The 144,179-nt window shown below is 40.4% G+C and overlaps 3 protein-coding genes across 5 annotated transcripts in view; 2 read left to right on the top strand and 1 right to left on the bottom strand.

The window, feature by feature from the left end:
• The window catches only part of ALAS1 (5'-aminolevulinate synthase 1), a 10,840-nt gene extending 3,442 nt beyond the window's left edge, over positions 1 to 7,398 (top strand). For both annotated transcript variants that reach the window (XM_025171316.2, XM_007435424.4), the window contains exons 4-11: positions 361 to 510; positions 622 to 844; positions 1,931 to 2,115; positions 3,136 to 3,315; positions 3,410 to 3,574; positions 4,544 to 4,812; positions 5,947 to 6,109; positions 7,112 to 7,398. In XM_025171316.2, coding sequence (XP_025027084.1) covers positions 361 to 510; positions 622 to 844; positions 1,931 to 2,115; positions 3,136 to 3,315; positions 3,410 to 3,574; positions 4,544 to 4,812; positions 5,947 to 6,109; positions 7,112 to 7,272 — 1,496 coding nt within the window. In that variant the 3' untranslated portion in view covers positions 7,273 to 7,398. The remainder of the gene's footprint in view (positions 1 to 360; positions 511 to 621; positions 845 to 1,930; positions 2,116 to 3,135; positions 3,316 to 3,409; positions 3,575 to 4,543; positions 4,813 to 5,946; positions 6,110 to 7,111) is intronic.
• A 34,085-nt stretch (positions 7,399 to 41,483) lies between these two features.
• On the top strand, positions 41,484 to 59,961 carry LOC103063202 (hyaluronidase Ccc Hy-4-like). The gene is made up of 4 exons (XM_088134688.1): positions 41,484 to 41,587; positions 53,985 to 55,017; positions 57,106 to 57,195; positions 58,538 to 59,961. Exons 1-4 carry the CDS (start codon positions 41,484 to 41,486, stop codon positions 58,895 to 58,897), a joined length of 1,587 nt encoding a protein of 528 aa, XP_087990814.1. The 3' UTR covers positions 58,898 to 59,961.
• Positions 59,962 to 64,530: 4,569 nt separating this feature from the next.
• Positions 64,531 to 130,049, bottom strand: TWF2 (twinfilin actin binding protein 2). 2 transcript variants are annotated; one of them, XM_088134045.1, is made up of 9 exons: positions 129,738 to 130,049; positions 111,944 to 112,021; positions 91,574 to 91,752; positions 89,520 to 89,615; positions 87,283 to 87,387; positions 72,255 to 72,380; positions 71,942 to 72,092; positions 69,875 to 69,996; positions 64,531 to 69,404 (listed from the first exon to the last, which is right to left on the bottom strand). In XM_088134045.1, the coding sequence occupies exons 1-9, from the start codon at positions 129,982 to 129,984 to the stop codon at positions 69,237 to 69,239; spliced, it is 1,272 nt and encodes a 423-aa protein (XP_087990171.1). In that variant the 5' UTR covers positions 129,985 to 130,049; the 3' UTR covers positions 64,531 to 69,236. The 2 variants fall into 2 exon arrangements, with proteins under 2 accessions (XP_087990171.1, XP_087990172.1); XM_088134046.1 differs by lacking the exon at positions 129,738 to 130,049 and adding an exon at positions 129,288 to 129,315 and having other exon boundaries at positions 64,533 to 69,404.
• Positions 130,050 to 144,179: the final 14,130 nt, after the last annotated feature.

Raw genomic sequence — 144,179 nt, 5'->3', positions numbered from 1 at the left:
CACTGAGCTTTTTTTTCTGTCTGGGAAACTGTAATCTTTTGTTAGCTGATATTTAACAGTCACCTAGATGAATTAATAAAGCTTCTTTATGACTTTTTTGAATGGCAGTAGCCCACAGTCAGAATGTATCCAATAGGATAGGATGCTACCATCTACCATAACCTAAATGAAAGGCATTTAAAATAATTGTTGCCTGTGAGAATCTCCGTCATTGCTGATACTTATCTAGGAGACTGTACTTATGGAAAGATAACATAGAGAACTGTTCAATAATATTGTATATGAAATATTTTTGAACAATTCAACAACTATTTTGGAAAGGTTTCTTAAATTGTTATATTGCTATATTTTATTGTATAGAATTCACCAAAACACCAGAAAATACTGTTGAGGTTAATGCTGAGATGGATGGTGAAAAGCAAAATGGCTTGTTGAAGAAATTCCAGGACATAATGTTGAAGCAGAGGCCAGAAGGGGTATCTCATCTGCTTCAGGAAAACTTGCCAAAATGTAAGGATTAGCTTTGTTGAACTGATTGATAGAAATCAGAGCTTGCAGCTTTTAATGTTCTGCTAAATCTAAACAGAAGTAATGTTTCAGCTCAGTATTTTCACTTTTTAGCTGTTTCAACTTTTCAATATGATCAATTTTTTGAGAAAAAGATTGATGAGAAAAAAAAAGATCACACATATCGTGTGTTCAAAACTGTGAATCGAAGAGCCCAGATTTTTCCCATGGCAGATGACTATTCAGAATCCTTCATCAACAAGAAAGAAGTGTCTGTCTGGTGCAGCAATGATTATCTTGGGATGAGTCGCCATCCTAGAGTTTGTGGAGCTGTTATGTAAGTATTTTTAATTGAAAATATAATGTTAATAAATGTGCAGAATCTTGCACAATCATGTTTTAATAAAGTGACTAGATGGCTTAATTGCTAAGTCCTCTTTATCTGTACTATGTCAGATAAATCTTGAGGATCCATCATGTACCTAGCACAGTCTTTTCCCCCCCTTAGTCCTCAGAAGGCCCAGTGCAAAATAGAGTAGCTGTATTTATATGGATGCCCATCTTAAATACAACGTTGGGCAGCTCACAAAAACAACAAAACCCAGTAACTATAAAATCATAAACCATAAAATAAAAACAAAAACCCAGCACCTGAATCGTCCCCTGGGGATGCCCCACAACCAGCTCCAGATATCCTCATTCTGTTCCAGCTCCTGGATAAAAAACCAGGTCTTGATGGCCTTCTGAAAGGCTAAAAGGGTGGGGGCCTGCCGAATCACTGGGGGGAGGGTGTTCCATAAGGTAGGGGCAACCACGGAAAAGGCACGCTTATGAGGCCCCACTAGGTGGCAGGATTTCAGGGAAGGGACCTGGAGTGTGCCTACCCTATCTATTCTGATAGGATGGGAAGATACTCTCAGGGAGAGGTGGCCCCGTAAATATATTGCCATCCAACTAGTCATTCCCTTCAAATTTCAAGCTTTTGTATTGCCCTGCTTTTAAGAATACTGCAACAGATGCACAGATTTCTCTTTCTGTAATTCCTGCAGACTTGGTCTTATTTAAACTTTGAAATCAGTGAGACTAACTTTAGTTATGGCTGCTTTGCATCTCATTGATTTCATTAGATCAACCCTGAAGCATTACCAAGTATGGATTGAGCCCAATGATCCACACTGGATTATTTGATTAAATGGTGTTTCATTGCATTTCTTAAAAAAAAAAATCATTTTTGTCAGTCTGCTTTTAGGCTTATTCATTACATTCATCAAATTGGTTAAGTGATTATTAAGATTTGGGAACTTTGGATAAGATCCAAATGATAATTGAGTGCAAATAATTATATGAAATAGCATAAACCCGATTTGCAAGTATAAGATTATCCCAAGTAGTTCTAATGCCATTGTTGGAACCTTCCTCACAGGGAAACACTGAAACAACATGGTGCAGGAGCAGGAGGCACAAGGAATATTTCAGGAACCAGTAAATTCCACGTTGATCTTGAAAAAGAATTGGCTGATCTTCATGGAAAAGATGCTGCTCTGTTGTTTTCTTCTTGCTTTGTCGCAAATGATTCAACACTCTTCACATTAGCTAAAATGTTACCAGGTAAGATCTAATTTTTTGCCTATTATTTTACCAAAAAAAATAGCTTAAAATAACTGTTCCATAGCATTTCCTTTCACTGTATAGCAGAGATTCCTTTTTAAATGCAGTAGTTGCAAATAAGAATTGGCTCAAAACTGACCATAGCTAGTAATTTTAGCAGTTCATCAAGGGTAGATAGATAATTCCATATTTGTACTTTTTGCCAACCATGTTTTGTACTTTTTTGCCAACCATATTTGTACTTTTTTTGCCAACCATATTTGTACTTTTTTTGCCAACCATATTTGTACTTTTTGCCAAAAGTAGCTCCATGAGGAGCTACTTTTTAAAAACTAGATGTGTAAGAAATATGCTCGCACATGTATGACTACTTTTAATAAATTAGAGGGGTTCTTTTTGTTTTTTTGTTTTTTGCAAGATTGTCCTAAAATCCATACGATCAAGAAAAACTTCTGATTTTGACAGAAATCTAACTTAGCGTGATGGATTCTAAGACAAGGCTTGGGTATCTAGTGTTACTTAGGTAACATGTTATAGCAGCACCAAAGTAACTCCAGAGCATTCTTACTATCTGTGAAGAACTGTATCTCTGTTGTAAAATTTACCTTTTTCAATTATGTACCTATCTCAGCTGTCAGGGTTTTTTTCCTTCTTTTTTACGACACCTTGGATTTGGGTAATTGTTGCCCAAAAACGGAAATTGAAATCCATGTTGATGAAGATAAGAGCAGTTTGGTAATAAACTGCTGGGTTGCAATTTCAACATTTGAGGGCGTTGGAAGGGTTTTCTTGCCTCGTGACTTTTTATTTTTTTGATACATGGCTGGTGGCATCCATGAAATTTCTGTTGTTACTGGGGGTGGGTGTTAATTGCCACTTGGAATCATCTGATTTCCAACTGGCTTAGTCAGTTGCCCCACTTCTGTTTTTTAAATCAATAAATACCCAAGTAAAGAAGATCAGGCTGTAATGTTTTAAACTTTCGGTGGCACTTACTCTTTTTTTCTCTCCCCTTCTCAGATTGTGAAATTTACTCTGATGCAGGAAACCATGCTTCTATGATTCAGGGGATTCGAAACAGTAGAGTGCCAAAGCATATATTTCGACATAATGATGTTGGTCACCTCAGAGAACTCCTGAAAAGATCTAATCCATCTATTCCAAAAATTGTTGCATTTGAAACTGTTCATTCAATGGATGGTATGTTTCGTGTCTGAGGCACACGTTACTGAAGCTTTGGAGAGGATAATTAGGAAAAACAAAAAAATTGATTATATATAAAACTTTGTTCTAGGTGCAGTTTGTCCATTGGAAGAGCTTTGTGATGTGGCTCATGAGCATGGAGCAGTTACATTTGTAGACGAAGTACATGCTGTTGGACTATATGGAACACGCGGTGGTGGCATTGGAGACCGAGATGGAGTAATGCATAAAATGGATATTATTTCTGGAACACTTGGTAAGTGTATTCACATGTGCTGAGGTCTGGTTTTGAAGGATAAATAAAAATGACTAATAAAACAGTGATTGATAATCACTAAAACTTCAGGGATAATTGATTTTGGGGTAGGCCTCACCACCCTATCTTCAGATTGATATTTCTGAATATATAATTAGCCTTACAGAATCTGCTTTTCTTTTTAGATCTTTAAGAACAAATTTGATCCTTAAATGTGATGAGGGAGTTGTATAAGGACATTCAATAGGAACAGCACTAGTAAATCCATATAGTAGAAACCAGTATTTTCCACAGATAAAATATCAGTTTGAAAATCTTTAATGCAAATGAAGCATAGTTTGAACTAAGAGAAATGTTTTATTCCTTTAAATTTAAAGGAACTATGAACTGACAGTTAGCATTATGTAATAGAGGGAGGAATGTAATCACTCAACTCCATTTGCTCTTGTTTTGCAATTTAGAGATATTGGTTTACACGAAGTATGCTTTCCCAGTAGTTAGCTTTACAAGTGGAGTTGTGTATGTTTGCATTCTTAGGATCTTGCACAAAAGGTGGTAAGCAAACGAGAACATGTACGGGAGATGACAAAACATTATATAACAATTTCCTAATTTTGGTTATAGATAACAAAGGCTAAGCCTCCATGCATTTTACTTAGTGAACAATTGCTGCCTTTGTATGGAGAGTTCACCATGTACCAAAACTTCAGGTGAAAACTTCATGTTACCTTTTTATTTTGAATGCAGTAAAGTTTATGTAAGATGTTACTTTACAGTATGCACACATACCTTGAAATAGACAATGAGTTCAAAAATACCTAACTTGGTGGTAGTATTAAGATAAAGATACCTCCTGCATGCAGATTTGACACTAGAATAGTGCTGCTTAAGACATCATTTTTTGTATTGTTTGTGTTGATTGAGAGAAGCCAAGAATTAGGATGATTTTTACTTTTTTCTTTCTTTCAGGTAAAGCCTTTGGTTGTGTGGGAGGCTATATTGCCAGTACAAGTTCTTTAATAGATACTGTCCGTTCCTATGCTGCTGGCTTCATTTTTACCACTTCCTTACCACCCATGCTTTTAGCTGGTGCATTAGAGTCTGTGAGAACACTCAAAAGTGCAGAGGGGCAAGTCCTTCGTCGACAACACCAACGTAATGTTAAACTCATGAGACAAATGCTGATGGATGCTGGGCTTCCTGTAGTGCATTGTCCCAGCCATATCATTCCTATCAGGGTAAATATTTAGCATGCTATGCTTTTACAACAAAGTTTGGAAATATCAGCAACTTGTAGAATAGAAGAAAGACATGTCTTAAAGATGATAACTTTTTTGCTTTTTGCTATTCTTCCTGTATTCAACCTTGTACATGTGTAACTAGCTCCATTGCATAAATGCATCAGAGTAGATAGATGGAGAGAGATGCACAGACATACACAGGAGGGTGAATACGGGTACATAGAATGGGATAAGACAGAAAACAGACACGCATATAGTGAAAGAGATGGATAGAGGTATGGGGAAGGATTTCTTTCTTTCCTAAATAACCAGAGGAAACAATGTTAACAGTGCCAAAAATGGACTGGAGGAATAAACCTAATAATCCTTTCAAAGAATCATTGGGTGATAGCAGTTTTTGACAATGTTCTTTTATCTCCAGACTGTTTACAGTAATGAAGAATTGTTTTGTTTTCAGGGGAAAAGAGCTGTTCCATTAACATGTCTTAGGAAAAATGCCTGATGTATCCCTCTGTAATATGGTGAAGGTTAACTGATGTTTTGAGAGAACAGAAGGCTGTTGGCAGTTTGCATTTCTTCAGCCACTTGGGCATGGCAAGCTGAGGGCTGTGCTTTGTAAGGGATTGCTTTGTCATCCCTTGGGGCCCAATAGCGTGCCAATATGATACCAAATAGAATGGGGCCACTTTTTTCTCCTGTCACTTTGGGACATGCCATTTTTTTCCCTCCAAGAATCATGCATCAGATGTTTAGCAATTTGTCACTAGATGTTGGTTCCCAAGACTTCATACCACAAAAGGGAATTCAGGAAGTACCTGAGGGCTGTGAATTGCCCTCCAATGAATTATATATTAGAGCTGCATAACTGAAACAGTCCCCCTCTGATAATGGCAAGAAAAGTTGCATTCTCTTTTCTCAGCTTCCTCTGGCTCTTGCCTTCTCTACTTTCTCCATAACTGCTTTTCTATTATCTCTATGTAGTTTATATCTCAATGGCAAAGATTAAACACAGTGGTGTGAGCCAAGCATTGTTCCATGTAATGGTTGGCTTTCTTACAGGAACACTGATGCTTGTTCAAAAGAAATTTTGTCTTCAACCTAGAAACTCATCTAATATTTTATTAACTTCAGGTTGCAGATGCTGCTAAAAATACTGAGATCTGTGATAAAATGATGAGCCGACATAGCATCTATGTCCAGGCAATAAATTATCCCACTGTGCCACGTGGAGAAGAGCTGCTGCGTATTGCCCCCACACCACATCATACTCCACAGATGATGAATTATTTTATTGGTGAGTGAACAAAATTGGAAAAGAATAGTTTTAAGGTATTTCTTATTCTTGACAAGAACTTGAACATCTGCATTGCTGAACACATCTCCATACAGAAAAAGGAAGTATGTTGTCTGCCTCTGTATGCAGTTTCTCAGCTGTATAAAAGAACAATATCAACTATTCAATTTCTATGATTAAGCTAGGTTTATTCATCCATTCATTTTGTATGGCTGCCCATCTCAAATGTCATAACTCTAGGCAGCTAACAGTACTTAAAAACAAGAAAAAACACATAAGAAAATTACAGATAACATATACAGCAGCCAAGAAGAACCAACCAGTGACAACAATACAAGGTTTGTTAGCCAAGTGCTTTTTATAACAAGAAGTAAAGGTGTAGCTTAGCTGAACTTGTTTAGCTAATTTCATATTAACTAATGTCATATTTCTGTGATTAAGGCAAATTATCATAAATACTGCTTGATTTCATTTTGGAAGGGCCTTTAGTCAACTGTGTCTCCTTGTATAATTTGGCAACTTGTTCTTGAGTTGAGTCTCCGAATGCAGACTGTGGGTCTCCTGCCTCTCTATATAAGCCATAGTGCCCAAAGACTTCATAACTCTGCATCAGAAATAACAATGTTGTGTTTTAGGGCTGTAGAAAGTATTTGAAAGGGGCAAAGTATGTTAGCATGTTCTTAACCCTTCAATTTCTAGGGAAAGAGTTTGGTAGATATAATAGATTTGGGAATTACCTTAAGATTTACTAGGAGATGCATAATACCATCCCCACTCCACCCTTAATTGGTAATAGTACTTAGGCCTTTAAAAGCTAATCTATAGGTGCATTGGTTCATTCAAAATTAAGAAAATATTACATTTATTACTGAAAGAACCGAACCAGTGATTTAGATTTTGCTGGATTTTTGCCATTAATATGTTTAACAAATTCAAGCTTACAGGTGAGGAAGAAGGTAAACTTCTTTAAATTATCAAGTATGTTTTCCTTTTGTCTTGCAGAGAACTTGCTAAGTACCTGGAAGGAAGTGGGCCTAGAACTAAAGCCGCACTCCTCAGCAGAGTGCAACTTCTGTAGGCGACCCTTGCACTTTGAAGTAATGAGTGAAAGAGAAAGATCCTACTTCAGTGGAATGAGTAAACTTGTGTCAGCTAGTGCTTGAAACAAATTGTAGCTCCCTGTTTAGCTGTTGAATATTCAGATACATGTTGTAGCCTATTACATGCATTTTACTCTATAGTCTAAACAGAATTCTGGAAAATAAACTTTAAGATGGTGTTTACAAGTTCTTTATATGACATTTCCCATTGCCATGTTTAAATACATACAAAACACATGTTCTACCAGTTTTGAAACATATAGGGGTCCATGTTAATGAATACATTCAGTCTTTCATTCTTAGTAACATGCTGCCCTGACTTAAAGTAAGTATGAGATGAGAGAACTCATATTTTTTTTTTTGTTCCAAGTTAAGAGACTGGCACAGAAGAATCTAAAGACAGGATGAAGAACTTTGTAGAATCTTTATGGAAGGGGCAGAAGTTGATATAATTAGCTGTATGTGCACCCACACTTTGAGGGTGATGTGTGCAAACTTGTGGCAAGAGCTTAAGCAGGATGCAGGAGGAAATAGTACATATCTACTACTCTGAAAGGAGAAAGATGGGTGAGGAACATTAGCTAGCTACTAAGGACTAGTGGAGTTTTCTTTGTACTTCAGATCCAAACACTAAAAATGTATCTGTGGAGTCATGCATGGACACAAGTTAAAGACACATACTGAAGCCTTTTGTACAATTCTTTTGTATCAAAGTATTAGCTTTAAAGATTTCCAGGCAGTTTTCCATAATTCTTATGCTTGAGGTTGTTCTAGACAAACAGAATGGGGAATGTGCCCTTGCTCATTATGATACCTTACCTCCATTTTGATGCAAAATGTTAATTTCACAAATTCGCTGTATTCATACTTACATGGCGTGGCCATGGTCATTAAGGGAAGGGGACTTTTATACTCCATTATTATTGGAGTATAAATAATGTACTCCAATTATTTGGAAATTACTGAATCCAAACCCATAACTACTTACAGTCTAGCAAATACAACTACAAGGATCGTGCTCTCTTGCAAAAGAACAGCCAAAAATTGTACCTGTGCACATGAGGCAGGTCTTCCAGTATCCATAACTCCTGCAACAATTTAAGTATTTTCCACAAACCCATTACAAAAAAAGGTAAGCCTGAGAAAAGGAAGCACTCCTAATTATACAGATAAGTTAAGTACACCCAATCCCTGAGTGTTCATTAGTCTAGTGTGTGTAGAATGGTTGAATAACTAAATGTTGCATAATAGTAAATAAAAAGGACTTAACCCTAAGCTGTTTTAAACTGATGGGTCTTTTGCATGCTACTCTAAGCCATAAGCTTGACTTTGTGATGGACCCACCTGTGCACCCCCTGTTCTGTCCCTGAATGGGTGCAGCTAACTAACCACTTAATCATGACACAAAATGTGAAGTCTGAACTTAACATTCTGACTACACGGAAGAAATAAGATAATTAAGCCATAGTTTAGTTCTAAGTGCCGTATCTTGGTTGCTAGACCAGGCTTATGGCTTAACATGATATGCTTGCTTCTATATGGCAAAAACATTCAAACCACACATTATTTATTTTACCTGCACATATATATTGCTATTCCACAATACATTTGGACAAAGCCTTTATTAAAAGCAAACGAGAATACAAATTGTGAGCAAACTTGATACTTCTAGAAAAAAGGTTGAAGGAAAAGGAAATAGAGGGGAGAGGCTGAGAAGTATTTTAATAAGAATAAAAAATTTTTATTAGGTCTTAGGCTAGAGTTGTTAAAGCATATGAGAGGCTGTTGTCCTTATTTTCAGAAGTATCTAGTTGGTTTTCTCACCAACTGGACACTTATTAAGATCTAGTAAAGTGTCCAAAGTTCACATACTGAACAAAGAGAAATAAGCATAAGATCTGAATGTGGGCTGCCTGTTAGACAAGGATTACGAGACTCCCAAGGAAAGGTGATGGACTTCCATATCTACTTAGAAATAAGCTTCAGTGGAATTACATCAGTATAAAAGTTAAGAGTGCGAATGTGGATGTGTGCTTGCACATATGATTGCAGGCTTAAGTATTTATGTCGGGATACATTCATAAGAACCATTAATCTGGCAACTCCTAGAACCTCCTTGAACTTTATTTTGGACATGTTTCTGATAAACAGAAGGAAAAATAGCTGGCATATACAGCTTTCACCTGCAGCTGAAGTAGTTTGGCCCACTGCCCTTGGCAGAATCAGGGAGGCGAGGGTAGGAAAAGAAGCTATTTTTTGGCATGGTGCTGCATTTTTTACATGGAGGATGCCTCTTCTTGCTAGCATTTTTGAGTAAATGGGACTAATCTTGTGATTTGAAACATACCTTTTATATTCTTTTATGATTGTCTGCTTCCACAGCAGCCCTGGAATGCAAATTAATGTCATGTCTGCTTCACCTGGTGATGTCCAATTAGTAATTGGACATTCTTATCAAAGAACTTCAATGTTATCCAACTTCTGGGTTCATATTTAAAATTTTCAAACAGGGGAGAGGGGATCCAAAGTTACTTTGTTCTTGCCCCCCTTCCCCCTCTTCCACAGCACCATAACTTAGCTCATCTGAGGAAGAGACCTTGAATCAGTACAGTTGCTATGTTCTTCAGGGACTTCCTTTCTTCTAAAGCATGACTGGCCACAGGCATATATCTTTGCTCACTGCACAGGTCTCCAGTACGGGCGCATGGGATCCTCTCTCTGCCTGCTCAGACATGTTCTGTTCCCTACCTCTCCCAAAAGTTCTCTTTCTCCTTCCACTCTGCTGTAAATCAGCAATAAATCTGTGTTGATAGCCATGATGTTATATTGTACAAAAGTGGGAGAAAGACTTTGAAACAGCTAGAATGTCTTTGATTTTTGTATAACTCTTACCTTCTCTATTACTGTTAGAAGGTATTTGTTGTTACATGCTGGTAGCAATGATGCACTGGTGCTTATGGTAAAGGTAAGGGAATCCAAGCAACATGATCCCTTGTTGATGGTTTTATCTCTCTGCTTTTTTTAAAAAAAAAACTATGATACTGTACAAGATGGTTTCATTTTCTACTGTTATAAGAATTAAACCTGTGTTTTCCAACCTTGGCAACTTTAAGATGTATGGACTTCAGCTCCCAGAATTCCCCAGTCAGCATGCTGAACTAAAGGTTGAAAAACACTGAACTAAAATGTTGAAAAAAATAGATGCAACAGAATGACCAAAAATTGACCCTACAGAAGAATGCTTTTTGCTTCATGAGATATTGCTGACTTATTAAAATGCCATCCATTTTAGAATGTTGTCATAGTAAAGAAAACATGTCATCTTTAAAATTATTTGAAAGATGAATTGAAAAATGTATGGGCACAGATGGTTAGGTGCCCATCTACTTTGTACAGAGAAATACAGAAAAAGAAATATGAACTAAATAATATCACAACAGATAGAATTCACGCTAACATGTCTACAACAGAGATACTGGGAGGACAATGAAAGTGCCGGCAAGATTCTGGCTAATCATTTAAAGCAAAAGAAAGATAAGGCAACAATTTCAATTATTAGAGGTGAAAGAGATAAAATATATAAAACTTCAATAGATATAAATTTTTAAAATTGTATTCAGAATTATATAGCAAACCAGAGAATGTATCGAATGAAGACACAGAGGCCTTTCTAAATGAAATTAACCTACCACACTTGGATGACACAAAAACAACTTTTACTTGCTCCACTATCTGAGCTAGAGATTAAACAAATAATTTTATAAAATGTAAAACACCAGGATTGGATGGATTCCCTATAGAATGGTATAAAACATTTACAGACCTTTTAGTGCCAAAACTTTGTCAACTGTAAGTTGAAATATTTGATAAGAGAATTTTATCTGCAGCGTTCAATCAGGGTTATATTACAGTTATATCAAAAGCAGGAAAAATCACACTCTGCTAATTATTGTCCAATCTCATTGATTAATGTTGACACAAAGAGCAGCAGATAGATTACAGCAATTACGTTCATTATTAAGAATGATCAAGCAGGGTTTATAAAAACTAGGCAAGCAGCAGATAACATTAGGTTAGTTGTAGATTTAATAGATTTGAATGTAATTTTATCATTAGATGCTGAAAAAGCCTTTGACAAAACACATAAACAGTACATGTTTGCCATATTAAACAGGTTTGGATTTCCTCTGAAATTCATAAAATGGATCAAGATATTATATGAGTTGCCCACATCTAAAGTAAAAATTGATAGTATGTTCTCTGCTACTTTCTCACTATTTAGAACAATGTTTCTCAACCTTGGCAACTTTAAGATGGGTGGACTTCAACTCCCAGAATTCCCCAGCCAGCATGGCTGGCTGGGGAATTCTGGGAGTTGAAGTCCACCCATCTTAAAGTTGCCAAGGTTGAGAAACATTGATTTAGAGGAACTGGACAAGGATGTCCACTTTCACCCTTGCTTTTTAACATCTGTGTGGAACTTTTGGCTTGCGTTATTGGACAACACAGGGTGATCTGTGGAGTAGTACACAACTCAGTTGAACACAAATTGATTTTATTTGCAGATGACATTCTTTTGCTTATTGCTAAACTTCACACACTATTCCAGTGTTGATGCAAAGGATAGACATCTTTAGTAAAATAGCAGGATACTCTATTAAGTGGTCCAAATCAGAACTGATGCCAGGTGAAAATTTGATTACCCATCCATTTAAGGAACAATTCCCTATTTGTACTGAATCTATTAAAGATCTAGATACTGTATGTGCATACCAAAAGATATAACTCAGTAGCATGTAATATAAATACAATATATTGAGAGGTTTCTTCAGATATCAGTAGATGGGAGTCATTAAACCTCACCATTTGGGGAAAGGTGAGTACTCTCAAAATGAATATTATTCCCAGATTAATTTATATTCTGAGAGGAATTCCTGTTCAAATATCTGGAAAACATTTTCAGAAAATAAATTCTTTGTTTAGAAAATTTCGATGGGGTTCTTCGATTCCGAGAATATCTTTACAGAAAATGCAACTACCAATTAATGAGGGAGGATTGAGTTTTCCAAATCTGGAGCCATATCATCATGCTTACCTATTGTTAAGTATTAAACACTGGAAACCAGCAACTGGTGTCAATTTTCTGATTTGAGCAACTTTGGAATATACATATATAGCACCCTTGGTTGAATGGACAATATTAGGATCAAAATACACTAGAACTCTAGTGTCTATGGAAACAGTTATGTCAATCAGAAAGTTATGGAATGGAATGTCTAATAAAAGTTTTGACCCCTTTTCTCATGGTAAATTAACTTTATGGGGAAACCCAATTTTAAAAATTGGGAAAAAGATGATGATATGGAAAAATTGGATGGAGGCAGGGCTACTGATTTTGGACCAACTGACCGATGATGAAGATGAATTTTTAACATATGCTGTATTAAGAGATAAATATCATCTACCAGATGTAACCCAATGGCAATATTTACAGCTACAATGCTTGTTAACAACATTGTTTGGACCAGCAGCATTTTCAGCTTCTGAGACACCTAAGATACTAGAACAATTTGCTAAATCCTTTAAAACCAAAAAAAACTACTATTAGTTTGTATAGATATTTGCTATCAATAAATCAGTTTGATATGCAGATGTTAAGAAATGAGTGGAATAAAGAATAAGAAGTTCCCGTATTGCCTAGACAATGGGAGAGCATCTTAACTTCTGTAGCAAGAATGTCAATGGACTTCAAATTATGACTTATACAACAAAAAATAATACAGTGGTACCTCGGGTCACGAACTTAATTCGTTCCGTGACTCTGGTCGCGACCCAAATTGGTCGCGACCCAAATCAAATTTTCCCATAAGATTCAATGTAAATATGGTTAATCCGTTCTGAACCATGTGTATTTTTTTTTTAGCCACAAAAATATGAAACAAAATACAGTACAGTACAGTACAGTACGAAGAGAGAGAACACTAACCTTGCTCGAGGCGACTTCTGGCGTGGAGGACAGGAAGGCGGGTGGGGAGGCGGTTATTGTTTGGAGGGAGAGTCCCCCTCCCTACAGGAAGCCACGACCACATGTCACAGCAGGGAAAATGGCCGCGGATCCTGTTCGTCACCCGATGCAGAGTTCGCGAACAGAAGCAAAATTTTGCGAACGGTGCTGTTCGTGACCCAAATTGTTCATGAACAGAAGCGTTCGTGACCCGAGGTACCACTGTATTTAGAATGTATTGGAGTCTACTTTGTTCATATAAAAAAGGACTAAGACAGCATTCTATTGGAGTTGTAATAAGGATACAGGTAGTCCTCGACTTACAACCATTCGTTCAGTGACTGAAGTTATGATGGCACTGAACTAAGGGACTTACAACCCATGCCCAAAGTTATGGCTGTTGCAGCGCCCCTGCAGTCATGTGATAAAAATTTGGGTGCTTGGCAGCCCACCAGCACTTATGACAGCAGGGACGCTTCAACTCCCCCCACCTGCCTATCTCCCCCCATCTCTGCCCTTTTGGATGCCCTGCACCCTGCCTTGCAGGGTGGCAAGCAGCCCCAGAACTGTGCAGCTCTGGGGCTGCAAGAAGACCGAGCCACAGCATAGCAAGAAGCTCCGGCTGCCCCTGGAAGCTCAGCTGCCCCAGCCCACCCCTGCAAGTTGCAGTGCCCAGAAAGCCTCAGCAAGCATCAGCAAGCATTCATTTGCCCAGCTGCCTTTTCTCCCAGTTCCCTGTGCCAACCTTTCACCTTTTGCACCCAGCCACCGCAGCCGAAGCAGAAATGCCTCACTGCCTTTGCCATCTCCTTTTCAGACCCAGCTTCTCCAGTGAACCTTTCCTAACGGGACTCCCTGAGAAAGCTGGAAAAATGCAGCTATCTTTGGAGAGGCTTTGGAAAGACAGAGCAGCTTTACAAATAAAGAATCTTCATAAATTGTTTTTTTACTGCCTAAAAGTGCGTATCAGAAGCTACACCGAGCTTACAAATCATTTGTGCTTGGCAATAGGAATGCCCTGCAGCTGCACTTCAGAATTTTTCAAAACTGCAATTTATCCATGACTTTATTTCATATAAAAGTTCCCCCTAGTGGAAACTGTGACAATATACTGCATCAAGAAATGACCTAAATACTTTTCTTCTCTCTTTTTAATACTCTTTGCAAGGAAATCACATTTACAGCGCTAAAAGCGTGTGCAACATAATGCATACCATTTCTAAACAGAATAATTAAATAATGAGGATCAGTTAATCATTGTTTCTCTTCCACCCTAAGCTCACTAGATCAAAATTCCAATAAAGTGAATCAGACACCTCATGGGTTATCACCACGTTTAATTCTTTCAAATTCTAAAGAAAGTTAAAGAGCTTTTTAAGAAATTGTTGCAATTTTTAAAAAGAGAAAAACAGAAAATGTAAAGACACAAAAGAAAAAGAATATCTAACATATTAATTAGTTATAAAATGGTAACACCAAAACAAACAAAAAAATAAACAGGAAAACAACTCTAAAAATTAATATACTAAACTGATATAAATCACTTAAATATATTACATTCACTCAATAATATAATAATATATCAAATTGTGCATCAAGTCCCACTGGAGGGGGTCGAATTGTTAATGCAAAAATTGAGAGACTTTGGGTCGCTAGCAGGATTCAAAGTAAACATACAAAAAACAATGGTTTTAACTAAAAATATGGAATTTCATCAACAGAAGAAACTGAATGAACTAACTGGATTTACAACAGAGAAAAAAATAAAATACCTGGGAGTATATTTGACATCTAAGAATGCTGGTTTATTTCAGAATAATTATGTTCCACTCTGGACAGATATTAAAAAAGATTTAGACCGATGGGAAAAGTTACAATTGTCATTATTAGGAAGAATATCGGTGATTAAAATGAATGTTTTGCCGCGAATCTTATATCTTTTCCAGACAATTCCAGTATTGACTTCAGACCACTTTTATGTCCTAAGATGCCGATGTGGACTTCTATACAAGAAGCATTTTATAGAACTGAAACAAGAGATAAAAATAAATGGATGAGATATAAAGACTTATTAGAAAAAGAACAAGGAGAATATAAAATCAAATCAAAAGAGCAACTGGTTTTAGAAGGACATACTTTTCAATGGTTTTCTTATATGTAATGTAAAGAAAAATTCAAAATTGATAAAAAAGAATTTGGATTCGAACAGAATAAATCGGAATTTGAAATTCAGCTATGTGAAACAGATGACCACTTAATAGCAAAAATGTATAAATTATTGTTGAGAGAAGAAATGGTTGAAGAACAAGTTAAAGAATGCATGATTAAATGGGCAAAAAATATTGGACATAATATACATATGCAGCAATGGGAAAATATGTGGTCTAAAGGATTAAAATTTACTTATGTTATAATTTGAAAGAAAACTTTTATAAAATGTTGTATCGATGGTATATGACACCCCAAAGATTATCAAAGATGTATGGGACAATTTCCAACGTTTGTTGGAAATGTAACCAACAAGAAGGGTTGTTCTACCATACGTGGTGGACATGTAAAATTGCAAAGAAATTTTGGACTCAAATACAATCTTTGATGCAGAGCATACTACAAATACAGGTTCCATTTAAACCAGAATTATTCCTGTTGGGGATAATGGACTTTCAAATCGGAAAGCATCATCAGAATTACTCAATACACGATTACCGCAGCAAGACTTTTGTATGCACAATTTTGGAAAACCCATACACTACCAACAGTACAAGAATGGTTGCTAAAACTGATGGAAATGGCAGAAAATGATAAGCTGACTTGTTTATTAAAAGAAAAATCAAATAATTATTACCTTAAGGAATGGAAACCATTGATGGACTATTTGCAAAATGCAGGCGGGGCGAAGCTTACATGGGGATTTGAAGATTAGATTATAAATGTAATGGGATATGTTTTGACAAAGAATTATTCCTACTTAATGCATTAAAAACTAGCACCTATGACATTCTTATTATTCTTAAGACCAGAGATAGATTGGAAGCTATCTATTTTTCATGTCTTTCTTTTTTTTCTTTTACTTTATCTCACGTTTTCTTTTTCTTTTCTTTATAATTTGTATTCTCCATTTTCTTTTTCATTTCTAACTTTTAACTTTGTAATTTTAAAATTTCAATAAAATATTATTTTTAAAAAATTGTGCATCAAGTGTTATCTGTTCTTGGACTTCCAGGTGAGGAATAGTGAGCTAGCACATCTCCAGATAAGGAGAGGATGGGAAATCACCCAGTTGTGCTCCAGATGGCTGCTCCTCATGAGGAGACCACAGGACAGTGGTTTCCCATGGGTTTGAGCACCAAGAGACGAAAAGAAGCCATTGCGCTCTCAACTATGGTGGAGCTGGGTTCACTTTCTAATCACTTTCTAATCACTTTCGGAAATTACCTGTTTAACTATTTTAAGGCTATTAGAGATCTTCAAAACGACAAAGTCTGCAAAGCCACCTGGTGAGTTTAAACAAATAAATAAGTTCAAGTGAGTTTAAAGAAATAAAAGAAAAATTAACTATAAGCTTAAGGATTAAAGAATTTGAAACAAACAGCAAAAATCTAAATAAGACTTCAATTCAAAAAAGTTATAAATGAATTAAGAGACTAGACAAATTTGGAATGTTAGTACTTTGCTATAGGATTTTGGAAATAATTATATAAATAAATAGCACCTTTGCGGGAACTAAATTGTTTAGTCTACCTAAAGTCATTACAGAAATTTGAGACTTTATGATTTCAGAAACTGGACACTACAGGGGACTAAAGATCCCAGGAATAAAAGGAAAAAGGGGAAAAAAGAGATAGGCTTACCTTTTGTGTTTGGTCAGCATTGGGACAAAAATTATTGGAAAAAAAAAAAAGGTATGAAATTTCAAATACTCCAGGAGATATTTGAAGAATGGGGACAGAAACTAATAGCTACAATGTCAGCAATGGCATCTGCTTCTGTGGATAGATTATTTCCAAAAGATATTAAAGAAGAAATGACAGATATGAAAGAGAATACCTTGAAAGATCTACAGGATAAAGAGCCGAAACAAACCTCATCTGATGCAGAAATATTAAAATATAAAGAAATTGCTGAAAACTGGAAAACAAAAACAAAATGTGGATTATAAGACAGAGATGACAACTAAAGTGGAAATACAAATGATAAGCCAAAAGAATGATCTGGATAATGATTCCTTACTGGATTTACAAAAGCAGTTTCCTCAAGCCTCAAAGAAGCCTTTGAGGTGGGAAAAAGAAAAACTGAAGAGAGATCAAATCCTACAACATCAGATTGAATTGAAGATCAAGGTTGTTAGAAGCAAAAGAAAGGAATACAAAGTTGGTTTGTTTGACCAAGGTTAAAATAAGACATGTTTCTATAAAACTCTGGGAACCCTTTATGGACCTTTTGCTGGCACTAGGACTGAAATGTTAATGATTTATGGATTTGCATATGGATAAGGGATAGGTTATGGGAGGAAGAAATGATGCTTGCATGTAACCTTATAGGGGCTGAAGAGTCACTATGTTTGTACTTGTGATGAACATTGGAAATTATTTCCTTAAATATTTCTTTTCTCTTTTCTTATTTTTTCTTTCTTTTTTCTTTTCTTGCACTTTCTATTCTTTCTTTTTCTTTTTTCTTTCTGAATTTAGTTTGTATTGTCTTTTATTATTGTTTTTTTTTAAATCAATAAAAATATTTTTAAAAAAGTGTTGTCTGTTCTTGTCTAATACTATGAAATCTATGCCAAAGAGAAACATATTATGTTAATGTTTTTATTAGTGGAAAAGGTAACCTTTTCAAAAATGGATAAATTATACATTTCTTGAATCCAATTTTTAATATCCAGGGTAACAGTACTTTTCTCATCATTAATAGAGAAAATCCTTTCTGATAAATTCAATAATTCAGTAGATTCAGAATAAAAATCTTTTGATGGATTAACAGCAAAGAAGTTACATTTTTTAAAACTTGGATCATTGATGTTCCATTATCAGGTATTCCAACTCTTTATTCTGTAAGCTATAATTATAATTAATTTAAACTTTAAAATTTGTTTTAACTTCTGATATAATTCCATACTGAGAAATCAAAACATGCTTAAGTTGATTATATTGACACTGCTATGCATTAGGCAAAGAAAATTCTATTTGTACTTGTTGAAAATCCTTAAAATAATAATGACAAAATATTTGATTTAAAGCAGCTGTTCCAGGCTCTTCCCAGCTTTCCAATAGAAACCTACAATAAACACAGAGCACAAGGCATAGTAGTCATAAATATGTGCTAACAGCCTCATGAAACAAATTATCACCAAGGCAAAGAATCCCAGAGAGGACTCTGCCTGAAATACACTATGTGGATGGAAAGAGAACACTTTGACGGAGATGCTGGGAAAATGACAAACGTTGGAGGGAAAAGGGGGCTCAGGAGTACCTGCTTTACCCTTAGAACAGTGTTGTCCAAACTTGGCCACTTTAAGATGAGTGGACTTCGACTCCCAGAATTCCCTAGCCAGCGCTGGCTGGGGAATTCTGGGAGTCGAAGTCCACTCATCTTAAAGTGGCCAAGTTTGGACAACACTGCCTTAGAATATCCTGGGCAGAGAGCCGCTCAAAGGAAAAAGCCACAGCCACTCAGGGCAAATAAGGGTGAGTTGAATGACTCTTTTCCATTGATTTGCCTAAGCATCTAATATCCTTTTGCCAACTGGGAAAAGGGGCATCATGCTCTGCTTCCTTGTATCCCCACATCTGTGGGGATACCCACACCAAAGAAACACAGCCCCCTTTTGCTTCTTGCACACAGATGTGCAGAACAATCTTAAGTTACACAAGCCAGAGAAACCTTGTCTCTTCTTTATAGCACTAGGCAATCACTAAACTGGGGAAGGAAGAGGAATTGCCCCTCCACAGTGAAATTCTGAAGTAGTTGACATTATGAGATCTCACCTTTGAGTGCCTGCAACTAACATATGCTCACAGTCCTGTGGGAAAGTATTTACACCCTTAGGATTTTCTGAATTTGTGCGTATCTTTGCCACTGAATGTTATCTTAGCTTTGTACAGGTCCTACTGATTTATAAAGAGAGTCTGGACATATATTACTAGGGCTTAGTCCTTGTTTCATTTATTTCACAAACAAGATTATCCAACGTGCATTGTCCCTCTGTGAAGAAGTAATTGCCCCCTTAGATTCAGGAACTGGTTGTACCACTTTTACCTGCAATAATGACAACCAAACACTTCCTGTAATCAGCTGTTTCTCACTAAACCATGCAGGAACCTTGGCCTATTTTTTCCATGATGATCTACTTCAACTCAGCAACATCTGAGATGTTTCTAGCATGAACTGCTTGTTTCAGGTTCTACCAGAACATTTTATGGAGCTTTGCTCTCTGACTTGGCCATTCCAAAAGTCTGAATTTATTCACCTGTTATTTTGTTTGTTTGTTTGGGATCTTTGTCTTGGTTAATGCCCCACTTGGACTTCAGCTGATGGGCAAATGGCCTGATATTATCCTGTAAAATTATCTGATACAACGCAGAATTTGTGCTTCCTTTAACATTTTTTACACTGCCACACTGCATGTTGGATGATTTAATGAAATAATAAACCAAGCATCAAACTTTGGTGTTATTTGATTACTCAGAGTCCCTTTATATATCAGAAGGACTCATATGAAGCTTACATGAAAACATGCAAAAACAAAATCTGAAACAGGTTGAATATTTTTTTTACAGAGCTGCATATACAGTGGTACCTCAGTTCACAAACGCTTCTGTTCACGAACAATTCAGTTCATGAACAGTACCATTCGCAAAATTTTGCTTCTGTTCGCAAACTCCGCATCGGGTGACGAACAGGATCCGCGGCCATTTTCCCTGCCGTGACACGTGGTCGTGGCTTCCTGTAGGGAGGGGGACTCTCCCTCCAAACAATGACCGCCTCCCCACCCGCCTTCCTGTCCTCCACGGCAGAAGTCACCTCAAGCAAGGTTAGCATTCTCTCTCTTCATACTGTACTGTACTGTACTTTGTTTCATATTTTTGTGGTTTAAAAAAAAAATACATATGGTTCAGAACGGATTAACTATATTTACATTGAACCTTGTGGGAAAATTTGATTCGGGTCGTGACCAATTCGGGTCGCAACCAGTCGCAGAACGAATTAAGTTCGTGAACCGAGGTACCACTGTATATGGAGAAGAATCAATTGAGAGTGACTTAGTGTTCATACAACACATTAATCCATGGACACTAGATTAAGGTGAATGGATTCATACAATATGCTAGCTATAAACTATACTACCTGGGTTTTCACAACATACTAAATCCACAACCAACAAATCAATTTGTCCTGTTAAATAAATCCATTCTCTTTATGTACTAGGAATGGGCATCACATCATTCAAAGTCCCACTTCTAAGGTGGGACAAAGTAGTTCAGAATAGATTTCCCAAGGGTGAACCAGATAGTTCTAGATTATGTTTTGAATTTGGGCTGCTACAATGCTCGGATTCTGATCTGTTTTTCCAGACCTCTGGCATGCTGCAACTGGAATCACTGCAGCAACTATTGGGAAGAGAGGCAAGCACTGTATTATAAAATACTGGAGAAGAGAGAGGAAAAATTAGACTTATTGATCAATCAGTTAATTCTCAGATTGATCAACTCGTTGATCAACTCACCCCTAGTTACCGTGCCATTAAGTCTTGTTGGATGGAAGGACTGAAGATGGGAGGAGTGATTTTCATTTGCTCCTTCATGTTATTTCACTGCCACCCAGTTTCTCATCCTGAGTGTCTTCTGACCTGCTTTAGCTAAGTCAGGGTTGACAACCTCTTTTGGATCAGGCTCTCCCCTGTGACTCCTGCCTCAGGGAATATGACTGATTTTGTCACCAGAATGAATAGCACCAGCATGTTTGAATTTTTAAAAGGGGGAATTAAGGCATTTATTTTGCCTCGTCAGCTCCCTAATAAAATGGGAAGAGGAAATCAACCATGTTGAGGGAGCTGAAGGGCTGCTGTGAGTGTTACAAAGTCAAAACATTTTTCTTCCTAAGTCCCACCCCAGTCCCACCCCACACAAAAATAAAAATATGGGTCTGAACATGCCCACTCTGGGGTCAGAAATACTCTGGTGAGATCCACTGGCTGAAGTCTGTCTGTCCCTGAAATAACAGTTCTGGCCTAGCTGCAGCTAATTCATTCTCATGAACAAGACCAACAGTTCCTCTTCAGTGTCTCGGCTAATAAACTCTCCTGCATTCAGGAAGAGGGCACACATGCCACATTTGTGTGAAACATGCAACGGCATTCCAAAGAGAAAGAATCAGCATTGCTGCAATTCTTTTTCTGTTTTGTTATCCCACACGAAATTAAAGGAGGAAAGCTTGGCGCTTACTGCATTGCTGCCTATGAAATTTCACATTTCACCCCCTGATAAATATCTAGCTGTCCTATAAATTTCATCCTGGACAATGAAACCATTACAGCCATATTTCTCACACTGAACAATTCGCAAACAGAGGTCTGATTTTCAGAATCCATTTTCGAGATTCAGAGATAAAGCTGGCTTAGCCTGCCTCTGGAGCAATCCGGAACAGACTGAATCATTTACAGAGCTATGGATTCAGCCAGATTCAAGAGGTTCAACAAGACCTCTGGATTCAAGAGGTTCAATTCACTCCACATCCCAGCATGTATACAGATCTAAATGATGAGGAATGGGATTCTGCACGTTACTTATTGTTGCATTTTTATCCTACCATTTCTCACTTAAGTGGTGCACATGAAGTGGGGGGGGGGCAGGGAATCTCCTTTCATCTTTTCTCCAAAACAGCAATCCAGTGAAGTAAGTTAGTCTGAGAGTGGTAAGTTATCAGTAATAAGTCAAACTTATCAGTGAAAAGTTATCGGTCAAACTTACCAGTGAAATCTGTGACCAAATAACAGACTAAAATCTGTTCTTCCTGGTTTAAATCTAGCACTTTAACCATTAGAACAACTGGCACATATACAAGTATCCATGCAAATATACAAATATATATAGGCGTATTTGCCAATATCGAATGGCTGTTACTAAAAGCATTTTGTTAGGCACTGCTTGTTGATTGCACTTAAGGGCCCCCTTGCCCAGCCAGGCATCATACTTTCCCTAAGCAATAGGCGTCCACACCCTCCAACAAAGGTTCACCAGCCTCTGTGATAAACCCAACCTGGCAAATGACAGCAGGGGAATCTCCCTCTGTTCCCTGCATGCTTATCCTCTTACTGTTATTCCTTGTCTTTATTTCTTGAAAAGAAACATTTGTTTGCAAAAGATGGCTCCTGCCTCGAGGCCCAGGAAGCCCTTCCCTAAGGAGGTGAATTGGGGCTGCCGAGGAAAACCAGCCAAGCATTGTTTAACTGCCTAACTGCTCTGTTGGGGCTGCCTGGAAGGGGAAAAAAGGATGCTTGGGAGCATCTCTTTCCCAGGCACCAAAAGGACTGAATTGGTCTGAGAAATGGTCCCCCGAGACTGCAGATGTGTGGGGGTTGCCTTACCTGCTTAGCCTTCTTGCAACAAAATACAGTACCTTATACCAGCCCTAAAAAACAGTAAGCTTATATACCTATATAGGTGGAACTTTATTTATTCCTAAACAATAAAATCTTAAAACAGGTTATATAGCATTTGTGGAGCCATGGCCCCAACACCATCTGGCATATTTAACATGAAATATAAGAACCACCAGGCATATTTGTGAGTTGCAAAGATTAATAACCCAGATTGGGTGAGAACTACATATACTGCTTGAATTTACCCCCTGTGCTAAACTATGGTTTGTTTTAACCGTGGTTTCCTGAACAAGACACAGTGGCTGAATTTAAAGACTGTGCTAAGCTAAAACTAAGAATGTTACATTAAGGGCTAATACAGCGTACGAACCCAGTACCTGTGTTGGATGCATAAGGAATCACTGGTTGCATTCACACAATATGCTGCCCTGAGTCATTTTAGGTCCAGTGTATTGTACAAACCCAGAAACCTGGTCATTCAGAGTCGGGAGAAGGGCCATTCTAGCCTCAAGGTGCATTGGGTCAATCTTGAACCAAAGAACTTTCCTCTGGCCAGGCTGTATTGTGTGAATACAGAAACCCAGTCATTTCTGCAGTAATGGGCTGCACTGCCCTCAGTTTTCTGAGGAAATGAGATCGGGAGGAAGAGCAGCTGAAAATACAAGTTACAACATTCCCAAATCCACTGGCAGCCGTAGCACTTGCTGTCCGTGCACTGATTGGCAGCGGCTCTTGAGCTATGTCTGGTCTCCCTCGCTGTACCTGAGCACAGCAGGTAAAGCCAAGCAGTGTACGCACGCATGGACGTCTCAGCCAAACAAGGCATCTAATCCATGCAAGGGGAAGGGCTGTTGATGCAACAGAGCCTTAACAACATCTCCTTGCCAGCAAGGACTTCTGGAGTGCTGAAGACCCTGAGCAGCAGTTGAGGAAGTGATCAGGGACTCTGGATTTGCCCCCACGCCAATCAGACTCATTGCCCAGGTAGATTTGCCACATTACCACTGCTCATCTAAGACAAGTTTCCATGAAGAAAGTATGGAAAATAAACAAAACAAAGTCTAAGAAAATTAACCCTGTTTACTAGTCTCATCAAATGTTCGTTTAGAGTTGCGAAACAAAAATATATTTGCTTCAGAACAGTTGCTTAAAACTGTAGTGGAATGTTTGATTCTTCTTCTTTCTTTTTTTTCCCTTCAACCTGCTGCACTATCTTAGTCAGCAGATGGCAGTGAAGAGTTATCACTGAAAATAGCAAACAGGTCAGTTTTGAGTAGGTGAGAGAATCTAAACTGCCCATCCCTACTGATTGAGTGGGAAAACTTCATGGTCTTGCACCAACGGCTCTTTTCAGTGCTCCTAATCAGTATGGGAGAGTATTTATAGAGAATATACAATCTTTTCTATATCATGTCCGTACCCTGCTCCTGAGGTAGGGACTAATTTTCAGTGAAGGCATGAATGAATGAATGAATGAATGAATGAATGAATGAATGAATGAATGAATGAATGACTTTATTACAGGTCACAGACCCATCACACACATCAAAACAAAAACCAGTGAAATACAATAAAAGGAGATAAGAACAAAACAGCACTCCTTAACCAAATCAGTAACACACAAATTCTACCAGCTACAAATGCAGACTTAGTGACAGCTTGTGTTGTTTTACTAATTTTCATTCTGAAATCTAATCTTGGTAGTTGAGCTTTATAGTTAATGTTAAGAATATCTAAAATATCAGATAGGCTTTAAACAACAGATTGAAACAAAAGCAACACCCATTCCGCCTTAAGCTTGCTGAGAGTTTGCTTTCTTTCCTTTTTTAAAGCAGATGAATGGAAGTTGGTTGTGATATGAATAGCTAAAGACCATTCTCATTCTCTTTAAAGCATCCTGCCCTGACGATCAGTTTCTTATGTATAATAAGGCATTTGGAAGAACTGCAGCAACCTTTTCCACCTTGGTGATGGTCAGTTCCTGTCCTCTGCCATCCAGCATGGGACTGCTGGATTGGAAAAATGAGATTATTCCTACAGATTGGGCAAGACTGAGCTAGAATGTTACCAGCCTTGCTATTGAAATGTTATATGGTTTTAGTTTCTGTGCCTGGAAACATGTCATTTCTAATACATGCATAGTTTCAAAATGTCAGAGACACACACACAAAGATAAAATGGCTCAGTTTGCCGTCAAACTTAAATTGCTTATCAAATTAACCCATTTTTTGAATCCACATAAGAGAATGAATCATAAACTAAGCAAACAGTCTGGGTTGGCCCAATACAGCAATTGGGGGGGGGGGGGGATCAAGTTTCAAATTAACCAAATGTTGGTGTATTGTACTAATTTCCTACTAAGTTTTTAACTGGGACTTAAGCCTGTTGTGCAGAGAAGGCCAAGAACTCTCCAGGGTTTCACCTTCTGCAGTCTTAAACCACTGGAGCTTTTGGTAAATGGCCACAATAATAAGCTCATGTATTTTCATATATACTTGCTTTATTAAGCTACCCATCTACTGTATATGACAAAAAATATTAAAAGACTTAATAGTGCATCCACCCAACTTCTAGACTGCTGAATTCACACTCCCAACCGCTCACCCAGCATGACCCATAACGCTGAGGGATGCTGGGAACGGCAACTGAACAAACCTTCGGAAAGTAAGGAGGGCCACACGTCTGCTTTAAGAGCTTTGAAAACTTTCCGGAGTTAGACTCTTTGCTTGCCCCTAGTCCTCTGGAAACTGCTCCCCAAAGGCGAGCCCCCGCTGAAAGCGGTGCTGGGGGTTTCTCGTCTCCCTCCTTGCCCGCCTTCCTGCTTCGATACGCGGTTAGTGGGACATCGCGGGGCCGCCGCAGCTGGCGAGGCGAGGCGAGGCGAGGCGAGGCGCACCAGCACCACGACGCCTCTCCCTGCTAAATCAGAGCTGAATCAGCGAGGACGGTCACTTCGGGAGGTTTCGGAACCAGGTGGGTCAGGGCGCGGAGGCGTGGCCTGCAAAAGCAGGGCGTGGCCAGCAGGTGAAGGGGAGGTCGAAGGTAAGTGGCGTCGGCATGCCTAGGTTGACTTTGGCAAGCAGCGTGTGGGACGAGACAGGATGTCGGAATTAGGAGGGATGAACAGGCGGCAAAGGTAACTCGGCTTCCCTACGGGCGCGCGAGGCGGCGTCTCCTCCTCCTCCTTTTTGTTGGGTCGGGAAATGTCTCGTTCCTGTTGATCAGCCCCCAGCCCCGGTCTTCTCCTCCGAATTGGTCAATGACTTCTTTGTTAGCTGAAATTTCTCCACCATGCCGGCGTTTGTCCTCTTGGGGATAGCTGGATCTTTTTGCAGTGGGGTTCGGCGCGCAGTTTTACACAGGCTCGCTTTTGTGATGCTACTTTTTGAGAAGGGGTATCCATTGCTGCTTTCCTCGCTGGGTCGGACTACAGCTCCCATCGTCCTCAGCTACCAGCATTGCCCTTGGCCAACTCATCTAGTGGGCACCAGGTAGAGGAAGCTGAGCCACCGTATCCTCCTGAGGGACTTAGACCCAATCCTTCTGACTTCCTGGTTGTTTTCTTCGAGGGTCCCCCCTCTCTGTCTCTCCCCTTTTCACTGTATGCATATCCCCCCCCCCCCATTTCTATTTAGGTCTGGATGTGTGACTGTCTATTGTGTTAGCAACCAGGTCTTTCTTTAACCCAACTCTTGTTTCTCACCTTCCCCCCTTTCCAAGTTCTTTGCTGTGGTTCCTGATTAATTAATCCAACCCCAAAGCGTGAGCAGCTCCTTCTGCCAACCTTTCCAAGAAGACCTAATATCATTGATTCTGTGTGGTTATGAGACCAAGGTGACCACCTCAATGAAATGGTGGGGTGGGGGGTTGTTTCTGTGGCTTCTGATGCTTAGCAGAATAAGCATCATGTTGAGCTGGGGAAAGATTAAAAATATATGTATGGTGAACAACTGTGTGTGGAGTTGGAAAACCCCTGATGATATTTGAAAGAAAAGATTGGGCGCTGCAGCAAACAGCATCAGCCACTGTGAATCTGCTCAACTGCTGTTGCTAAGCCATCGCCTTCTTCTCTTTGGTCATTTGGGAGCTCTCTGGGCTTGAGCTTCTCCAAGTCCAGGGTGTGTAACATTGCAGCTTCTCCATCTTCCCTTAAGCTCTTGTGAAGAGATGTTAAGTGCAGAAGAGTCAGAAGGAGAGGTGAAGCTTTGCCAAAAGGGTCTGGAGGGGAGAGAATGGGCAATGAAGCTCCACTGCAAAGACAAAGAAGCAAAAAGGGAATCCCATTTGCTGCACACTTCCAAAAGGAGCTGGTAGATTTGTGGTGTGAAAAACTAGAGACAGCCTTCCATGCAGCTGTCAGTTTGGTGGTCTATATCTTATCATCTCACCATTCTGTGCACAGTATTTCACCCTATGTCTTCTGAATGTTAAGGGTTCCCTCCCTGTAGTGACTGGTGATGGTTCTTCTCTTGCTTAAGCCATCCCAATCAGGTCCCTTGGATTGCAACATCCATGATTCCTACCCAACGTGAGTTTTGGTTGGGAATGATGACAGTTATTACAACACATCTGGATGACATCTGGTTTGAGAAAGCTGTCCTGAAACTGTTCTGCAATACAGTACCTGCTCTATTAGGTCATGAGTTTGTTTGTTTTTTAACTAACTGATGATGCTGTGTGGATGACACATATACTGGTAATTACCAGATATTTGTAACATGCCCTTGTTTACTAGAACAATTGGTCACAATGATGTTGTGAGGTATAATGTCTTTCTTCGGAGAATTTCTTTTTCTCATTGCTGACACTGTGTCCTTGTCAAGACCCCTTTGTTAAAACACTACAAATGCCTGTGTGGAGATTACCACGCAGTAAGTGAATAGTCAGAAAGAGAAGGGAAGCTAAGCTCTCCAAAAAGTTCAACATTACTTATCCTTTGGTGTTAGGTAGAGCTCAAGCATGTTGATCCAGTCACAGAATGTTTATTTGTGGTTTGAGTGCAATTTTATTTTTAATGTGCCCTGAGGGTCATCAGATGAACAGTTCTTTCTCCAGATGTGTCAAGGCAGTTTGCTCCTTGAAGTGAGGGACAAGGTAGTACTTTTCATATACAGCAGCAGCCGCAGCTTCCTCCACTGATGGTTCAGTGTTATTTCCACACCCGTGATGGGATTGCATCCTCATAGTTAGCAGAAAGATGGGGCATATGTTTAATAATGCATCAATAATAAACAATTATTTAGCTCAGAGAGCACTAGGGAGCTGTGTGCCCCACACAACTCTGTCCACCTAGTTCACTGCTATTGCCCTAAGCCAGCATTTACTGTCTGAAACAGCTGCCTTCCTCAGCCATCTTAGGGCAACCCTGAAGTACTGTATGCGATGGCTTTGTTACTGCATTTTGAGTGGAAATGATTGACACATCATTGATTAACTTTGCCATTTTCCTTTAAGGTTATGTTACTCAAACTGATCCACATGTGACATTAGGAAACAATGTCTTATCAAATACAACTAGCAGTTTGTTTCAACTAACTTCAAAGTGCTACTGCTAAGAGCTCAAGGCTCCTTGTTTTAAAAAGATGGGCTAAGAACGTTTGTTGTGGATTCCAACAGGTGCTGGACCTGTTCAGACAATAATTCCACTCGATTCCTAAAGCCAGATATGGTGACAGTGGGAGGGAGCTCATGTTGTAGATAAATACATTGGTCTGGATTCTGCCTGTGGGGATCAAACTTTCATTTCAGCATAAGCAGACAAAGCACTGCCTGTCATTTTGGAAAGTAGCTACTTAGTTTTATTGGTTGTTTGGATTCTATTTTTGGATGCTGTTGACTGTTCTTGCCAGCATTCCACAACTTCATGCCCTCTTTCAGTATTATATTGTTATAGTTTGTGAAGGGTGCAATAGTTATGAGCATATATTGGACCGAATAGATCCATTTGGTTCAGCACTGTCTACTGAAATTAATAACAGCTCTCCAGAGGATGATCTTCCCTAGAATCAGTACTCACTACAGCTAGGCCTATATATAATGTATTGAAAGGGATTCTGGATTAAAAAGCATGACTTCTAAAGAGGGCTCTTACAAAGATCACCACCTTGAAACCTGCTATCATGTAGACCTGACAGCATCAAGTTCGAAAAGCTGCCCAGAAGCTAAGTTGGAGACATTTTTCCTGCAATTTTATATATTTCTAACAAAGAATAAACCATCCCATTGAATACAGTGGGATTTCAGAACACAAGCTGTTCTTATGGATTGGACCTCTGGCCCATCTAATCCAGCAGTTCTCATAGTGGCCAACCAACGGTACAAAGAAGCCCACTAATGTCCCAGCAGATGACCTCAGAGGCAGTCACACTGCCCTCGAGGCTAATAGCCATTGATCCCCATGACTTCCATGAATTGATCCAACCCTTTTTTGAAGCCGGCCAAACTGGTAGCCAGCACCACATCTTGTGGTAGCAAATTCCAGTGTTGAATTTTGTGTTGTGTAAAAAAAAATACTTCCTTTTGTCCTAAATCTTTCAGGAGTCAAATTTGTTAGGTGACCTCTGATTTTAGTATTTTGGGAAGGGAAAAAATAACTTCTCTTTGTCCACTTATCCATACCATGCATAATTTGGACACCACAATCATGTCTCCTCTCATTTGCCTCCTTTCTAGCTAAAAAGCTCCAAATGCCACATCCTTTCCTCATAAGGAAGCTGCTCCAGCCCCTTGATCATCTTAGTTGTCATCCTCTGAACCTCTTCTAGCTCCATTATATCCTTTTTGAGGTGTGGTGACCAGAACTGCACACAATATTCTGGATGTGGTTGCTTCATTGATTTACATAAAGGCATTATGGTATTAGCATCTCTATTTTCAATACTGTTATTCATTATTTCTGAATAACCATCATTAAGTTTATATTATTTTCAGCATTATGGAATAGCAAAAGATATGTGGATTCAAAATTTGCAAGAATACTTGGCATCAAATGAAAGATGTGCAACTGGTCCACTTGAATCTTGTTGGCTGATCTGGAAAGATTTGGGAGATGCTTACATCGAAGTAGAGTTTCTCCAAAGCTTTCCAAATACTACAAAATCATCTTGAAATAACATTCTGGTGATATAGTAACATTAATTGCATTCATACAGCATGATAAGCCAGGGTATTATAACACCTAGCATATTGTTTCAACTTAAAATTTGGGTCAACCTGGGTTTAATAGGGAGCACTTTAACCACACTTTTTATGCAAGATTAACTGAATCATAATTTTCCAGGTCCTTGAGATCTGAAAAAGTTGACTTGAAGGTAACTCTCTTTCCAGCCTCTGGATACAGAGCTAAGAGCAGCTGCAGAATGATTGTGTCAAGCTTATATCACAGCAGTTGCTCATCCTTTTCTGAATGCAGGAGATCATGCAGATGTCAAGAGGTAAAGCTAGCTCAGAAGTGCAACAGCAAAAGCAGGCTCAACGGGACTGCTTTACTTCTGCTTTTATACCTGTTAGTAAGGTAAAGGTGAAGAACCCTAAGGCAAGTTCTATCTCTGACAATAACATGTTTCCTGACAACAATACAGAAGTGTTTTGCCATAGGTTTCTTCCAGGAAGTTTTTCAGCTTTCCAGCCTAACTTACAGCCCTGGTGTTCCGTAATGGTCTCCCACCCAAGTCCTAACTGGCCTGACCTTGCTTCCAGATTTTTTTTTTTTAAAGAAACAAGTAAGCCTTTCTAGTTGTTTTCTAGATACAATCTGGGAGAAATACTTCTGTTCTAGGGGAATTTCACACCTATTTCCAATTTTATCTCCCTTTCCCCTTGAGAATGGCAGACACCTTGACTCCCTCCCCATCACTCATTAAAGTAATATCCACCCATCACTGAAGTGGCAGAATGCTATACAAGCATGTCATTGGCTGGTCCCTACCTTCCCTCTATTGCATCTCTTCTGGTGGTACCTGATTTTAGGTATGCCGGGTATGCTAGCAAAGCCACTGGCTAAACTCAAGTCTAGCTGCCCTCCCTTTTCTGAATGTCACCATTTGGTGGGTACCATTTGCCAATCACAGCAGTACTGTGATTGGTGGATGATTTTGGCAGATAGGTAGACCGGTTCAATGTGCTTCCACAGAAATGGAGTTTGGCAGGAGGGTTGATCCCAATAGAAGCGAATATCTGTAGCTCAGGGATGAACTGTGGAGTCCTTGGTGCTCTCTGAGCTTGGTTGTTTGCTTGCGGATGTTTCATTACCCAACTAAGTAACATCTTCAGTGTCTCCATGTAGGTTGAGACACCTGTCCCAAGCCAATTCTTCCACAAGCCCACTGAGTAGCAGGCTGGGGGAGTGTCACACGAAACAGGAGAGCCTGACTTTCCCAGTTTATCCATCACCAGAGGCCACTGGGCAATTGATCCACAGGCTTCAGGAAGTAGCACACAGAAGAACCATCCAGTTGGCGAGAGCTAGGCTCTCCCACTTTCCAAGACAATGCTTGGAGGAACATGCCTAGGGACAGGAAGGGAGGGGGCATGCCTGGTTCCAGGCTGCAGTGGCCAACAGGTGTTGGGCTGATTTCACCCCCTACATGCCACCTCCCTTTGGCTCTGTGATAATTGGTACAAAATGTCATGGATTTTACATACTTTATGGCTGTGGCTGGATCTTGTTAGTTTAAAGAGGAAAGCATTCCTTTAATACTGGGACATCTGAGGAAGACTTAAGACTGACTCAGTATGAGAAGAACAAGGGGACACAGCAAAAAAACCGAAACAAAAAAGCCAGGGCATGTGTGTCCCGTGCTTACATGCAAGTTGGGAAAGGCTGCTAGAAGAAGATTTATACCTTTGTTTCTTTTCATCTTCAAACCACTCTCTGCCTCCACCCATCCCTCTTGCACACAAGTACATACACATTTTATACGTGCCTAGGGCAAATCTGTTTTGTTTTGTTTTTTAACACACAGACCTTCAATGTCATGTGTAGTTGAATCTTAAATAATCTTCAGTGTAGCAGTTCAAAAATTCACAGGCATTTTTAAAAATAACATCACACTATAACATTTTTTCTAAGCCAAGTCAATGTAAGCAATTTTAATCTGAATAAGAACAGGCTTAACTTCTGGCTATTACAATTTGTATAATGGCTTAAAGGAGAGAAACCTCAAATTGCTGTAACTGTGTTCTTTTAGTGAGTAATGGAACAACTTTTTTTCAAGGCTGACTTTTCTCAAGCCACAAAAGAATGTTCAGCCTGAATAACGGATTGGGGATTCATGCAAGCAACGTTGTGGGTTCTTCCTGAAAACAATAATTCCTGCAATTCTATGAAATTAGTTAACCATCCAGCAGAAGCAATGTGGTGTTGAAGTCAACTAGGTGAATTAGCAGACTGGATAAAATGCTTTAGCATATGAGATAAGTTCAACTGTTTCAATGTCAAAACAGATTTGCTTAGACAAATAAACATTAAATTACTATGACACTTCATACATACACCGTGTTTGTAGTTGCTGATGTGCCATAGAATCTCTATCCATCTGCATTAATCCATTTTCATGTGAGTAGCTGGAAAATCTGCTATTCAAAGGAATATTGCCTTGAGCATGAAGAAGAATTATTACGGCAAGTTGCTGTCAAATACATTCAAAGGCAAAATTCTGTTAATTTACTATAACAGAACTATAATATCGCTTTGCTGTGTAGGTGGAAATCAGTGGTGAGTGAATGCAAGGATCATATTATAGACAGAAATTAATTTGATCCAAAATCCAACTGCAGTATGCTGTCATAACATCTGTAGATCCTTCTCTCCATTTCTTTGTGGAGTTTTTCACATGTTGTCATGAATTCACTGCTACCTTTTGTGAATTGTTTACTTCCATGTATATCAAAGTACCATGTAGGACAATTAAAGATGCCGAAACAGTTCAGAGAAGAAGACTGATGATTGGGGTTGTACAAATGATTTTTTTTAAGAAAGAAAAAAAGGAACATAGTTGTATCCTATAAACATAACCTTTTAATACCTAAGTGATATTAATGTAGACATTTTTACTAATATAAAATTTAGAACTAAATGCAAAATTTGCTCTACATACCTTGCCTCCCTGAGTGAAATGATTTCTTAAAATAACCTATTCCTGATAGAAATGTCAAGAATTAGGGACAAAGAGAGGGTGTGTGTAAGAGAGAGAGAGAGAGATGAAGATAATATTTATATTTGCAAAATCTGATTTTGTCTTTATGGAAACAGGTGGCAAATCTGGCTGATGTCCCCACTCTCACCCCACCACCCCATCAATCTGTAACGGCTTGCTAGAGCTAGAAAGGCAAGTTCTAAATCTGTTTTTGTAGAAGTAAGTCACTCTGAATCCAGTCAGTCTGAATTCCTGGTAATTGTTCTTAGAATTATGACTTACTGAGTAAGAAAAAAATGGGGAAATGGGTGAGCTTGGTTGATTTATGGTGGAGGGTGAAACTTGTTAATTATGACTCTTACTGTTTAAAAAAAAAAGGAGAGGGGATTGAGGACACTGAAAACCCATGATCTTGCCATTTCCCAGCATCTAAAGGCTGTGTTAGATTGGCCGCATTATGCAAATATTAGAGGAGTTTAGTTTTTATGTTGGCTTTATGGACTTGGAACCAGCTGTTTGCTGTTACTTTATCAGTAACAGTCTTTTTCTTTGTATCTTTGATAATGAAGTGAAGATGGCGTGTAGCTATGCTGGAGTTCTCACAATTCCTTATCATTGACCATGCTAGCAGGGTCTAATGAAAGTTGTTCCAAAACATCTGGAGGGCATCAGATTGTCTTCTGCTGATAGTGGGAAAATAATTGAGGTTTATTTTACTCTATTTGATTTGCATTTACTTAACATATTTTTGTGTTCCCTTTGAAGAGGCCCCCAGGGCAAAAAACCAAAACAAAACAGTAAAGAGCTAGATTGGTAAAAGCTGGTGATTATAATAAAATAAAGCATCCCAATAAAACAAGCCACTCCAATACACTAAAAATGAGAAAAATGTTGCAATTCTATAAAATTGCAACTCAAAGAAAAAGGTTGCTGCAACTGCATGAGCTTATAGATGTAGTCAGTAAGTTCTCCCTCCCCCCCATCTCCGCATAATCTTTCTTTGAAAGGTTGGGAAATTGAATGCTTTCACAGTCTTTATTATGCAATTAGGGAGTGTTAAATAGTTTTATCTGTACAGTATTAAGCAAGCATATGCATGCATGCATGCTAATATCTGATTGCCAGACAACAGAAACAGTATCTCATAGTTTTGCTTGAATTATCATGCCTGTGAGAATGTTGACAGAAAATGAATATTGTTCAGAAACAAACATTTCTCCCCTCATATTATCTGTGGGATATTTGTTGGGGTGCCCTGTTTTCTGATAAAGTACAGCATCTACATTTATATTGGCTGATGAGTTTCAGGGTCTGCAGCTGGAAAATATAGAGAGGACTTGAAAACATGCTCCAAGACCCACTGGTGCGTGCTGCCCTGGGAGATCACGCCCCCCCCCCCCCGGTGGAATATCTGTGTCTCTTGGCCACATACTCAGGAGGGTTCATGAGAAATATTTAATGCCTTCAGGCCAGCTATACTGTATGTATGCTTTATAGAAGGGTCTAGGTATAATCTGTTCCTCCCATCAGGTAACAGAATTTAAAAAAAATATCAGTGCTCAAGGTCCTGGAATTAACTTGTGTCAGCCCTTCAGAGTAGGTCAGGTAGGAAACAGACCCCAGAAGGACTACTGGCACTCTAGTATATTGTTATATGGCATAATACAGACTCCTGAAAACCAGAAAGAGATTCTCTCTCTTCCCTCTTAAACTAGAGAATCAGGGGCGGGGACAATCTTCAGTTTTTTCCTCCTCCCTTTCAAGGCTAGGCTAGGCTGCTGAATAGCCTTTTCAAGACCATTTCCATGCTCCTCTCTGAATGGCCCTTTCCTAATCTGGTGCCTTCCAGTAGTGATGTTGGTTAGGAATTATGGAAATTGAAATTGAAACTTTCAGATTGAAGAAGGCCGCCATACACAGTTCTGAGTTTGGCCCAGTATGTGGCATTGTCCTACCCTTGCAGATGCTTCTAAGCAAGAGTAGACTTCCACTGGTTTGGGCATGAATTTTGCTAGGCTCAATCTGTGATGTGTTTTATAGGAAAAAAAAAACAGGGCTAAGATAAGTCACCTCAGAGCAACTCTGGAGAGCAATTACTTAGACTCTACACCACCATTTGAACATTTTGACACATTACCAGACTTTCATTAGAGAGTAATAGGAATCGTAATCACAGCTCAAGTTCATCTTAAATCTTCAAACGTTAGTAACACTCCCCAGTCATAAAGGTTGTCCATAAGCATCAATTATTTTTCTTTCCCCCAAGTAAGTGCTGAAAACAGGAAATTGGCCATCCAGACCTGGTTAGTTTGTCAGAACAAAACTGTTATCACATCCAAGTTCCCAAAGATTAAATTTGATTCATGATGAGTTAATCACAGGGAAATGCTTTTCTTTTGGTTAAACTATAAATAAATAGCGTAATGAATGAATGCTCGGCCAAATTTAAATTAGGGAAGTTTGGGATCAAATATATCTTTACTTGCTGGGATTATCTGAGGATACCAAGGGTTAAAATTAAGGCTATGTCCTTCTCAGAGATGTAGTGAAACATATGAGATAAGGTATTATCTGTTTTAATCTATTGATCCATACAGACAAGGGGAAGGGAAGACTTCAGCTTCGGCGGGGGAGATAACATTAACATCCATGCACTTAAATAAGCTTTCCACAACCTTGTGCTCGTCAGATGTATTGGGACTACAATTCCTAGAGTTCTAGCCAGTATGGCCAATGGGAATTGTAATTCCAACACATCTGGAATGTGCAACTTGAGGAAGACTAAGACAAATGTTTAGAATTAAGGCAGAAGGTGACTTTGAGCATCTATTCAGCCTAAGAATTTGCTTTCAGGAGAAGGCAAAGTGAGCTCACAGTATTTTCCATTACTGGCCTCCTTCTTTAACCTGCCAAGTAATGCTGAGAGATAGTGGAAAGAGGGGACCTTTTTGGTTGTTCCTATTGCCAAGTCATTGCAGTGCTGCCAGCTGTCAACCAGGTGTCAATATACTACACAGCAGCGTTTAAGGGATGTCTGGACCCAGGCTGTCTTCATCCCTGCCACTGAACTGGCCCTTCTCTCTACCTTTAATAGCAAGCCAGTGCTTTACAAGTTTTCACGCACTGATGAACAAAGTAGATGAATTTGGACAAGCCAGTATCAACTTCAGCTTCCCTATCAGCTATACAGGGACAACAATGAATGACTAGAGAGGAATGTGATAGAAAAAGAGCATGTAAAGGACTTGGAATAATTCTATTGCAGTGATAGAAGCACATGTACAAGTAAATGTTTGGAATTTACTTTACATGTGGTTGGAATTCTGGATGTTGTCATTGAACAGACAAAGGAGGCACCAGGTTGGCAAAGTGCTCTGAAAGTTTAAATGGCAGGTCCAGTTTTCTGCTGCTTTCTGGAAAGAAATTGCAGCTGTTCCCCCTCCCCCCATTCCATCTGAAGAAACCCATCCTTAGCCCTTGAAGGCCCATCTTGGAGTCGGCTGCCCAGGACCGCTTCAGTTGTGCTTGTGTCTGCATTCCTGCCCCAAACCCCACAAGCCTTTCCCTGGAGCCTCTTTTCTTTTGCTGAGAAAGGAGAGCAGTTGGGTACCCGGGGACGGGGGTGCGGGGACAAATAGCTACTGTTCCAGTGTTGCTGGATTGTGAAATGAGTCACAGCAGGTGGGACTGGGTTGTAAAGGCTTCAGGAAACCGCAAATCCCAACAGCTCAGGGAGATCCTCCTTAAGCTCAGCAGAAGTCAAGAGATGCCTTTGGAGTCAGCCAGATCCCAGCCGAGCTGAATTATCTTTCATGACTCTGAACAGCTGAAAACCAGGGAAAACTGTCTGGTGAAACGGAGGGCTTTCCAGTTGGCGGCGATACTTGTCAGCCTCCAGATGTCGGCCTGCCACTTGCTGGGGTTGTGACAGACAAGCCATCTGCACTGGGCACTGAAAGGATAATGGGACCGGAAAGTGTATACGCGTATGCTGCTAACCAGATGTCATAGGATACAGGGCTTCCGAGCCACTTTCGTGATTGCAACAGGAGGAGGCTTTATCGTTGGCACCAATGAAAATTTACTATGAACACATCTCTTAAAAATACAGGAAGCGTACCGTTATAAAACTGGCAGGTTAGAAATGTGCGTGCGCAAACACATACACAGCTGCAGTTAGTTTTCTAACAGCTTGGAGTCTAACATTTTGGAGTAATATTCCCAGCAGTGTTTGTTTGTTTGTTTGTTTTGTTTTTAATGTTTCAGGAGAAAAAATCCTGCTGAAGTGTAGGCAGGAATCCTTGAGTCTTTTCCTCCTTTTTAACATATTCCCTTTGATTTCTCCACTGTTTGAAAATGCTGTGGTTTCTCTTTGTGGAGCATTACTTCCATTTATTCGATTGGGTTTGCCCTTTTTGCTTGTGCTGGCCTCACAATTCAAGCAGGCCATATCAGGCAAACATGTTGGGCCCACGTTTGTCCTGCTGAACTTGTTTCGTTCCTTGTCATTTGAGAAGAAATTATGTCTTTTATGCACCTCTGCTTCCTGGAATCGTGTTTAAATCATTGCTAACTGCAGAGCAGATGCCATCTGAAGTTACAAACATCAATTCCTCAAATCAGCCTTCCTCACAGTATGGCCATCTAGTGGTGTTAGACTATAACTGGCTCAGGAGAGTGGGAACTGTAGTCTAATATGCAGGCATACCTCGGAGATATTACAGGTTCAGTTCCAGACTGCCACAATAAAGGAAATATTGCAATAAAGTAAGTCACACAATTTTTTTTTGTTTCCCAGTGCACATAAAAGTTATGTTTACACTCTACTATAGTCTATTAAGTGTGCAGTAGCGTTATGTCTAAAAAAATGTACATACCTTAATTAAAAAGTACTTTATTGCTAAAAAATGCTAATCATCATCTGACAGACTTGCTCGATGCAAGGTTGCCACAAACCTTCAATTTGTAAAAAACAAACAAACCACAATTCTTCAAAGTGCAATAAAGCAAAGCACAATAAAACGAGGTATGCCTGTACCTAAGAAGCATCAGGTTGGGAAAGTCACTTCTCAGTGGAGGTGTGTTACTGTAGTGATCAGGCTCAAAGATCCACTAACACAAATTCACTCTGTGAACAGAACATTGGCTTAAATTTACTTCCTAAGAAACCACGAATGTAGTAAAGACATGGCAAGCCCTTCTTGAGTGTAAACTACAATTGTGGAAACTTCCACCACCACAATATTCACTCTACATTCAAGTGTTCAAGATCACCTGTCCTTCATGCTTATTGCCTTTCAGCTAGATTTCTCCTTGTCAGCTTGGTGATATTTGCTGCCAGTGAAGCAAAGTAAACAATGCTGTTGTGAGAAACTACAAACCCTTTGGGCCATTTTATGAAGAATTGGTGTTCTGCTTTATGCGAGGTGAGGGTGGGAAGGAGGAGGCACGCTCTTCCTCCTGTTCCAGTGGAATGAATGATTATGCGTGTCACTAATGGAGTGCAATGTCACAAATGTGCCAGGAAGCTCTATTGCAGAGGTTTGGGACCTTCTGGCCTCCCTTCCGTTTATGGAGGTGCATTGTTTTTCTGTCTGACCAGATGGGCCTTGATTCCTCCAGAGACTGGCAATGTGTCAAAAGGCATTTCATCTCAAAGCTTCTTCTCAAGTGTAGACAATCAGTTGTGCAATATCCAGAGATATTGTCCTCAACCAATTCATCTTCAAGAAAGCAGAGTGCTTTCATTTGAGCTGAATTGGTTCTCCCAGCAACAGAGAGCAAGAGGAGCAGAACAACAGAGCTGGTTAAATGGGGTCATAGGGAAAAAAAAAAAAAAAGGTGGGGAGGCTAATAAGGTTTCTCTACACACCTGGCTCCTCCCCTCCCTGCACTCTGCCCTTCCCTGGCACAGTCCTCTCCCTGCTGCCACTGTACAGTCTCCTGCCCGCACCTCTCCGTTCCTGGTTGGGCTAGCCCCTGCACGTCCTGACTCCTTTCCTGAAGGCATGAGGCCAAGCAGGGACTGGAGGGAGAACCGAGCAGGGCAGGGCAGGGCAGGGGGAGTGAGTGAGTGAGCAAGCAAGAGATGACAAGGACGGTGCCTGGGGCACAGGCAGAGAGACAAGCCCGTTGCTCTGCTCGGTGGCCATCTCTGAGGGATGTGAAAGAGGCGTATTGTCCTGTAAAGGGGGAGAGAAGTAAGAAGAGCAGGCCTGATCTGACAGTGCAACCAGCCAGGCAGAGAGAGGTGATCCAGCAGGCTTTGGATATTTGGACTTGGAAAAATTTTTTGGCAAAGACCCTCCTGAAGACTCTTGAGTAAATTTTACCATTGTAGATTAAGAGGGTAGGTCCTCTCATGTCTACAGTAGGTAACTGGCTAAAAGACAGGAAACTGAGAGTGGGAATTAATGGTCATTAAGACATTACTTCTAGAAGCAGGAGAACTCTTGAAGGGATGGGTGTTTCTTGCTGTTCTGCTTTCTTTGTATAGCTGAAACTGAGGCAATTGCTACAGCAAGTTTGAGGAAGTGTAGAAGACAGCCAGAAAAATAGCATTTCAAAAATAAAAGCAGACTCTCTCTTTTCTCACTCTCTCAAAAGAAGAAATTTGTAGTAACTGTTTAGATTTAGTATCCAGTAAGTTTCTTCTAGATACAGAATCTCAGATTCTGGGGTTATTCCATTTTAAATACATAATGTTGACATCCCAATTTGCAGGAATCCATTTGCAGTGCTAACATAGGGCAGCTTCTCCCCAAATGTATTCCATTTCCAGAGGCTCAGAAGAAGAAAAGATCTAGAAAGTGGGTGCTGCTATGTTTTCAGCACCCACCTGAGTGGGGAATGGAAGTCCAGGTGGGGCTCATCAGTGACCCTCACCAGGAATAGCACTTAAAAAAAACCCCTCTAGTTCTTACCGTATTACAGTATTTCTCCATTCTCTCTATGGCAGTGCTTGGCACAAATCACTTCACTCTGCTGCATGATAGAACCAGCCACGTTGGTTAGTGTTGTTTTTGCAAAGTTCTCGTCTTCAGATCATTAGCACAGGCACTCTAAGTAGCTTTCTTCTCACAACCTACACAGAAGTATTTTTTCCTCTATTGCTTTCCATCCATCAACCTCTATGGCTCGGTAAAGGAGCGTGTCCAGGAAAACCCCAAGTCTCTTGAGATCATATTTTCAGTGATTTGTTATTTGTTTGGAATTAAGAGAACTGGTCCATCTGATCATTTTAAATATTGAACCATTTTAAATAACAACAGTTATTTATGACCAAACTGCTTTTTAAGCTGACTGGGTGCTACCAAGAAATATACTCCATTTCTTTGTACTTTCAGGGAGAGTGTTATTGCCTTTCTTCGGCGGAGGGGCATTGAAATGGGTTCCTGTGCATATGCAGAACTCTTCAGACAATTGGTGGAGAGCCGATCCAAAGCACAGAGCTGTAGTTGCTAAAGCTGATGTAACCCTTTTATAATTGCTGCAACTTTTGCTCTGGGGCGTGATGCTGTTCATGTGTGTGGCTGTTGACCTGCTTGGGGTGCAGACCCTGGGCTTTACCTTGTGGCCATCCAGGCTGCCTGACTGATGCAAGAGAGGGAACTGGACTCTAGAATGGGCTGGAGGAGGGCTAATAAATTTCCGCTAAGTTGTGTCACCAGCCCCTGTGAGTCACTGTTATTGAATGAGTGAGGGTATGTCCTGTGAGGCACTCTTGAATCCAACCCAGCCTGTTGAGGCTCAGGGAGCCTCATGCCCTACAGTCCATGTCTATTATGGGAATAGTAGTCCAACATATTGGAAAAAAACAATTTAGGCTGGCTGTGTTTAATGCAACAAACAGATAACCTATATTCTTGCAAGGAAATCTGAATTGGCCATGAGTACCTAGCAAACCCTGTCATTGTGCAATGGCATCAGGCAGTTTTGCATCTTGAAACCCCCATGTGTGGGAACTTCCTGCTGCAGGAGCTGCAGTAGAGACAGGGCAACCGGTCTTGATGCCTTGAAAGACAGAAGCCTTCCCACGGCAAAGCCACTGCTGTATATTAAGTTCTGCTAGATCCGTTCTGCTCAGAAATCTAGGATAGGTTTTCCCTGGTAGAAAGTGTCAGATCTTATTCTTTTCTTCTGATGGCCCCATGCTTCTGTTCCAGGGGGCAAACGGTGAGGCTTGTCCCTGCTCTTTCAAGTTTGCAAAGGAGAACTCTCCAGCCCAATATGGCTGAGCTGAGTTTATTCCGTTTGGAAGTTTTGCTCAACTGTTCGTTGAGACCTCTCTGTGGAAGCAGCCATGGGGATCGCTTTGCACATCCCAGCTGCCGCTTGGTAAAAAGGCATAAGAGCAAAGCAAATGAAGAAAGCCCACGGTGCACAGAGCAGGTTTGCGTGTCTGGTGGGAGACTCGGTAAAAGACGGGAGACTTGTGGCTCCTGCCCGTCACTGCAAATGGCAAAGAGCCCCTGAATGGGCCGGGCGTAGTAGAGTTTCTGTCCGACTGAATGAACACAAGGCGTGCACCGCAATGAAGCACGAGGTTAGCTTGGAGGAGGTGCACATAAACACAGCTGTTCACAAGAGCACAGACATGGATCGTACCACTCTGGAGGCAGGGGAGAGCAGCCACAGGTAGTTTCCCTCCTCTCCGCTTCTCCCCAGTGAAAGAAGACCTCCTTCGTGGCTCTGGGTATAAAACTGATGGGCAAACATACCCGACAGGAATCCAGGTGGGAGGCAAGGAGCCACCTGGAGCAGCCTGAGGAAAAAGGGGATTGGTCCAAGCCAGAGGGACCCACGGAGGAAGCCGGCTTAGCAGGTGCCCTGCTACTCCAGGCTTGAGCCTGAATTGAAAGAGAGGCAGAATATCAAAGTGGGCAGAGTGTTCCAAGGAGGCACGGGAAGCAGGCGCTCAGTCCCATGGCTGCAAAACTCTTCAGGTGGGTCTTTTCTCTCTTCCTCCTTCCTTGCATGCTTTTAGAAACCGTTCCTTGCATTGTCCTCCTCCGGAAAAGAGGAGAAAGCAGTCCGGGCTGGGCTGCATGGGAAGGCGCCAGGATTCACCTGTCGGTCGGTGCCAGCAGCAGACTTCAATCTGCAGCTAGAAGCGGGAAGGGAGAGGCGCTCTAGGGCATCGCTGGCGCCCCAGGAGGTAGGCTTCCTCTGGCCTTGGAGCTGGTTGAATGCCCATCGGTTAAACGCTCCCCTGATCCTTGACTGCTCTCGCTTTTGTGAGAGGGACAGCTGGCTGGCAGAAAGGAATGACTGAGGAAATCTAGAAAAAGCCCTCGGAATGGGATGCAAATAGCCCGAACCTCTGCCGCCTTGAGTGAATTCCTGCCCTCTTCCTTTGCAGCATCTGTGTTTTTCTGTTTACCTCTCACGCAGGATGGCTGAACCTCCGGGCAGCAGGATACATGTCAGCTTTTCCCTTTTATTCTTGCTGTGATTTCTACTTGGCTTTTATTTTACCTTCCTGCCCAGAGGAACAGTTTCTTTCCTGTTCCTTGCACTACTCCGTGTTCATGAGCAGTGAGAGTGCCTGCTGCCTTTGGGTTCTTAGGAGACTTCCTTCTGGAATTTCACGGTTAAATCACTGGTTCAAAACAGCCCGTCTTGTTAAGCTGCCTACAACTTGGTTAAGCACACACACCTCCCGGAGGCTTTTTATCTGTATGAACTTTTTTCATATAAAGGTTTTGATAAAGGTTTTTTTCAAAAAAACCAGTCACATTCACATGGAAGAAGGGAAATTCAATTTCAGCATTCTGAATTCTCCAGCATTTATTTCAAAAGGAAGTCAGGAGTAGATTGGATAAAATCCAACACAAAACCGTATCGGTGCCTGTTGGGTGCAGAAAATAGCGGGAATAAGGATAAATAATCCATGATTGTGGGGAAAGCAATAAACTGAAAATGCAAGTGAAATGTTTGTGACACACACCCTGCATGTTAGCTTGGGTTTTTTGTTTTTTTGTTTTTAATGTGTGTAATTGCACCAACCACAGAACCAAGCGGCTGACTTGGGGAAGGTTGCACAGGTTTCACTGCTTCGCTTTGGCTGCATCATCCCGTTCTTTTAGAAGCCAGAATGTAGTCCAGAGTCATAGGGTGGGTTAGTCATTTTCTTGGTAAAGTTTTTATGCATCTTATTCTTTCATTTTATTTTTGCATTAGGCTGCCCTAGATATCCAGTATCGCTCTCTTCCAATATGTTGCTGTCAGTTTTCAGACATTAATGGGGCCTTAATTATTTGAAAAGGAAGTGCTCAGGGAAATGTCCAGTAAGTCAAAGTTGCATGAAAAATGGGAGTGTGCAAGTGGAAATATGTTAGTTTTGGAAGAGCCTTCCCTGAATTTCCACCTGGCTTTTCAGTTTGAAGAATCCATAGTTGTCAATAATGTTGAAGGCACAGTTCCCTCAAAAGAAGTAGACCATAAATCTCCCCTATGCACTTTCCAGCCATTGATGCTAATTGCATGAGCCTTCAGCCCCACGGGATAACTCTTCTCGCCCAGAAATGGGTTAGATTTTGATAGTCATGAAGATCAAGTAGCTTTAATGACCCCATGTTTACTTGGGAACCTCAAATCAGCTCAAGAACTCATATTAGCACAAAAGGCTGAGTTGCTTGCTAGAATTCCTGAAACGTAACTCTCATCCCCTTATTAATTTCTGAAAATTTATTTGGTTGTCCAAAAATTACCAGAACAGGGTCAGGTCAAGGCTGCTACTGTAGGCTAACTGAGCAACCACTTTCTCTACCACAGGCTCTGCTAATGGGCCACAACCTTTTCCCTGTAGAATGGGGACTGGGTAATTTAATATCCAGGATGTTTCCTTAAGGCCAGACTACACGTGACACCAAATGGGTGGTTTGCAGGTGCATCTGTTTTTTTTATTTCTTAAACATCTAAGTGGCAAGGGTGGGGGTAGGGAATGGCACAGTCAAGATCAGTAGCGCAGCAAAGTTTCCATCCCTCAAGTCCCAGCAACCACCCGGCCCCCTCCGCCACCTGGCCCCCAGCTTCTAGAGGAAAGTTCCCATTGGCTCACTTGGCCCACATGTAGCTAGAACAGAAAGAGCCATTCTGGGTGCACTTGAAAGGAGGAATTGTTAGATGGCTTGGCTTATATGTTATAAAATGCTGAGGTGCTTCCAAGTACACAAATACAGAATTTGTGCTGGATATCCAAACCAATTTGATTCTGACTCTATTAAATAATGCTGTATTCAAAAGCTGATACTTTCCCCCCATTTGTCTCCTTTTATTAATAAAACCCGAAACTTAACTTCAAATTAATGAACTGTGCAGATGATCATCCCGCCCCCTCCCAGCAATATTTGTTTTGGTTAGGAGTATGTGAACAAATGCATGTGTGAGAAAGAATGAGAGAGAGAGACTCACAGCTATAATCCCTGTCTTTTTCTTCTTAGTTTTATTTTGATTTGTTTACAACTCCTTTTTAGTATTTTAAAGCATTATCACTTCATCTTTCCATGTTAGCCACAGCTAGTGGTGTAAAACACTTCTGTTTACAAAATCACCATAGATTCAGGCTGAGAGAGTTTTCAAAGAACATTATGATTAACAAATAGAAAAGTATTTTGAAGTACATCATGGCATGGTGTCTTCAGAAAAAAAATCTCTAATTTTGCTTAGTGTTTGATTTAGATACTCATGCTCTTACCAAAGAATGAGGCAGGAATAAATGAAGGAATGAATCAGATTGAAATGTCACTTTCATGACATCAACACTTAAGGTTACCTCCTCTTTGCCAATTTGGTGAGACCAGAGCAAGAAAGGGAGCCTCCTTCACCATGCCTTTGAAAGCTGCTCAGCCGTGGACTTAGACTTGTACAGCTAGGATTCACAATTGGTGCCCCATCTGATTTCTAACAGTGGGTTAAATGGGAAAGCCCTTCCCCAGGAAGCACGTTCTCCTAATTCCAGATCAAAAAAGTCTGGGGACTTCTGCCTTAAAGGATAACTCATTTTGGATGTCACAGATTCCCTTCATTGAAAAGAAGAGACATCTCTGCCCTTCTTGTTTCTCATCTGGCCCGTTAATTTCTCTGCCAAAGGATTCTGGGCCGAATGCCAGATTCTTCCAGCGAACTTCTACAACTTAAGTGAGCTGGCACATGTAATTCTAAGAGCACAAGTTCAGAGCAGGAAATCTCCTGAGGACCTTGCTAAGCTCTGAGCTCACTGAATGGCCTGATCTGAAGCTAAGCCGTTCTCTCCACTTTAGCCTCCCATTTGGAGAATGAAAGCAGTCATCAAGCCAGTGTCTTACAAAGGTGCAACATAAGAAAAACCACTTAATTGAAAAATTGACTAATTATATTGTTGGGAAAAGTAGAATTTTGCATATGAACTGCATACATTACCAGTAAAAGCAGAAAAAAATCAACTAAGGAACCAGATAACTGCTGGGCGCTTTAGGCTCAAGAAGCTGCTATTGAATACCAGGTCTGCCTGTAATAAAACCAGCTTGTCCAATCATGGGTGAGAGGACAGACCTTGCACCTATTACTGATCCCTGGTTAAAGGAAGAAAGGTGGTCTCTCTCATGGAGATCTGCCCAGCTGGGTTTCATGTTTTGCTCCCCAATGCTGGGGTAGGGGAGGTGGTGTGGCAATTGTATATCAAGAGACCCTAGGTGTTGCAAGGAGCACTGATCCACAGATAGCCAGATGCGGGACCTTGGCTCATGATACTGGGCAAAAGGGATAAGCTGTAGGTACTGCTATTGTCTTATCCCCCCAGCTGCATAGCAGCATCCCTCACTGAGCTCTTGATCTTGTTACAAAGGTGCTTGTAGATCTGTCCAGACTCTTAGAACTGGGTGTTCAACCTTCCCTCCCTGGGGTCAGAGAGCCCAAGAGTTCCTGGCCATCATGACAACCATGCACTTGTCCCAGGTAATCACTGACCTGACTCGCATGGCTGGCCATATTTTAGATCTGGTATTCACCTTGGAGCACTTGTGTCATGATCTGGTTCTGGAGGTTTTTTCCTTCAGTCCATTGTCATGGACAGATCACTTCCTTGTGACAATGGAGTTAACTGGAGACACTAATCTCTAAGGGTCTGGCCCAGATATATAATGGATCCAGCAAATTTCCTGACTGAGTTAGGGAAGTTCCCAAGCAGACTGGAGGGTGATTCTGTTTAGCACATTGTTGACCACTAGAACAGAGAAACACTTAACAGGATTGCCCTTGAACAGCCTCTCCCTGCCCACCAATCCTGTGAAGGTCTTTAGTGTACTGAGGAGCTCAGGGAAAGGAAATGGGTGAAAAGATGCCTGGAATGATGCTGGTGGAAAATTATGGGATGCAAATGTAACCAGACATGAGTAAGAACCAAGGGGTGAACAATAAAGCCAATAAAGGTGGCAAAGTTCAACTACTTCTCCACCCTTACTGTATCTGCAGAACATTTCCCACTGTCCTATAGGGAAGGATGAGTCAGAAGATCCAGTAAATGTAAATTGTGATTTCCTAGTGAGCATTTTGTGAATAAAATTGCTTACATTCACTCTGAGCCAGATGGACAAATCTACTGTACAAGTAGTCCCCGGGTTAAGAATGCCTGGGTTAGAGATGACCCATAGTTAAGAACAGAGCCTATTGTAGCAAAATTTGAGTTAAATATACAAAGGTTCAAGTTAATTATACAATACTACGTATAAATATTATACAATAATACTGTTCTGGGTTACATACAATTTCAACTTAAGGACAGACCTTGGGAATGGAACTCGTTCTTAACCTGGGGATTACCTGTACCAAGATAACAGATGATGTCTTGTGGCGCTATCTGGGAAGCTTTTGAACCTATGAATCCCAAGGAAGTGGACAGTGACCTTGTGATCTTATCTCTGCTCCTTGTGGATTGGACCCCTGTCCTACATGGCTAATTAAAATGGCCAGGAAGGGAAGTGAGAGTTGGAACTGGGCTGTAGTCAATACTCTGTTTGAGGCAGGAGAGATGCCAGAAGTCCTTAAAAGGGCACTGGTGTACCCACTCCTTGGTTCCAACAAAATTGGACAGTTACCAACTTATCTCTAACCTTTTTCCATGAAGGTTATAGAGAAAGTAGAGCTACATTTGTACAGAGCTCTGGAAGATATGGACTATCTGGACCCTTGGTAGTCTGGGTTCAGACTTGGGCATGGGACACAAACCACATTAGTCACTCTCATAGATGACCTACATATCTGGAGGTTCAGTTGTCATTTCTGCTTTGACTGTGTGTTGTTTATTTTGTTATTATTATATTGGTAGTGTTAAGCTCTGTTCACTGCCCAGAATTACCTTGGCAAAATGAATAGCCATATAAATCAAAATAAATAAATATCATTCAGCAGATTTCAATAATGTCAACCACAACATCTTTCTGGATCACCTGTGTGAGTTGGAGGCACACTCTTATGGTGGTTTTGCCTTCTATCTGAACAAGTAGATCCAGTGTGGAGGGGAGAGTTTGGGCATATGGGCACTTCATTATGGAATGTTTCCTTTCCCTGTTCTGTCTATGTCAGTGTTTCTCAACCTCAGCAGCTTGAAGATGTGTGGACTTCAACTCCCAGAATTCTCTAACCAGCAAGCTGGATGGGGAATTCTGGGAGTTGAAATCTACACATCTTCAGGTTGCCAAGGTTGAGAAACACTGGTCTGTATGAAACTGCTGGGAGAAGATATCTACCAGTTTGGAGTGAAGTATCATCAATATACAGATGACACTTAGTTACAATCTGCATTCCATGCCTACTGGGAGATGCATTAGAAGTCATGACCCAGTGTCTGGAGGCTGCCAGGATTTGAATGGGGGGGGAAAAGGCTCAGACTCACCCCATGCAAGGTGGAGTAGCTGTTGATTCAGGATAACTGATTCCATGACCTTATCATCTATGGTTCTTGGTGGGGGGTTTCTCCCTGGAAAGAGCAGGTTCACAATCTGGGGTCCTCTTGAACTCATGGCTCCCAGCTTGAAGAACAGAAGGAGACTGTGTCCAGGAATGCTTTTGCACAGCTTTGGTTGGTGTGTCTGCCATGGCCTTGCCTGGAACAGGATGCACTGAAGATGTTCACTCATATCCTTGACATCTCTCAATTAGATTACTGTAATTGGTTTTAGAGGGGGCTGCTTTTGAAAACTGCCCAATAGCTTCAGCTGGTCTATTATGCAGCAGCTCATGTGTTCAGTGCTCAGTCGCAGTACTGCCATGTTACGCCTCTGCTGCAGGAGCTGTACTGGTGGCCAGTAGGCTTCCAAATGCAATTCAAGGTGCTGATTATTTCCTAGGAAGTCCTATGTGGCTCAGGGCTTAGGTATCTTATGGCCCACCTTTCCCTAATAGTTTCTGCCCATCTCACCTAGACAACGAGGGAACATTTGCTAAAGGTCCCCACTGGCCTGATGGTGCACATTCTCAGTAGCAACTCTATTCCTCTGGAATAACTTGTTCCCTGAAGCATGGATGGCCTTAATCTTCATGGCCTTCTGAAAGCAGAAGACTTTTCCAGTGGGGCTGTACGCAGTTGTGCTATTTTCCATAATTTAGCCTATTAGTCTAATTGCTTTTTTAAATACTTTTATTCCAATTTTGTATTCTATTCTATTATGTAAATTCTGTAGGCCACCTGGAATCTGGCTGATTTCAGGTGGTAGATAAATTTCATAAATAAATGAATAATAAAACAATAATAAAATCAGAAAGCAAATCTTAAATTATTTTTTCATAGCATCTCTAGAACACATTCCTGTGTCTGTGTCTAGAAGTACTCCAAAAAGTTCAGCTGAGTCATCAGAGTCTAATTAAGGAGTTACTATAACTTTGAGGCTGATAGAAACCATCATATTTTAATTACCACATTCTTTCTAAATAGTTGAATGGGGAGGAGGATAATAGATATCTTTAAGCAATACACATTTCTCCATCCAACTTTCTTCTATACATTGGTCATACCTGCCCTCCACTCAGTGTCACTTCCATAAAAAGTTAGTTGCCTTTGAGCTGTACTTAACTTTTGGACATGTCCATGTAGTTTCCTAAGGTATTGAATTTACACACTGAGCTGCTGAAAAGCTGTTGGGCATCTTTTCCAGTTGGGTGACAGGAAGAAGGGCATAATATCATTCCTCTTATCAGCCACTGTTTATCCCATCATAGCTCAGTATGTGTAACACCTCAGATGTAATGAGGTTTCATTAAGGAATACCCTCATCGTAAATGGTCTAGGACAGTTGTTTCTCAACCTTGACAACTTTAAGATGTGTGGATTTCAACTCCCAGAATTCCCCAGCCAGCAAAGCTGGCTAGGGAATTCTGGGAGTTGAAGTCCACACATCTTAAAGTTGTCAAGGCTGAGAAACACTGGTCTAGGCTCTGAAAGAAATGTCCTGAGTATTACATCTAAGTACTTTTTCCATCAGCCATCGGTCTGCATCTCCATTGTTACTCCCATGGAGATGATGCATGTAGACCTCCAAGTATTCTACAGCTTTCTGTTGCAACTTGTTTAACTTCTCCATCTCTTTAAAGTGATTGATTAGTCTTAGTTTAGAATCTAGATACTGGAAGAGCAAGAGAAACAGGTCTTCTCACTTGTCCTCTCTATGAAGCATGAGAAATTGGTTCTTTTATATTTTGCCTTTATTTCCTTTCCTGCTTCATCCTACTGCTTTTTCTGATCTTCCTGTTAGGCTTCCCCTTAGTCATCTGCCTTTCTCCGTCTTTCTTATTTGCTCTTTTTCTTTTGCAACAATATTTTTCCCTCTCCTTTCAGTGCTACCCCCATTTCACACAACTGCATTCAAAACCCTTGGAACAGGAATGCAGCTGGTGCCGCCATTATTCACCTACTGTTGAGGGCTGCATGAGTGAGTATGTCCAACAGTGAGGCCAATATAAGGTAGATCTAATAAGACTGTCCAGATGGATAGCATTGACCAGGGGGTGATAAAAGGCCTTCAGCGCTCTGGGCTTTTGTCCCAGCCTCAGCCCTGGTTTAATTATAAGGTGGCTAAGGAGACATCTGGATTCCCAGCTTCAAACTATTCCCTCTGTATGATCCTGGGATGCAAGCAAAGAGTGAATCCAGCAGAAGGCTCCCTCTTGTGAAGGTACAATTTATCCTCAGAGTTTGCAACCCAACAAAGAGGCTGGGAGGTGTAGAATGCAAGTTTTTGTTTGAACTTCAACCTAAGCTTTGCATTCCTTTTGTCTTGCAATGACCAGGATTGCTTGTGAATTGTGAGACTAATCTTGCCTCCAAAGGCTACTAGAATTTTCCAGCTCCCTAATGTACTTCTGAAGCTCAGGTTCTGATAAAATCTACTCTATTTTTTTTTTTTCTGTTCTCTCAGTGGGTGTACGTTTGCAATTGTTCCTCTTTGGGATGGTTGGTTTAAGTAGTGCTTTAAACAAAGTCAGCATACCATACCATCTTCTACTACTGTGTGCTTATAGTTTGGGTTGTTTTACTTGTACATCCAGGCTGGGGAGATAGAGGATTTATGACGGATTTATATCAGGTTAAAACAACAAACACATGTAAGGGGAAAAGCATCTGGCGTTTCAAATTAAAAAATGGCTTCACAGTGGATGGAATATTATTTCTACATATTTTCTGGGCATCTTTTCAGAAGCATAATTACATGACTGACATTTTGCATTTTAATGTGTTTCTATCAATTTCATGTACTGTATTATCTAGTTGGCAGGATGAGGATGTTGGCTTACACAGTATACTCTAGATTAGAGATCCTAGTTCATCAAAGATTATGACTTGCAATGTAAAAGAAGTAAATATAAAAGAGCATGAATCAACAAATGGAATGAAAGAAAGTAGAATAGATATGTTGGGTGTATATGAAACTAAAAAAGGGCAAGAACATAATTTGAAATGAAAGTAGAGTGATCCCATGGAATGGAATTGATTAATACTGTACATGCAATGAAATGTATAGTTTAATCTATATACTATTAAAACTCTTATGTCTGTAACCTTCAGCTGGGTGAAATGGTGCATCATAGGGGGAGGGAGGAAGGAACGGGGAGGGAGGGAGGGAGATTTCTGATGCTCCCTGCCAGCTTCCCACAAGCAAAGTCAATGGGGAAGTCTCTCACAATCCCACTGCTTTTTTTCCCCTTGGTCATTTTGTTTCTCTGTTTAGGTAAAGAAATATCTCTGAAATGATGACCCAGCGGGTCACGGGTTGTCTAGTTATTAATGAAAGTACTAAAATGTATGTCAGAAATTATTAACTGCTACCATCTAGTTTGTTTTGGGTGTGTATGAAAACAGGAATCTATAATGAATCTAAAATTCCATGTTACACTCCAATGAGTGGTGATAAAAGCAGAACTATTATTTGAGGAGAAGAAATGTGTTATATTCTGGATGAATGCATTCCAGGGTGGAGGGTAGGGGTGGAATTATTCTGTTTGGTGACATGAAGGGATAGGTGGGAATAAGATGAGAGAGTTCAGAAAAAGGTTTGGGGCCAGAGACCCAAGAATGAAAAAGAATTAGTGAATATCTGCTTAGAAAACTATGTTTACAGTATTTCAGATACATCTTTTAAGCTTAAATCTATTCATGCATACTTGTGTATTGATTGATTATGTGCCATCAAGTTGTTGTTGAATCTTAGCAACCACATAGAGAGATGGTGCATGTGTAATAGGAATGAATTTTTTAAAAAATTGATTTTATGATGAAAGATTGAGATAACTAGTGAAGGATAAGGCTGCAGGTGTAAAGGGTGATTGACTGACCTGTATGAAAGAAATATGCAAAGATAGTTTGGTCACATAGAATAAATGAGAATCAAATTGCAAAACAAATATATGATGGCAAAATGAATAGCTTGAGGAGAAGGAGAAGGTTGAGAAGGTGTGGTTGGGTGGCTAATGAGCTCTTCAGAAAGAGATAAGAAATGTAAAGAACAAAAGACAATATTTGAATCAGCTAATGGGCCTGGTAGAAACTAGGGTAATTTGCAAGAATAGACCTAAATCTTATTCTTTTCTCTCAGGCTTTAATGGCATTGCCTGAGATTTGTAAGAGAAAAGAGCCCAAGCTGAGATGCAGTAACTTAGGGGTGAGCTATGTATAACTTTATGTAATTGTGCTTGTTTGCTTGCTTGCTTGGATTTTGAGGCCGCCTGACTCCAAAAAGATTCTGGATAAATCACAGAAATAACATTCAGAGAATTTGACAGGGGCTCCACAAACACCCTAACCCCAGGCCTGGGAACAGAGCCAGGTCTAGAAGGACTTGAAGAGAGGGAGCCGTAGGTATCTCTGCAGAGATGCTGTTCCAGAGGATGGGGGGCATGACTAGAACTCCATTGCTCTACTTGGGTGTGCTTTATGTTCACAAAACATGAAATCCTGCTTAGGCTTTTTCTAACTGAGATGCTATTCATTTCAGTTCTTTTGTCCTTAGTGTGAATTCTTGCTTAGGAACATCTTGCTGGAAGAAACCTAAGTCCATCCTGTCTGTTGTTCTTTGCAAGGACCCTAGCAGCAACTAATCCACTGGAAATGTATCTATGTATTCATTCACATTGATTTAGACAATGCCCAACTCTAGATGACTCTGGCACTGTGTATAATAAAAAAGCCAGAAAAGAGAAACAGATGTATGGGGAAAAACTGATCTTGGAAGGCTGAATAGGTCTATGGATAGCTTTCTGATGTGTGAGAATATGTCTTTCTTACATGGCTGGTTGATAGAGGTGTCATTTTGAAACATTACAGGACTGTACTGTCAAACAGGTAGATGCTTTTCTTAGCACAGCTACTGCTAAGGTTAGGGGAGAATGCAGACAACAGGTGGTTAGCCTCTCCTGTCTATTTTATTAGGGATGTGAGCTGTGACTAAAGTGTGTATGGACTCAGTGGTTTGTGGAAACAATGGAAGGGCTTTCAGACTTTGCTACTGTTTCAACTACAGCATGTATTATTACTACTTAAAAAAAAAAAAAAGAGCTCTAGACATTAATGGATAATGCATTTGGCTGAGAAGTCTTTTACCTCCAGGGGAACAGTAAGTTTAACACAAGTCACCAATGATCGAGGACTGTAATCACTAAATGTCTGCTCTGTGACCTATGTAGAGTGAGGTTAATGTGATTGCTCAGTTCCTGGTGGAATTGGCCCAACTAAATATGGAAAGAGGAGCTTGTAACATCAGGGTAGGAATGGAAAGCAGCATCCTGATTTCTTCACATTTTTGTACCAGGGACTGTAGCCTCTGGGGCTTTCAGTTCAGAACTTTGTCTCCATACTCTTTCAGAGGCACTGAATACTAAATATAAACATGTGGACTTTCTAAAAAAATTCCAAAGGGATTGGAATCTCGACAGAGAAATACCAATGAGAAAATGACAAAGCCGCAGCAGCACAGCAAAGCGAAACAAGCCCCCCCCCCATAAATAGCACAGGAAGCAGCTTTGAACATTTTCTAAAGGGCATCAGCTGCCCCCCTTCCTCCATTCATTGATATTACAGTACAGATTAAATTAGCTTGGGGAAAATCTCCTGCAGCAGGGGCAATTAGCAAGCAGGCAGACTCCCTCTAGCACTGCTTTGCATGGAAAGAAAAGGAAGGCTTTTAAAACAATCTCATTCATTGTCATGCCCTTGTCTCCAATCCCCTTACCCAGCCCAGGGCGTTCCTGACCCCTGCGACAGGGAAAGAGCTTTATGGTGCTTTTTACAGCACCCTGCTGGAGGACGGAGGGACTTTGGGACGCTTCCAAGTCCAATAAAAGGATGGGTTGCTGGAAAGGTCTACAGTCAGGCGAGCCTGCAAAAACGTCGAGTGCTTGCAATGATCTTGGAGTCCTCAGTGTCTTTCAGGGTAAATCAGTTTGTAATAGGCCAACTGCGATTCAAGAGCAAGTGAGCCCAGGGATTTATTTTAAAATGAGTGATGGCTGATATTTGATCAGTGCAATGCTGACGCCATATTGACAGTGTCTTCTGTTTTCCCTGCAGAACTGCACACCACTCAAGAACGTCACACTCAGCTGGGGTTCTGGAATGGGCTTCAACACTTTTAAGGCTCTACCACTCTCTCTGTTACCAAACCTTCTTGTTGCTGCTGCTCTTGTTCCCAGATGGGCCTCCTGCTGCTGCTGCTGCTATTACTACTGTTGCTCATAACTTGAAACCAGCCCTGCCCCCAATTGTAAAAGATAAACCTTTCCTAGTGACTTGGAATGCACCAACAGCTCGCTGTGCAGCTGTCTATGATGTCCCGCTCAACTTGGACTCTTATGGCATCCTGGTGAATTCCCAGGAAGCCTTTGTGGGTGGGAACATTACCATCTTCTACTATGATCAACTAGGCTTGTATCCGTATTATGTGAACACGACAGTGCCACCCACTGCAGTTCATGGTGGCTGCCCTCAGAACATCAGTTTGAAAGACCACCTGGACAAGATGAAAAGGGACATTGCTGTAGCCATGCCCTCACACTCTTTTGCAGGTCTCTCTGTGATTGACTGGGAGAACTGGAGGCCTCAGTGGATACGGAACTGGGATAAAAAAAATATCTACCGGGACATGTCCCTCCTCCTTGTAAAGCAAAGAAACCCCCATTTATCTGATTATGAGGCAGAACTGGAAGCCAAATGGGAGTTTGAGGCAGCTGCACAGAATTTTATGTTAGATACTCTCCGGTTAGCCCAATCTCTGCGCCCCAACGGCTGGTGGGGCTACTACCTCTTCCCCGAGTGTTATAACTATGACTACTTGGATGATTTTGAGGGCTTCACAGGGCACTGTCCCCCCCTGGAAGTGCAGCGCAATAATGAGCTGTCCTGGCTTTGGGAGAACAGCAGGGCCCTCTACCCTTCCATCTACATGGAAGAGATGCTGAGAACTTCCCCTCAAGGGAAGAGATTTGTGCAGGCCAAAGTGGGCGAAGCCTTGAGGGTGGCCGAATTGCCCTCGGCCCAACATTCCCTCCCCGTTTTCGTATACGCCAGGCCATTCTACACCTATACCTTGAAGGAGCTGAGCCAGGTGAGAATCTTTCACTGTTTCACCTTGCTCCCCCGTGGACTATAGCTTTGAGCGCAGTACAGCTCTTGGACATCAAGAAATCTGTGTCTGTTTTTCAGCCCTGGAAGTGTATGATGAATTAAACCTGACTATGAATGGAAACTTGTAGGACAAAAAGAAAAAGATTTGATTCCCAAGTTTCAGACTTCATTTGGGAATGGAGAGCTGTCCTGCTAGGTTTCCTCAGCTACAAAGATGCTAAACTGAAAAGGGTGGTGTGAGTAAGCCATTTTGCTTGGATTAAAACATGCTCTGTATTTAAAATGGATGTATTTTAAAAAGATTGTATAGCACTCTTCCTCTCAAATGATTCCAGGGCAGGATACACATAATTGCTTCCAGCCCTCCTTTTAAAAAATATTTTTCCACCCGCTTGCAAGATCACTACTTAACCTATGCTGTTAAAACTGAGCAGCATGGAGCTAATGCCGAGCCTTTAAACTTGCACTCACATTTCACATCGTGGTTATTGGCCATGCTCACCGTTTTTAAAATATTCTTCGGATGATACAGAATATTTTCAGTTATCTTGGGAACAGTTCTGTATTTGTTCATTGTACAGCGTTGTGTATCGTATTGGCTTTCATAGCAATATGCAGTTCAGCCCTCAGAAGGGGGTTGCATTTGTGCAGGGCTGAAGGCAGGTTTAGGAAGAGGGTTGGTAGCTCTTTAGTGGGTACAGCCAGCCCTACTCCCAGTGGTGGGGTTGCAGTCCCCTTCCCAAAGAGCAGCAAGACCCCTTCCTGGCTGGTGGAACTTCTTTCCTTCAAGATGAACTGGGGCAAGGTCCTCCTCCTAAGTGAAAGCAGCTTTGCACCTCTCACCTAGCTTCTCTGACGCCTCTCCCTGTCTTTGGTGCTTTTGAGTCAAGGCACCACATTGTATCAAATTGCTTCTTTGATCTAACTTAAGGGAGCTCTGTGAAGCCAAGAATCTACTTTTTCTTTTTTTTTAATTAACAGAAGAGGAACATTTTAAAAGTGGACGTACATTTTAACTCAAGTGAGATATCGATATCAATATCTATATATCAATATCTATATATATATATGAGAAGCAATATATATATATACATAAACATAGATATACATGTACATATATACGAGAAGCACTTAAAGAATGTCACAGCCCCATGTGTGCCAAGGATTGAAGCAGGCACCTTCTGTAAACTAGGAGGTCAGCATGCTGGAAATGATCAAGGGCCTCTTGCTGGAAGTAGAGCAGGCAGAGAAGATGAAGTTCCTGTTATAGGGGGAGGAATGGAGTAAAAGAAAGGGATCTTTGTGGTCCCCCCCTCCCCACATCTAGATGGATTGACAGAGGAGGAGATGTCTTGCTTAGGATTATCTTCTTATCACAGATTCATGTGAGAAAGAACTAGAGGATGGATGATTTCACTGTGCTAGGAATAACCCTTCTTCCCAGCCCTTGCTTCCACATGGCAAACCCACAGGAGCCTTGATTTCACGCATACCTTCATTAGGAGAATGGTGTGTAGAATCAAAGAAGGGGGGGGGCGCTATTTAGACCAAGTTCAGTGCAGGAATCCAAATTAAAGCATCCTTGACAGATAACTGTGTAGATGCTGTTTGATTATATCCCATGAAGTGGTAACTGACTCCATTACTTGTGGAGTTAGGAAGTTTTTCCCCAAGCATTCATTCAGTCAGAACATGCCTTCTTATAACTTGTTCCAGAGTACAGGACACAAAATAATGGATGTAAGAGTTTCGACTCAGAGATTCTATTCCTCATGGAAGAGGTTACGGTAAGTGTCCTAAAGATTCAGAAACATGACCAATTAAAACACACACACACACACACACACACACACACACACAGGTTTGCATGCATAGAATTTTTAAAACTTCCAGTAAGTATCATGATTTGTAAATGGTTACATCTGAAAACAAATCTGACTACAATGACTAAGGAACAATTTCCAAAGCAGGTTTTCACTAAGTCAATGGCAAGAGGTCCATTAGAAATGTCTCAACCTCTCCCCTGTTCCTGCTAATTTATGTGTGATGGTTTTTCTTGCTGTTCTAGACAGACCTGGTGTACACCATAGGGCAGGCTGCAGCCATGGGTGCTCATGGCCTTGTGCTCTGGGGAGATGCAGAATATTCTCGGAACCAGGTAATGTAATTCCATAACCCTTCATGCTGTTTTCTTATTCTTTCTCTTTCGCTTTGTTCTTGCTTATTGTTTGCCACAATGTTGAGGCACAAAGGACAAAACCTGAGATTGTTCCTCTTATTGTCTAGCACAGGGTTCCTCAACCTTGGCAACTTTAAGACGGGTGGACTTCAACTCTCAGAATTCCCCAGCCAGCCTTGCTGGCTGCGTAATTCTGGGAGTTGAAGTCCACCCGTTTTAAAGTTGCCAAGGTTGAGGAATCCTGGTCTAGCAGACTGTTTTTTTTTAGATCAAACTGAACACAATGCCATTTATTTCTGCAATAAATAAAGGAATCATCAGAGATTTAAACTTCAGTGTAAATGAGGAATTGAAAGGAAACCAACATTTTTGACCTGGTCCAGAGATAGGCAAGGTATCACATTTCAGATGTGGCTGAATTACAACTTCTGGGAGCCCCAGTCAGCCTGGCCAATGGTGAAGGAAGCTGGGAATTGTAGTTCAGCAACATGTCGTTATGCATCTTTGGACTAATCCTTCTCTTTAAAGTGACACCCTGCATCTGGGCTATACCATTTCAAGAGTTCAAGTGGGAAGTCTTGCCTAATTATATGCTATTCTATAAAAAAATTAAAACTCCATCATTGATAGAAAGATATTGGGAGGAACAGTTATAGCCTGTTTTTCTGTTTCTTGGCAAAGAAATATGGAAGATCTGTTTTATGTAGAGAAGTATTCCATGATATGAGTTCTGCCAGCAGTTTGAAATGGTTCAACCAAGACACAGATTGTTCCCCTTTGTGAGAATGCAGCTTATATCCTAACCATGCCCCTGCCTTGAATTTGGCCTTCAAAGGAAGATTGAAGGGTTAGGCTGACCATCTCCTGTAATAGGGTAGATGCTGTATTCGCTCTAAAGCATGAATAAAACAACAACAGAACAGACACACTATCCTCTCTGAGATTTCTGAATCAGATAACAAGGGGACAATTTTAAGACAGACAATCTGTTTCCAAGGAGTCTGTTCAGTGGATCCTGATCTCAGTTTGGACTTTCTAAAACTGTAATCCTACAGATCTCCTCAATCCATAGTTCCAGGAAAGGCATTCCAGGGATCATATGATTTTTCAGATTTCCTACCCCAGGGTTAGAGAACTAGCCCTACGTCAGAGAGAGGAAAATCAGACACTGAAAACACCTTCCCCCTAGGCCCTTGGTAGAATACTCCTATGTCTAAAATTTTCAATGGATTTAGCCTCTAGCAGGGCAGATTTTTCTCAGAGTTTGTGTCTCTCTGTTAACCACTCTATTTCTTAATGTACATCCTCCCCTCTCTTACAGTCTAATTGCTTAAAGGTTCACAAGTATCTGACAAGCACTTTAGGCCCATATATTGTCAACGTGACCAAGGCAACTGAGCTTTGCAGCCGTGATATCTGCAATAATCATGGCCGCTGCATTCGTCGGAGAATGGACTCTGATGCTTTTTTACACCTTGGTCCTAATTCTATGGATGGAGTGACAGACAGGACTTTAAGGCATCAGCAGAAGGTCAAGATGGAACAGGAATTTGCCTGTCACTGCTACAAGGGATGGAGTGGCAAAAGGTGCCTTTCCAAGGGGCACAGTGTGCAGCTGTGGGCAGACAGTTGGTGCATTTATGGCATAGCTTTGTCTGTACTTTGGATAAGATATTTATGAACCATTTGGACTAATTGCTATAAATATGAATATTGTGAAGCCAATGATGTAAAGTGAATCCTGTATCGTTCCATGTGACAGAGAGAAGAAAGGTACAGGCATGGTGTTTGGTGACAGAGGCATTGTTAAGTATGCTGTAACTCTCCCTGGCTTCCCAGGATGTCCTCCTCTTGTGGTGTTTCACTGGAAAAGTTGGCACATGTGGATTAGCCCTAGTAGCATTCACTACCTATGCAGGACTGTATTCTTCCAATAAACCAGGGATGGGCCACCTTTGGCTCTCCAGAGGTTGCTCACGTACATCTCTCAGCCAATGATGAAGGATCGTTGGAGCTGTAGTTTAGCACTTGGGGAAGAGCACAGATTTTCTACCCGGGAGTGTCTGGGGGGGGGTTTCAAAAAAGTCAAGATGGTGGTTGCAACTGCACGATCACAACAACCATTTGGATTTTTTTTAACCCCTCCTGCAGATGCTTTGTTCCTATCCAGCAATACAGAAAGAACTTTCTTTTCATTCTCTAAATTTCTCACCAGCATACAAGCACTCTTAATATTTGAGGTGCATGTTTTCCTAAACTGTGACAAAGAAGGTAATTTCCTATTACCTTTTGTTAAATCAAAACTGATCTAAGCACATTATTTATATACAGAGCAAACCTTTCCTACTTGAACCAACTAGGTGTCCTCCAAAATGTGATTGGTGCTGTTTAATTGAAGTATATATGTAGGTAAATATGTGTACTTGTCAGGCTACCTCTCTTATCAAGGGATGGGGGAGAGAAAACATAATTTTTTAAAATTAAATATTTTTCATGTGATCCCCAGTGCCTTAATGCTTCATTCTTTTATAATGCTATGTACTGAAAGCCAGAAATATCTTTCCTCTTGAGCAGCCATGCAAATTATTTTTTTTAAATTCTATGAGTTACCTCTCATGGCTCTTTGTCTTGTCTACTGAAAGTTCTCAAATCCTTAGTGTCTTCTTCTCTCTTTGTCCTTTATACTGGTGCCATTGCCACATACCTGCCATTGCTCTGATTCATCCAACATATGATGGAAGGAAATTCTTGATCTGCTGGGACAAGAAACCAAACTAAGGATGAGGTTGCATTTTTTAAAGATTTTTTTTTAATCTCACCTTTCTTATTTTCATATATAACTCAAGGCGGCAAACATACCTGATACTCCTTCCTCCTATTTTCCCCACAACAACAACCACCCTATGAGGTGAATTGGGCTGTTAATTTTCTGTTAGTGCTGTTTCCCAGCAACACAGGGCAAGCCAGTGAAATTCAAATGAGAAGTTTTTGCTTTAAAGTTCAACTAGCCCTTAAGGAATAGTAGTTAAGGTATTGGACTAAGTTCAGGTTCAAATCTGTCCTCAGTCATAAAAACTCAAGGGATGATTTTGGGCTAGTCACACTCAGCACAGCCTATCCCACAGGATTGCTGTTGTGAGAAAATTGGAGGAGGAGCAGTAAGTGCACATCTTGAGCTCCTGAAGGAAAGGTGGGGCATAAATCAAATAAATAAGGTCAAGAGAGATTGGAAAGATCAGCATCTTGAGAATGTTTTGGTAGCGCTAGGTTTCCCCAATTTATGGAAGACACATGAGTTTGTTTTCTTCCATTCATTTCTTACTTCTTCTTGTGGCTCTTATGCTTGCTAGCAACTTGTTTGTTATGGACAGATCGAGCAGAAGCAATGAGAAAGTCTTCTGCTTCATTGCAGGTCTAAAAGTTGTTCAACCTGTTAACAGTGTACACAGAGAAAGGCATCCACAAATTCTGCGTGCAACTGTCAGTATTGGATAGCCTACAAATCATCACTCATGTAGTGTGAAAGCATGTGTTTAATGTTGAAAGGGGTACCACTAAACTGTCTATAGAGCATATCACTCATGTAGGTGTAGAAAGAAGGCTGCTACTCCTTACTGGTGATCAAATTATGGGAAATTCACCAACCTGCATTTCCTTTTCTGGAGCAGAATAAACATGTGGGTGGGGTTGATTTTGATGGTAATATTGGTGATTTTCTTTGTTTTATGGTTATACTTGGTTAATTGTAGGGCTTACACAACAGTTGTCATGTGTTTCCCACCTCAAAATTCAGTTTTCAGCAATCATCCTCAGAGGGACCTTCAAGGCTGCCCTTCCTTGGCACTATTAACATGATCATACAGGTGAGTTCACTTGAGTGGGGGCCTGTGGTAGAAGTTCCAAGGATATCATCATAAAGAAAATGATGAACTATCCAGCAATACACTCCACAATAAGCTAGGATCGCATGAAGATATGTGGTTGGAAGTTCAAACAGCCTAAGAATGGAAGATTGCCAAGCAAGGTGACAGCAATTGTCATAATACTAAATAACGTTAAATCTCATTGACCATACACAGAGCAGTATCCCTCATGTCTAGAAGTATATTATCTGTCAGCAATGCTGGATCAAACAAACTACTTGTGGGAGAACATTTCAAAATTTGGGTGCTGTATGAGAAAAGGCCATGGTGCTATCTTTAAAAAACCTAATTGCCATAGGTTAAAGGGACTTTGGAGATTATAAAATGATTTATGGTCTCAGCTTGCAGATAGTGCCTAAAAGCAGTTTCTGGAGTTCTAGCACCATCAGAAACCATAAGTGGCATCTTTGGAGTTCAATCTCAAACTTGTCTCTGGTGGAGACATAATTGTCGGTCCTCCACTGCTGGGAAACAATAATTATATCATCTATTCCTTTGCGCAATAAGCCCTTCCACTCCCCTCATCTGGCATCTTGTAAGCTTCATCAGACAGTTTCTAGACAGATGGCAACCCTCTTGCTTCTTGTGGAGAGGACTGGAATTTAGCAAAAGTAGCAGCACAAGTTGTGGCTTGTAGTAGTAATAAAAGCAGCCGATCACAGTCCCAGCCAGAGTGTGCTAATGATACATCAGCACTACAAAGGTAAGGAGGCCCAATCTTCTGCTTTGACTCTTGCTTTGAGTTTTGTCAATGATGCCTTTGCTGAGAAAATTAATGAGGTCACTGTGCTGCATGTCAAGTGCTTCTGGATGAGATTTGGAGTATGCAGCTACCCTTCCTCCTTTCCAAAGGGGGTCCAGATGTTATCACTTCCATTTGAAACCCTCCCATGCTTTCCTGTTATTACTATTATTACTATCTTTTTTTCTGATAGCAATAGAAAATTAAGGAAGGAAAAGCTATGTGCTCTGTTTTGGAGGTTTGAGCAAAAGGGTCTGCCAAATGCTGGACAGAAGGAAGCAGTTGGCGTGAGCTAGTTATTCCTGTGTACTACAGAGAAAATATAACTCAGGTTGGAGAACGAGGATCGTGGCTACTCGCATAGCATTTAATTCAGCAAACATATATGTGCAGGTGCACATGCACACACACGCACAATGACTCACGGGGCTTGGGGAGGACAGACCCTGAGTAATGCTGACGTTCTTGGGCAAGTAATAGACAAGTGATGTGGCCAGTTTAGGACACAGGATTGATGGGGGTTAATGGTTACTCACTTCTGGTAAGGTGTGAAGCATTAAGGCAACATTAATCCTTGTTGCCGAGAATTTCTTTTTATCTGGGGCTGGTATTTGTTTCTTTGCTCTGACTTCCTTCTTACACATTCCTTATGGAAAAGTTCTATTTGTGTTAGCAAGTTGGTCATGGCTGCTTCAAAAAAAGACTGGTTATGTCAGCACAGTGACCTTTATCTAGACATTTGATATTCATACTTTATATACCCAATATAACTGCTTCCACACACACCAGCGTTTGCCATTTAAACACAATAAAGTGTGATGGATGGGAGTGAATCTCTAACCCAAGTGCCATAACTGACACGGCTTGGGAGCACTGTAACTCCCCAACTTCTTGGTATACAACCATTCTGTGCCTTAAGAGACCTGGAGGCAGATGCCACTACAAACAGTACTAAAGTATAAAAGATAAATTGAAATATTAACAAGGAAATGAAAAAAGTGTGCAGAGAAGCACACATTTGTTTTTGTAGGGAAGAGAACAGTAGTGCTGTTTCTGTCAGAGAGACACAGACTGGGGTCTTGCTATGTATCCATAGCAAAAAACAAGCCAGTGGCTGCACATTCTTGGTTATCAGATGCACCCGTGCTCACATGCTGAGATGATTATAACAGCCTGAATTGAGCCCTTGTGTGTGATGCTGAAGAAATGGAATTAGCCTAATGCTGAACTAGTGTCCAGAGAACCCGAACTGAACTGCAGTGTTAGTTAGTGTCATGGGCACATCATGCTATTTACTGCACTCTGCCTAGGGTGTAAATTTAATCTAGGCGCCACACCCTGCCACTGTCCATAAGTGAGGATGTCCATCAGCTTGCTCCCCTCCAACTTCCCCTTCAAATTCCTATTGGATCTCTGAGGAAGGTAGCTATGGCCCACATATATTTATGCCTCACATAAGATACCCATACTTAACTGGTTGTCTTTGCTCACAGTAGAGATTCTGAATGGGACAGTCTGTACATGAATTAGAATGGAAGCCAGCCTCTTGCCATCCTGGAGAATGGCAGCTCTTGGCTTACTGTGAGACCTGGATGTTAAATAAAGATTGACTGTTCCTTAGCAGATCGTGTTTACCTAGGCTCATTATCCGATGGCAGACACGCCCACACGCTATGCTCCTTAGTGGAGCCTTTTTGTGTGAAGATCTATCGGATATATTAAGTGCTTAACTTGAAGCCTAGGCAAGGGAATTATACCACGTGCCCCATTAATTTGGAGGCATAATACTCAGTTTTAGCTATGGCACATTCCTTTGCTTTTAAATTATGAATTGACCAACTTATGAAATGCATAGTGCTTACCCACCACACAGAAGTCTCAGCTTCAATATATCCCAGCAGACAGAAAAATTGAGTTATGCCTAACTCTCCATGCCTAACTACATAAATCACATCTTAACTCTTCTCTCTCAAATGCCTCTCACCTGATAACCCCCAAATGTTTCTAGAACTGAGCATCTGTGACAAAATCCAGCACATCAATATAGCAATTTGCAGAGGTATTTTTGTGATTCCCCTGGGGAGTTACAGCTTGAGGTTTCTGTTCATCTATACCAAAATGCATGAGAACCAGCTGTGAAGACTGAATTGAGTCCATAAATTGAGCTGAGACAATATTTGGGACACAAGAAAGAAGAAACAAATGGATCAAAATGTTTCTTTAGTATTTAGGACCAGGTAGGTCCCATGCTTTAAAAGGGCAACCTACAAAGGTTTGAAATTCAGCATAAATATACTGTAGTACATTGCCTTCATCATGTTTCAGCTGCAGATTAGACATCTTCCTTGGCACAAGGTATTTTCAAATCTGTACTTGAAATATATTTGTCAGTATGTCAAAATCAAATGAAATTGAGTAACTGAACAACTGTTATTAGCCCCTCAAAATCATATACTGTAAGATAAACTTTGCCTTTAGTCTCCATACATGAAGAATGCCAGCAACAGTGATCTCCCTGCTGGAAACTTAAGAATCGACATTATGTTCACAGACTTGATTTCAGGAGTATTTTATTTATTCATTTATTTTATTCATTCATTTATTCATTTATTTATTCAACCACCCTTGAGGGGCTCCCATAACAATACCTAGGGTGGGCTTCTCAGCAGTAAAACTGGTCTTGGTACCCTTGCAAGCTGTTGAATAACCAAAGGTGGGGCCTTGAACATGAACACACCAATGCAGGCTATATATACGGTCTACATGATGGGGCAAAAAATCCAGAGTTTAGCAGAGATCTGCAAACATGATCACAACTGCAACTATGTGAGGAACTTCAAACCATGTGGCCTCACAAGGTAAGTTCAACCACTTTGTAGCAATAATTTCCATCAATCTGAGATGTAAAATTTACCGTAGCTAGCTAAGGATGCAGTTTCTGCATAGGGAACTTTTAAAATGGCCAATTGTGTTGATAGAAATCTCAGTCTACTAAAGAAATGCTCAAAACTGATTGCTTTAAAAATACTTTATTTTTTAGAAAATGCAGCATTCAAAACAGTGTGCCCTGCCTCCCCCAGTTTCCAAATTTACATCATCATCATCCAGCCCAGTCAGGAATGTGCATCTCCCAAACTCCAAACCTTGATTCTCATGGAAGATTTGCTAAGTTACTAGCACAGATAAAGAAATGATCACTCCTAGCTTGCTTTTCACCTGCAGCGAGTTAAACACAATGGCCAGTGGAGACTACTTGCAATTTTAACCATATTTCAATTAGGAATTATTTTCACACTACAGCTTTTGGTTTGCTAGAGGTTTGTCAGTGCAAAACTAGTGTCATTTCAACTGAGTGTGCACAGGAATATAGCTATTAGAGTATTACCAAGGTCGTCTTACTATAAACATATAGTTCTTGAAAAGTCATTTTGGGACTCCTAGAAAACTGTTGTTTCTATAATGAAGTGCATATTCTTGCAATCACTCAACATTTTGTAGTATTAGTCAGCTTTAATAAACAAGTTTAAAACAGGAGTCTTCTGACTAAGTGTTCATCCTAGATATAAATAGCAAGATGTATGCTTGCTAGATAGTCATACATTCTGATCCAAGCTAACAAGTTCAGAGACTATTCCATGATCAGGAGTCATTTCTACATTTCTGTGAAACTTTTCTGCTACTTGGCGAATGCGTTGGTGGTAGGTTTTGTAAGATCACAAGGAAAAGAAAGTTTTTGTTCTGAAATCTGGTTGAGTATTGAGGGAAAATAGGGTGGGGGAAAGTCAGTATCAATAAAGTAGCCAGATCACTATGATTTGCATGCTGCGTAACTGATTTTACTGGTCTTCTAGCCTTTTATTTGTTGAATAAGCTGGGATTCACCAGCTATGAATGCAATATGAATTTGCATAATGTGGGAGCAGCTACTGAGATCAAATGGATAGATGGGGTTGGCAATGAGCAGCAGCTCTTTGCAAGACTGAATGATTCTCAGTGTTGCACTGGTGAAGGGGAAAGGGCGAGACACAAGGGGTCAGCCTGAGAAGCAGGCTACTGACCCTCTTTCCTTCATGGAAGTTCTATAGGTCCTCATTTACCATTGTTCATGCATTTGAGAATACTGATTGATCCATCACCATCACCAGCATTAATGCCACAAAAGAACCAATTCCGACTAATTTGATGGAGTAAAAGATATAAGGCTAAAACAAAGGTAACGCTTGCTTGCTTTTCTGTCATGTTTGGATTGCTGTGGATTAATTAACGCAGATGGTGAGGACAAGGAACATGTAAACAGTGGTCATCCCAGATATGCTTACATATACTTTGATATCTGAGCATGAATCCCAAGAAAGTGTGATCTCAGGATCATAGTAGCCACTGTTATTCAGCTTCAGAATGGCAAATATTTGTCCTTCTGTGTTGTGGTGCACATGCTCTTACCAAAGGAAAGTGTTTTGAGCAAACTTGTAGAAATGCACTTTACATCAAAATATAATAAGACTCCAAAAAAAAAAAAAAAAAAAGGATTTTGCCTCTCTTTTATGGTGGAGAGAATGCAATACATGGAACAAAATATACATGGTAAACCTAACCTAGAATATAAGTTTTTCCTAGGGGGAAAAAAGGGCAAAGTGATAAATTATTACAAGAGTGTAGAGTTCTTAACAAAATATAGAATGAAAGTAGCAAGACTATCTCTGCATATATAATGCAGAAAATGTAGAGGTCCAAATCCAAATATTACAGAATTAAGATGGACTGATTGAGATTTGATCATAGTAAAAATAAAAATAAATCATTTTGCCAAAGATTAGCAATGTGGAGCCTTCAAAATGTCCAAGGACCAATCCCCAACCCACCTGTTTTGTTTTGGTTTTCCTTTAAATTGTAGGACAATGTTGAAATGTTGTGCATTGAGCAGTCTTATGCTGAAATTTTGTATAAAAAGGTGCTGATCCCTGCACTATGCCTATTTGAAGCAGAATCTTGCTGTCTAAACATGTTTTAGGGCAAACTTTGAACCTAATTATTATCTTCTTACCACTACATACTGGATGCAAGATCTGTTCATTTCTAAACACTGCAGAGGAAGATCTCAACTATAAAGACATCTGTTCCAAGTACTCCCAGTAAACGACTTAAGATGTAAAAGATGAACAGCTTAAAAAAAAGAATTGAGGGAAAAGTAACATTTAGACTTTTCCCCATCTATGAAATGGTGGCACATACCACCATCTCCATCACAGACATTTTCATCTGGATTCCTGTAGTGGGTAGGGGATTTGATTTGAATGTCTAAATGGCCTCTTCCAATTCTGTGAATCTGTGATTCTATTCTTCTCATGCAGAGTACTTGGAATTTGGCAAAGCCTATCCTTCTTTTCTTGAATTGCAGTTCAGTCCCATCATGGAAAAGAGTAGGCTAGAGCACATCCAGACTTGCTCCTACAAATGTTGCCCAATTCAAGGCCATCATGCTAATACCATATAGTTGGCTCTGTAAAACAAGGCTTATAATTTCAGAGGGAACTGTTCACTTGCATGAAATATGAAAACAGACCACTAAATTGCTCCCTGGGGTCATAAGAACTTTAATTATGTACATCAGATTCAGTGACCCTCATGGAATGAACACATCTACTATAATGATTTTTCAGAAGCTCCCAATCTGGGTCACATTTGTGGCTTGAGCCTTTTGTGAGTGGGTCACTGTCTGCTTCTCCTTTAGGCTCTCAAAGCTGATCAACAAAACTCTTCCCAGACTCCTGGCAGTTAAATTGCCCATCCATCACGTACATGGGTAACAATTTCATGCCATGAGCTATCCTTTCCTTCCACCTGGTTTTCATGGATCTAAAATAATTACTCTTGGCAGACATTATCTAGCACATGGAATGAACAGTCCTCTGGGCAAAGTCCATGCTATGAAAAACAGAGCCCATCAACATTCAGCGACCAATGAAAGTGCTAATGTTCCTTTGGCCTGGCAAAGCTCTATCACATAACTAAAGATCCATGATCAAGGGATGCAATGGTTGGGTGTCATGAACCAGGATGCAGGCAAACAAGTGAGCAAATGTGAGATGACCAAGGACTGAGTGGCTTTACTTTAGAGTCCAGCTGGATGCCCAACACTGAGGGGGGAAAATCAGATCAGGAAGGAATCTACTGTCTCAGTAAGTCAGAGGATGATCTCAGTTAAGTGAAAGCTGTATTAGGCTGCAAGCCAACACATGGGGAGAGGTTGGCATGGGAAAGCATATGGGAGCTACACATGGGGTGATTCTTGCCATCTTGAATGTAGTTAAGTTGCAATGCTGCCAACAAGGGCAGGACAGCAATTGTGCTCCCAGTTCCTAACTGTCCATGTCCATTCATATGGCTGTATCATCATGCAATGAGCCATCAAGAAACAAGGCGGGAAGAAGGAAAAGCAGTGTAATTAGCTTTCTACAAGTAAGAAATGAAGCAGAACATCCTTTTAGAGAAATCCAACCTGTCAATGGATTTGTGATAGATATTCATCCTTTTTTCCACAAACAGTGAGGCCTAGAATGGGATTATCACGACTTTTGGACAAAATGAGTTTGACTTCTTCAGCAGCTTGGAAAAGAAGCTATTTTTTTTAAAAAAACCAACAACATACCTCTATTTTGGAGGAAATCTGACTAACTTTTAGCACTTCCCCACCCCCTCAAATCCACCAGCTTCTGCTGAACCAAAAGGAAAAGACACCCTGCTTCAAAATTAATCCCTGGAACACACTGCTCTTTGCCTCAAACAGTGGGCAAATGAGTACTACATCAAATACTAGGGAAACAGACACCCTTGGTAAGGGGATGGCATTAACAGGATGGGAGTGCCATAAGTTATTGTTATCATACAAATGCGTGCCTCTCTTTTTGGGTCACAGCACAGGCTTATATCGAGTTGCTTTACAGGTATATGCAATTCTCTCAGATGAGAGGTGAACAAAATTATTTGTGTGGTGCAGATTCCAAGTAAAACAGGCCACAAGATGAAGCAGTAACAGGAGCATCTGTTGTAAGAAATATTAAAAAAACAAAGAACAAAAACCACTTGGGTCCCCCCTCCCCCTAGATTTACATAACAATAGAGCAAGAGGAAAGAAAAAAGAGCATGCCGTCGTCTTCATCTTCCTATCTGTCCCCCGATTCCAACCCTCCCGCCCCATTAATGAAACTGATGGACATGACTTTGAGAAAAGAAATAGGGGAAAAGGTTCTGGAACTCAGTGGACAGGCTCAAATGCAGAGAGGTGGATTTGATTGGAGCTGCAATGCTGGAGGCTGGGAGACATTCACAGCTCTTTGCTGACCCATCCTTTGGGTTTAACTGTCTTCTCCATTCTCGCCTGGTCCTCTGATAAGTCGCTTCTGTCCCCTTTTGCCCACAGGACCCTTTGGCTTGGCAAAAGCCTGCTTGAAGGCATGCTGTTTGGGGTGGACCTCATCATACAGGAATTCAGCGGTCAGCTCAGCTCCATCATCAATTTCAATCTGGTACAAAAGAAAGAAGAAATGCAGTCCTCAGATCTGGCCACTGAGAACCTGAAACTCAGCTGAGATTGGTATTTTCTTCTCAGTAATGGCATTCCATTATATTCCCCTTCCTCTCTTTTCCCCAAAGCATTCCAACTTCCACTCCACTCCTACTTTGTAGTGCCACTTCTAAACTTGGTTTCAGCCGTACTTCCAGGACCTGGACATTTCTTCTCCTCATTAGAGGTGAGTTTATTAAAGTCTTTTCTTGTTTTTCATGTTGTCCATGCTGTTGGGGCACCAGTTTTCTGTCTCTAGCATGTCCTTCCAACAACCCATTTGGTGACTTCTGAGTAATTTTCTTTTGATCAATCTTCAGATCCCACACCACCCTCTTTCATACTGCTTGAAACTCTAAAAGTCTAGCTAGATGGAAGAGAACATGTTTTTCTTCAAGGAGCTTATGAGTCCAGAGGACAAAGGCTTACCTTCTTCGCAATTTCTAGGCAGAAATCTTGCTCTACGGAGTCAAGCAATCGGCTCTTGCAGCTGGAGTACAGCATACGTTCTTTGATGCTACATTTGTAACCAGGCATGGAGTAGATAAACACTAGGAGAAAGAGAAAGGAAGATCAGGCATTCTTGGACTCCCGTAAAATTAATTCCACTAACCTATGGTGAAACAATGCCCATGTATGCCACAATAGCATGTGATAAAACAAAGAAATGCATTTCAAAATACAGAGAAAGGGATTTACAATTAAACAAATATTGTTTATATGCTGCATAGATGAAAAGGCATCAATTCTTATTCTATCCAAAATCTATTACACATAGTTTGGTCATTAAAATACTGGCTTATAAGGTTCCATTAGCATGGGGGAACTATACAAATAAATATGTATAATCAAAATGGATTTATTTATTTATTTTTCAAATTGGTCACTGCCCATCTCACTGCAGAATGACTCTGGGAGGTTTACAGTAAAAACAGAATAAACATTAATTAAAATAGATAAATATTAGATTTAATTAATTAATTAATTAGATTAATAGATAAATTAAAATAAACATTAATTAATTAAAATATGCTACAGTAACAAACTTCCTATATAATAATTCCAAGAGGCTGATGCTAATTAGGTGTTAATAAACTCAGGGAGTGTCTTCAAGGCGCCAGCCATCCCCAGGGTCGGTTGTATCTTTCCTCACCCCAAGCAAGTTGGCAGAGCCAAGTCTTCAATTCCCTCAGGAAAATTGGGAGGGTAGGGGTCCGCCTCACCTCTGGGGGGGAGAGTATTCCATAGGGTGGGGGCAACAGCAAAGGCAACATATTAAAAGTTATTTTCTCAGGACTCCTATATTCATGGATAGGAGAACCAGTAGTGACCTAAGCTCTTTGGTTCATTTGATAATGAAAATCCTGCACCCATCTGTGACAAACTTCTTGCTTTGGTATGGCACCACAATGATTCCTAAAGCAGCTGATAAATTGACTCCATTCTGAGATACCTGAATAGATGGAATTCAGCTCTTGTTTCCTAAACGAGCTTCTCACACATAATACTATTTATGCAAAGGCCAGACTGGGTTAGGGTTAGGGTTAAATCCAGGCTCTACCTTTATAAGTGTTGCACTTTAAGATGGGCAGCCATACCAATCTTTTAAATAAAATAAGAAAATAAAATAAGAAAATAAAATAAAAAATGTTCCACCAGCCTTATTAGGTGGGTGGGTAACTCTAGAAAATTTCTGGCTTGCTGGCTAGACCCAGGACATCATAGATGAGCATTATCCTTGATTGGGACAAAGCAACGGTCGGTCTTCCCAAAGAAGCTGGCTTCCACTTATCCCTCACACTTTGTAAAACTGAAAAGTGTTTAAGAGAAAATGAAGAGGAGGCGGAGGAGGAGGAGAATCAAGAACAGCCTATCTATGAACCTCCAAGACTCAGATGATCTCTCCCCCCCCAACTATCGTTTCTGCAACAAATACCTCCTGATATACAAGAGCTTATTCAAGGAGGTAGTACTGTAAATAACTAGACTCATTTGGAATTTTGGGTCTGTGACTGCTGCCTTTCCTTGTTTTCTCTGCCTTTCCCTTTTCCCAATAAATTCCTTTTTATGTCTATAATTTGGCTTCACTGGCTTTAGAAATCAATTTCTCATTAAAAGTTTCCCCATGGGCTGGACTGCAAATCTGAGTCTCTCTTCTGTTTCACAAGTGGCATGAAGCTCTTTAGTTTTGCACTGCATTTCTAGGCTGTGGGTAGGAAGATCCAAAACAGTCTGAGTTTTTCTAGAGCTGGGCTGAAGGGAGTAATCTTAGGTTGAGAGGCTAAGAGCTTCCCAGCCGGACAGACTGGGAGTGCCAGGAGATTCACATACTGTAATTACTGAGGACCCTTGGATAAGGAATCCACCAGGAAGGTTTTAAATCCTCCCCCCTCCCCAAGATGGCAGCGCCATTCCAGAGGGACATAGACATACCCATTCCATGTCCAAAGGGCAGAACAAAATCTTTTCTCAGCTATAGATTTGGTTAGAGCTTACCAACCGACTCCAGATAATCTCCCTCATGAGAGTGTTTATACAGAAAGAAGTGGTAGCGAGCAGAATCCTGAGGAATTCTTCTAGGCAGGTCGACAATTTCTGTAGCCTTTGTGTGGACCAGTTCAATGGTCTCCTGCTCCAGATCCAGCTTCTGTTGAAACAAAGGCAAGAGAAGGGAAGAAACAATGAGGTGGAAACTCCAACAGTGCAACTTGTGTAAGCAGGCCATGCACAGAAATGAGCAAAACTTGGGACAATTAAATTGAAAGCACCCCACACCCACCCACCCACCCCTGGCAAAAGAATCCCTTACCAGCTGGATATAATTTATTTTCTTTTGCTTTAGTAGGTGAATGGCATGTTGTGCATCTGGCTGCAAAGGGAAGGCCAGGCCTTGGAGGGTCTGGTGTTTGCTTTCTACGCTGATTTCAGTCTTGACCTGGCAACAGGGAACAAAAAACAGACTGAGGTGAAACCTGCATATACTTCATTTTTATATCTTCGCATTTATTTTGCACTTTTATACACTGACTGAGGTGAAACCAAGAAAAGTGAAGAGGTACAAGAAAGACAGAGATAGAATAGACAAACCATGGTACTAGCATCCATAAGCATAGGAATCCTTACAGGAAAAAGCCACTATAACACTCTTTCTTTCTTTCTCCTTCCCAGTAGGAATAGGTAGTTTAAAGGATGTTTCTCTCTGTATGCATATTACATACATCTGCAAAAGAGAGCAATGGGATGGACTGAGGTGGATACTGAGACCACTTTACTCAAGTCCACTCACAACTAAGTCCATTGAATTGAATGGAGCTGTTTCCCAGGTAAGTGTGCCTATGATTGCAGCCTTAGGAAGAAGGGGGGACAGATGAAGGCAGGAAATGGCCAGAATGAGTGAGGCTGGTGGCTAGATGCCAAACAGGAAGGTCTCTTGTGCTTTATTAATTGTGTAGAAAAAAGAAATCCATAGTTTGCATGACCTGCTGAAATTCCATTCTCTACTCAACTATTAAAGCCACCCTGCCCTCTTTTGTCTCTGCCCAAGCAACAGTGAGCAAAAAAAGCTGGACAGGAGATGTAGAATGCTCTGACAGGCACCTACATAGATGCAAATCCCACGGTGTTAAGTGGGATTACATCCTCATTTGCATGCCTTTGATAGCATCCTGCACACAGTTTCTTGGGCAAGTGACTTATCCTTTGACTACCCACACCATCCATGGAAGTTTCTCACATTTCTAAAAAGGCACTAAAACGTTAGATGGCCTTTCTAGACCATTGCAATGTGATGCCTAATACAGCAGTAGGCCTCATATTTTGGAAGTGAACAGAAGAGGAGATCCCAGTAAGACTGGCTTTATAAACATTCTGCTTATGGTACTGACAAAACTAAAGTCTGGTGGGCACTGTAAAGAAAAAAAGACATTTTTAAAAAAAATTGGGATGGGTAGTTTATTTTGGCCCAAAGAAAACAAAATTGAAGTTCTTTTCTGATCTCTGTCAAAGCTTCATCCCCCTTGCATCTGCATTCTTAATTTCCTAGTTTTAAAAACAGTAGTGTATCAGTTCAAATATTTGTAAGGAAAGTAGGCAATTAAATTTTCATCATAACCTTCAGTAATGATTAACCAATTTTATAAGCTAAAGAGATTACTACTGAATAAGATACACACGTTTTAAAAGCTACCTCTTTGGGTCACTTCCGGCAAGAATTAATTCATTAGGTGAGAAAGAACGACATTTTAAAAGCAACATCAACATAGCTTTTTCCTCTTAAAATAACTAACAGTATAAAAGCAGCTTTACAGGGCTCCACACAGAATTAACAGAGGGAAAATCATTAGATTTTAGTTTCATGCTTCATGGAGAAGAAGAACTAGGTCACATGCTTCATTGAGTAACAAAATATCACTTTTATTCTTGATAAAACTGAACTGTTAGAACTTTTCACCGAGTGCTGGAAGTAACATTTTCAGATATATGAAAAATTTTGCATTTTTATTTCTAATCTCAGTTATCAATTTAGTTTTATTTAGAGATTTATACACTCAAAAGTTCTGAAGCAGTTTAGACTGGGTTTTCTGCCTCATTAATAAAATTAGACTTCCACCTAGATACAGCCTGGATTAGTTATTCTGTTACTTGTAAAAATATGCTATACGGAAGAACATGATTGATATAACTAGAGAGTTTGATAATGATATATACAAGATATTATATTATTTATTGTAAATGGTGCTAAAGAAAAGGTGTAGATAAAATTGTGCCCAATTATAAACATCTTTATTTTTGTAAGGATTATACCATATTCATAAATTGTTATTTATTAAATATATAATTTGCACCTCTGTAGAATAGCAAGTGTTGCTCAAAAAGCATTGGCATAGGTTCTACAAGGGGAAGCCCTGGGCATCAAATTTTGAGTGTTTGTGGTTTCAACAAGCATGACAGTGAGGTGACCTGGCAGACACCAAGTATCCCGAGCTAGTTTGTGAATCTTGGAAGAAAACAACAGAAAACAAGAGGTAAGAGCTCTCACAATGAAAGAAATGAAATTAAAAAAACATACTACCAAAGGAACCATATTTGATGTAATGCTTTTTGACTACTTCAAGCACTATTTATAGTTTTCAAAGAGCAGTGAGTGCCTAAACTGGAAGTTGACACTGAATTATCTCAGCTGCCACCCTTGGCCAAAGGACAGAGAAGACGTCTGATCATTGTCTGTAATAGGTGAATGACTGATTATCTCAGGTAGCAAAGCCCAAATGAACAGCAATAGTTCTAAGATATCTCTAGCCAAGATGAATAAGTACCAGGATGATCAATGAAATTTAACGCAAGTAAGTATAAAGATCACAGCTCTGACTTTCTCATAGCCAGCACACAGTGCGAGTTGGACACTATGGATGTAACCTTCAAATTTTATACTGAAAGATAAATGGTGGTCTGCTCTCTTGTTACACCTTCTAAATTCACTGAATGGAATTCCTGTGCTGGTTGAGAAAGGACTCTCCCCCATAAGAAACTGAGGGATGAGCTAGTTTAGCGCTTGGGGCTCTGGACTGGAGACTGATTCCTGGTGACTACATGGCCTAGTCAATGTAATTTTCTTTAATAACAGTATGGAAGTGGGTTGGCAATGCATTTCTCCAGGATGCTTTTTAAATTTCACAGTCTAACCTACTACAGACCTGGTCCGCCCTGGATCTCTCCCATCCAAGTACTAATCAGGCCTGACCCTGCTTAGCTTTGTTTGAAATCGTGTTCCCACCTGAAGCTGATGGTACACACAGAGGCATTTCTCTTGCCACTCTAAAAAAATGAAGCCTTTGATTCATCATAAAAGAGTGCAATTAAATGTGAGAGAACTCTACAAACTATAATGCAGGAGGCATATGAAGCAACAGGAATCTGATAGTAAATCTAAATCTTCATTTTTGTATTTGATGTGCCTATATTTTTCTTCATTTTCTGAACAACAGTAACAGGATCACAATATGTGGGGAGGGAGGTTTCAGGTTTTGCCCCAATACAATCATAATTAAAAATCCCCAACACCCTGCTCTTTACCCCAGAGCAAAGATCCCTTTGTCTGCCAATATAAACTTCTCTCATAAGAACAGTATTGTCATTGGGACAGAAAGAGAAGGTAACGTTAACAGTTTCTCTTCATGTAACATGTTGTGGTCTGAATCCTGATATTAAAGGAAAAAATGAGATGTAATCTGTCATCTAATCTAGTTTTGGCTTTAATTTCTATTCAAGGTAATCTTTTGACAGGTTTTGTGTCAAGCAGCCTTACTCAAATAGGGCTTGTAAGTTGAAAATAAAATAAAATAAAAGTTGAAAATAAGTGGAAGTTGAGAGAGAAAATTGCAAATATAAAACCATACAATAAAGGAATGGTAGATTAGGCTTGAGAACCACTTTGGTGTAGTGGTTAGGCTAGAAACCGGGAGGCTGTGAATTCTAACCTCACTTTAGGCACAAAGCCAGCTGGGTGACCTTAGGCCAGTCACTCACTCTCAGCCCTAGGAAGCAGGCAATGGCAAACCACTTCTGAAATCTTGCCAAGAAAGCTGCATGGACTTGTTCAGGCAGTCACCAGGAGTCAAGAAGGACTTGAAGGCACCCCCTCCCCCAAATAAAAAAAAGATTAGGCTTATGAGGACATGCAGCAACATCCATTTTCTGAATATTCTGAATACTGAAGAAACAAGAGTGCTGTAAAGTTTCTTAGGACTTTATGACTCTTGTATATGGATATCTTCTAAGGAATGTTAGAACTACCTGTAGTCATTTCTTGGGTAAACAGTTCAAATCCATACATAACATTTAATATCCATTAGATATAATGCAATAGCTCAAGAAATTCAAGACTTGGATTTACATACATCTTACTTTGTTTTGAATCTAGTCACTTCAGAAACATATTTAAGAAGGCTCCTTAGATAATCTTTAGATGCACTGAGCCAGGGATTGCCTAAATGAGTCTCCAGATCTATGATTCTAGATCTAAAATGGGAAAGTTTGTGAACTCAGTTAACAGAAAGTGAACCCTGGAGTATAGTGATCATGGAGCAACTATATGAAGAAGAATGGGATCATCAAGAGAGAACTCTGCCAAACGAAACAGAAGACAGAACGCAGGCAACACGGCCTACCTCCTCAGGATGAAGGTATTCAACCACAGTTGGGCAGCAGCAGCAGCCCAAAACCATCTGCCAGAAGGAGGTAAGGAAATGACATCACATTATAACAGAAACAAAAGATATACTGCCCAACTTTCACCTATCCTGGAATGTACTAATACTCAACAATAATCCTGAATAGAAGACAACTAGTCTGGAACCTTGGCCCTAGGTCTATTATTCAATAAACTGCACAGCTCTTTTAGGAGAGCATCCAACTTTCTGCTATGGCTTCTAAACATTTAACTTTTCAAATCTTACCTGGACTTAAATACAATGGCTTCTAAACTCTGTGCTGCTATATGTACAAGTGCAATTGGATCAAGCACATGAAACTGCTGGAAACATGTTTAGATCTCGGAGCAGTTTTGTTTTTATTGACCAGCTTAATAGTCAAATGCTGGAAAAAGAGTATCACCAAATAGTTTCATTTGGAAAAGTACCCTGAGACAGTGCTGCGTGCCATCTTGATTATATGACTATATCTACATTTACAAGTTCCACATTTGACCAGTAGTGAAATCTCCCCACAATCCACACATATGTTCTTATGATATTTCTGTTCAGGGGAAGGCAGAAACAGATTGTGATCACAGGGTTGATATCTGGCTGATTTGCACTAGATCAGCAAAAACACCTGATTCCTAATTCTCCAATAATATCAACAGCTATAATGCTTTCCTCCTCTAAATAATATTGCTTAAGGAGGAAAACCCAAAATAGATTTGTATTGATTTATTGAAAATTTTTCTGGTCTGCCTTTGGGGACCAAGACATACTCAAGAAAGCTTACAATGATAAAGTGCCACATGATAAAGCAGAACAATATAAGCATAATAAGAATACATTGATAAAACTGAATTTCATAACAATATTTACGACATACTACACAGTAATAAAACCAGATATAACTAAATTAATAGCCCATAACAGAGTGATGACATTGATTCAAGGAATATTAGAAAAAAATAAATCAGGCTTTAGGACGATCATAAATATAAATAGTGATGGAGTCTGATGCAAGACATCTTTGACCTTAAACTTCACTGGTACAAGTGAAAATTGTCCTTTACATGGTTATATTTATTTGTTTGTTAGATGCATATCTCACATATCCTCTAAGAGCTCATGAGAATTCATGAGAATCTCCCTTCATTTTATTCTCACGACAGTAGCCTTTGCAAGATAGGTTGGACTCAGAGAGGGTGGCTGACTCAAAGGCACCCAATGAGTTTCTATGGCTAAGGGTGGACTTGAACTAGATTATCCCCAGTTTTGGTCCACTATCTTAACCATTATGCCATACTGGTATATGAAAGAGACTTGGAAATAAATTGGTAACCGTTATTGGTGTGAGAAAGAGATGGTGCAGGATAGATGCTGTACATCCAATCCTCTGTTAATACTGAAGTGGTCACATTCTATACCAGCTGAAGGTTTTAAAAGCCCCACATAGAACATATAATATTACTCCAGTCTAGATGTCTCTGAAGCATGAATAAGTGAGAAAACATCCAGCTCATTTCAATATGGCCATACAGTAGTGATAAAACACACCCCTGGACACCCTACCACCCAAACGTCTCCAATTAGTCTTGAATCTAGGAGGACTCCCAAACTATATTCTTAGACTTTCAAAAAGAAAAAGAAAAAAGAAAAAAAAGTGGCATTACAGTTAAGACCATTTGTAAGCTTATATCAAGAATACTTGGTTTCCCTACCTATTCTGCCTCTATCTTATTTCGTTTATGTCTTGGTTTGTTCAACCTCACGCACCCCCATGCAGCTTCTAAACGTTGCTTCAGGAGCTCCCAAACTTTATTTGGATGAGCTGAGAGAGCCAGTCCAGCAGCGTTCAAATCAAGGGGTAACTAGTCCCATTCTTTTAGATAAAACACTTGTCCTATATATACTGCTTGCAAACTCATTCAACAATTATTGGCAGAAGCATCTGTACATTTTTAGGATTACAAAACATAGCTTCACTGGCATTTAGAGAAAGGAAGGAACATTTTCTTTAAGTGAATACTTCAGGCTTAGAGGACAGAAGGCTTAGGATTCATACATGCAAGAGAAGAAGCTCCAAGGAGGAGCTATAATTCTGAGAAGAAATACATAACATCAAGCCTACCATCTCAGTGTAGGTCTCCTGGGACTCTGAATCCTGAGGGCAGGTGAAGAGAAGACACAAGAGTTCAAAACCCATGAAAAATTATTTAATAAAATAATCTCTCCTGAATCAAGTGGCAGACTATAGATCATGTTATGCATGAAAAAGCAGGGCCACAAGGATTTAATACTTACTGGATATTATCTATTGTGCCACTTATCACAAAAAAGTAAACACAAGTGATGTTGGAGAAGGCCTCCTGCATTACTGGAGGACTGTGACTGAAAGTCCTTGGAGCACATGCAAAACAAACATGGCAACAGATTTCCTCCAGAAGTATCCACCAGATAGAGAGAGGTCAAAATCCTCTGATATAGAAGGACTGGGCAACCTGGGACTCACATGCAGCTTCTGAGCTTCGTTTTTGTATCCCCAGAACCCTCCAAGTTCTTTCTTTGAAACAAAGCAGCAAAACCGCTAACAGCGAAGGCATCATTTTCCACTACTTTTATGTTAAAAAACAAACAAACAAGGTAAAATAGTTATGTCAAGCCTCTGATGGCTTAGCATATCTATTTCACTTTTTTTAAAAAAACCCTCAAACTCAAGAAAATGACAGAATGGAAGGCCCTCAAACAGACAGACAAACAATGTATCTGAGCCATACAAAGATTACCCAACCCTGGGATAATAAAGAATTGGGGTTTTGAGCTGTATTTCTGCTATGATTGTAACACACTTCCATGCCTTAACCATGGCCTTCTAAAGAAATTCATTAATAACATGAAGATTAGAAGGTGAGATCTGCATAAATATTCAGGTGACCGCAATACAATTACTTTGCTTTCAAACAGAAGTATCCAAGGAACAAGATTCAAGATGGGATGTTCTAAACTTGGATTAGCAAACTTCTGTGTAGGGGTAAGCTTCTGTTTGTTCCCTCTTTCACATGAGTCGCAAATCAACTATAGCATCTTCGGCTTTCAAACAAGATACAATCCTAAATAACAGTCTGATGCTGGTTTAAGAGCTTGGTTTTTCCTAAGACATTAACTATAGTTTCCAGATCAGACAAAATGAAAAACCATAGATAAAGGCTGCTGTACTGCATCCAGGTGTGCTGCGAAACAAACAGATGCAAGGAAATAATTCACGCATGTCCCAAAGTATTAACCCAGGACTGATTGCCCACCAGGGTTACTATAGCTGATTGAAGAGTGGAGAGAATCTAGGGCCAAAGAGATAAAAAATTATTTCAAGAAACACTCCACTGCTAAGATGCTTACATAACCAGTAGCACTTTACCAAAACATCCCACAAATCAAGATAGTAAGAAATGAAGCATCCTTAGACATTTATATATCTACTGCAGCAGTTCAACTTAATGTAAAATGATACATGCTCCTCTTCAGCGATGCTGTCGGGGCAGTTTAAAGAACAAGATGCAATGCAACAATCAAGCAAGTGTGCATGCATGAATATACATAAATAAAGCAATTATAATATTGGACAGTCTAAATCAATGTTTCTCAACCGTGACAACTTTAAGAATTCTGGGAGTTGAAGTCCACACATCTTAAAGTTGCCAAGGTTGAAAAACATTGATCTAAATGGAAAATGCCTCCTACCCTTTTTAGATCTGGCTTACTGGCCACTCTGAACGAAGCAGCCCTGTTTCTGGAGCTGTGAAGGATGCAGTGGCCTCTAGGGCAGGAGTGGGCAACTTCTACCCGCTCAAGGCTTTGGGTGTTGCAGCAAGGACCGCACTCCCAAAGCGGGCAGGGTCAGGTCCCAATGTTATTTTTTTGTGGGCTGGAATAGTGCCGTGCTGCCACGTTTTTTTCATTTTCTGATACAGCAGTAATTGATCATAGGCATATAGGCTCAAACCGTTTTTAAATATACAGCAGTTGTTATTCGAAAGCACCATTTGTTCTGAGATACACTTTACCAAATACAATAAAGGTGAAGAGCAGACCTACTGTGCACTTTATCACTATTTCTAAATGCTAGAAATGTCATTAAAAAAAAGAAGCTGAGAAAGTGGCAAAATCTATTGAAGCACTAAACAATTTGGCCTTCAGGTATTTCATACAGGCAGCATACAACAGGCATGCACAACGCAGTCTTACATCAATTGATAAGTCATTTTCTGCAGTGTAGCTGCAATTTAATTAAATTAATTGATTTAGGTTGCAATAAGACCAATGCACCTGGTAGGAACACTACTGAATGAACATATGTAGGATTGCACTTGGAATCACCCTATGTTTCCTGTGCTACTTTTGGAATTCCTTTTATATATTGACCTATGCAACAAGAACACTGCAAAACTGTGAACAGAAGCATAGCAGCTCCACATTCAAAATATTTAGTGAAAGTGTTGCAGAAGCATTTATTTTAAAGGCCACAGTGCTTGGAAAGAAAAGTGGAACTATTCATCCTTAATTTTGTCCTGGAAAGTCTGCAGATATGTATAAACAATACTGCAAAAAAAACCTTAGCTCTCTTTGGGGTGAAAGAAGCACTTTACAAAAGGCACACCTGCATTTGTTTTAGAAAACAAGCCTCCATTGTCATACAATTATCATTAATTCTGAATTCCCCTTGACTTGCATATCTTTGAAACAAGTTGTCTTATCTTCTCACACCTACAGAAATTCACAGCTTGATGAATGGATTTGTGGATTAAGCTTGAGGTTTTCCAAACTGTCCATAACATACGATTCTTACCAACAGGTCATGCTTCCAGGAAACGTATGGTTCAAGGCAGGAGAAAATTATTGTTTGGATCTGCTAATGTTCCTTACTTAATTGTAAAAATCAAGACATTCTGCCTGATCAGTCCAGCTGGCATTCCTAGCATGCCAGTGGCGTGCACAACAGGCCTGAGTAACTTATGTAAAGAACCCTTTTAGATCAGCTCCTTGAATTTTCAAAGCAACCATAAGTGCTCAATGGCTCAACAATACAACTTCAAGGACTTCATGTGCATATCCAGAAAATACCTCTGCCAGGGTTACTGGCAAAGCAACTTTATTGTATGGATGTAATCTAAAATTTAAGTAGAGGAATGGAAGGGGAAAATGACATTTAAGTTTAAAGCAGTGATATCCATTTTCTGGTTACCAATGATAGTCCATAAAGGTACTGCAGGTGGTCAGCAGGGAATGGGGAGAAATAACGTAATCATAACTTAATCATTCTTCACATTAGGTAAGGGTTATCTTTTCCCCATTGGTAGCCTGCTGCAGATAAATGTACTGTAATGAGTGTAATATGTTTATAACTGAGCGTTATAAATCACTAGAAATTTATAAGGTTTATTCCCAGTTTATGTCGTTGTCTTTTAAAAGTTTTAAGTTGATGTAGCAGTCAGTGTAAAAGAAAATATTGGGAACTGCTCTTTACATTGTTCTGTGAAATCAGAAAACCTGGCAGATCTTTTAAATGCAATACCACCATGCTTGAACCTGATCCAGCTCAACTAAGCCTGAGTTTACCACTAGTATTTGAGGCTATAACAAAGGTATAAATAAAAGATACCTAGAGGTACTCTGGTGAGATAGATAGATAGATAGATAGATAGATAGATAGATAGATAGATAGATAGATAGATAGATAATCTCTCTGTCTAAGGCCCTAAAGAAGCAGGTCTGAGAGACTGATGAAGCTAGCCCCTACTGAATCAGTGGTAAAGGCAACACATTCCACAGGCATAACCTAATTTAATTACTGTACTTCATTAAAGGAAACAGGAAAGCAGGAAGTGAAAGAAAGCAGGGCAACAGAAACACCCAGCCTGTTTCATCCTACAAGACACAGGCAAAAAATAGTTTCAATCAAACCAAAATTAAAACAAGCTTCAGATGGTGAGTTTACTAGCAGAGTAGTCTCAAGTCAGTTTGAAGCCTTGCTTTCTGCCATACTGGAGGAGAAGCAGAAAAATTTCACGAGGATCTGCCAGCTGAGATGGACCCACTAGTCCCTCCTGTGTACCCGTTTTCCAGAAGTGGAAGCACCACCATCACCCTCTGGCTGGCTGACCAGCTGCTCTATAAACAACAATGCAAGGGGATCCTCAGAGCAATGCATTGTGAGGTAGCTGCCTGGGCAAGCAAACACCACAGCCACTGTACGGTGTGTCACTTTGAGAGATTCATCTAGAGTTACAAGCACAATGAAGCTGTGGCTCTGGGTATGATCCTAATTTACCATCTATCCTGGTGTGCTGTGGGAAATGGCTAATGGTAGGGCTGGCTCAGAAAATGGAATGAAGTAAGTGAAGACTTCCTTTGCCAAACTCTAGGAGATTAGGCAGATTGGGCTTGGAGGTCAGCAAAAGACCTTTCCTAATAGCTTGGAGAACAGTTGCTAGGAAGCACTAAGATAACTGGACCAGTGCCTGTCTTAAGCAACTTGTTATAACTTCAGAGTAGTGTCCCTAAGAAGAAGAAACAGAAGTTGGCTGCACCAAACTAGATTTAAATATGACTTCTTCACATCCATAAGTATACAACTTCTACAGTCCATGGTTTACAAGCCCCCATGGCTGGGTCCATAGGCTAGCCCCAAATTAAGGAAACCACATTATCACTAGCGTGGTGTGTGAATCCATATTGACCTAACTGAGGGCAATTCCTATACATCAAACTGGAGGGAGGGTGGAATGCAAAAATATGGGCTGTCTATTCAGGCTTCATGTGAGATAATCAATTCTCTGAGCATCGTCCAAAATAAAACTGACATCTTGTCTGCCACCAGTGACACTGGATTACAGGCGGGATGACCCAGAAATGGAGCCATAAACAAAAGAGATTCTCTTCACAGCCTGTCAGAATCACTCAGCCATGTGGAAGAGGCAGTGGGAAGCTAAGCTCCAGGCCTGTCATACTTAAAGAAAGCTCAGAATGAGAGGGAGCGGCAAGGCTGGAGCGCTGCACACTCAGATGGGGGCACAAATAAGCTATTTGGCTGCACCTTGTGTGTGCAGGTCTGATGGAAGGCTGATCTCTCTATAAAGATGCTTTGTTCTCCCTTGCTATTAATATTTAGGTTGACAGTTGGTACAGGGTAGTTCAACAGATTCAGATTACTAAAACATGTGAAAGAGATATGCTTTTAGGCTCAGTGCCTAAAACGGATTTGCCCCCCCCCCCCGCCCCAGAAGGAGGCAACATTGCTCTCTAAGCTAGTATCTTTCTTAATGAATAACTCTAGTCTCCCACCTGATCTCCAGTGTGAATTCATGCGACTATTCCAAGATCAGGGTTTGGCAAGCAACTCACAACGACAAGGCATGAGTGAATTATTTGGAGAATTCAGAAACTGTAATGTTTAAATCCATCCCTGGCTTACTCCAGCCCCAGTCAAAGTAGCACCCCCAGAACTTTTAACTCCTTCTCAGTCTTGTCGCAGGTAAGACAAGACCACGTTGCATTCCCTGGTATTTCTTAATTGAAGAGATTTTGATTTGGGTAATTCCAATAATATGTTCTTTCTTGACTTGAAAAAAAGGCGCTTTTGCCTAACCTCCCAGCTTTTCCTTATACTACTATTCTATCTCAGTCACTTCCACCCTCTGTCTTTAAACAGCCACCCTCTATCTTTTTACTTCAGCCAACAAGCTCTTCTTCCATCTCCACACTTTTCCCTTTCTCTCAAAGACAGCAAGGCATGGTGGTTTTAAAAGCTTATCCTACGGTTCTTACGCCTGCGGGGACCCTCTCCCACATCTATCCATATCCCTCAGCCACAATCTCGGGTCTCCTGGCTGCTCTTCTTGGCTCTGGTAACTTTAGGGCAATGTGATCACCATCTCCTGGAAAGGCTGTTCACATATACTGGAGGAAAGAATGCTGGCTATGCCACCAAGGGATCCTGGGAAGAGGCGGGATGTAAAGCTAATACATAAAATCAGTCAATTGTTACCACAGTTATAAATTCACTGTGTAAGCAACTGAGAGAAGTTTCTTTCTGCTTGCTTTCGTGCTTCTTCATCACCTGCTTCTGTAGGGCTTGGGCCAACGTAAATGGAAATACCCAAGCAGCAATCTCAGCCTGGCTGCTAAATCATCTTCTGACTTGATAATCACATGCCGGAGGGAGAGGAAAGTGCTACAGCTCAAGACCTGGCAGGTTAAACATTATTCAATTCAATGTACAAATTACATTAGAGGAACAAATAAACAAAGCATAATACTTCAAAGACTAATACGGGAAATGACAGGAAAGAACACCATATGAGGTCTCTGTTATTGTGCAATACTGGAAAAGTGGTATTAGGTATGTCTCATATCTGCAGTATCTTCATATCCACATGAACTACAGGTAGTCCTCAGTCAGTGACGGTAATTGGACCAGAATTTCCATCTCTAAGCAATGCAGTCATAAAGCGCGATGTCACGTGACCACGTCGCTTAGCGACAGCAATCCTGGAACTCCTGGTTGCCATTATTAAGCGAGGATTGTGGGAGTCCCAGGTGGCTTGCAAGCAGGCTGGCAGGCGAGGCACAGCGCGAGGTGCAGCACAAGCACAGCAGGGGCAGGGGTGGCTGCTGCTGGGTGGGGGGGTGCGCGAGTGGCCCATGAGGCATGGTGGGGCCAGGGGTGGCTGCTGCTGGGCAGGGGGGGATGTGTGAGCAGCCCACGAGGTGCAATGTGAGTGCGGTGGGGCGAGGAGTGGCTGCTGCTGGGCAGGGGAGGGTGCAAGTGACTTACCAGAGCGACTTGCAACCTTCCCTGCTGGCTTCCCCATTGACTTTGCTTTTGGGAAGCCAGCAAGGAAGGTTGCAAATGGTGATCCCACGATTGCAGAACACTGCAACCATTGTGTGAGCAGTTGCCAACTGCCCAGATAGTGATCATGTGATTGCAGAGGTGCTGGGACAGCTGGAACTTCGACAACCAGTCATAAGTACCATTTGCTCAGTGCCATCATAACTTCGAACAGTCACTGAATGAGTAGTCATTAAATGAGGACTACCCATAATACTGTGCTATCCTTTTTCATGAATGTTTTAATACAGATTTCATACAGCTGGATTATTTCAACTCTCTATTCTTAGGGTGGGATTACAATCTCAAAACACCAAGCCAATGGATAACTTAGTGTAACACAGTTCCTTCTTTACAGTAGTAGTTTCAATCTTAGAACCTGGATGTTGTTTAAGTGTAACACCCCTCCATCCCAACCAATATTCCCATGACTATAGACGATGGGAACTGTAGCCTAACATCGTCTTGGGATACAAGGTTGGGAACTGTCTGCTTGTTTATGTACAACACCACTTCTATAGCCTTACTTCAATGACTCAAGGCAGTTTACACAGAATTAAAAATAAAACTATTACAACAGAAGAACATGAACAAATGTAGGCCAGTCTACTGTCCACACCAAAAGGTATTTTGTCACATTTATGGATCATGTCACCATGCACCTTATGCAATTGGGAAAATGTTTCCATTCTTCTTTTTCCTCTACTTATGGGCAGCTATCCCACAGGTGAGGAAGGACAGTAGTACGTTTATAAGAAAAAGTGTCTATTGATAGTCATGGCATAATGGCATGGATATTGGACTAGGCCAGTTTAAGTTCCCCCCTAGCCACAGAAACTCTCTCACCCCAACTTTATCTCATTGGGTTACTATTCTAGGGATAAAATGAAGGCAGATCCCCACAGAAGCTAACTTGAGCTCTTGGAAGAAATATATGATATATATCTAACAAATAAATAACTACATAAAAAGCTAAATGTTCAGTAGCTTAAAAATTATACTGCCTGAGTAAAAACAGGAAATCAGTACATGTACATTGTCACTCCTTCATTGCAGGCAGATCAAATGTTATTCCTCCAGCCATTACTTTTGGAGGAAACCCGAGTTCCTCCAGGATTCCGGATAGTGGTATCTGTAACTGGGAAGATTGGCTTTGCCTATCGCTAACTGCCAAGAGTTGTCTGAGATGGGTGATACCAAAATACTTGAAATCAATCAATCAATCAATGAAAACAGGATTACTAAGAAAAATAGGGCCGCCCAAGTATTGCAAATCGCCAACAGGATACTATCTACCTTGGGAATGACAGCCACAACCCTGGGTATTTTCCCCATACAACTATGCTCTGAACTGATCAATGGTGGAAAAGTGAAGAGACCAATTTTCTTCAAGAATAAACAGAACACAGAAGGAAAGGTGATGAGAAAAGAGACAAGGTAGTATGAAACCATCAGTCAGCACATTCCTCTGCCTCAGCAGCTTTTCTCTCCCTTTCAAACACCACGAACTCCCCATTTTCCTAGCCGGAGTGCACAGCTGTTCTACTGGTTACCCAACGGAAGACGGGGACACTCGTATGGCTGCTCTTCAGCCTCCAAAAGCGAAGCGTTATTCCCAATTCCACCTGAATGGCATGCATGATTTTTAAATGACACTATGACCTCTTTTACACTTAACAGCACCAAGGGAAAATTGCAATCAGGAAGAACTGCAGCGTAATCATTTGGATAAGCAGCACAGTGAACTTTCTTCCTACCTCATTGATGCGGATCTGCTGAAGCTCTTGTTCGGCTGCAGTCAGAGGAGCTGGAGCAGAGGAAGAAGACACGTGCTTCTGGTATCCACTAAGAGAGAGGTCCTCCTGTGGTCCAACAGAAAAGCAACAGCAGTAAAAGCATGAAATTGGTTCCAAGTAGAATATGGGGCCCATTCATAAAATGGCTGCCTTAATTGGCCTGGTCAGCCACAAAAGTGCCATTTACTGGAACGCAAACCGGCAAAGTTGTTCTTTACAAACCCCTCCAGCCTTTCAGAAAGTTGTCTATTATTTCAGCTCATCTTTTTTCTTTTGGGGGTGCAGGGGAGAGCTCCAAAAAGAAACTGAACTGTAGTCCTATAATTTTTATTTTGTAAGAAGGCATTTGGGAGCTCTATGAGGACCTGAAGTCTTCTCAGAAATACAAATTATGCTTGAGGTTGGCACTCTGCAACACACTAGCTTCCCATTTATTTTTTAAAATTAAAATATTTTTTAAAAAATCAGATGGAAGTAGGGAGCCTGGGGAACACTGAAGGAAATGTCATTGTAGGCAAGGGTGCCCATGGGCACCACTTTGACAATGTTGCATGATATAACGGTCTACGTGCCATGATCAGTTTCTCAACGGATCTTTCTATATGAACCTCCACTTACTGAGGTCGTCTGAGGTGGTTTGCCTACAGCTGTCCCAAGCTTGCCTTCATCCACTCAGGGTTAGACCTTTTCTGTTTCTGCCCAGACTGGAAGCTTCAGCTGGCACAAAACTTGGCAGCCAAGTTGGTTATGAAAAGAATGTGAAGAGACCATATTTCAATTGTGTTTATTGCCCTGTACTGGCTGCTAACTTGTTTCTGGACTAAATACAAACCACTGGCCATTGCCTTTAAAGCTCTCCATGGCAACAGATATCTGAAAGAATATCTGTTTCAGGATACTCCTCTGTGCTTCCTGAGACCACCTGAGGAGGTTCACCTACAGTGGCCAGGGACTTGACTGGTGGCGACTCAAATGTTTTAAAGATGAATTTTAAGGACCTTCTCTACTACTGCTCTGGATCTTTGAAATGCATTCTCTGCAGAGTTGAGTAGCCCAACACTTTTATTAGCATTTTAAAAGGCCCTCAAAATGTATCTTTATAAAAATCCTTTTAACTATTAATTATTGTTCATTTTATTAATTTTACTGATTTTAGTTCTTTTTTATGGGTTTTAATGCCTTGATTTTATATTTGTTTTACAGTACTGCAAGCCGCCAAGAGACATCCAGTGGCATACTAAGTTAAATAAATATGCAGTAACAAAACAACTCTAGTAGATGGTGGTACAGAGATAGTCCCTTGAGGACCTCACTGACAGAGGTTTGCAGAGAGGTGTTCAGAAGATTTCATTCATAGTATAATCTACCATTTCATGTGCAATGCTGCCCCCTTCTGGCATGTTCAACAAAAGTCACAGGTCTATAAGCATTGTTGCTGGGTTTTCTTCTGGACAGTATGCAAAATGGGCTTAGCTAGCCAAAGTTTATATTGGACAGAATACAAAGCATTTAGGCAACCAGCAATCTAGAGTTCACAGCCAAACAGATGCCAGTCCACACTATGAAGCTTTTCTTTTCTTTTTTATTTATCATGTTATTGCTGTATTTGAATTTGGAGGAAAAGAGATTGGGGCAGGAAAGGGCTTAATTGCAATCCATACATTCCAAATTGTTGTCTTCCAATTTAGTCAAATAATAAAGTTAGAAAAGCTGTCCCAAGACTTTGGGGCCAGACCTCCTCTGAACTGAATATTATAAACAAACAAAATTACCAAGAAAGGACAAAAGAAAAGCAAGCTAGAGACAAGCCATCTTCCACAGGATACAAATGGTCACTTCTGCTCTCGTGACACAAAGAGATCACCCTGTGCACGTTCTCACCTATGTCAACATCTCAAGCCATGTACTATAGTCAAGTCCCTGTGCTCCAACCTCATTTTATCAGGGTCTGAACAGAGCATATACTGAAAGGGTGAATCAGACAGGACTTCTGTGTATCCTCAGATGGCAAAATAGAAGACACAACTGCAGTTTTCTCTTCTATGCAGTCAGAATCCTTGCAGTCTTAAAGCAAGCTGGGTACAGCTGACAAATTCTAGTCTGGCTTCTAGAAGCAGGACTGCAAACAATCACACACAAACCTCAACCGTTACAACTCTGGTTGTTCTGATCTCAGTGGATATGACAAGTTGCCATACCTTTACTGTCCCAAAGAGTTCATCCTTAATGTGTCCTCCTCCAAACTCTTTCTTTACTGTTGCTCGGGTTGCTGCGTAGAGCATCTTGAGTCTAACCTGATTGCACAGAGAGAAAGAGAAGAGAACATGGACTATGGAAAGACATTCACGGCTGCTAACAATCAGAAGTCCAGATCGCAGTAGCTAAAGAAGAGTTGTAGGATTATTTATGGTTCTGAAAGCCATCAGAAAGGACCTTTCATATTTGGAATTACAGGCACTTTTTTACCAATATTTATATCAAAATGAATTTGTTAGCTATGTCTTCTCCAGAAGCACCTTCTAGATGTGTTGAACAACTCCCAAAATTCCCCAGACAGCATGGCGATGCTGAAAATTCTGAGAGCTGAAATTTATACAGTCCTTCCCCCCAGACTGACAAAAGCTGGGCTAGCTTTCAAATAATCACAAATTGCTTAATTCATTATAACAAAACTAAACATGACTGCTATCTGTGGCAAGATGTGTAGCGCTCCAATTTGTCCATCTATATCTCTAAAGGTATTAAAATAAAGTTTAATATTAGTAGATGTTAATGGGAAGTATTTTTCTTTCACTCTGAACTTCATTAAGTAAGCAAGTTAGCCTTCAAATCAACTCTTGGTGACTTCATGGAAGGTCCATGTAGTTTTCTTGGCAGTACTGTAATATGGAAATAGTTGCTATTTCTTTCTTCCCGGTTTAACTTGCAACCCTGGGATTTCCTGGTGATATTTCTCCAAATACCAATGAGGCCTGACTCTCCTTGATTCAGAGACCAGATAAACTTAATTACATGCTGCAACCAACTTGGGCAAACTTCATTACTCCTCATAAAGGAAGTATAATTACAATGTGTTGGATTGATGCCATCATATCATAGGCAGTACTTGTGAAACCTGGAGCTGCCTTTGAAGACCACTCAGAAGCTATTGCTGGTCCATAATGTAGCAGCATGAGCAATATTGGGCACATAAGCCCCTGCTATGTAAGCTGCAGTGGTTATCAGGTGCCTTCCAGATGCAATTCAAGTTGCTGTTTTTCACCTATAAAGCCGTACATGGCATAGAGCCTAGCTATCTGAGGAACCACCTGTCTCCTGCAGAATCTGCCTTTCTGTGCTCTCCAGTAGAGTTGGCTTGCTTCAGGTCCCACCAATATCATCATCTAGTGAACCTTTTCTGTCAGTGGACTTGCCTTTTGGAAGAGCATCTCCCAGAAATTTGTATGGCCCTCACTTGCTTGTCTTCAACTGTTCTCTAAAAACTGGCTCTTCTCCCAGGCCTTGAGTTAAGATGATTGGATGAACCCCTTTAAGCTAGAGGAGGATTTGGAAAGGTGGTTTGAATGGTTATTGTTTTATGGGTATTGTTTTTATGGAATTGTTGTTCTTTTAATTTTGTGAAGCCACCCCAATTATTAGGAGTTGGGTGGCCTTGAAATTTAATAAACAAATAAACAATAAAGCAGTCTTTGCCAATTTAGTGACTTCTAGGCATGTTGGACTTTAATTCTCATAATCAGCTAGTACAATTGTGCGAAACATCTCAAATTTGAATTGTTTCAAATTCAAAATGCCCTGTTTCAAATCTGAAATAGGGAAACATTAGAAACAAGCTGCTTCAGTCATTTGGGGAGTGTTCTGAGTTCCAAATGATCTGTTGAGCTCCAAACACTACCATCAGGATTAAGGCAGCCTGTCTTGAATGAGAAATGCCTGTTCTGCATTTGCAACAACTGCTTCGGAACCAAGACACTTTGTGTACATCATTGGCTATCATGGGCAAACTCTATGCTGACCGGAGACTATGGGAATCCATAACACCTGGAACGTACCTGGGTGGCAATGGATACACTATAGATTAAACAGATGTCACGCGTACGCAACCGCCAACCAAGGAAAATAGAGCAACCTCTGTACTTCCGAAGAGCACTTTCCCTACCTTTTAGCCTTCAGTTTACTATCTAAACTAACTGCAGGGACCTGGGTGTTCTTCACCCTGTATTCTGCGAATGGGAATAAGCTGAAAGCTTACAGGAGAGTTGTCAGGTGACCAGGAGATGAAAAGCCACTCATAGCCCTGTGCATTTTGGGTGTCCAGGCGGTAAAGGATGTAACACGGCTGCAGCTCATCCAGCAGAGGAAGCACAAAGGAATCATAGTCCTTATCCCAGCGCCGAGACAGTTCTTTGGAGGCTCCAAGCACTAACTGTTCTGGAAATCAAGGTAGGGTGAGAGGAGAAAGAATAAATGAGTAAGCAAAAGAGATATTACATTTAATGTAGCGCTATACATATCCGAACTTTACTTAGAATTAGGATGGGGAACCTGAAGTTCTAACTCCCATCTGCCGTAGTCAATTTATCCAGTGGTGAAGGATGATGGGAGTCCAACAATATTTATAGGGCAACAGATTTTCTACCTTTATTCTAAGTAAAGGCTGGGGCACTAACAGACCCCCAAGATTATTTGGAATAGTTCTTGTTTCTTGTTAGGACTGTGAAAACTCTGTGTTTCTTTCCCTGTGTTAGCCCCCAACTTTGAAACACGTTTCCCCTAGAGATATGTTTACCCCCTTCTCCTGTATTTCACAAGACAATTAAACAGTACCATGCCTTTGGCCTGAACTGACTGTAGGTGTTTGTCTTGTGAACGCATGGATCAAATCAATCAAATCTTTTTACGGTCACAGACCAGCATAGTGTATGCATGGATATTATTATATTTTTACTGTTTTGTTAGTGTTCCAATTTAGTTTTAATTCTTGCTTTGTTATTTACTGCTCAAAGTCTTGACTGGTTTGGAACAGAATAGAACAGAGCTTGTTAGCCAAACTTACTGCCAGTTTTCCTGCCACAAAACTTTAATGTACATGTTAATGAAAAAAGAATGAGTGCCAAAAGTGTGTACCAGTACAATGTTCTTAATGATACAGACATTATGGGGATGAATATACAGTCAGGTCCAGAAATATTGGGACATCGACACAATTCTAACATCTTTGGCTCTATACACCACCACAATGGATTTGGAATGAAACAAACACAATGTGCGTTAACTGCAGACTGTCAGCTTTAATTTGAGGGTATGTACATCCAACTCAGGTGAACGGTGTAGGAATTACAACAGTTTGCATATGTGCCTCCCACTTGTTAAGGGACCAAAAGTAATGGGACAGAATAATAATCATACATCAAACTTTCCCTTTTTAATACTTGGTTGCAAATCCGTTGCAGTCAATCACAGCCTGAAGCCTGGAACGCATAGACATCACCAGACGCTGGGTTTCATCCCTGGTGATGCTCTGCCAGGCCTCTACTGCAACTGTCTTCAGTTCCTGCTTGTTCTTGGGGCATTTTCCCTTCAGTTTTGTCTTCAGCAAGTGAAATGCATGCTCAATGGGATTCAGGTCAGGTGACTGACTTGGCCATTGCATAACATTCCACTTCTGTCCCTTCAAAAACTCTTTGGTTGCTTTTGCAGTATGCTTTGGGTCATTGTCCATCTGTACTGTGAAGCGCCGTCCAATGAGTTCTGCAGCATTTGGCTGAATGTGAGCAGATAATATTGCCCGAAACACTGCAGAATTCATCCTGCTGCTTTTGTCAGCAGTCACATCATCAATAAATACAAGAGAACCAGTTCCATTGGCAGCCATACATGCCCACGCCATGACACTACCACCACCATGCTTCACTGATGAGGTGGTATGCTTAGGATCATGAGCAGTTCCTTTCCTTCTCCATACTCTTCTCTTCCCATCACTCTGGTACAAGTTGATCTTGGTCTCATCTGTCCATAGGATGTTGTTCCAGAACTGTGAAGGCTTTTTTAGATGTTTGGCAAACTCTAATCTGGCCTTCCTGTTTTTGAGGCTCACCAATGGTTTACATCTTGTGGTGAACCCTCTGTATTCACTCTGGTGATGTCTTCTTTTGATTGTTGACTTTGACACACATACACCTACCTCCTGGAGAGTGTTCTTGATCTGGCCAACTGTTGTGAAGGGTGTTTTCTTCACCAGGGAACGAATTCTTCGGCCATCCACCATAGTTGTTTTCCGTTGTCTCCCGGGTCTTTTGATGTTGCTGAGCTCACCGGTGCATTCCTTCTTTTTGAGAATGTTCCAAACAGTTGTTTTGGCCACGCCTAATGTTCTTGCTCTCTCTCTGATGGGTTTGTTTTGTTTCTTCAGCCTAATGATGGCTTGCTTCACTGATAGTGACAGCTCTTTGGATCTCATCTTGAGAGTTGACAGCAACAGATTCCAAATGCAAATAGCACACTTGAAATGAACTCTGGGCCTTTTATCTGCACATTGTAATTGGGGTACTGAGGGAATATCACACACCTGGCCATGGAACAGCTGAGAAGCCAATTGTCCCATTACTTTTGGTCCCTTAACAAGTGGGAGGCACATATGCAAACTGTTGTCATTCCTACACCGTTCACCTGAGTTGGATGTACATACCCTCAAATTAAAGCTGACAGTCTGCAGTTAAGGCACATTGTGTTTGTTTCATTCCAAATCCATTGTGGTGGTGTATAGAGCCAAAGATGTTAGAATTGTGTCGATGTCCCAATATTTCTGGACCTGACTGTAAATACCTAGCATTACTCTGCCCACACCTTCATCCCCAAACTTCTGAGGCTTCAATGTTCGGTGGCACTCTCATGAAAATATGGACTTCTCCTTTCATAAAGCACCAAGCACCAAGCCACTAGCTGCTAAGTCAACCTGATGACCCCATCCCTGGCTTTCATATTAGAATGGATCCTGCTCCCTGCTGTTGACGGAATCCACTGCTCTCCTCAACTGGTTCCTATAAGTCTGAAGAACAGTCCAAAGTACAAGGGACTTGTCCTCCCTCCTTCCCCAAATTGTATTAATGGCAGACTGAGAATTTCAAAATAAAAACAACCCCTCGAATAAACGCTATTCTTTCTTTTCAGACAGTGCTTATGCTTATTAGAGTTGTAATGCTTCAAGAAGTGCTTTGGACCATAAAAAAAAAAAAGATATAGTTCCTTTAACTTAAATGAGGGGTTCCTCAAAACAGAACCATCCTTTTTTTGCATGGAAGATTAAAAAAAAGAAAAAAAATCATAATCTGGCGATCCTAATAGGTTACAAAAATAGGTTTCTCTACGATTCTGGGCCATTTCTTAGCAAAAGAGCACAAACTTTTTTGAATGCTACACAGGGACCACCACCAGAATGAACATTCCATTCATTCATTCATTCATTCATTCATTCATTCATTCATTCATTCATTCATTCATTCATTCATTCATTCATTCAATCCATCTCACAAAAGTGACTCTGGGCAGCATACAAGGATTAAAACAACAGTTATAAGCAATGACCCATGATGCCCAAGATAAACAATATGTTCCAATCAGAAAAACCAGATCAACAGCAGAGCTTGCCTAACCTCTTGGCTCAAATGACTACCATTAAAGCACAGGGCAGGGAGTTTCTCTGCTGAGACCTCGAAGGACCAGTTTTATCCAATGCAAGTGATGGTTTTATCTAGCAAAAGCTTTTATTCAATATAAGTAACCTTCAAATTTATTGTTTGTTGAAGGGAGGGAGGGAGGGATATCCTGTTTCTAGATTTCTATAGGAAGTATGGGCCACACCTAGTTGGGATGTCCCATGTGATTATTCTAACTAAAAACACCAGTTCTTAATCTAAATATTTTAGCCATAATTCTTCCAGGAACCACTTGGCAACTGTTGTGTGTGAGTGAGCAATATCTGTCTGTTGCATCATCTGTTTATATTACTACAGTTTTCTAAGATGACAAGATTGGGCAGTGTGTTTTAGCAAGCATCAGATCTTATGATAACTCATTCTCCTATTTCTTCCTAATAAACAAAATATGAAAACGAAGTCAAAAAGGTCAAAGAGTTTGCCAGAATAACCCCTACAGCAATTTTTTACTTGATGTATGGATAACTCCCTGCCATTCTTAAGAAACTTGATCCACCTTGGCCCTTTGACTCCTTTATTTATAGTAAAATCTCTTGCTCCTTTTCTAAAGTATTGTTCTGCCTCCCAGAGTTTCACAAAGTGAGCAAATGGGAAAATGGAAGCGTGTGGGCATTACTGTAAGAGCCTCTCCTCGCTTTCATCTAACTGTGGCACCACCACACCCTGATAACTTCCTTTTCTGCCTTCCTCTGGACCGCACACCTTGAAGTTGCCAAGTTGAAAAACACTGATTTAAAGCATCCTTAGCTGCAATGGTGCTAACATAGAGCTTTCTCCGCTTATTCCATTTCTCCCCCACAGACTCAATCTTTACTGACCATTGTGTTGGGGCACTGTCAGGTGAGCCCTGGCAGTGGGACCACCCTAGGAGCTACTGGGCACTTCTGGCTAGTGCAAGCATGCCTCTTCCATTCGGGCTCCTGGGCACCCTCCTCCAGGGACATTCTACTTGGGCGCTGGGGTAGATGGATTAGTTCAAACCAGGCTCTCCCTGTACCCAGGTGGTCAGGCTGAACAGCAGCTGACCAGTGGTAGCAACAGGGGCTGTACAGTGAGGCAGGAGATAGACTGTTATTGGGCTGTTGTTTGGGCTGCTTCTGAACACAGGTTTAGCCTTTTCTGGAATAGCACCCAACCCCTGTTTAAAAGGTGCCTATCAGTTACTCTGTTAAAAAGAATGTTGAACCCATTTCTTTTGAATGCACGTGTGCAAAGTACTTGCACAAAATCACAGAAATTGCTTAGCCATCTGTCAAAACTCACCTCCTTCCCCAGCCCCAGCCCCAGCCCCAGCCCCAGCCCCAGCCCCAGCCCCAGCCCCAGCCCCAGCCCCGATTAAGAAGAGCAACTGCTGGCTGATCCTGCGCTGTGCATAAGGACACATTGTTTGTTGCCATCATGTCTTTGGCAGGATAAGGACTGCCAAGGAACAGCAAATGCTATGATGGTATAATTTTCTGCAGCTCAAGGACTGGTTGGTAGCACTTTAACTTGGCTGTGGGGAAAGTCCTAAATCAAGCTACAAGAAAGGCCCGGAAAATGTCCACTCCCCTCTAGTATTAGTCCTGCCAATCCAGGGCTGCCAAAAAAAAACGTTTTGCTGCCATCTAGTAGCTATCCAGATTTTGATAGTCAGATATAAGTCAAATAACAGTAATCTAGTTGTTTCATTTATCATTTCTTTAAATGGCAGCAAAAATTTAACCATATCATCAGTAGTGTTGGGGAGTGGGGCAAAAAAAAAAAAAAAAAAGGTAGATAGTAGAAGCCTAACTGGGGTGCAAGTCCCATTCCTTTTGTACATGTGGACATCACAGATATTGCCTATTTTGACAATCTCCCTCACAGATGCCGCTTCAATTTTCACAGCTTGTACTTTTTCCTTCTGATTTCCCCTTGGCTTTACTATTTACAATTTGCACAGTCATGAGAGTGCCTTTGATGGTGGACCGCAGTGCATGAAAACTTGGGCCACAAGAAATCTTCAAATATTCCACCATTGTCTTTGCTTTCATTGTGTTGATCAAACTCATACACTGATTGGAAAAAATGGGCAAATATAGTCATTTAAACTTACAGACCCTAATTCATTCTTGGCCCTTCACTTAAAAGCACAAGAACATTTGCTCATCTCCATAAATGCACAGATTATTTGTATTTGCAGAACACTGAATGATGCGCTTTTAAATCTTGCTCTGCTTGATTTGTCATCGCAGAGAAATGACAGTCAACGTGACCATAGTTTATTAGCTGTGGGAAGCTTTTTGTTGTGTGAGAGCAATCCACCAAATATCCCTACAGTCTGAATAGGGTATGTCCAAGAAGGTTGCACCATATATTCAGAATGAAAAGGTTTGGTTTCAAGTCTCATCTGACAGTCTGAGATAGCAGTCACGTTATGGATAACTTCATCCCACTGTAATGCAGGAACTCAAAAACAAATACCATCCTTGTAACTAAACAACCCAAAGAATGCAATGACCTGGGGAAACAAAACAAAGCCAAGATGATTCAATTTGCATACTTCGTTCTTTTCAAACTAAGGTTGTGAAGGGTTCAACTGGCCATAAAAGTGCCTCTAATCAAAATAGGCAACACATTTTAAAACAAAAGCATTTTCACTGAATGCTTATAAAAACTATATTCAAGCTTTTCCCAAGGCTATGATAGAAATACATAAGCTTTTTTCAGGCACATGTCTGTGGAAATCAGATGAATGTATTACCATGAATCTATAGCATTCTCCTTCTCAGTCTAACTTCTGCCAACCCCTTTGCCTAATTGGACCCCTGTGACCCTTTTTCTATAAAGTAATTTCATTTACACTCCAAACTGAAAAAGACCTAGCTGCATCACCTGTGTTCGATAATGTAGAGATTCTTTATGTTCTCTGCGAATAAAGGAAACACAGCAGCACATCACCAGCAGTTAAGAAAAGAGCTTGAACAGCCAACACCTGTGGCTTTTAAAAACTCTTTAGTCGTGTTATAGCTGTTACCACAACACAATGCTGCTGACAGTAATGTATGTCATAGCAAGGATTCCCATTACACTAAATTCCACTCACTTACTTGATTTAAGTCTCTGATTTCTAGAGAATCTTGCTGCTTGTTATAAAATTTTCAGATTATTCCATATCCTCAAATCATACAAAGACATACCAGGGATTGGTGTATAACAGTCCACCAACACAGCATTGTCTTCTTTGATTTCAGTCACTCTCCAAAGGTTTGTGACAAAATAGATAATTCTGCCTGCTTCACTTTTTCTTATGATGATGTGTTACGTTTTTACTCCACCTTTCCTTTAGAAGTTCAAGTTGGTATACAAAGCATTCCCTCCCCCATTTTCTTCCCCGCAACAATGATCTGATTAGGGAGACTGGATTAAAGGATGGTGACAGGCCAAAAGTCACCCACTTTTGGGGAGTCCTCCCAAGTCCAGCACTTTAATTACCACACTATACTATTTTCCATAAATATTAATGGTTATGTTTTCAGATGTAAGCTCATTCAATCGTTTTTGCAGACTCCCTTGAATCCTGGATGAAAGTGAATGTAAGTGAAAAACTCAATGCATTTTTACATGTATTTTTCTAATATACTGTATACTTTTTGTTGCACTTCTCCTTAATATTGACTTTCAAAAACTCTTTGCACACATGCCAGATTCCGTTTTCCCCAAGGCATATTTTAAAATATGGAGACCTGGATAGGTATTACAACATTTAGAGAAATACAAACAGCAAAAAATACTTTGATATGTACAGTAGGTTTCAACTCCTAGAATCCTCAGTAGTAGCCATGCTGTCTGGGAAAGTGAAATACATACTTTTGGAAGTTGTAAACTTTAGTGACACCAACTTAATTCTGCCTTCCTTTTTAAAATTGGCAGGCTTATTCCTCAATGTTTTTAACACAACAATGTACTTTGCCCTATCAAAGAACTCCAGGAATGGAAAAACTCTACCATTTGCTTGCTGCTGATCTTTCAGAGGTTCCCTTTGGTTGGTTTATTGCGATGACTCTTCACCTAGGTTCACACATCATGCATGACATAATTACTTTTACCCGTGGTTAAAATAAGCCATAAAAATGCTAACTTCTAAATCATGGCTTGTAAAGCTGGGATCACACATCTCGCTAAATCATCTAAGAAACTCTTGATGGCTTTAATTCTTCATCAACTGCAACTAAATCCTCTCATCCTAAAAAGTGGCATTTGTTTTATAAAGTTACTGTTTATTTGGGCTTATGAATTATTGCTCACACTATCTAATACTCAGAAGATCAGTCAATCCAATTAAGGCAGGACCATACATTAAAAAAAAAATAGCCAAATCTCATACACACACATACCTCTTGCACATAATGTGCCCTTTATCAATACCTATCTAACTTGCACACCTACACTGGGTGAGTATGTCATGGGAACAACTGTGTTTCTTATTAAGTGAACAGTGAAGTGCTTGATTATTTATCCACTTTCATTGTGAATTCTTCTTCTTTATTTGGCAGCAACATTTTATAATCTCTACCATAGCCTAGCTTTAGCTCACCTCCTTAGCCTAGCAACTCTTTAAATTCTTTACCTATGCCTTTTCTATCTTAGATGAGTAAGATTAGTAAAGCCATCTCTCTCTCTCTTTCTCTCTCTCTCTCTCTCTTTTCTATTATTATTCACATCCATTTTCCAGATCCATCCTAGCCACCTCTTTTGAAGAGGCTCTTTGCCATCTTTCTCTCTCTTGGTAGTATCTTAGTAGCTGTTCTGGACATAACTCTCTCTCTGATGTTTTGGGCTCCAGCTGAGAGCCCAACTGGAAAACTACTGTTTGATTGACACAAAAGGACAGTCAGGGCTATTTTTACAATCTTTGCTCCACCTGCCTTCTTTGCTCCTTCTCTTGCCTTCTTCCTGCAGGCCTCTCTTTTCCCTTCCTCCTTTTTCTATCCAGCCATCCTTTGAATCTCAAGTGCTGACTAGTTTCCCTTCTAAGGTAGCCTCAGGACCCTGCTTTCAAGGGTCCAGCCCCTCCCCTTCCCCATGCCTATGTGCAAATCAGGGCAGGTGGCATTGCTGCCTGAGCCAGCCTCCCACCACGTGGCAAAGAAAGAGAAGGAAGGAATAAAAATGGAAAGTTTCAGGTGCACTGAACCACCAACATTAGAACATGAAGCAGGAGCACTAGGAAGAGTCAGGCAAAGAACCCTAAGGGCAACTAGGCTGTTTTGCAATTATGACACTTTGCTTTTCTCTGTTTTGCTAGGGCTCCTTTGAGGCAAATCCATAGAAGTTATTATCCTACTAGCCTTGATGTGCATCTGTTAATTATTTGTAAGTTGCTTGGAGGAAACTGAATCATCCCAGGAAGGCAGCTAGGCAAGCTACGCTTTGCAGGCCTGAGCCCAACTAAGTTCTCCTGGAGTCAGATTCCTACGCTTGCATTATTTACTGAAGATGCACGAACTGTCACTTCTTTCAGTTTAGGACTGGAATTCAGCAAGTAACATTAAGGAATCTCCCGGCAAATGAAAGAAGTATACTGTAACGTTGACAATGAAGTAAGTGTAAACTTTTTCTTATGCAACAGTGATGCGGTGGTTAACTTGTTTATTTGCAAAGTTTATGAAGCTATTACGACTTTTTTCCCAAATTAAAGATTAAGTCTTTACCTTTCTGACCTACTTCCATTAGCATTAAGGCAATAGCAGAGTGAACCAAAAAAAAGAAAAATATTGCATGGCCAAATCCTAGAATCTCCAGGAAAAGAACACCTGTGCTCTGACTCTAAATGTCTGCAAACCCAAGATTTGTGCTGCTAAACCCAAAGAGAAGTTGTCTTTAGATCCTGCTGCTCAACACAGCAAAATTTCAGAATTTACAGGCAGAGCAGATGTGCAGGGAAGTCATTGGGTCAAGATGAGACATTATGTAGTATTGGTCACTCCACAGTCCTCATCTCTTTAGAAGAACCTGGTCTATGGAAAATTGCAAAAAGAGTATTTTCTCTTTTCATTTACTTTTTATTTACACATTTTTATTCTACCTCAATCAATCCGCTCTATCCCTTTTAATCAATATTGCATTTGAACAGGGTTAAAAATAAATAAATAAATAAATAAATAAATAAATATGGTTCTGAGAAAATAAATATAGCAAAGAGGCAAAACCTTAAAACAACAATGCTCAAGATATTGGAACTACCCTATAGGAACTTTAAAGCAGGGGAAATGGCACATTCCCTGATAATCCATTGCCAATGTCAACATATGAAAAGAGTTTGTCAGAGAGTAGCAGTTCAAATCTATTCTTAGTGAGTCAAGAGATTGCAATTTTCTGGCGACAATTCAAACAAAATGTCATTTTGTCTCCATTTAGTCTTCTTTCTACTGGGATATTATATCCACAGAAACAAGATAAACACCTACGTTCCAGCCATTAACACCATTCCTAATATATATTGTGATTTATTAGCTTCTCTTTATTGACCATTGACTGCTATTTGGTACCACTGTAAGTGAAGTTAGGTCTCCCCCAAGTCCTCCTGCTGACTTTATAGAGAGGTCCATATAGTTTCTTTGGTAGCTACATGGAAGTGGTTTGTCACTATCTTCTTCTTGAAGGTTTTCTCAGCTGACCCTTCAGGCCTGGGAATCCCAGAGTTTCTCATCCAGTCAGGCCCAACCTTGCTTAGCTTCTAAATTTAAAACTCAAATCACTCTGATAGTTATCAGTTGAGAGAAGGTGATTAAGATCTGTGACAAGCAGAAGCACAGATAGAAAAGCAACGTAATTTAACCTAAGCTTGTTTCTTGCCCTTTTAAATGACTTTAGTGTTATAATATAGCTTGTACGGTGGGGAGGAAGTGTGTTGTATTTTTAGCTTGTAAATCAGTTCTGTATACAGGTAGTCCTTGTTTAGCAACTGCCTCTCTTAGCAACCGTTTGCAGTTACGATGGTGATGAAAAAGTAACTTTGCGACCAATCCTTGCATTTATGACCTTCACAAGTCCATAAAATAAAAGAAAGCTGAAGTATGATCATAAAATTGTGATGTTTCACTTAGCAACTGCTTTGCTTAACAACCAAATTGCCGGTACCAATTGTGGTCATTAAACAAGGACTCTTATTCTTTTTTTTTTTTAATAAAATTTTTTATTTTTTACAACAAACACAAAACATACATAAACAAACAAGAACATAGAAAAGCATAAAAAAAAATCTTCCATTTTATACCGTGTGTCAACCCGTTACCAACTCGTTGGTGCCCCTTTCATAATCTTAAATTCTCATATCTATTCAAAATATACTTGTATACTCATCAATTAACAATTATTAATCATTCATAGCTAGTCTATAGAATCATTTATTACAAGAAATTTTAACTTTCAATAGGATTAGTAGTACATTTTCATCTATCGATTATATGTGTATATATATAATAATTGATATCAAATTTCTATTGTAAAATTTCCTAATCCATTACATTACTATATTTTCTCATCCAATCATTAATAAAACAAATCCCGTGTCATATAAAATTACTTATCTTCTTATTCTAATTTCAAATCTCAATTTAACTCATCTCTGCACATTCCATAATTTTCAATAACTTCCTCCTGCATAGGTACTTTTTCATTCTTCCAATTCTTAAAAGTTACAGTTCTAACCACTATCAAAACATACTTAATTCTTCACTACATGTTTCAACAAAAATGTCTCTAGTCTAAAATCTATATGTTACTATATGCAACCATGTATAAATTTTAGTCTAATCTCTTAAAACATTTATGATCAAATACAATTTTTAACTATATATCTCAGTTTTATACTTTATTCCAGCACTTGCATAATTTTAAGTTTACCCTTTTCATTCAATATCCCAAAACATCTAGCTGTTTATTCCTTTTTCTATATTATTGGATAAGAGAAAGCAATAATAAATGTCCTTTCAAACATTCTGCTTTTTGAAGCTTCTGTCAGTTCCATCATTGTTGTATTCCCCTCATTTTTTCTTTAAGCATCTAAAGTAGTTTCTTTCAATATTGTTTTACTTCTTCTTTTTATACATTCTCTTAGTACGATTTTCCATTATAATCTTGTATAATCTTTTTCTCACCCTCAGTACCAAGAACAAGTCTGTCCCTCTTCATTTATCAGTTGATAAACCCTTTTAATTCTCAATTTATAAGCCTCAGAATAATTCTGTTTAATGTCTCTGATTTCTTGTGCTATTTCTTCCTTTTCCATTGATCCCATTTTATGTTTAATTAAGTCCATTTTAGCTTTAATATCTTTTTTTCTTTTTTTTGCAGGAATTTCTGCAGCTCTTCTTCCAGTTTTTTATAATCATCCTTGATAGTTTAAAAATCTTTTTCTGCATTGTGTTTCTCTTTTTTAAAGAGAAACTTTAAAATCTTTTTTTTTAAATTTCCCTTTTTAGTGGAATTGGCAAGATGTTTTTTCTTGTAAAAAAAATATATTTTTAATTGGACTGGCTTTTTCTTTTTAATACTCAATAATTCTTTATTTTAAGCCTCTTTTTTGACTAAGATTTCTTTATTGTTATAAGAAATTTATATTTTTTGATTTTGAAATGGGGAAAGTGGAGTTAAGAGAAAGTAAATGAAAGAAAGTTGCACTGCCATCTAGAGGCTTGATATAGTGCCTTTTTTCTTCCATTGTGACGCATGCTCAAGGACCCTGGGCTTTCTAAAAAGATAGTGGGATGTGCATGTTTATACAGGTGCCACCCGAATAACTATAACAAGAAAGTGGAGTTGAAAGCAACTTTGAAAATATCAAGATGGAAAGTTTGAGTTAGTCACAAGAGCCTTGATTAGTGGCAGTAGCTCTTCTTTCTGCTAGAAGCTCTGCTTTGCTCTCTATTCCCCCCCCCCCAGTTGGATTTTTAAAGAGATCCAGCCTTCCCTCTCCTCTTTTTTTTTTTTTTTGCTTTTTTTTCTCTTTCTCTCGGCAAGAATAAAGATAAAGAATCCTTTGACTCAATGAAGGTTTATACAAGATAATAGACTATACGAGAAACAAGGACTCTTATTCTTGATTTAGCTCTACAAATGTTACTCTTTGGCTTATGAGTTAAGTAACCCCCACTGGAGAGGCATTCCCCAGGTTTCCTTACGGCTCCCCTCCACCTCACAATGATGCTATATGTTCAACCCTCAGATCTGTATAAAGATTAAAGAGATGCCCATCCTACCCACAGGTTAATGTGGCAAACCAGGGAATGGCCTTAATCAGCAGAATGGTCATATTTCCTATAGAGCAGAGAGACTTCCTGAGTCACAGCACAGATACGAGACACAATCTCTAGTTTGTACACAGCACTATCCTGGGCTGGCAAAGTTTCTTTGAAGTCCAGTTCAACTTCTAATCATGTAATTATATGGAAGCCGTTTGCTCTTCCTATTTCTGGGATGCATCTTTGACTCTTTCAACTAATTTATAGCCCAGATATTCCCTAAAAGTCTGCCATCCATGTACTAACTGGGTGTGACCTTGCTTAGCTTCCTTGTTGGAACCAGGTAAAACCAAGAAAGTCCTTCCCTTAAGGGATCTGTGGAGCCTTCTTCCTTATATGTGAAGTACTGTAGTACTGTGGAAATCCAAGTCTAACTTGGGACTATTCCAACTCCAGTATGAGGTGCTAAACTATGATTGATTGTCGAGCGTAAACAGAATAAAAGGAGCCTGCAGGGCAGATTTCAGAATCTCACTGGGCATATATAGAGCTGCACAGCTGGAAGCATTCCCTCTGGCATATAACCAAACCAAAGCATTTATCCCCATTTTTAGATTTACCTGACTGACTTCAAGTTTCTGCTCTGGCCATACAACACAGGTAAGCTAAGGAATCAGCTGAAACTATGCGTGCTGCTTGTCAAGCATATGTTGTAAAATTCTGTATATGCGAACTATGCTGTTCAGCTATTGTTTCTCCAGGGGGAAAATGTTTCGTTTTGAGTGAAAATGAACTCTTCCTTCCTGCCTAGAAGAGGGAGTTCAAACTCTCTTCAAAATGAAAAAGAGAACTGTGCAGTAGACCTCAGATACTGAACTCTTCTTGAATGCTAATGGGCCAGTGAGAAGCAAGCAAGCAAATCAAGTTGAAGAGTAGATCAATACTCACTTTCTCCCTTCACCCAGGCCAGATGAACAACAATAGTTTAATTAAAAAGAATTCTAAAACAGGATTGTTCAGTTTGGAAAGTTCTTTCCACAGAGTTTTGAGTCTCTTTTCTATTATCGCTCTGGATAGCTTTTATAGCCCTTATCTACAGTTCTTTTAGTTATATGGTCTTAGCTCTTTCACAACCTGCACAGTTCTCTCCTGACACTACCATCACCATAACATCGCCCTCAGGTACTGCCAGTCCCCACTCCTTTCAAAACCTATTTCTCATCATTCAAACTTTCTGAGGAATGGAGGGCAGCCAATTCCTCTTTGAGATCAACACTGACTCTGTGATTTACCACGCTCTACAGATTACAGATACTTCTTAATTTGACACAAGTCTTTCCAATCTCTGGGCCACAGATAAACTTTGTTACTATACAGCAGACACGCCTTAGCCTTTTGGCTCAGAGAAGAGGCATTTTTTTTTCAGAACAGAAAGAGGTGAAATAACTAATCTTATTGAAATCATGGAAGGAAAAAAACTTCAAATGATCTAGTCATAAATTGCATAAATCCAGGGACTCGGATATAACTGCCAGGCATCTGTTTTTCTAACTATATCACAGACATAGTGAGATGCAAGATTAAGTCCTAGACTTCAGTAACATACTTCTTCTCCCTTCCAGCCGTCCCCACATCTCCCCCCAAAAAGCTACATCAAAACATCTACACAATACATTGGCTAAAAAAATGGACCAATAGCATGGGATTAATTGTAAAATGAATGCCCGAAAGTCTCAGTTTATCTTACATTTTCTGTTTCTGGGAGTGATGGCCAAGCATTCAGTAATCACACATGAAATGTACATATTTAGGCCACGTATGGATTAATTTTTCTCAGATATGTTCCAGGCATTCACTACTATACTATACTAAGAAATAGCAGATCACCAAATTGAATGTTGGCACCTTCCACCTATATCAGGACTGGGACTACCATTCCCATAAAAGCATTTCGCTTCTATGATTGTGGAAAAATGTTAGAGGCTGTGTAAAGCTTTGGAAGAGAGGCCTCCGCATAAACCTATCTTCTTGCAAACGCCAGATAATATATCTCCACATGAAGAGGAAACCTGTTTTATTGCTGGCTGAAGACCTGCAAGTTCCACCCTTTTCAACAAAGGCACATACAGATGGTGACCTTGCAGGCAATAATATTTTAATTCCAATCATTTAGATGACCCTGACATTTGAACTTTTCCAGTGTCTATGGTTTTTTAAAACCAATTGTAGTTTCTTTTTAAAAATCTAAAAATATTTTCTTCAGAAGCAAGACACTGTAACAAAACAAAAGACGTATTTTGGGTAAGCCTTTGGACAAATGACAGCGGTACCTAAAAAAAAAAAAAAAAAAAAACTTCCAAAGATTTTTAAAAGGAAAGAAGGAAACCATGTATGTAACACAGCTTTGCCTTGCCAGCTTTGCTCTTTATTTAGAAGAGATGCTTCTGAGGGGATTTTTACCAGTCTAACGATCTGCTTTCAGAAAAAGATACATATAACCAGATTCTTTAATCAGAATCAAACAACGTACAAGAGAAATGTTGGCTTCTCTAGCAAACTTAACCATTTACACCAGTGAATATGTCTACACAGCTATTGTCTTGTCTTCTGGAATACAGTGCAGAATAGAAGAGGCTAGAATTTGCATAAATAGTTGAATGGAATGGTTTTCTTCTAGCAGGAGTGCAGCATGTTAGCAAAAGTGGAGAAAGGTACGGCTAAAGAAGAAAATTTAAACACTTTTCTGAATGTCTTATAGGGCAAGCCTGCAATAGCAAATTCAGGTCCCACTGAATTTTGGGGAACCTACCCTCATGAAACCAGTTATAGGCATTGAATCTAAGTCTATCATTGAATCTAATAGGTGAGAGTCCTCTCACCTATTTATTCAAACACTGGGATCCCAGCATAGGAAGAATGCCAGTTTCACTGATGCTCACTGTAACATTTGTCACCTGTCTTTTCTTGCCAGGTACCTTCTAAATGACTGTAATTTCCAGAATGCCCAGCCAATCTTGGAAGGCTGGTATATACTTTATCCTCATCTAGTGGGTAAACAGTATACAAATGCTGCTAACCCAGGCACTTCAACTCTTTACTTAGCATCTGGCACTTGGCACTCACCATATTTCTGCAGTAAAAGTAGCAATGAGCTATATTCCTAAAAGCCATGCCACAGAAACTCATCTGTGGAGGACTGTCAGAAAAAGACACTAGCAGGAGAACAACTGGCTTCCAGCATTCTCACTGAACTGTGGTTGCATTTAACCTTTTCCTGTCAATTTTCTTTGCTAAAAATAATGTTTTGAAGATTCCTTTCACAACCGGTGTTTCCTTGGGAAATTGGTATGTTATCCATAAGAAGCAATGAATGAGAACAAAGAAAGTTAGCATAACTTTTTAAAAGAGAGGGGTGGACAGACTTTTGAGGTTGATTCTCAAAGATCTACCCCTCCTTTCAAGACAAGTCATTCAAGGCAGGGGTTTTCAAAAGTTTTCAGCCCATTGAACTTGTTAGTTGAAAAAAAAAATCTCAGATCCCCTGATCAAGAGGCAAAATGATGGGTTGTCATGAGCACAACATCTCCCCTCCTCCCGGAGACACTCTGAATCTCAGCTCTCCTTAGAAAAACTGCTATGGACTCGCCTGCAAGTGATTTTTCCCCCCTCACGGAACCCCATCAAGTTCCACAAGGACACTGTTTTAAAAACTCTGATTTATCCAACTGAAGGCTAGGAAAATATGATAACCACCCCCCTCCCCCAACCTAGTAGCCATTAGAACTTCATTCCACAGAAATAATTTTTCTGGAGCAGCTCTTGTTACTGATACAACTGCCAGGAACTGCTGAAATGACTCTGAATTCCTTCAACACTCTCTGTGAGCCAGGAATGGAAATCACTTTGAACCTGTTGCTGTGCTGTATGGGAGTCAGCTGTTATATTTTTAATGCCCATCAGATGGTTTTCTGATGTTTCTCAAAGCCAGGACTTGTTCCTTTCATTAGAATTCTTTCTATCCAACCAAAAAACAACCAAAGCAGGGACTGAGAAGCATCTAAATTCTTAAGTGGCTTAATCATGATTTGGAAATGGATAGTAAGCTGATAATGGCAAACAGAAAGTTTAAAATATAGAACTGTCCTGGCTTTGATTAAAACAAAAACAAAACTGAAAACTTTTCTATCCTTACATGTATACTATAAAAATATATGCCCATTAGATGGGGTATAGTTTTCACTGAAATATGTCAATTTTCATCAACAGCCAAGGAAGTTCAGAATATCTCCTGAACATCAAAATAATACCTGGAGGAGCGACAGGTGCTCTGGGTGGTCCTGCCCCTGCCACCAGGGTCTCCCCACAAGTGGAAGAACTCCATGCTTGCATGTCAGTACATGCACCAACCCTCCTCTCACAGCAGCCAAACACACAAATGACAAGGAGTCACAGGCAAAAGTCCCACTGATAGAACACACAACTAACTTGAAAGACCCCATAAGCTCCTTCATACATTCATTCCACATAGGGGAAGTTGTCTGAAACTCCCCCACTCCTTGTAAAACTAGCATGAAGCAAAAATAAGCTCCAAAGAACATGGATAATTGCTGCATGTTCAAGACAACTACAAATTATACTTTTCTTAAGGTCATTAAAAAAATAATTCATGTTAGATTAAAGCAGCATTTGTGTTATAATAGCAACAGTAGATTCCTTAAGCCAGTCCCAGTCAGCTCAATCATAACAAGAGGGCAAAATCCTTAAACAACTTTTTTGCTCATCTTCCTTCCATATTATTAAGAATCTCTAAAACCGACCCTGATTTATGTGTCTGTCCCCTTTAAAAAATGGTTAAGATCCTCTCAAATCCAGACAGACTTTTTGGTGATATATGCAGTTTTCCTGGCAGTACCATTTGCCACTGCCTTCTTCTGGAAGTTTTTTCAGTGTCCTAATCTCACCTAGGGATTCCCAAGCAGTCTCTAGACAAGTTCTTACCCTGTTTAGCTTCTGAGCTCACCCAAGGTTCGCTATGGCTGCCACTTCCTGTGGCCTGTCCTCTCTACTATTATTCTCAATATTTGTCCTCTATCTACATTGACCCTCATATTATCTGTTCACCAAATATAGATATTAGAAAGACTCATGATTTAAATTCCTTTTACGTCAGCGCCCCATAAGCCCTCAGGTTTTAAGGTGGCACGTCACATAGATAAAAATACCTCATTCACTGATAGCTAAGAAAACTTCCTAGGCTGCATTCACAGAAATGCATCTACTTGTTCTAAATAGCTTTAACAACCACATTGGCTACACTGAACGGAAGGCAAATGCATGTTCTATCTGAGCTTCAGATAAGGTCTTCACCTTCTAAAGACTGTGCAACTGAAGCACTGCCTAGATTTTTCCGACTTAGTAATGGGATGAAAGTTCTGCCTTCTTTGCAAAATCCTGTTCCACGAAGGAGTGTGAAATTTCACCTACTTTTTGTAGGGCCAGTAAGTTACGTGGAGAAAGATCTGAAGCTACAGAATTGCCATCATTCCTAAGCCAATGGGTAAGCTTAAACAGGTTTAAAATAAGGGTGGAAAAGAAACAGGGGACTGATTTAATTTGGGTTTCTTGGACACATAGGTAAATTGAAACATAATCACCTTTAGATATCATGGCTTAAAATATATTTATTTATTTATACATCACATTTATATAGCCACCCATTTCACACAAAGTGACTCACACAAATATATATTAGGGAAAGGTATACAAAAACTAAAGGCATTAATTAAAATAACATACAAAAATACATATTAAAATAACTTGCAAAAATATATTGGGTAGAATTGGATACCACAATATGTATATTGGAAATAACCTGAAAATATGTAAGGATTTTTCTCCCAATAAACTGCCAAGTGATATGGAAATGTAAAAGAATTTAATTTAAATTTAAAAGTGGGAAAAACACGGATCCAGTGTGTGTGTCTGTGTGAGTGTATGTGTATATAGAAAGAGACAACCTAACTCAAAAGGATCAATATATAGTAGTGAAATTTACATAGGAAGTATAATGAAATAGAGTGACATAATAAGCAGGATGTTCAGACAATTTAGATAATAAGAGTTCTAGTACACACAGATCTAGACTTCTATTTGAAAAATATTAGGGTAGGCTATAGTCATGAACAAACTTTATCTTCCTGACTCACTCTCTGTCTACTGCAACAGAATGAGTAAATCAGGGAGAGAGTGGAGAGATGAACATCGGAAAGTTGATATGGGAATGGCATTCCATCAGGATGTAACTGATCTCCAGTAAACAAGAATATAAACAATTTATTTGGAAAAACAAAAGTCTAGTTTTCATGGAGGAGAAAAGTGTATGTTTGGATTGTGCCACTACAAATTGGGAGGGGCTATTACATGAATGGAGGCTCCTTCAGGTACAACATTTCTCCTAAATATAAAATGAGCAAGTCCCTAAGAGTTCTAGCTTACTCTTCTTCCTTACATGATTCCATTTGGTTTCCTGACCCGATATTAAAGAGCCAATATTCAAAGCATAACAGCTATTCCTTGGTAATCATTTTCAGACACATCGGTGCCTTTTCTACATTATATGGGTGCTCTTTGTTCAGTGCGGCTTTTATGGTTTTATTCCTTTTTATAGATCATGCTGCAGCAGCTCAGATCTTTGGATGGGCCATTTTCTCACCATTTTATCCTTGAGGCCATAAAAGGAGATACAGGTGACCCCAAAAGATCACCAGAGTAGGCAGGGCCTAGTTCTGGCGTTATGGGGAACTGAAGTGAGTTTAAGGAGTGAAATGCGTGTCATCACCTTTGCAGAATTATGATCTCAATATGGAAAAAAGCCTAATGATTAGGAATTTGGAGATTTTAAAGTGTGAAATGAATGCCTTACCGCCAGTAAGGCTTCAGGTAGCAATTCTGCCCCTTAAAACTTAGCATCTTTCCACCCAAACTTCAACCCCCAAATGTTGGTTCTGCCCACTCCTCTAAAGGAGTTGAGGGCTGAAAGTAACCCACAGGCTTCTGTTAAAAGTAGTTAATAGGAAAAAATCTAAACAAACAAAAACAAACAAAATCATTCCCCAAACCTGAAAATTCCTTTATCTGCTCATCTGGATTAAACATACTGAACTCACAGGATCTACTCTTGGACAATATTACAACTAAGGCAATGCCAGACACACCAGTGCTGGTGTTCTTATTGAACTTTGCACCAAAAGACATACACTTTGAAGGTAATTTAAAAACTGACATCTGGTACAGAATTGCTTACTGGAAAGCCACTATATTAGAAGACAAATCTTCATGCCTTGGCCAGACAACAGCCCCTTTATTCCAATTACTGGGATCCTGTTTATTTTTCTCAGGATGCTCATGGGAATAATTACTGAAAACATGAAGAGGTACACAGTGTGCCCCAATGAGAATCATTTGGAAAGAAGCCAGAGGGAGGAACAACTAATAAAACAATTTGCTTCTTTAAATGTACAGCTGTGTTGATTCCACACGAAGTCACCCTTGTTGATCCTGAGTAGTTACATTACAGCAACTTCCAGCAGAATTGCTCACTAATAGATTGAATACAGAACACCCACCATCCTACCCCTCAAAAATTGATGCCGGGAAGCTCTAAACAAACTGGCTGAAAATGCCAAGTAAACCAAAACTTACCATCCTCAATTACGATTTTGATGAGACGGATCGAACCATTCCGAGCCTTCGCAAAAAAATCCTTTAATTCCGTAGTAGCTGAAAGAATCAGAAACATGTTGATCAGAATCTGAAACCCAAATGTTATTCCACTCTCTGACACAATAAAGGAAGGGGCAAAAAAGAAAAAAAGGGAGAGAAACACAAAAGTAAAAGACTAGTATAATGGAAAAAACAGCCAGATTTCCCTAGTTCTGATCAACGCTGTCTGGGGAAGGATGCATTTCACTTTCACAGAGGTTCCAGAGTTAAATACCAGCTGGAAGCACATGTGATCTGGAGAACTTGACACTTGGCTGGAGCAAACATAATATCCCAAATTTAGCAGTCAGTTTGGCTTGCAAAAGCATGGTGGGCTCAAGTGACAGCTTATTCAATATACAGTGTGTCCTGCTGTACAGACCAGGCAGGCTGAGAGGACGGCTGGAAAAGGGGGTGAAGATAGGCAGAAGACTCTGATTTTACCCCCGTGACAAATATATATTTGCTTTATGTGTCTTATGCAGAAGTCTGTGACATCCCCCCACCCCAACCTGGGTAGGCTGCAGAGGAGAGATATTTACATAGGAATCAGAACGGGAGCTGCTCTGGCATTTGTCCTCTGCCTTTCTGATGCTGACCCTTTAAGAATAGTTTGCTATGAGCCTGAAGGTATGGTAGCAGGTAGGATTTCTGTTGCTGCCAAATTAAAACAACAACAAAAAAGCACTCACACCCACAAAACCCACAACCCCATCAACTGTGTGGTTACTGAAGACAGCAGATAGCATTACTTTTCACACAAAAATGGTTTTGTTTTGGTTGAAGACGATGTAATTCCCTCTAATGTTCTTAATACATTTCACCAAAGAAGGGCATGTATGGATGTGTTAAGATATGACATACATTGTTCTCATTTCACTGTGAAAGCAAATGCTATAATAGGTAAATTACAGGGTCACCAATATCATTAATTTCATTGAGTTATTAGAATGAATGCAGTAATAAATACACTGATCTGATTCTTGGATCTGCTTCAGTTTTACTTCTGAACTGGGGATAAGCCAGTGTGTACCAAATATGTATCTTTAACAATGGTTTCCAGATCAAACTTGAGTTTCACCTATTTTCCCTTGCCTATCTAATTTGCAGCTTACACTTATCAACTGCAGCACCCATCAGAATTGCATCTTAACCATCTTAATCTGCTTTGCAAATCCTAGTTGTGGTAAGCAGGATTTCTTGAGATTGAGTCATGATTTCGTAATATCATGCTTTGATCTTCTGGAAAATATTGGTTCCCTGAGTTCTGTAGATCTTCCAAATGTTGACACAATTCATTTTGTTGGCCCCACTCCAACAAACCCCACAATATCCTCACTGGTCCAGGTCTTCCCTTCAGGTCACCAGCCACCACAATCAAACCAAAACATTCCATCCAAGTCCTAGGTTCTACAGAGGGAAGAAGCAGCTACCAAGATAGCTGCTGAAACTTGTGGCTGGCCAGTTGGCAGCCACAGGACACAGACCAGTTCTCCTACAGCACCACCACCCACTCCTGCTTCTACTGCCACCATCCACCCAGGCATCCAAGCCAGGACTCCTACTTTCAGGGCCATAGTCACATCCACCTCTGCACAGACAGATAGCCCAGCCAACTGCTGCCCTAGTCCCAGGGTGGGCCATGAAATGAAGGATGGAAAACAGGCTGCAGTCCACTTGACTTCCACCTTGTCATACCACTGCACCTTCAGGGGCCAAACACTGCCAGTCAGCTGCACCAAAAACAGCTGATCTGTGGCCCTGCCAGGTTCCACCACCAGCCCACACCATTCCATGCCTCCTGATGCCAAGATGCCACCTTCTGCAGACGGCTTGCCAATCCACCATCTGGATAGGTCCAGGCAGGGCTCCACTGTTCCTCTGCTGCTGCCACTACCACTTCTCACAATTATTTGATGGGATTTTAATATTTTATTATTTTTCAACATTGGCTGGCAAATAATTTTGATTTCGCGGATCCCTGAGAAATACTGCCCTAGATGGTGGGATATATCAATAGAATATACAAAAGCCACAATGCTTACTTGGTTATGTGCAGGCATCTCAGAATCAGTCATTTGATGGCCTTGGAGACATCATCTGCATTCATGTATTGCTGGGGAGGAGGATGTCTTTAAGCATCTGTGTTGGCTCACCTGTCAAACTACTACTAGCATAATTCTTCTTCCCAAGATCCTAAACACTACTTGCAGAAAATCATTATTTAAAGCATCTCCTCTATAGCCAAACACTGGAAAGACGATCTCACACTATAACTGGAGGAGCTAAATAATAAACTTCCCATAGATACATTTCAGAGATGTGTAAAATTCATGGTCATTTCTAAGAAAAAACACGGTTTAGTATACAAAATTTAACTATAATTATTTGAATCTATAAGCTTTCCAAAATGAACCTGTTGTCAGTCTACCTGTTATAATCTAGAGCCTTTAATCAGCATTAATAACAGAGAACCTTTGGAGGAAAGGCCTAAGGCACAATGCCATTTGCAAAGTGGAAAATGAATGCCCCAACAACACCCGGTTTATCTGCTTTAGAAAAGGAAGCCACTACAATGTCACTTATTGGCAAACAGCCACTCTGAAGGGCTGCTGGGGCAATCACTAAGCACATCTCAGAATCAATCAGCACCAAAGCAGTATCTGTTCTACTACATTCCCTATTCACATCAAAGAGGACATCAAATATATCTGCTATGGCATAAATGTGCTATAAGGAAAATTATTTCATATCAAGACTCATCTTCACAATCCCTCCATATAAGCAGGAATGTGCAAACACAGCCATCCAAAGATGCCTGTCATCATGCTTTAGTCTGTTTGGCTTTTGGCGGGCACACAAACACACATATCTGTATTGTAAAAACAGGGTGAGAAATGAGTTGGAACCACAAAACAGGGAGGAAAAGGCTGGAGAGACCTCAGAGCCATCACATTCACCTATCTTCATGAAGCCCTAAATGTATCTCGGGTATTTCCTCTTTGAATTTACCAGTAGCTTTTCAAGCTACAACCCATCAATGATGAGGTATGCTATTAAATAAATAAATAAATAAATAAATAAATAAACAAACACATTTGTATTGTTAATGAAAGCCAACATTCTCAAACCTCTGGATTGGTGCATTTCTGCATAGATCCTATGGGAAGACTTAGCTCTCTGGAGAAGGCTCTAATGCTGGGAAAGGTGGAAGGAAAAAGGTGGAAGGAAAGAGGATGACCAGCAGCAAGGTGGATGGACTAAAGTTACAGTGGTGATGGGTGCATCGCTGGAAGTCCTGAAAGACCAGGTTAGGGACAGATTGTAATAGAGAAAATCCATCTATGTGGTTGCTAGAAGTAAAAAATGACTTGATAGCACACAATCAATCAATCATATAGGAAATTCGGGGCAAAGGAGGAATGTCAAAAGACAGCTGTAAAAAAATTGACTCATCAGGAACAAAAGTGTTGATCTTATGGCCAACCACAGGTTTAGTAGAACATTTTCTCCCCACTCCAAGCCCTCATCTGTGCTGTGCTCCACCCCTCCCGCTATGCCCTCTGTCTCTGCATGGAGGTCAAGGGAGATGAAGAGTGTTAGTAGTGTTAGTTTTTCCACACGGTTTGTTGCCTTCGTCTTCTAGCCCCTCTTTGTCTAAAGGCCTAGGGAGATTTTATTTATTACTTCTTAACACAACTTCAAAATACAATCAAAGACATCAAGGCAATAAAAACATATAAATAAGATAGCCACCCTCCTTCCACTGGGCCACTAGGATAAGGGTAATTAGGAACATGACCTCATTGCTTCTTGTCTCAAATGAGAGAGACATGGACTTCTTCCTCTGAGGCCACCTGTGCATGCCAGGAGGCTTTGGGGGAGATAGAGGGTTGAAGGCAAGTATTAAGCAGCAGCTGCATGATACATTAAACCTCTTCTTGGTAAATACCTGTCAAATATCAACTATATAAGTTAAACTGATGGCTTGTTCAGGCTAGAATCCTTCCAGCAAAACAACTCAAATAAGGACAGAGCGCATATTCCAACCTCTTCCAGTCACTTCCAGCCTCCTGCAATTACTGAAGCTACCTAAACTCTGTTTTCTTCATTTCAAAATTCTGTATACAAAGACCTTAGATCCTTTAACTCTTTCTGCTGACGCTGTACAAACAGCAGTGACAGAATGACTGTGTTGGCCCACATTCTTCTTCCAAAATGAGGAAGAAAATTGTGCGCCTCTGTGTAAAGGCTATGAGCTTCATTCCATTCTAGTGCTCAAAACAAACCTCTGGCTCAGAAATTTTTCGTTATGAGCGAGTGACTGGGTAACGTGCTAAGTGGAACCACTGTTTGCTTGATTAATAAACCACAAATGTTGGGTTCACAAAGCAGGCTAAGCCAAAACCAAGCTTAGTATAAAGGCAGGAAATCTCTGGCACTCCAGATGTTAAACTACATCCCCCAGTATCCCTCACCACAGGCCATGCTTCCTAGGAATGCTGGGATTTATAGTTCAGCAATGTCTGGATTCCCATAGATACTCTTGCCCTTGCTTTAGCTCAATGAGCATATGTGTCTTTAGTGAATTCTGGTGTTTTACTAAACTTTTCCAGCCATGATATTTCTCTTAGTCATACAGTGCAGCATGGAACTAGCAGTTCCTCAGAGATCAGGAAACCAATTTATCTGCAGAGCTGCAAGCTACAGCTTCTTCCTTCCTCTCTAAAAGCAGCAACAGTGTCCTCAAGTATTACAAGGCTGTTTTTGCATCTTAATCAAATGAGGTTCCTTGGAAACATTAAAGGTTCGTTTTTCCTATATTATTCCATCATGTTTTAAAAGATACTTTGAAGAAATATCCATTTCTACTGTAATTTATACATTGGACAAGCTTTCCTGGCACTAATACAAATGCATATGAAACTATTATTTTCTGGCATTATGTCAAACATAGCATTTCCTCTCTGAAATGAGAAAGAGACAGAAAGGTTCTTGGGAGTTCTCGCTTCTTTGCTTTGTAAAAGTCAAGGAAACCAGTATTATTATTTATATTTTTATACTACCACACTCCACGAAACTCATGGTAGTTTACAGCTAAACCCAATAATTATCAAAACAATACTTTAGCCACTGCATAATGCATATAACATAGCAAATGCATTAATAATAAAAAATCATTAAAATCTAAACTCAGGTTCCAAATATCATCATCATTGTCTTCATTATCTGATTTTAATCCCTGGACCTGTCTGAACTGCCCCATTTTAACAACCTTCCTAAAAATCAGGAGTGAAGGCATTATTCAAGTCTCCATGGAAGGCTATTCCAAAGGGTTGGTGTCACAATGAAAAATCAATTTTTTCTCACTCTTCCCTGAATCTCCCAAAGGGGAGGAACCTTCGACATTCCTACCCAGGACTTACATACTGGACAGGCACACTCATTTCGAAGCAGATAGTCCTGCAGTTGTGAACAAGAAAGCTGAATGCATGAATAAATGAATGGAATGAAAAGTGAATGCATGAATGGAAAAAGACAAGAAACAACCATCATAATTTGTTATTAGTATAAAGTTACACCCTTGGGGTTTTTTTTTGTTTTTCTGTTTAATAAAGTAGAAGTTACTGTCTCTCGCCGCTGTGAAAATATAGATGAAAGCAGGATGAAATCTTTGATGGCAGACAGACTTCAGTAGTATATCTACGTGGAGAGGCCTAAAAAGTTCCTTGCCTATACAAGAAAAGAATAGTAAGTGAAAGACAGAAATCTTCAAGCAAAATGGCTTTGCTTAGTATCTTTGCAGAAATTCAGAAGGTACCAACAAAAATCTGCCTCATCGCTAAGGAGATGAGGTAAATGATTTAAGGATTTGGATTAATGTCCACTATTTGTATAAAGGCTCTATTTAACTGCAAAACACTAGATCTCAATTGTTAGAACAAACACTTTACTTAAAGCTTATTAGGAAAAATTTTGAATGTCAAAATGGGAATTTTAAATTGGACTTTAACTGGATTTTAAATAAGAAATTAAAATATGTTTCACCCTCCCCAGTAAAATACTCTGCCTTTAACTAAGTGTATTTACTTATGCATCTCAGCTTGCTACAGTTTGAACTGAAAATGAAAATATCTCCATACTCATAGTTTACTTGCCCTAGCTCAGTGTTTCTCAACCTTGCTGGCTGGGGAATTCTGGGAGTTGAAGTCCACACAGCTTAAAGCAGCCAAGGTTGAGAAACGCTGCCCTAGCTTCTTCAAAACCTGCTCCAGCTATATTGATTCATTAATCACAAGTGTAAGCACATATTCTTTTCACAGATATCTATAACTGGGAGCAGAGTAGGCCTAATTTTTCACTGAGCATCTATTGCTGTGTCCACCTGGGTCCCAGCAGTAACCAACCACTTCTGATTCAATAATATATGAACCCTGAAATGGATGCCTTCCTAATTCAAGTCACTCTGTCCTCCTGATAGGACACTTGAGCCTCTGTCTATCAATCTTTAATCTACTGGATGTAATGACTGTGTTAAAAAGGCTTCAAATAGCTGCTTTCATTTCCTATTCATAGTGTATTTCATGTTATTACCTCAAGGTCCTATTTGTGATGGGTTTCCAAAACACTGCATTTCTAGTTCCCCATGACAGCTTTGCTTCATGTACTCATTTTGAACTTACTTCAAAGTGGCTCTTCTGGTCTCCAGATTTCCTCCAATTGTCACTTCTTTTATATGCCTCTTTACTATCAGCAGGACTGCCCAAAGACTACCATGGAAGTGGCAGAACATATGTACCTTTCCTTCGTAAAGTAAAATATGAGTGCCTATAAAATCCATGCGCTTTCACAACAAGGCATATCTAAAGACTGGACCACATATTATACTCACCATGCTCCATGCAGATTTGAGCAGAATTGAATACTTGGAACAGAACAATATTGTGAGAACTTTCTATTGTTACAACCAGCTTGCATAAAGCATAGCTAATAACAGTGTCAATAATTTTCACCAAGTATCTGATAGCTGTCAGGTATCAATCTCCATGTTATAAAAGCTTAATATAGAAATCAACTGGTTGTACAAGGCAGTATTTGCCTGATGGTGCTTTGTGTTTGTTATACTTAAAGGCAAAGTTAGTCACCATCCTTACTGTAATGGTCACAAGGGGTAAGATTACTGTCAATATCTGATTGAGACAGACAATTAGCTTGAATATTTACTTGCTCCTGAAGCTCTTATTCTTCTAAAGAATTACTGTATAAGCCCCAAGTGCAGGCTTATAAAACAAGGAAGTATAGATGAACTTAAATCCAAAGGAATAACTGAGGAAGTTTTGAGTCACAGTCCTGGTCAGTGGGTTACTTATCTCTTACAGAACATTATGTCCTAGTTTCACTTTTATATATATATATCTCTTTTGGAGAGGAAGGGTAATATCTCAGATCCATCTAATTTAGTCATAATGATGCTTCCAAATACCTTACATTTCAGTGTTAATGTATCATTGAAAAGGTAAATATTTCAAGATTAGTTTATCACTGCTAACAGAGAAATTAGGAAGAGGAAGGAAGAGAATCTAACCATAAAAGGTGCCCCTATTCCCAAACCCCGGAGGTGGTCGAGAAGGATACTATGGTCGATGGTAGTGAAAGCTGCTGAAAGATCAAGCAGTGCAAGAATGGGCGCACCGCCCCCATTCCAGCTCTGTCAGAGGTCATCAACAAGCACGACCAAGACTGTCTCTGTACTGAATACCAGCCTGAAACCCAGTTGAAACAGGTCTACATAATCTGCTTCCTCCAGGGTTCACATTAGCTGCAGTCCAACCACCTTCTCAACAACCTTTAAACAAATTATTGGAATTGTCTGTATAATTAACTTATTTGGTTATTTACTATGGAGAAAGGTGCAAGTGATCAGCTTTCATAGTTTATCACTTTTTTCCCCTTGGTTACAAATTGGACAGAACTCTCCACCAAGGAAAAGTAACTTTTAACAATGATTTACTGTTAGATTCTTTAAAATTGTCTTCCCCAATGTGGTATTCCCTAGATATATTGAGCTACAGCTCCCACAGTTCCAAACTATCATGGCCAATGAGAGTTACAGTCAACAACTGAGGAAGATTGGTTTAAAAGACTGGTTTAAAACCACCCAGAGTTACTGGGAGTCGAACAGTATATAAATTTAATAATTATTATTAATATTATTAAAATACATTATTAGTCGTCTTTTTTAAAAGCTCAAATATTCCCTGAGTGCACCTAAATCTGGCACCAGTATATGTATGCAGAAATAGTTAATGGCACAGTCTTCATGGGATTGTTGTTGTTTAGTCGTTAAGTCGTGTCCGACTCTTCGTGACCCCATGAACCATATTGCGCCAGGCCTTCCTGTCCTTCACTGCCTCCCTGAGTTTGCTCAGTTTCATGCTCATTGCTTCAGTGATGCTATCTAACCATCTCATCCTCTGCCGTCCTCTTCTCCTTTTGCCTTCAATCTTTCCCAGCATCAGGGTCTTCTCCAAAGAGATCTCTCTTCGCATTAGGTGGCCAAAATATCTGAGCTTGAGCTCCATTATCGATCCTTCCAATGAGCAATCAGGTTTGATTTCCTTTAAGATTGACTGGTTTGACCTCCTAGCAGTCCAGGGGACTCTCAAGAGTCTTCTCCAGCACCACAGTTCAAAGGCATCAATTCTTCGGCGCTCGGCCTTTTTTATGGTCCAGCTCTCACAGCCATACATTACTACTGGAAAAACCATAGCTTCGTCTATGCGGATCTTTGTCGGCAAGGTAACATCTCTGCTTTTTAATATGCTATCTAGGCTTGCCATAGCTTTCCTCCCAAGGAGCAAGCGTCTTTTAATTTCATGGCTGCAGTCTCCGTCTGCGGTGATCTTGGAGCCCAAATAAATGAAGTCTGTTACTGCTTCCATTTCTACCCCTTCTATTTGCCAGGAATTGATGGGTCCAGATGCCATGATCTTAGTTTTTTTAATGTTGAGTTTCAAGCCAGCTTTTGCACTCTCCTCTTTCACCCTCATCAAGAGGCTCTTTAGTTCTTCTTCACTTTCCTTCATGGGATATGCTACTTCAAAAAACAGGAAGACAACTGCTTGTCTAAAAAGGTTTCTCTGCACATAGAAAGCTAATACTGTTAAAGATAACCAGCAGTGAAGCTAATAACACAAAGGCAAGAGTCACTGGAGAAGACCTGATGCTTGTAAAAATGGGAGGCAACCAAAAAAGATGCCAGTAAAAGGAAAGATGGCTAGATATAATTACTGATGAAACAAGCATAAGTTTATAAGAACTCAAAGAAGCAGTTGCTGTCAAGAAAAAAGACTTAAGTCCAGCATTCCTAACTGCCCTGATAATACTAAAAAATGTACATGGAAGAAGTACCAAACATGTGAACTCCATCATGCAGAATATAGGGCTTGGGGCATTTAGTTGGTTTCCAAATAATATGTGACTCGCTACAGCACCATATACCCTCCTGTGCATATTTAAAATGGATGCTAGGCAGAAGAAGTCTAATTTTGTCTTCTCTCTCGTGCTATTTTATGAACCTCTGCATGATGGATCATCAGTCATCATCACTTCCCATCTTCAGTCCCAAGTTCTACAGCCTGGACTATCAGCCTAAAGTAAGCCTGAGAAAAGGCAAAGTTATTAAAAGGTATTTTGATGTGTTACCATGGATGCCATTCAACCTGTTTGATTGCTTTAGCTCAATCGGTATGGCAAACAGCTTTAAAAGCAAGCTTCTTTAAAACTTCACACAGTGCTGGGCTCAGATGATTCACCACTTCAAATATGCAAATGTACAGATCCCAGAAAACTAATTTCTGAGCACTTCACTCCTACAAAAAAAGTTAAAAAAAAAATGAACAAATCAGTATCCTTTACTTCTGTTTTCCTTCACACTTGTTTGCATAATAATATTTGAACAGGATTTGACTCATGGCTTTTATCCAAAAGACTTCACTAGGGCAATTTGCCAGTATAAGCACAACTATCAGAAAGGGTATGAGCAGCAGAAACACTTTTGCCTGGGACCAAAACAAGTTACTTCCTATACTGAAACAGCAGCTTATTATGTCAGGTTAACACATTTGGATAAGAAAGGTATTCACACAAATGTGTTGGTTCACCTGTAGTTCTGCCCAGATTAGAACTATGTGCACAAGCAGCAACTTGAATTGGGCTGTTCAAATTCAACAACAACTACAATTGTTCAAATTCATTTTTTTTTCTCATTAATCTACACTCAGTACCCTATAATGACAAAGTGAAAACAGAATTTTAGAAATGTTTGCAAATGTATGAAAAAGGAAAAACTGAACTATCACATTGGCATAAGTATTCAGACCCTTTGCAACAACACTTGAAATTTAGCTCAGGTGCCTCCCATTTCTCTTGATCATTGCTGAACTGTTTCTACACCTTGATTGGAGTCCACCTGTGGTAAATTAAATTGATTGGACATGATTTGGAAAGGCACACACCTCTCTATGGAAGATCTCACAGCTGACAATGCATACTGTATCAGAGCAAAAGCCATGAGGTCAAAGGAACTGCCTGCAGAGCTCAGAGACAGGATTATTGCAAGGCACAGATCTGGGGAAGTCTACAGAAAAATTTCTGCTGAACTGAAGGTTCCCAAGGGCACAGTGGCCTCCATAATTCTCAAACGGAAGAAGTTTAGCACAACCAGGACCCTTCCAAGAGCTGGTCACCCAGCCAAACTGAGCAATCGGGGGAGAAGAGCCATAGTAAGAGAGGTGACCAAGAACCTGATGGTCACTCTAACTGAGCTCCAGAGATCCTGGGTGGAGATGGGACAAAGTTCCAGAAGGACAACCATCACTGCAGCCCTCCACCAATCTGGGCTTTATGGCAGAGTATCTAGACGGAAGCCTCTCCTCAATGCAAAACACATGAAAGCCCGCTTGGAGTTTGCAAAAAGCACCTAAAGGACTCTCAGACTGTGAGGAACAAGATTCTCTGGTCTGATGAAACCAAGATTGAACTGTGTGGCCTAAACGTTATATCTGGAGGAAACCAGGCACTGCTCATCACCTACCCAATACCATCCCAACAGTGAAGCATGCTGGTGGCAGCATCATGCTGTGGGGTGTTTTTCAGCAGCAGGGACTGGGAGACTGGTCAGGGTTGAAGGAAAGCTGAATGGAGCAAAGGACAAAGATATCCTCAATGAAAACCTGTTCCACAGCGCTCAGGACCTCAGACTGGGCCGAAGATTCACCTTCCAACATGGCAATGATCCTAAGCACACAGCCAAGACAACACAGGAATGGCTTAGGGACAACTCTGTGAACATCCTAGAGTGGCCCAGCCAGAGCCCTCACTTGAACCCTATTGAACATCTCTGGAGAGACCTGGAAATGGCTGTCCACCGACAGTCCCCATCAAACCTGATTGCAAATCCTCTCAAGCTCAAAGAAGAATGGCAGAAAATCCCCCAATCCAGGTGTGCAAAGCTTGCCGTGTCATTCCGAAAAAGACTTGAGGCTGTAATTGCTGCCAAAGGTGCTTCAACAAAGTACTGAGTAAAGGGTCTGAATACTTAAGTACATGTTATATTTCAGTTTTTTCTTTTTAATAAATTTACAGAAATTTCTAAAATTCTGTTTTCACTTTGTCATTATGAGGTACTGAGTGTAGATTAATGAGGAAAAAAATGAATTTGAATTATTGTAGTATCAGGCTGCGACATAACAAAATTGAAAAAAGTGAAGGGGGTCTGAATACTTTCCGAATGCACTATAGGTGGACTAATATGCACAGTGTATTTAAAAAATATTTAGAAGATGGAACAATTACTGCATGTGTGTCCATCCTTTCATTTTACATTTATTTGTAGAAGTTTACAAATTGGGACCACTATTTATCCAACACCACAATTCTGATGGATTACCATTGCAAAATTGCAGAATTTGGGGGGAATTAAAAGGTGGGATGACCTGGTATAAATGTGTAACTAATCACAACAAATATACTCTAAATCATGGTTCTCAACATGGGCCATATGCCCCCGCCCCAAGGTGGCCATGTCATATTTCTAGGGGAGCACCAAAACGTAACTGCCAGGCATATGATCAATTTGTCATGATTGTCACATATAAACCTCTATGCCAATTTCAGCAGCATAAATATTGAAAATTACTAGAGTTTATTGTAAATATCTTAACCATGATTATGAGGGGGGTCACAAAGATAAATGAGGCTCAGAAGGGGGCCATGAGCAAAAAAGAAGGCTGAGAATCCCTGCTCTAAATGACCGTGCCATAAAACAACTGTCTCAGAGCCAAAGAGAGGAGAGGCAAATACTAGATTTATTCCAAGACAGTGACCATAAACTAAAAGAAAAGAGTACAGTAGAAAGCTACTACATTTTGCACATATGCAAGTGGAAAACTCCCTCCTGACACTTAATCTTAACAGAGGCACATTTGACCACAAAAATGAAGGACTGATGAAAAAGAGGGTAAAAGGAGATTTCCTTCAAGAAATAGAAAGCTTTTCCTCATGAGAACAAAGAGAAGTAGTGTAAGGTGATAGCGTGTGTGTGTGTGTGTGTGTGTGTGTGTGTACCTTCGAGTCATTGTTGACTCCTGGCGACTGCCAGAACAAGTCCCTGCAATTTTCTTGGCAAGATTTCAGAAGTGGTTTGCCCTTGCCTCCTTCCCAGGGCTGAGTGTGTGTGACTGGTCCAAGGTCACCCAGCTGGCTTTGTGCCTAAGGCAGGACTAGAACTTAGTCTGTTTCCAGCCTGGTGCCTTAACCATTACACCAAACTGGCTCTCAAGGTGATAATAAGGAATTAAAAAAAAAAAAATCAAGAGTACATGACAAAAGGCACTAAGGGAAACAGTAAGAACTTATTTCAATTTTAGGGGGAAATCAGCCAGGAAAGCAGCTAGATCTTTTGATTGCTTGATTACATGACATCAAGTTGGTATTGAGTCTTAGTGATCCCACAGATTTTTCTCCATGACTATCTGTCCCTAATTTAGTCCTTCAGGTCTTCCAACAGTGTGTGCATCATCACTGTAACTAAGTCCATCTACCTTGCTGGTGGTCATCCTCTTCTTCTCTTTCCTTCCACCTTTCCCAGCATTAGAGCTCTTTTCAGAGAGTTGGGTTTTTGCATAATGTGCCCAAAGTAGGATAATTTGAGCCTGGCCATTTGTGCCTCGAGTGAGAACTCTGGGTTGATTTGTTCAATGAACCATTAGTTTGTTGTCCATAGTATTCTCAGGAATCTTCTCTAACACCAAATTTCAAAAGGATTAATACTCTGTCTATCCTGTTTCTTCAAAGTCTAACCCTGACTTCCATAGAGTATCCCAGGGAATACTTTTGCTTGTACTATTTTGATCTTTATAGGTATAAACACATCATGGCATCTGAATATCTTTTTCAAGGCCTTCATGGCTACTCTACCAAGTGCCAGTCTGCAGCATTATTTCTTGACTACTTGTTCCTTTACTGTGGATGACTGATCCTAAAAGGAAGAAGCTATCCACCACTTCAATACCTGCACTGTCAATACTAAGGCTGGTTGTAGTACCTGTTGTCATTGTCTTCTTTATATTTACTTTTAGTCCCATTTTTTAATGTGCTCCTTGACTTTCATTACTAGAGCGTGCAGATCCTTTGCATTTTCAGCTGTTAGTATAGTGGCCTTAGCATAGCACATGTTATTGATGTTTCTTCCTCCAATTTTAAAACCATGCTCATCTTCTTTCAATCCAGCTGTCTTTAATATATACTCAGCATATATAGTAGATTGAATGAATAAGGGGAGAGGTAGCAAGTGAGTCTTACTCCTTTGCCAACCGGGAGCCAGTCTGTTTTGCCATGTTCTGTCTGTACTTCCTGACCTGTATTAGGTTTCACATGAGGACAATGAGATGCTCTGGGATTCCCATTTTTCCAAGCACATTCCACAGCTTGATGCAACTGACATAACTGAGTCTTTCTATAATAAGGAAACACATGCTGACTTTTTGGGTATTTTTTTGGCTTTTCACAAAACGGCTGCCAGGCATAGCTTCTCAAACACTACCCAGAATGCTCTCCACCACCCCATTTTATCTGTGTCTTTTGGGGGACAGAGGGGCTTTCTAGACAAAGCACCAGGTTGCACCTAATCACCATTTTTACTTTCTAAGAATACACACACACACACACACACACATATATATGTGTGTGTGTGTGTGTGTCTTACATGAAGTCTTAAATAATTATTATAAACAAAAGTGGCTCTGTGCAGCATGCCAGCTTCTCACTTATTTATTAAGCAAATCCAATGGAAAAAGAAAACCAGGACTGGTGCAGCAGGTAGCTGGGGTCATGCCAATGTGCCTTGTCTGTGAACTACTGGTGCCCATGCATTTCACAGAATCAACTCTCTAAACCTATTCAGGCTCGTGCCACATAGAGTTATGTTCAGGTTTCAGCATACATGACAGCTACGCACAACAGAAAGGCCTGTCATAATCTACTGTGATCTGTGAAGTCAAAATAGTTGCCAATAATAATTTTCGGCATGCAATTCATGGTGATGAACATTACTTCTAAAGCCCTAAATAGATTAGGACCTAGATATTGTGGAGACCTCCTGTTCTACATGGAATCTGCCCATCCAGTGAGCTCTGTGAGGGTGGGCATGTTACAGGTCCCACTTCCCAGGGAAATAAGGGGCTGGGAAATAAGTCTTCTCCATTATGGTCCCCTCCTCTGATACAGCTTATTCCAGAAGGCTGTTTGATGCTTCTGACAAAGGAGGGGACTTGTAATTAGCTGCTCCCAGGGTTGAAAGGTCGCACCAGATGGACAGAAGGTCCATATGTATAATTTGACATTTTGCTATTTTTGTGTTATGTTATTGATTGCAGCATGTTGTTATTGCTTACAATTTTCAAGTTTTCATCCTAATTATTAAAACTAGAAACTGTGAGCCGATTAGAGGACTGAAATGGCATAAAAATAAATAATTAATGAATGGAAGATCAGGGATGAGCAAGCCCAGCACAAGTAACACAGCTGAAAATAAAGTCCACAGGACAAAAACTACATATTAACATACCATAGTTCTTCTCAACACACACACACACACACACACACTTCCATTGTAAGGCAATACAGTACTGTTAAATCGTCTGCAAAAACACTATCTGCATAATCTTCAATATTAATTCACATTAGAATATTGTTACTGATAATCAAACATAACCACTTAGTAATCACAATGAACTGGGACAATGAACAGTCCTGGACTAGAAATAGGGATGTGGGTCCAAATTCCTATCCCAATTCAGCCACAAAACTTACCAGGTGAGTACAGACCAGCTACCAAACCTACCCCATTGGGTTGATGTGTGGATAACATAATGGGAGACCAAAAATATGAATATATGAGGTCCTCAGAAGAAAGTTGGGGTAAAAGCATTATTTAAATATGTTCCATTGTGATGGAAGCAGCTACGTGTACTTTTACCTGCTATTTATGAATAGGTCTTAAATTGGTACTACTGTAATCTTGGTTGCCAAATCTATCTTAACTGAAAGGGAGTTGCTTAAAATAGCTGAACTTTATGAAATCTAAGCAGCCTAAAAAATTGCACATATAAGCATAATTGTTGCTAATGAAGCTTAAAAAGCTATCAGTATCCATGAGATTGTTCCTTCAGAGAAAATGCAGGTGTGCTATTTATCCAGGCGTTCAGTCACTCCAGCATCTAACTTAGTTCAAATATATAGCACAGAAATATTGCTACTTTTACAAGTCCTGAGCACCAACACTCACTGGGACCCCAGCCAGATTTTAGACCCATAATTTTGCAATCACAAAACAGTGCTGAAAATTACTGTAAAGATCTGAACCACACAAGAAATTGGATTCATGAGATTAAAAAGTGGGATATATTATGCTAGACTGAGCCAGTTCAGTACAGTGGTTAAGGCAACAGGCTAGAACCCAGGAGACGACGAGTTCTAGTCCTGCCTGATGCACGAAACCAACTGGGTGACCTTGGGCCAGCCACTCTCTCTCAACCCATGGAAAAAGGCAATGATAAACCACTTCCGAAATCTTGTTAAGAAAACTGCAGAGACTTGTTCCTTGTCCAGGCAGTCACCAGGAGTCAACACTGACTTGAAGGCACCAAAAAAAAAAAAGGTAGATGTCTCTTTGGAGGCTTTCACTGGTTGCTGTCGAGACATTTTCCTGGATTCCAAACACAGTTCTTGCAACTCAGTTTCATCCTGTTACATCAAATTGCACCTTCACTGCTCTACAATCAGTCTCTCACTCTTTGGGGTTATCACAGCTTATGCAGATTTCACTGTGGAATGCAATGCACTTAAAATTAGTAGCATGCAACACCTCCAGCTACTGAAAAAGTGCCGTCTAAGAGGTTGAATTAGCTATTAATACTAGCATTAGACTAGGCCTCATATGTATTTCTGTAGCCTGACATTGTCTCTGAAAATTCATGGTGAATTGATAAACCAAGATAAAGACATACAGGACTTTTTGGAGGGGGTGCAGGTCGGGCCAATTATAGTCACCACTATTTGATTTGTACAGCTGATATATTTTAACCCATTCTGTATAATGTACTGAAGTGATACAATCCTATTTGACAGCTTTCCAAGTCAAATGTTTAATCATGGTTACTTCTTGTAGCACAGTAATCCTATGGTGCATTTCAGCAAAATCCAAGCATGCAGAAAGACAATGATAGGATTTAGTCTTTGGATGCTAAAGATGCAAGGAAGCGGAGACGTACTGTAAAACCAAAGAGATGCCTCCATGCAGTGGGGGAAATGGCTCCGGCAATTATGATTCACACTGCAGAGCCAAACATGTAAAGCAATTACACAGCAGCGACGGAAAAGGCTGCCACATCTCAGATCCATTGCAGAGCCGAGAAACCGAGGAGTACCCACCATATCCCATCAGGCAACTGTGCCCAGAGACATGAAATGAAAGCAACTGTTTTTACAAGAAGGAACCTTCTGTACAGATCCGAGATGTACAAGTAAAAGAGAAAATAAAAATGAAAACATTACCGAGCACCAGTAATTTACAAGAGCAATCCAGAGTAGACATCGCAGCCGGCAAGAATCACCGTGCTCAGTGCTTGCGAGAACGTCCGGATGAGCGAGGGCTAAGCAGATGATGCCTTTTTTACCTCCAAATGAACTGTGCAGACAAGCTCCTGAGTTAACCGATACTTACCGGTGACTACCATACAAGAAACATGGGGCTCAGTGGGGCATCCTCGGCCATCACGGCCACGCACACAGCGCCGAGCGAGATTTCCAAGAATTACTTTTCATTGCAAAGAAGCTCCCCTCGGGACGCGAGAGGTGCCCCCTTGCTTCAAAAGCCTCCCATCTCCACCGCGCGGGCAGATGGGTCGAAGCGCGGCGCGGGAAAGACCAAGGGACTCAGCCGGGAGGAAGAGCGTCGGGGCGCCCGAGGCCGAGCAGCGCAGCGGCGCCGCTTCTCTCCGGCCCCGGACAGGGCAGAAGAATGGAGGCTTGCGCGAGAGCACAGCCGCCAGGGCAAAGCGGGGAACGGGCATGAATGGGCGGCAGCGGCTTGGCTTGGCCGGGCCGCTCGCTACAGGCTCCGGGGCGGCACGAGCGGGGTGACAGCAGCCCCCGGGGCTCCCCGCTTTCCTACCGTGGATGCCGGTCTGGTGAGTCATGGCTCCGCAGCTGCTCCGCTTCACCAGAATCCAGCTCAGCCCGTCTCTGCCTCTCGCGCAGGAAGCGGGTTGGTCGCAGCACCGCCTGCTTCCGGGTTCCTGCTGGCTGGGGCTGGCGGGGCTCGGGCGGGAGCCGCCCGCGGGGAAGGCCGAGCGTGTCGCCGAGCCAGCGGCGCGGCGCGGCGGGACGAGGGGCGGCGCTGGAGCAGGGCCTCCATTCATTGCGGTCGCCCCCGACCTGGAGCAAGAGCTCCGCCGCGTGGGAGCCGGCGAGGGAGACGCGCTTCAGCGCGGGGCGTAGTCCCTGCCAACGCATCTCAGGTTTCTGGTCCTTGTGGAAGAGGAAGAGGGACGTCCGCGCAACGAGTCAGGTCGCTGGAAGTGATGCGGCGTGGAGCGGCTTGGCCCTTCTGACCCTCAGAGGAACAGTTCGCTGGAAGGGATATGGAGTTAATATAAACAGAACAGAAGGAAGAGGGGCCGCTTGGAAAAGCCGGCGGGGGGGGGGGGCGGAGACTCAGCTGTTGGCGGTCCAGCATTTCAAAGTGGGCTCCTGTTAGTGCTGCCCTGTGCTGAGAATTTCATAGCATTAAATACACACACACAGGTGTATTTTGTTTGATGAAGAGAGCCAGTTTGGTGTAGTGGTGAAGGCATCAGGCTAGAAACCGAGAGGCCATGAGTTCTAGTCTCACCTTGGACATGAAGCCAGCTGGGTGACCTTGGTCACCCTCTCTCAGCCCTAGGAAACAGGCAGTGGCTAACCACTTCCGAAATCTTGCCAAAAGAACAGCAGGGCCTTGTCCAGGCAGCCACCAGGAGGTAACACTCACTGGAAGGCATCCACACGCACACTTGATGAGAAAGCCCTGCCTGGCTTTCTAAATAGTCAAACATTTCAGTGAAATTCTCAGGCGTGGCTGTGGAGTTCCAGACTTACTTTAGAGGCGAAAAAATGTGGCTGTGATTGCACTATATGCTGAACAACAAAGTAGCCAACCACATCTTAGTGTAGTTGGTTGTGGGAATCAAGTCTCTGAGGTTAGTTTATGGAATACTGTTTCCTTTGAACCAAGACAAGGAGTTAATTGAAGAAATGGTGGCTAAATTAACTATGGACTGTTGTGCAAACACAGCCTGTTTGTGAGGTTTTGCCTTTCACTGAACAATTGATTTAACTGTACGGCCGCCTTGGGTTCCCCACTCCCTATAGATCTCAAGGAAAATGTCATGAAATGTTCACCGGGAGCTTTTTCAGATCTAGAAGCAGGGAGAGCCTGGGATGCTGCAAAAGGATGGGGAGGGATGTAGTAGAAAGCACCCTCTTTGCAGAATACAACAGCCTAAAGGCATAACCCAAAGGCGTTGAGAAACAGCCTGAGAATAAGGTAGAAAAGCAGAAGCCTGTTTTTCAGATTTAACAATTTGGAGGAAATTGGAACTTGAGCTTGGGATATGTTCTTCAGTTAAAAGATCAGTAGGACATGTGTTTTAAAAACAGCTGCTTTGCCTGTGGTACTACCGTATTGCCCTGCAATACATACATGTGGGCGGTGGGACATAAAGCACAGTCTAAGGTACACTACCTGTTTTGGAGAATGAGAAATCTACTATAGCAGTACGTGCTGGCAGAGATGGGTGCAGTGGAGGCTACCACCAGCTCTTCCTATAGTCTCTGTATTCCCCCCAAACTTCTTCTCCCCCAACTGTTCCCCATCTTCCAAAGACTCTGTCCCAATGCCTGCTTCTCACTGGCTTAGTTGTCTTTCTCTTGGTCGCTTTCTTCCAGAGCATCACTAACAGTGATGACTAGCAAGGCAGCTAGTGCAGGCCACCTTCTCAGGTAAACCTCACAGGATTAATTGCAGCTGTGTTGCAAAGGCCAAGCTCCAAGGAGAGTAACAAGCAACAGGGAAGCTTGCAAAGACAGAATGATAGTTGTCGTATCTGTCCCGTTCTTTCGTTTTCAGACTCTCTGTTGGAGTCGTCATAAACAGTGGTAATGTACACTCACAATTTATCTGGGCCAGGTAGTTTTTGGAAGGAAGATATCTAAGACAGTGAGTTAAGTAAAAGTTTATTTAAGTAATGTTCTTCAGGGAGGCACTTACAAACACTCACTCTGCTATCCCTATTTTCTCTCCCCTGCTCCCCCAAATGTGGCACGTTATTGGAATGGGTACAACTGTAATAAAGAGTGGTTAGCCTTGCTTCAGGTATGTGTGTGTGTTTGCAATTTGGGAGTTTATTGTATTCTGCTCTACTTTTATGGGTAATTCAAAAAGTAATATACACTATAAAGGTTCCAATAGCAGAGAATATATGTAGCTCAAGGTTGAACTGTGAAGTTCTTAGTGCTCTCAGAGCTTGGTTGTTTGATTGCAGACATTTCATTACCCGACTAGGTAACATCATCAGTGCTAGTGAGTGTGGGGTTTGTTCCCTGTTTATATACAGTAGTTTGCCCTGCCAGTGTTGGTGGGGGTGTAGTTTTCTCCTTGGTAGTTCCTTGATTAGGGTATTGTCTGCTTGATTATTTGTCTGGTGTTAATCCTTGTTTATCTGGGTGTAGGTTGCTGGAGAGGATATGTTCTGGTCTTTTTGTTTCCTTCTTAGTTTTCTTATTGTCTCTTTTGAATGGTGTGTAAATGTGGTTTATCTCTATGTGTCTATTGATGGCTGATGTGCCTGAATACCAAGCTTCCAGGAATTCCCTAACATTTTTGGATTTAGCTTGGTCTAGGATGCTCACAGTTTTCCAGTTGAAACTATGGTTGAGTCTGTCCATGTGTTGTGAGAATAAGGAGTTTTCATCATGTCTTCTGACTGCTAGTTGGTTTTTATGGATGCGCTCTGCTAGTCTTCTGCCTGTCTGTCCTACACAGTGGCTGTTATAGTCCTTACACTGTATGTTGTAGATTACTCCTGTTTTTTCTTCTTGGGCTACTGGGTCTTTTGGTTTGCTTCAGATGTTTTGGAGGGCTTTAGTTGGTTTGCGTGCTATGGTGATCCCATGTGGTTGTAATAGTCTGTTGGTTGTTTCCGAGATGTTTCTGATGTATGGCAGTGTTATCCTTTTCATAGCTTGAGTTGGTTGTGCTATAGTGGGTTGAGGGTCAGGCACTTTTTGATGAAGTTGCGTGGGTATTCATTTTGTTAAAAGATGTTATACAATATAGGAGATCTTTTCTTTTTTCTGGTGTTTTGGGTTGCTGCAGTGCATTTGTGCTTGTCTGAATCATGTTCTTACACAGTTCCCACATGTTCTTGTGGGAGGTTGGGTTGTTACTTTGGTAATGGAGTGCTTGGTTAGTGTGGGTTGTTTTTCAATAGACTGGCATTTCTAATTTGCCTTCATTTCCTCTACTGAGGATATCCAGGAAGGGTAGTGTGTTGTTGCTTTCTTCTTCCCTTGTGAATTTTATTCCTTTGAAGATGTTGGTTGTTTCATGTGTCTTCTCTAGTTGTTCCTTTTTTTTATTATGATGAAGGTGTCGTCTACATTCCAGATCCGTATTTTTGGTTGTATGTGTAGGAGTGCTATAGTTCCTAAATGCAGCAGAAGTGTAGTCCCTCTGCTAATTCTTTCTGTGTTCATTGCCTCTAATGGGCAAGAGATGTATAGATGCAGAAAGCCAGTGCATGCAAAGCTGAATAAAAAAAAGTGGTCCATCTTACAAAGAGGTTTCACTGAGAGTGCAGTGGTTTTTCCATGGGAATCATTCAGATGTCAATTTCTTCTATGTGAAGTAGTCTCTTTTGGGAAGAATCTAGGTGGTTTTTTTTTTTTGTAACATAATTGGATTGCTTCTTCAGGCTATGAAGATGTGTTCTTCTGTTTCTTTAATTAGGAAATTTTGCATAAGTTGACTGCACATTCAGTGTTTAGATGTTACTAAACAGATTAACAGATATATAAGACAGTTATTTTTCTGTTCTTCAGTCTCTGAAGCTCTAGCTCAGTATCTTGCTGACAGAGTCGTATTTTCATTCTATCATGAACACCGATGTAGCCTGGTTCTCAATATAATATGGTTTAGTTGAGTTTCATAGAAGCAGAGTTTGAAAATGACTATAGCAGTCATCTTGTCCAACCCTCTGCTCATTGTAAGATCCACTAGATCAGCAGTTTTCAAACATTTTGGTCTCAGGACCCCTTTACATTCTTAAAAATGATTGAGGACCCAAAAGAACTTTAACGTATGTGAGGTCGGTCGGTCGGTCTGTCTGTCTGTCTGTCTATCTATGCTTTTGAGTCAATGTTGACTCCTGGCAACTGCCTGGACAAGTCCCTGCACTTTTTTGGCAAGGTTTTTCAGAAGTGGTTTGCCATTGCCTCCTTCCGAGGGCTGAGGGAGAGTGACTGGCCCAGGGTCACCCAGTTGGCTTCATACCTAAGCCAGGAATACAACTCCCAGGTTCTAGCCTGATGTCTTTAACCACTACACCAAACAGGCTCTCCTATCTATAGTTACTGTACTGGAAATTAAAATTAAGAAATATTTGAGAACTGCTCCACTGCATATTTGAGTTATGCAGCCTCTCTGCAAAGACCAGCTTCTGTTTGAAGACCATTAGAATGTTGTATGAATCCACTAATAGCAATTCGTTCAGTAAACCAGGGTTAAAACCTTAGCTCTAGACAGTATAGGAACCAGCCTGTATGTATTGGAAAGTGTATTGAAAATATGCTTAGAGTAAATAATATGTATCAGATACGTTATATTTCATTAAAAAAAAAAACAGTGTTACATTAATTATCCAGATTTCTGCCACTTTTAGATAGAGCATTTTATGATACCAAGTCTGTTCAAAGGCATTTCCTGATTTCTTTGTCTGGCTTTACCTAAAATTTTCCTTTAGTGTTCTGTTGCCATCTAGTGGATTTTCAGCTTTGCCTTTTTTTTTTTACTGCGACAGATAGAAGCTACTTTCTTTTGCAGTAGGTATGCAAATCAAACAAATTCTGATGAAATTCCAAAATTCAAAGGTGGCAAGATTCCATTCGACTTCAAAATTTGAGATTTATAAGCAATAGGATTTGTTTTAATAAATGGTTTGGCAACAGGCTACAGAGACAAGGTGTGGAAGAAACCTCCTGAAATCAATATACAGAAAAGCCACAGCTACCATCCACATATAAAGACCATCATCAATATACAAAGATCAACAAAGTGATCCTATTTCACTGAAACTATTCTCAACAAAGTCTAGAAGTAATATTTATATGAACGAACTGGTCCTAAGTAAGAAATAAGGTTAACAGTAAATACCTTAAGCACCTATGTTTTGTTAATGACATTGTTTTTTTGTCTAACAATGCTAAAAACTTTAAAAGACAAATAACATAATTAAATAACAGCGGTGAGTTACCAGGCTTGAAAATGAACTTGAAGAAGCACAAGTCATCTATAACAATTACTCCCAATCTTTGTCAATAAAAACTGGACATATGAAAGATTATTCATATGTGTTTGTGTTCTGCAAAACTAAAATTCACCCTACACGTTATAAGTGATACCTGCATAGCTATCAAAATAGTTGCAATAACCATATGACAATCATCCTCTAAGATTGAGTAGCATTGTCTTATGGAGTGGGAGGTGGGAAGCAAGATGGAGTAAAACAACTTTTGCTTTTATCAGTCAGGCCAACATAACCCATATTTTCACTTCCATATAAGCAGAAATTGGATGTTAATAGCATCCTGTGGGACAGACTCAAAGGCAATGTAAGCTTTGAAATACAAAACACAGTTAAAAAAAAAACACCCACATAATCTGATTGATCAATAGCAATGACCAGAGCAATCTTGGGTTTAGTTTTGTTTTTTAGGTGGTGGTGGTGGTGGTTAGTTCCACTTCCTGAATTTATCCACTGAAGCTGTTATTTTAGGATAAGAAAGTTGGAGGCCTGGCCAGCCTATTAATTCCAGAGAACAAAAGTATTTAGACTTAGTGAGAGATTGTATTCGACTAACCAGCTTTTTTAAATGATCATGGAAGTTTTAGACTTGTACCAAGCCTTTCAACAGCAGGTGAAATAGTGATTGAGGAAGCATTTTAAAAAGTAAAAATTATCATCAAGCCATTCCATGAATCTTCCCTACCTTGATGCTCTCCAGGCATATTGGGCTTCAGTGTCCATAATCCTCAACCAATATTTTTGGCCCCAAAACTGGAAATGTAAAGCCTATGCAACTGGAGGATACCAAATTTGGAAGGCTGCCTGTAAGTATGGCATGGCTTACACAACTAAGCCACTCAGGATGGTTGGATAGAATGTTTATGTTGCCATGTTATTTTTATTCCCATCTGGCACCTTTAACCAAAGTTAGAGGTTTCTGTCACGTTGTCTGAATCCATGGCTATCATTTCTGATTACTGCAAATTAGGGTTTTATAAGATGTAGTAATTGTAAAGAACCCTCCAATTCTGGTTCAAGAACCACGGGGAATTGCATAAGATGGGGGTGGGCATGTTTCTACTAACCATTCTAGGAGGCTTAGAATATTATGCATATTGTACCAACAGGGTGCTATGTTTTAGAAGATGCAAAAAGGTTTGAATTTTAAATGTTTCAAGCTTAAAAGAGGTTGTTCCAGCTTTTCCAGAAATGTTCTAAAACATTTTGTACACATCTAGTCTAATTATTATTAATTTTATATCTTGCTTTCCCCATCAAAGTTCCAGGTGGTGTACAGGTAGTCCTCACTTGACGACAGTAATTGGGACCAGAATTTCCATCACTAAGCAACACGGTTGTAAAGCACAACATCACATGACTGCTCCACTTAGCAATAGAAATTCTGGCACTTCTGGTTGCTGTCATTAAGCGAATCCTGCACCGTTATTAAGTGAGGATGTCACGTGGTCGCCATTTGTGATCTCCTGCTGGCTTCCCCATTGACTTTCTTTGTAGGAAGCTGGCAAAGAAGGTCACAAATGGTGATCACGTGACCGTGGGGATGCTGCAACTGTCATAAGTATGAGGACCGGTCGTAAGTACAGCACCATCGGAAGTTCAACTGGTCACTGAATGAGTGGTTGTTAAGTGAGGACCACCTGTACACAAAGGCTATCTCTCATTTCATCCTCACAATAATGGAAACCTGTAAGGTAGGTTGGGCTGAGAAATAGTAGTTTGCATACTGTTTTAAGCCATACTATGATTTGATTTTGGCTTTATACCTACTGGGAAGCCAGGTTTTGTTGTTTGTAGACCATGCATTCTGGTCTACAATTTTAGTGGGCAAATGCTGATGCCCCAGTCTCCATGTGGTCATTGCCTCCCTTTTTGCATCCTTTGCTGCCCCTCTGACTATGATTGCTGAAAACTGAATTTCCTGCCATGTTAGGGTATGAAACAGATGAAGACAATCCCTAAAATATGCATATTGCAATTACAAAATAAAGAAAAGCTCCACAACTTTTTCCCCAAGCTATATCTTACTCACATATAATGTGGCCCCACTCGCTATTCAGCCTTCAGACCACCCAAAATGTTAAATGCAGCCTTTACCAACTAAAAGTATATTGATTCTGATTTATGGCTTAGGTTGGTGAATTCAATCAAGTTATTCAATAAACCATGTTTAAACAAGCCATGGTTTAGCTTGGGGTATAACCTCTGACTTCAGTGCAGTATGTGAACCCCAGCCAGGGTCCTTTTCTGTTGCAGCACCTGCCTTTTGGAACAGTCTCCATGCTGAGAGTCCAGGTGCCCTGAACCTGCTGGCCTTTCGGAAGGCAGTAAAAAACTCTTTTTTCCCCTGAACATTGGGCTGGGATGTTAGATGTACCCATCTCAGGAGGTTGTATGGTGATGGCTGGAATGTGTCTTTTTTACCTATGAACTGCTGATTAATGATTTTAATTTCATGTTAGCTGCCCAGAGTTGCTTTTCAAGTTGGGTGGCCAAATACATTTAATTTAATTAATGCCAAAGTCATCAAATGTGAGAGATTGTGGGAAGGGTAGGAAAGGAATGGAAGTATCAGTCCTTTGAGGTAGGCCAGATCAGGAAAGAGACACTGCAAGGACTACTGGAACTGAAGTCAACATATCAAACAAAATCAAGGTGAGGTATCTTGCATTTCTTTTCACCCCCTCTTCTGGCCCAGGTCTATGTTGACATTTACTTAATGGTTCCTGCATTCCTTTTTCAAGATCTCCATAGCCTCTACAGGAAGAAAAAACAGACATAAATAACCCAGAGATTGTAAGTGAATCACTTGGCAGCTTATCTCATGAAGAGCAATTTAGCCCAGGTGAAGAGAAATCTGGAAAAAAGCATTTCAGAGCAGACAGGCTCTGCCTTAATTAACTCACTATAAATGCAGCTGAGAAATCCCTATTACAGTTTCCAAGATTCTGTGTTTACTCCAGACTAGCGTTAAAGATTCCTTGTGTGGGTCTTGACATTGAATGAGCTCTATGACTTAGCAGGGGCTTAAACGTGGCTATTTCTGAGTCTACTCACTACTTCAAATGATATCAAACCCTGGATAAGTGTTGCACAGGGCTAAACATCAGAAAGAAATTGGGAAGGAAATATAGCGGCCTCAAGAATGTTGCTAATGTTGAAATCTTCTCAGATGACGTCTGATTATGAAATTAGTGGCGGCACAGGCAGTGACATCATCTGAAATGAGTTAACATGTGAAACAGAAGAAAAGTGTGAATTCCATTATTTATGTTGATTTATAGCAACTCTCTGTGGCAAACAAAATTTAAAATGAAAAAGAACTATAGGTATAACATACAACCCCCAATGAAAAAAGGAAATGGCAGCCATGAAGAAGCCATGGAAGAACTATGAGCAACCAAGTAGCAGAACATCTTAGCTCTTTCAAGCTGCCCCTCTTGGTTTTCCACATGCCCAACTTGCAAGTCATATTAGCACAGTGATGGAAGATGTTCTTGAGCTACAACTGCTGGAATCTCTCACTCTTGGCTCGATGACTGGGATTGCCAAAAGTTGTAGTTTGGCAACACATGGAGGCTGTTCTGTTCCCCATGCACTGGGGATTAAGGCCAACTGAGTAAGTGGGCACTCTTGTCTGAATGAACAAGCACAGCCTGTAGTGCTGGTTGTTGAATGGCATCCCTTTCTTTTCATATATCAGTTGAGAGATAGCTAACTAAACACGTATAGATTGAAAATGAAGCTGTATTGGAGAAATTCTGAGGGAAGGGTTCATGTTTAGAATACTTCTAGCAGTTTTCCAATGCTGTATCACCTCTTTGCTTTTCTGTACAGTATTTTTTTCCTTTGCATTGTATTATTCTTTAATGTGTGTCTTTAGAAACCAAGCCACGTAATTGTTGTTCTTATTAGAATATTGGACTCTTTTCACTTTTTCATTTATTACTAACTGCATATTTTTGTTATATTTGTCTAGGAAACCCTGGTTACTTCATTTATACTGAGTGAGTGTTATGGCACTAGTTTATTGTTTTTATTAGAACACTGGACTCTTTCTGTTTGCAAACCACTAAATTGCACTTCCTAATTTATTAGTAATTGTATCTTTGTTTTTGTTATATTTGTCTAAGGAACCCTAGTTACTTCATTTGTGCAATGAGTTATTGTTTTGGCACCAACTTATTACTAAATATAAATGTGCCTATGAAGTCAGTTATTCTAGTGAGTTAAAGAGGTTTGGGTAAACCTTAAATTTGCAAACTGCAAATCATAGCACAGCCCTTAGTCAAAGCCATCATGACTTCCTCATCTGGGCAATCAACAGGCTCACAAGAAAAGTACCCTTCTGCTTTTCTTGCAGGCCAAAGAGCTGGAAATGATCAAGTTGATTGTTTCCTGTAGCTAATGGGAGACTCAGTGACTTGTAGTGGTCACGTTGAGATCCGTTTACGTTTGTGAGTGCTCCCTCTAGATGTGGCAACCTATGTGGTCCTGGGGGCTGAAAAGTTTGTTCTTCCCCTTCTCTGACTGCATCATTCTCAGCATATGAAAGATGATCAGCTGGCATGAAAAGAAGGCTAATTTAATACAATGTAGGCTCAATACAGAATGTTTGCATAATTATTTATTTAAAATATTGCTACTCCAACTTAATAATGCCGAAGCTGCAAAGAGGTTTACACATAATTTAAAATAACAAATAAAACAGAGTTATGCTGTTCAAAGAGCACGGCCCATAAGAGAATTGATCAAGGGCAATAATTATCCCAAATGGTCTCAGAAACATAGGCATTTTAACTTGCTGTCTGAACTATCAGCCAGAGCCAAATTTAGGCATAAGCTAAGCAAGCTACAATTTAGGACTTCACAGACTGAGGGGCCCTTTCAAACTTTCAGATTTATTTTTGGCTAGTTTTATAATAATTTCTTATATGAATTACATTTCCATCAATTAAACCCTCCAGTATGGCTCACATGACCCTCATTAATTAAGATACGCTTTGTTTCACATGCCTTCACACCTTCTGTTCAGAGAGGGCCCTTCCCCACCCCATCGCAGGGTTGTCATGCATTTTGGTGGCATCCTTCTCAAATTCAGTTGCCACACAGCCTTCTCCTCTGTTAGCAATGGTCAATTAGGACCTTCCTATATCTAAATCCAGCCCTGCTGCCAACAAGAAAGAGGTGCCAAGTGGCCAAATAGACCAGCAAAGATTTTATTAGATTCCAGAATGCGCTGTAGAACCACCCACAGGCTTCAAATGCTGAGGAGGCATGTTCATGACTAAGCAAAGAAGTCATTTCCTATGGACATCCTATTGCCACACTATTAACGTTGTTAAAAGTCAAAAATGGCACTTTGAACTGGGTCTGGAAACCAAACACGGAATTAAACTTTTAAGCATTATTTTGTTGAATCAAGCCAAGGTTGGTTTAGAACAGTATTCTGTCTCTAAAAGAAAATCTAATGTGAATAATGATAATAAGTTACTAAACCTGTATGACTCTGGGTGGCTTAACAATAATAATAATTTACTATACCTGTATGACTTTGGGTGGCTTACAACACTGCTCCATTTGGTCATCAGAGGTATAGGGGTCATGGAACTGATAGGAAGTGTGGTATATATGTACACATACAGAGAGACACATACATACATAAACACACATTTTCCAAGAGGGTCAATTCTGTCTAGAATCCTTGGGAGTTATTCAAGATCACAACAATAAAAGTTCATCTAAAATGTTGATCACAATGAGCACACCCAAGCAGAGAAACAACATGAATAATGAGCTGAGTCAAAGATGATGTAGGAGGCAGGAAAGGTTTCTTTAGAAAAGAGAAGCGCTACCCACTTATGAAACTATAAAAAGAGACATGTAACTTAGGCAAAATATATGCAAAGCAGATTATAAAGGGTACAGAAATAAATTTGAAGAACAAACCATTAAGACTAACAATTTAAAAAATTAAGTATAGCAGAAACAGCAAAACAGGAAACTGCAAAGGAGGCAACGAGTTGGACTGCTTAAAATATCAAAAGATGTTTTTTTTCCCTCCAGCATTTCATGTGTTCATATGTTTCCATGCTAGTTTATGTTTATAGTATATGCTTTTCTAGTATGTGGTTTTATGAGATTTATTATTACTTGACGTATGCCAGCCTAAGTCATGTGCTGAGCGGGCAGCTAATATAAATTAAATAAATAAAATCTCCAAAAGGTTAGACTCCAAGCATGGTGCAGGGTCTGGGGAGATACCAGGGGATTGTTCTTGCCCAGTTATCTGGGAACGGTTTGATCCTGTTGTTCCTGAGGAAGTGGACAGGATCCTCCAGACTGTGAGAGCCACCACTTGTCATCTGGACCCATGCCCCTCCTGGCTGGTGAAAGCAGCTTGGGAGGTGACATGCGGTTAGATCCAGGTGATAGTTAATACATCCTTGCAGGAGGGAGTGTTTCCAGCACCCTTTAAAGAGGCGTTGGTGCACCCCCTCCTCAAGAAGCCCTCCCTGGATCCTAACATACTGGACAACTTCCATCCAGTCTCCCACCTCCCCTTTTTGGGGAAGGTGGTTGAGAAAGTGGTGGCATCACAGCTCCAAAGGGTTCTGGAGGAAACGGATTATCTGGACGCCTTTTAGTCAGATTTCAGGCCTGGTTATGGAACGGAAATGGCATTGGTCACACTTATGGATGTTCTCTGGTGGGAGCGGGATGGTGGAAGTGCGACCATCCTTGCTCTCCTTGATCTCTCAGCGGCTTCACTTCGACCACGGTATCCTTTTGGGATGGCTCAGGGACTTGGGGGTGGGCGGCACAGTTTTGTGCTGGTTCACCTCCTTTCTTCGGGGCCAGTCCCAGTCGGTGGTGATAGGGAGCAAGAGGTCCCATCCTCGGCCCCTCCTCTGTGGGGTGTCGCAGGGTTTGGTTCTCTCTCCGCTCCTTTTCAACATCTACATGAAACCGCTGGGTGAGATCATCCATCATCATGGGATGAGGTATCATCAGTATGCTGATGATACTCAATTATATATCTCCATCCCGAGGTAAGTGATGCCGTGACTGCCCTCTCGCGGTGCCTGGAGGCTGTAAGGGTCTGGTTGGGGAACAACAGGCTCCAGCTGAACCCTGGTAAGACCGAGTGGCTGTGGGTTAATGGCTCCTCTGTATCCAGGACGTTGTCATCGTTGGTGCTGGATGGGGTAGCACTGCCCCAGATAGACCCAGTGTGTAATTTGGGGGTCCTCCTGGACTCACAGCTCCTGCTCAAAGAGCAGGTGGCAGCCGTGGCCAGGAGGGCTTTTGCACAGCTCCGGGTTGTGCATCAGTTACGCCCTTTCCTGGATTGGGATGCCCTTTGAACGGTCACTCATGCCCTTGTTATCTCCCAGATAGACTACTGCAATGCGCTCTACATGGGGCTACCCTGCAAGGGGGCAATTAAAGAGGGAAAAATCGGTCAAGCACGGGACACTGTGGGAGAATGAGAGGGCACCAATCAGCAATATTCACAGTGTCTCTCAGTCAGGTGTTCACTTAGCAATCATTTTGCTTAATGACCAAGTCATCAGAGCCAATTTCAGTCACTAAACAAGGACTACCTGTAATTAAGATGCTGGGCATGAAACTGAGAGATTGTGAGTTCTAGACCTCCCTTAGGCATGAAAAGCACCTGGGCAGCCCAACCCACTTCACAGGATTGTTGTTGTGGGGACAGTAGAAGGCAAGAGTATTATGAATGTTGCCTTGAGTTGTACAAAAGAGAGATGGGATATAAAAATAAATATACCAATGAATCTGAACTACTGGGGACTAGGAAAAAGATGATGGCTCAGTGAAAATGTGAACGAATATGAGAATGGCAAAAACCAAGTTTGTGGCAGTTAGCAATTGCATACTGGAATGACAATATGCAATTGCTGATTTATTGTCTTTTATCTGAATGGTGCAGCCATACTTGTTGCAGGTAGATCACAATTAGTGTGAGTTCAAATATATTCAATTTAGTGTGAATTATAAATTGATACAGGTTGAGTTTAATGTGAACCAAAATTCAGTTAATGAGAGGCTAGTGCATGCAGTTGAGGCTATCATTGCACATGCAAAACAGAGAAAAGGAAAGTTCCGTTCGAGGAAGCTCAAAAAAGAGGTGGCTCATTTTGAAGAACTACAGCAGAGTACAGGAGACAGATATGCTTTGGATGTGGGTTTATCCTCCAGCTTGCCCCTTGTTCACTGGATTTATTTATTTTAAATATTGATGAGATCTATTTCTCTAGAAGATAGACAGGAATGACATTTGAATTTTTTTTTAAATTTTGTTTTCTATAACTACTCTGACTTTATTAAAATAAATTTAAGTTGCAAGTATATTCTTTTAATCTTTTACTGTTATATGTCATTAATAAATATATAAATATTGATGTTTAAAAATGTTTGTTGCCTATTTCTATCAAGCTGGAACCAATTACCCTACTTTTGAAAGAAATATCACTTTGAATTGTGTGAATTTGAAAAATATGACCATATCGTGGGATTCATTATCAGCCCTGAGACCTACCTGTGTACAGTATTTAATTCCAGTCACAGGACCTCTAAATGGATATTGTAGAGTTGACCTGAAAAAAGTTATCAAAGGGCAAATTGGAAAAATACAGAAATTAAAGGAATTCTATAAGGAGCAATTTATTTTAGAAAACAGGAGGGGGAGGAAATTATAGAGGTTTGTTAGGTACAGAAAATACAGTTGTTTTTCTCATATACCGGAATTAGGAGTTATGTGAAATGATGGGTGTCTGAGGAGAAATTTACTTCAAAAAGGTGACTGCTACTTACTTGAAAAAGAGGTTAGACAAATTCATAGACGTAGAGAATACTCAAAATCCCAGTTACTGATGCGGATTGACGGGGGGGGGGAATTATTGCACTGATTTTCCCCACTTCTTTTAAAAGCGACATCTGGTTGGTTCTGCAGACGGGTGGAGACT

This window comes from Python bivittatus, unplaced genomic scaffold (genome assembly GCF_059951505.1).
Source record: "Python bivittatus isolate LINGU-HERP-01145 unplaced genomic scaffold, Pbiv_v1 ctg000080_np1212, whole genome shotgun sequence".
Taxonomy (NCBI): domain Eukaryota; kingdom Metazoa; phylum Chordata; class Lepidosauria; order Squamata; family Pythonidae; genus Python; species Python bivittatus.
Note: the sequence above shows the minus strand (reverse complement) of the source record. Positions and strands in the feature narration are given on the sequence as shown.

Bases quoted from the DNA above. Each gene is read 5' to 3' on its own strand.
- LOC103063202 (XM_088134688.1), top strand. From the start codon at position 41,484: ATGAAGCACGAGGTTAGCTTGGAGGAGGTGCACATAAACACAGCTGTT. The intron at 41,588-53,984 runs GTAGTTTCCCTC...TTTTCCCTGCAG, and splicing joins GCAGGGGAGAGCAGCCACAG to AACTGCACACCACTCAAGAA. The intron at 57,196-58,537 runs GTAATGTAATTC...CCTCTCTTACAG, and splicing joins CAGAATATTCTCGGAACCAG to TCTAATTGCTTAAAGGTTCA.
- TWF2 (XM_088134045.1), bottom strand. From the start codon at position 129,984: ATGAATGGAGGCCCTGCTCCAGCGCCGCCCCTCGTCCCGCCGCGCCGC. The intron at 72,381-87,282 runs GTAGGAAGAAAG...CCCTGTTGCCAG, and splicing joins AGCAGATCCGCATCAATGAG to GTCAAGACTGAAATCAGCGT. The intron at 69,997-71,941 runs GTAAGCTCTAAC...TCTTTCTCCTAG, and splicing joins AGATTATCTGGAGTCGGTTG to TGTTTATCTACTCCATGCCT.